The 139,650-nt window shown below is 46.2% G+C and overlaps 4 protein-coding genes and 2 long non-coding RNA genes across 10 annotated transcripts; 3 read left to right on the top strand and 3 right to left on the bottom strand.

Moving 5' to 3' along the window:
• The first annotated feature begins 9,645 nt into the window (after positions 1-9,645).
• Positions 9,646-20,034, top strand: LOC135275691 (TBC1 domain family member 3G-like). The gene is given in 15 exon segments (XM_064378028.1): positions 9,646-9,806; positions 9,970-10,052; positions 11,638-11,677; positions 12,160-12,240; positions 12,693-12,800; positions 13,134-13,243; positions 14,487-14,535; positions 15,083-15,203; positions 15,920-16,014; positions 16,403-16,468; positions 16,913-17,012; positions 17,372-17,518; positions 18,449-18,796; positions 19,683-19,767; positions 19,803-20,034. Coding segments are annotated over 15 exon segments (1,629 nt in total). The 5' UTR covers positions 9,646-9,728; the 3' UTR covers positions 19,921-20,034.
• An 18,725-nt stretch (positions 20,035-38,759) lies between these two features.
• ZNF286A (zinc finger protein 286A) lies at positions 38,760-63,823 on the bottom strand. Of its 2 annotated transcripts, XM_012444309.3 has the most exons (6): positions 63,723-63,823; positions 63,114-63,347; positions 62,134-62,222; positions 57,877-57,991; positions 56,387-56,479; positions 38,760-41,476 (listed from the first exon to the last, which is right to left on the bottom strand). In XM_012444309.3, the coding sequence occupies exons 2-6, from the start codon at positions 63,148-63,150 to the stop codon at positions 40,245-40,247; spliced, it is 1,566 nt and encodes a 521-aa protein (XP_012299732.1). In that variant the 5' UTR covers positions 63,151-63,347; positions 63,723-63,823; the 3' UTR covers positions 38,760-40,244. The 2 variants fall into 2 exon arrangements, with proteins under 2 accessions (XP_012299732.1, XP_012299733.1); XM_012444310.3 differs by lacking the exons at positions 63,114-63,347; positions 63,723-63,823 and adding an exon at positions 61,894-62,026 and having other exon boundaries at positions 62,134-62,223.
• A 13,251-nt stretch (positions 63,824-77,074) lies between these two features.
• LOC105711516 (uncharacterized) lies at positions 77,075-97,198 on the top strand. Of its 3 annotated transcripts, XR_010343322.1 has the most exons (8): positions 77,075-78,221; positions 78,309-78,406; positions 80,324-80,496; positions 80,592-80,679; positions 82,471-82,559; positions 83,593-83,740; positions 95,886-96,042; positions 96,678-97,198. It is a non-coding gene; the product is annotated as an uncharacterized LOC105711516 (long non-coding RNA). The 3 variants fall into 3 exon arrangements; XR_001106028.3 differs by lacking the exon at positions 96,678-97,198 and having other exon boundaries at positions 95,886-96,204; XR_010343323.1 differs by lacking the exons at positions 78,309-78,406; positions 96,678-97,198 and having other exon boundaries at positions 95,886-96,204.
• A 2,330-nt stretch (positions 97,199-99,528) lies between these two features.
• LOC135275753 (TBC1 domain family member 3B-like) lies at positions 99,529-101,235 on the bottom strand. Of its 2 annotated transcripts, XM_064378282.1 has the most exons (4): positions 101,075-101,235; positions 100,829-100,911; positions 100,643-100,721; positions 99,529-99,546 (listed from the first exon to the last, which is right to left on the bottom strand). In XM_064378282.1, the coding sequence occupies exons 1-4, from the start codon at positions 101,150-101,152 to the stop codon at positions 99,544-99,546; spliced, it is 243 nt and encodes an 80-aa protein (XP_064234352.1). In that variant the 5' UTR covers positions 101,153-101,235; the 3' UTR covers positions 99,529-99,543. The 2 variants fall into 2 exon arrangements, 1 of the variants encoding a protein (XP_064234352.1); XR_010343321.1 differs by lacking the exon at positions 100,643-100,721.
• Positions 101,236-109,281: 8,046 nt separating this feature from the next.
• LOC135275690 (uncharacterized) lies at positions 109,282-121,136 on the top strand. The gene is made up of 3 exons (XR_010343276.1): positions 109,282-111,821; positions 119,628-119,907; positions 120,838-121,136. It is a non-coding gene; the product is annotated as an uncharacterized LOC135275690 (long non-coding RNA).
• Positions 121,137-127,835: 6,699 nt separating this feature from the next.
• Positions 127,836-137,303, bottom strand: LOC110569111 (TBC1 domain family member 3G-like). The gene is made up of 13 exons (XM_064378281.1): positions 137,146-137,303; positions 136,900-136,982; positions 135,289-135,328; positions 134,724-134,804; positions 134,164-134,271; positions 133,721-133,830; positions 132,430-132,478; positions 131,762-131,882; positions 130,951-131,045; positions 130,497-130,562; positions 129,953-130,052; positions 129,447-129,593; positions 127,836-128,516 (listed from the first exon to the last, which is right to left on the bottom strand). Exons 1-13 carry the CDS (start codon positions 137,221-137,223, stop codon positions 128,119-128,121), a joined length of 1,476 nt encoding a protein of 491 aa, XP_064234351.1. The 5' UTR covers positions 137,224-137,303; the 3' UTR covers positions 127,836-128,118.
• Between the last annotated feature and the right edge of the window lie 2,347 nt (positions 137,304-139,650).

The following is a 139,650-nucleotide window of genomic DNA, read 5'->3' as shown; positions in this document are numbered from 1 at the left end:
GCCACTGCTGCTGCCACCACCAGCACCATCATAGCTGACTACACATTCTGTGCAGGGACTATGCTAAGCAAGGAATATATTATCTCCATGAGATAGGGTTTTACAGATGAAAAAACAGTAATTTAATGAGATTGGGTAACTGGCCCAAAGCCATACATATGATAGATGGTAGAGTCAAAATTCAAATGTACACTTGTGATTCCAGGGCCAGAAAAGGTTTTGATAGGCTATGTGGGGACCTTCTGGCTAATTCCAGGATAGGACAGGGCTATTCCTAGGTATCTTTCAGTTGCTCAGTAGAGAGGGAGGTGGTCACTCACTAGCAGATTTGTGAGTTTCTTTAGACTTGGGCTGGTGGTGAAGAAGCTGGGCTGTGCACCCTCAGTTCCTAACTGACCTTCAGCTCTGTCTTCTTGGGAGCATTCTCCTCCTCAAGAGAGGAGGACAAGGGCACAATACTCTCAGGAACTGGCATTTCTTCTTTCTCTTGAAACATCTTTCCTCATTTTAACTCTTTCCCAATCACTCAAGTGCCCTCTGGATATGTCCATTTGTCCCAGAGTCTGGCCTGGCCTGGCAGATAACTTAGAAAACATTTGCACGTGCTGCCCTCCTCTCCTCTCAGGATCTCTTCATTCATTCATTATTTATTATGCATCCATTACATGCTGAACGCTCGTTACTTATTTGTGGAGGTCACAAAATAAGTTCAGAATATGACACATGTCCTGCCCACGAAGAGCACAGCTGCCAGTCCTGTATTTATAATATCTCTGGAATTCTACCTTCCCTTCTAATTTGACTGCTAGCTCTGCTTCTCAGGCTGCAGCGGCCTTCTTGCAATCATGAGAACCAACGTGAGAACTAGGTCAGTAAGCTGAGGATAATGAAACGGAAAAATGGAAAGAGCCCCAGTGACACTGTTGGGCTGTTAAACTATCTAAACTCCTTGTTTGTTTTCAGGCTTTAAGTCATATAAGATTATGTGTCTTTATTGCTCCAGCTGGAAGCATCCTAAATGATACACTCTCTCCAGGTGCCAGGGAAGATGCCAAATAGCAGGCCTAAACTGTCTTACAGCTTGGGGTCCAAAACGGGAAAGGACTTTGTCCCTACCAGTCTCCATACAATGAATGCCACGAAACTCTGGCTGATTCTGTTCACTCTGCTTGCCCACCCCAGGTCAATCCCGTGTCTGGTCAGATGCAGTGCTGTCATCAGCCCAGGATGCAGTATTGGGTTATGGGTCTCCCATATGGCCACAAAGGAGGGTACTGTGTTTGACTAAAACCACACATGGTGTGTACAGGCCCCATGGTGAACACAGGCAACACATCTGCTAAAATGGGGTTTAAAAATGAAGTTAACACTTGGTTCCGAGATCATCTATGAAAGCAAAACAAGTTCTAGGAGCCAAACGTGGGAACAGCTATACAGCAGAAAGGGTGGGACGGGTGGATTTCATACAGTGATACTTAAAAAGGGAGATAAGGGCAAGAAATCCATTTTAAGGTTGAAGAAACAGCACAGGTGATCCCATCTTCTCTTCTGGGGCAGAGACACGGGCACAGGTGAAACTCAAAACAGAGCACGTAGCAGGACTGGGCGTAGCCTTAGGGAACCTAGGCTTTGTTTAAGCTGAAAAAGTATGAATCTATTCAGCATCAGGTTTGGCCACAACTGGTTAGAGAATCTGTAAAGCACAGAAGATGGGGACAGTGAATATGGGAGCTGGAGAGGTGTGAGAGTAGTGAAAGCTGGCCGGGTGCAGTGGCCCACGCTTGTAATCCCAGCACTCTGGGAGGCCAAGGCAGGCAGATCATTTGAGGTCAGGAGTTCGAGTGACAACAGAGGTGGTCAAAACACTGACATGATCCAGACAGAGAGGACCTGTGGCCACACCTGCCCTGTTCTGTTTAGATCTGAGCTCTCTCCCTAGCAGGACCCATCAGCTCTAGCGTCTCAGAGCTAGGCAGACTCCGTCCTAGGAAAACACGCCTTGGGGAAGCTTCCTGAGTGAGGTGGCTCCTGTCACGGTATCAATGTCATGATGTGTCTTATATCTGCTGCCCTGACCAAGAACCAGGAAACACTATTTCCAATGACTTTTCCAGCAGCCGTGCTCCCCATCCCATGCCAGACTTGACTGTGTGGCTTCAGGATCTGTGTCGGGTTGCAAGGCTTATTCTGCCTGGTGCCTGTCTTGACATCTATATTGACCTATTGGTTTTGTTTCCCTCAGTTGATAGTAGAGATTATAGTAGCTACATCTTTCAAACACAGTGTGGCTTCATATAGACTAGAGACATATGCCTGTGAGGTGGATCCAAGGGCAGTGGTCACTCACTAGGAGATCTGTGAACGTTTCTTTAGACTTGGGCCAGTGGTAGAACAGCTGGGCTGTGCATGCCCCAGTGCCTATCTGTGGGAGGGTAACATCACACCAGGCAGAGACATACAACCTACACCCTCCAAGGTTACATCAGAGCAGTAGAGATGACAAATCTGTGTTCTGGAGACTTTACTTCCTGTACCACTCTCCATTCCAAAAAGTCAACGTAGATGTTTTGGCTTTATTAAAGAGTATGTTAAAAGGTATAGGCAGGGCAAGGCATGGTAGCTCAAACCTGTAATCCCAGCACTCTGGGAGGCCAAAGTGGGTGAATCACCTAAGATCAGGAGTTCAAGACCAGCCTGGCCAACATGGTGAAAACCTGTCTCTGCTAAAAATACAAAAATTAGCCAGATGTGGTGGCACATGCCTGTAGTCCCAGCTACTTGGGAGGCTGAGGTGGGAGGATCACTTGAACCCAGGAGACGAGGTTGCAGTGAGCAGAGATGGCACCACTGCACTCCAGCCTGGGTGACAGAGTGAGACTCCATCTCAAAAAAAAAAAAAAAAAAGGCATAGGCAGTTGGGTGGTATTGTAAACCACCTGTTTTGTTCAACAGGATGTGTTTGCTTCCGGAAATTTTTATTATTTGCTTTTCTAAGCTGCTGCTATACAACTCATTATTTAATGGCATGAAAAAAGGATCATGTTGAGTATTTTTAAAAAGGCTGTAGAATGGATTGTACACTGTGGGCCCAACTATGTCAAAAACATAGCTTTAAGTGTATCTATGCATAAATGTATACAGCAGGAAGACATAAAAATAGTAATGTTGGCTGTCTGCATGAAATGATTGTAGGTATCCACCTTTTTGTGCTTTCCTATATATTCCCATTTGTAAAATAACAATGCATAATTTATATAATTAGAAAACAGTAACTTAAAAGCAAATCTGTTTGTTGACATGGCTCCTATGGTGGTTCAGTGTGTTCACCAACAGAGCCACCCAGGATGTAGGAGTCAGAAGACATGGGCCTGCTTCCCAGCTCAGTCATCTGCCTGACACTCTCTAGAAGCCATCTGCCTTCAGAGACTCAAGTTTCTTCACCTGTAAAGTTAGAGTACTATCTGCTTTGTCTGATTGTTGGAATTACTGTAAGAGTCTAAGTTAGAAAACAACACAATGTATCGGGAAAACAGATAATGAACAGGTAACATTCAAGTGATGACACATTCTCCTGGCTGCCCGCATCTCTGTAGCCATTACTTTTCAGTCCAATTTTCTTATTCCTCTTCCTCTGCCTGAAAAGGTAAGAAGCTCCTTGAAGCTCAGCCCAAGACCACTTCTTCTTCCCAACCTATTCTCTCTTCCTAGATGAGCTTGTCCATTCTCTGATTTCAGTTACCATCTGTTTATGGCTCACAAATTGATGTCTCAGCTCAACTTTCAGACCTGAATATCCAACTACTTTCTAAGTATAAAGACTTGACTTTCTCATGGGCACCTTGAATCTAATGCATCCAAAACTAACCTTAAGGCCTTCCCAGATCCCACCACAACAAATTTGATCCTCCTCATGGTTCTTTTCTCAGAGATGGCCACCAGCATCCAATTAGATGTACAAATCAGAAACCCAGGAAGCATCCCTACCTCCTCTTTTTCCCTCACAACCCATGTCCATCCCATCACCGTTTTACATCACACATATCTCCAAACCCTCTTCCCTTTTGATTTCCACTGCCATTACTATAGTCCAAGCTATCCCTGTCTCTTGCCTGGATTATGGCAATAGGTGCCACACTAGAATTCCTATATCTACTCATTGCTTCCGCCAATCCATTCTCCATTCGGCATCCAGAGAAAGCTTTTCATTTATGTATGTATTTATTTTTATTTTGTAGATAAAGGGTCTCGTTATATTGCCCAAGTTAGACTCAAACTCCTGGTCTCAAGTGATCCTCTTGCCTTGGCCTCTCAAAATGTTGGGATTACAGGCTTGAGCCACTGCACCCACCCTCAGAGAAAGCTTTCTTAAAAAATCAACTTTATTGAGGTATAATTTACATGCAATAAAATTCACCTATTTTAAGCATCCAGGTTAATGAGTTTTGACAAATAACTCCATTCTGGTAACCACCACCCATTCAAGATAGAAAATATTTGCAGCACCCAGGAAGCTCCCTCATGTCCTCTTACTCAGTCCTTCCACCACACCTGGTTCCAGGCAACTAAGAATCTGATTTTTTTTCAATCTGATTTTTATCACTATAAAATAGTTTTGCTTGTTCTGGAATTTCATATAAATGGAAACATATATTGAAGGCTTTTTGTCTGGCTTATTTCACTCAATAAAATATCTATGAGATTCACCCATGTCCTGGTGCGTATCAGTAGCCTGTTGTTTTCATTGCTGAGTAGCATTCATGCTATGACTATAGCTAAGCACGTTCATCCATTACCCTGCTAATGAGCATTTGCGTTTGTTCTACATTTAGGCTATTTGGGATTATCTTTTCCCCATCCTTTTACCAGCCTACCTGGCTCTTGATATTTAAAATGTATCTCTTACAGGCATCATGTAAGCAAGTCTTGTTTTTTATTCAGTCTAATAATCTCTGCCTTAGCGGGGTGGGGTGGGATGGAGCAGAACTAACAGGCTTATGAATGGGATAAGTCTAAGAGCATAAAGTATTTGTAGAGGTTTGCCTTCATCTTACATAAACTCCAGATGCCTGCTGTTAACACAGTGGTTCTAAAAGCATGGTCTGTGGACTGCTGATGCTTACACCCTTTCAGGGATGTGTGAGGTCAAAACTATTTTCATGCTATAACACTTGAGTATTCTTTGCCTTTTTCACCATATTGTCATTTGCACACATGATGCAGGAGCAATAGTGAGTAAACTGCTGGGGCCTCAACACAAATCAAAGCAGTGGCCCCGAACTGTGCTAGTAGTCATTGTACTTTCCCTCCACACACTCAAAAACTGAAAATAACATTTAAAAAAGAAGCCAGTTTCACTTAAGAGGTACTTGATAACAACAGTAAAAATTATTAATTTCATCGTATCTCAACTCTTGAGTACATGACTTTATAACGTCCTAAGTGACCAAATGGGCCTTCTGATGGTTTTCTAGCAAAAATGTACATGTGCAATTGTGTAAGATACAAGCAGAAGTAGCAGCATTTTTCCCCAGAGGGAATATTTAATCAATTAATTCATGATACACATCTATGATACTTTTTTCTTCTATGTTTTGGCTCACTTCTCTTTAAATGTTTCTATTTCTACGGAAAGAATAAATTCTCTACCATGGTAGATCAAACTCTTTCTAAGAGTTGCTATATACCCCACACCCAATGGGGATATGTAAGACCCTTCAATCTGACACAGGGGTATACAATACCCCTACTGTTAACATCTTTTGTTACTCTATGATAGTTTGTCACAATTAATGAACTAATATTGATACATTATTAGCTTAACTCAGATTTCCTTGTTTTTTCCCAGGGTCCTTTGTATGTCCCAGGATCCCACTGGGACACTGTTTCACTCTCAACCCCACAGTAGCTGCTGTCTTCTTGAGTGATCTCACCTAGCTCACGTTCAGCTCGCCTCTCAACCTTCGACTTACTAGGGACCTAGACGTGTCCTCGTGTACGCTCTTATACAACTCCCTCCTCTCTATATCTTACTCCACACTATCTATCTGCTTCCACTGCTCTGAATCCCAATTTCCACATCTTCCACTCAGTAGGACCACTGTGATCCACACGGACTCCAGCTCTCTGTGCCACGGTTGGGAATAGTTCCAAGACAGATAGTTGGGTGATCATGGGGTTTACCTCATGAGTTTCCCTCTGTCTGGAATCAGTAGTTTTGTGCTACCTATTTTTCACTGCCTGAAAATAGTTGTCTCATCTGTTTTGTCATGTTGTAGAGCAGTTCATGGTAGGAGGGCTAGCCTAGTACCAATTACTCCATCATAGCCAGAATCAGAAGTCCAAAGAAAGCTTCAAAAATTAGAAGTCTGATCATGTCACTTCTCTGGTTAAAATATTTCCACGGCTCTAAGAATAAAGATCCAAATTTGAAAATGGCCTGCGGGGTCTTATATGATCTGAGCCCCACCTGTGCTCCAGCGTCATTCCCCCTCCTCCTCATGCCCTCGTTCCTTCCTTAGCCTCTGGCCTTCCTTCAATCCCTTGCTGTTTTCTCCTATCTCTAGGCGTCTGCACGTGAAAGCACACCATCCAACATTCTTCCCATCCTTCTTCACCAACCAGCTACACACCACAATAAATAAAACCCTGTGAAACTAGCATAGCATTAGATGGAACAGAGTCTAAAACCAGACTCATATATGTATATATTTCAATTCAATGAGAAAGGGAGAAATTATTCAACAAAGACAGTTAATTCAATTGGCTAGCTATGTTATCCTTAACTTACCCCATATTCAAAAAGAAGCTTCAGACAAAGCATTAATAAGCAAAATGTATAAGGAGGTACTCCAAATTGATAAAAAGAAAGCAACCCAATAAAAGCTTGAAAAGGAATAGGCAATTTACGGAAGAACTATGACTAACTGATAAACATAGGAAAAAATAAACATAGAAAAGACATTCAACATTAAATATTAAATATAATAAAATAGATATTAAAAATAAAATATTGACAGTATCCAATGTTAGGGAGACAAAAGGCACTCTGCTACACTGTTAGAGTATAAATTAAATTACTACAGCCAATTCATCAATATTTTAAATGTACTCTGACCCAGCTCTCACATTTCCAGGAGCCTATTCTACAGAAATAATGGCATGACCACTAAATTGCCTGTATCAGGGAAAAAACTGGAAAGACTCCAAATGCCCAATTATAAGAATATATAGAAACTATAGGACATCCATACATCAGATCACAATGCATCCATTTAAAAAATGAGATACCTCTAAATTATTTTAAAAGATGTCTACTGTATAATGTTGAAAGTTAAAAGTGAGTTGAAAAACAAACATCACCCTATTAGTTACGCATGTATACATCATATACACACACAAGAAAAGAATCTGAAAAGATCAACATCAATTCTAAAGGGGAGGATTTGAAGGGGGAACTTTCAGGAATCCCCTTTTTTTTTACTTATACACTTCTAAAGTATACCATTTGAATCTGTCACAAAGAATATTTCACTTTTGTAATGTAAAAAACATTTAAGTGTACTTTTTGAAAAAGAGAATAGATTATTACAATCAACTGCTCAGCTGCTCACGGTGAACTACTGCAGTTTGACTTTAACATTGCAGCAGGGGGCTGTACCGCCACCTCGTGGTAGTGTACTGCCACCGTAAATTGCTTATCCAAAAGTTTCTGAATCTCAGCGCTATTGCCGTTTTGGGCGGGACAATTCTTTTTTCTAGGGGCTGTCACGTGCATTGTAGGATGTTTAGCAGTATCCCTCGCCTCTATCCTCAGTCACTTCCCTCCACCCCTATGTGTAGCCCAGGACCACCCTGGGTGGGGAGGACTGAGGTCAGGGAGCACCCATGGATGCTCTGATGCTGGCCCTGGGCCCCGGGGGTGACAGTGACGAGGAATTGGGTGCACACATGAGTGGGGCAGCCAGGCCTGGCCAGAGAAGCAACATACATGTGCACAGATGCATTTACCCACATACACGTGAGCACACAGGTGCACAGACACATTGCACACAGGCGTGTTGAAGCCTCAGGTAGTGGAGGACGCTGACTGGGCCCTGCTGACCCGGGCAAGGCCCCATTGTGATGCGTGCCATGACCTCGGAATGCCACTTATGCCTAGCACCTGTCTGTGCTCTCTGGCCTCACTCTGTGTTCTACAGTGGCTACACACACACAGTGGCATCTGTGAGCACTTCTGTGTACTCAGAGATTTTCTACCTGAGAGGCATAACCCAGGCCAGCTGATTCATCAGAATCAGGTGAGTGTGACCTGCTCTCTTCTCTCCATGCTGACTTGGGGACAGTGGCTATGGTGTGGGCTATGCTGGCCTCTGGGCAGCTGCCAAGGAGGGTGATCCCTGAGCACTCGGTGCCTCTTCTACGCTGCCCGTGTAGACGATTGTCTCTTTTGTCCCAATGGTGGCTCCGTAGGGTGAGTGCTGCCCCGAATGTACCCATTCGACAGGTGAGACTTCTGGGGTCAGAGAGGCGGTAATCAGTCTGGGAATCCAGACGTGACCCTAGGTTTTGCTGTCAGCCTGCCTTGTGCCGAAAGGGACTTCAGGCCTGAACCCTGTGGCCTCCCTGCTCTGCATCCCAAATCTGTCCAGGGTTTTCCATCCTGATGGGGCAGAAACTGGCCCTGGCAGAGCCACTGGGATGAATCCACAGATTGACTGGGATGAATCATCAAAACACCTCTGTGGCCTAAGCTGGGTCCTGATGGTCGCTGTGGGACCCACTGGGCACACACAGTCTCTTGTCCAGGAGTGAATGGGGAGCCTTCAGCCTTTGGGCAGTTGTGGAAAATGAAGAATCCCTGAAGGGCTGGCTGGAGGGAGACTCTCTCTCCTCCTCTTCAGAGGGTCCAGGCACTGAGGTTCTCCCCAAGTATTTCTTTCTCTGTCTGGTCCTATCGAGTCCTCACCCTCCTTTTGCCCCGAGTGTTCCCAGAAGGGATGGTCCATCTAGGTGTTCTCCAGGACCAAGGACCCACTGTTGGGTCTTGGTCCTCGGTGACCCAGGGAGATGAAGCCCCCTCCTATGTGGAGAGCTCAGAATGGTGGAGTCCGCCGTCCCTTCCCCAGAGACGTGGTTTCCACGAGCACAGAGGCTGCTTTGGAGGCAGTAGATCATTTTCATCCCCCAACCAAACACCCTTCTGCTCAACTGGCGTTATTCCTAAAGTGGCTTCGCTGCTCTGACTGAAGGGCCATGGTAGCCCAAGTGATGAGTGGAGTAGGACGGAGCACTCAGGAGAGATCCTGTTCCTTGTGGGAAACTGGACATCTCTGTGGTCCCTGAGAATCTCAGGAGGCCAACTGTACAGAGACCTCTGGTCCCTGACCCCAGTCTGCCTCTACATGTCTGGAGTAGCCCATCATGGGCCCTTCAATTTAGGCAAGGAGACACCATTCAACCTGCCAGGGCAGGTGTGTGCCTGTTTCATGGCATTTGGGGACACGGGATTATCTGACCAGGTCCCACTGTTCTCACGTCCTTGAGAAGATGCCCACCCCAGCTTGGGGCTTGAGACTCCAGAGACCCATGCAGGTGTGGGCCACTGCGTCTGGCCCCTTTCACCTGGCGGCAGTGGTGGAATGGGGGTTACGCAGCCAGCCAGCATCTGGGAGCCCAGTGGGAGCGGTTCAGGTGTTCTCTGAAGTTCTCAGGTGCAGTGTAATCTTTAGATGATTTTGTCTCACAAGATGGAGATGACAGAACATACATTACAGGAGCGAGAGGACATCATTCTCAAATATGAGAAGGTACAGGTCGGTCTGCTCCTTGGAGGGGGACCTCTGCCAGTGCGCCCTGGTCAAAGGGTTTTGGGCTCCCTAGGAGCACAGGGCGGGGACGGGTGGCCAATGCCCCCAGGCCTCTTGTACCCTTTACCTTGGGCCCCTCAGCAAGGCTCCCTCTGGGTTGCAGGGACACCGAGCTGGGCTGCCAGCGGACATGGAGCCTGAGCCTGTGGAAATCCACAACCACACGGATCGGTTTGGAATTGTGCAGTGAGTCCTCTGTGCTCCCCTCAGCCCCTAAAGCGCCTATCTCAGCTCAGGGATGGGTTTGCTTTTAGAAAAAACCTCCTGAGGCCCTGAGGCCATGTCTCCCCAGGTCCGGCCAACCTCCTTCCCAGGGTCAGACCTCCTCCCTGGCTCCCCTGCAGGCCCCGCCTGAGGTTGTTAGGCCAGAGGTGAGGGGCCCATCCAGGGAGCGGGTGGGAATGGAGAAGGGGCTAGATCAGGCCCCTGGGCTCTCAGCAGTTCCATCTCCAAGTTAGCACAAGAGGAGCAGGGTAGCCTGAGAGTCTAATCCTGTCCACTGACAGACAACCCCAGTGAGATCCAAGGTTTGTGGCCATAGGGTGAAGGGACACCTGCCCCAGCTTCGGGGCTGTTGTTGAGGGCCCACCGGCCCCTGTTCTCCCCCATTTCCCTAGAGCCATAGCCCTCCCTGTCCCCATGGGGAAAGGGGAAAGGCACAGGGACAGTGGGGGCTGTGGCCCTAGGGGAATGAGGGAGAAGATGGGCAGAACCCTGTTCTGGGCATCTCACGGTGAGGCCAAAATGGCAGCAGAGCTTGCAGCTAAAGAGCCTGGGTCCTCAGGCCTGTAATCCCAGCACTTTGGGAGGGCGAGGCAGGTGGATCACGAGGTCAAGAGATTGAGACAATCCTGGTCAACATGGTGAAATCCCGTCTCTACTAAAAATACAAAAAATTAGCTGGGCATGGTGGCACGTGTCTGTAATCCCAGCTACTCAGGAGGCCGAGTCAGGAGAATTGCCTGAACCCAGGAGGCGGAGGTTGCTGTGAGCCGAGATCGCACCATTGCACTCCAGCCTGGGTAACAAGAGCGAAACTCTGTCTCAAAAAAAAAAAAAAAAAAAAAAAAAAGAGCCTAGATCTGGTGCTGGGAAGGGATCTGGGGCTAGGTAAGAGGAGCCCAGCCTGGCGTCCACCCCTCAGGGATCATAGCATGGAGAGACAGAGGATCCCGGGGGAGGTAGGGTGGAAGGAGCGTATGAGCTCTGCCACTTCTAAAATGCAGGGTGTGTGGCTCGGGTGCAGGGAGAGGCAGGTGGACGCTGGGAGGTCAGACCTGCGAGGGCCTTGGGTGTGTAGGGGGCGATGGGTCCCGGTTACACCCTGGGTGCACTGCACAGGTCTCAGGCCAGGCTCTGGAGACCCCGGCAGTTCCACATCATGTGAGCACTTTGAAGGGACTCCTGTCAGGGCCCGGTCACCCACCCTGGGAAGCCCCATCCCATCTCATAGCCCACCTTTCTCAGCTCTAGCAGAAAGCACCACCTCCAGGCCAGGAGGGGCACCCCATTGTGCAGCCTGACTGCCCCCCCACACCAGGGGCCCCAGTAACCCAGGCCAGGCTGGCCCTGCACTCCCGCTCCTCCCAGGTCCTGGCCCCTCCTGGGAGTCAGCCCCACAGGAAAGCCCCCGTCCTCCCTTCCCTGTGCCTTTTTCCGGGCTGAGCCCTGAGCTGGATGGGACAGAGCCAGTTCTTTCTGGGGGTCGGCTCCCAGAGCGGACGGCTCCAAGCCCTGTGCAGGTCCTCAGCTCTGCTTGGTTGCCTTACAGTGAGACGGAGCTGCCCCCTCTTACTTCCCGGGAGGTCAAGGTAAGATCCTGATGCATGGGGGGCCTGACCCAGGGACAGGGGGACTGGGCAGGTGGTGGGTGAGGTGGAGGAGGCAGCAAGCCTGGGTGGGGGTGGGTGGGAGCAACACGCTGTCACAGGGAGGGGCAGCTTCCCTGCTGGACCTGACCCCAAGTCACTGTATCTCTGGCAGTTTGATGAAATTCCAAAGTGAGAATCAGAGTCGTGGCTTGGGGGCAGCTGCCCACTTGTGTCAGAACCCCACCTACAGGCTGGGACCTGACCTATGACTGTGTGTCTGGCCTGAGAATGGCACATCCCGGGGACCCAAGGCCAGCCCACTGGCGCTCATTTGCTGAAAGGCTGTCAGCCCTTAGGGTCTGCCATTCCCTGGCTCCTTCCAGCTGGGTCCCACCAGGGCTCCAGAACACAAGACGCAGCATTCACGGGCTGCTTTGAGAAGCCTGGCGCCTCCGCTAACTCCAGCATTCCTCCTTTGACAGCAAATTCGGCAGGAGCTGAGACGCAAGACCAAGTGGAGGGAAATGCTGGGCGAATGGGAGAAATATAAGAACAGCGAAAAAGTAACGTGTGGAGGGAGAGGCCCCAGAACCACTCTCTGCAGGGACAGGGGACAGGCACCCGTGGCTGTGGCCTGGCATCCTCAGCCTCTCAGAGGGCGGGTGGCACACTGTCCTCATGCAGAGGACCACAGGCCTGGTCGCCAGCTTTGCTACCCGTTGGTGTGAGAGTCACCTTGTTCAAAGGGAATCTGAATCTAGGGCTGGAGCCACCGGAGCTCAGGGCTAGGGCAGCCTCCTGGTGACCCGAAGGAAGGAACAGGTCCAGATCAGAGTTCAGGACTCTGAGTGCCCATTTTCTCCTTCAGTCCTGGGAAGGGAGACCCTGCCCCAGCTTGACCTCACCTCTACTGAGGAATCATGGGGCCAAAACTAATAATTTATAGAATTCTCGGGATCTGGTCCTCGTGAGGGTCGCCCCTGGCCCGAGTCACCAGATCGTTTTCTGCCCACAGCTCATTCGCCGTGTTTACAAGGGCATTCCCATGAATATCCGGGGCCAGGTGTGGTCAGTCCTCCTCAACATTGATGACATCAAGGCGAAAAACCCCAGCAAATACCAGGTATGCTAAGCCAGAGCCCAACAAACAGGCCAGGCCGTGTCAGGGGCCCAGGTCTCCAGCTGCAGGGAACGAACATCAAGTCCCACTTGGGGCATGTGTGTGCTGGCCAGATGCACATCCTGGGCATAGATGGCCACATAGACACCACAGAGGAGCTCGGCTTTGGGGACCCTCCGCGGCTTCAGAAACAAGCCAAAAAGCAGCTTTCTGCAGAAGGAAATCTTCCTTCTTTCCTTCCTTCCGGAAGTGCTGACTGTGGGATGACTGCCTTTTGGGGCAGGGAGTCTTCCCTCTGTTCTGAGGCTGCTTCCTCCTCTTGGCCCTGCCCTACAGCTCATGAAGGAGAAGGGGAAGAGGTCCTGTCAACAGGTGCACCAGATCGACCTGGACGTGAGGAAGACGCTCAGAAGACACAGTCTTTTCCAGGAGCGATATGGCATCAAGTAAGCCCACGGGAGCCACAGGGCCCCAGTGGAGACGGGGTGAACCAGAGGGATGGGGACTTCCCTGGAGCAGAAGCCAGGGTCACCCAGGAAGGATGACAGAGCTGCCAAGTGCTCTCCTGGCCCAGGAAGCAGCCGGCACCAGGGACCGAGCAGCTCCCAGGTTCCAAGCCCTGGGCCAGGCTGGAACATGTGGGGCCAGAAGCCAAGAGGATCCTGAGGAGACAGAAGGCAGCAAAGAAAATCATGCACAATGGGGAAAAGTGCTCTCCCTGAGCCATGGGGACCCATGGTAGCACCCACGGGAGGGCGGCAGGATGGAGGGCCCGTGAGCCTCCCCAGGCAGCACTGACAGCACCAAATGCTGGGGGCACTCAGGGTCCTGGAAACTCTCATCTGGGTCTGCTGGGAATGTGACATGGCACAGCCACTTTGGCAGCCAGTTGGGCAGTGGCTCACAAAGCTCAATGCACTTGAACCACACGTCCCCAAAGTGTCAGATATTGAGCCCAGTGACTTGGAAACTGACATCCACATGAAACCTGCATGCCACATTCACTGCTTCATTCATCATCACTCACACACAGAGCCTTTGGGGACGACCATCAGCATGGGAATGGGGCGAGGAAGGTTGGTTCTCCCTTGAAATAGAAGACTCGCTGAGAAAAGGGAACGAGCCAGTGATGCCCGCACGAACGTGGGTGGAACCTAGATGCATTTTGCTAGGAGAAAGAAGCCAGACCCGAAAAGCTACCACTGTAGGATTCCCATTCATAGGCCATTGAGGGAAAGGTCAAACCAGAAGGACTGAGAACCGGTCTGGGTGACCAGGAGCTGACAGAATGGGGAAGGCGGGCTGCATAGGGGCCACTCTGGAGTCGTGGAGGATGAACGAGTCGCTCCAGGAGGGGCTGGAGCAGTGGCCGGGAGACTCTGCACATTGGGTTAGAACCATGGCAGAACTGTACACTCAAAGACTGAACTGGCGTGTGTGCAAACTGAAAAAAAAGTCAATCAAAGCAAAAATGATTAGTCAACTCACTGTCCAACTGGGATATCTGCATTTCATAGATGTGGACTTTACTGAAACATTTCTTAAACAGTCAAAGGCCCTGAAGAGCTCACCGCTTGTCTGGTGAATCATCTGAACGTGAAATGGGATTTGTTGTTAGGGTTTGTAGACAAAGTGAAACTAATAGCATCTCCACAAAAGAAATGAAAGCCCCCTTTCTCTGTCTCCTAGGGAGGGGGAACTATTCCACGTCCTGCTGGCCTACGCAGAGTATAATCCGGTGAGTATTCTGGGCAGTGACCATATTCCTATATTCACGGCCATATTCCCTGGCGTGGGTGTCTATTGGGGGTGTCGTTGCTTCTTTCCAAGTCAGTATTTGTGAGCCACCAGGATATAGAAGGCATGACTCTAGCTCACTGCTGGCATAAACTTCCAAGCAAGGGGGGTGGTCTCAAGGGGTCAAACTGAGTCACAAAGGAGTCAGGGCCCTGACTCCTGGTGTCACCTGGGCCCGACCACCACTTCTCAGAGCAAGAAATGACACCTTCCTCCTGGGGCTGCCCACAAAGCCCAGGAGCTTGGCGGGGTCGCACGCAGGACAGTGCTCTCAGGAGACATTTCGATCAGTTGCTGAAGTGTCTGATGGACATGGCTCTTGTCATGAAATGAAATGAATTTGCATCCTGAGGAAGCCTCTTCTTCAGAGGAAGCCTCCCCAGTCACCTCTGTCTTCTCCAATGACATGAGTCCTCCCAGGTGACCTCAGCACCCAGGTGATATCCTTCCATGGTGATGTCCTTCCACGGTGACTCTGGCTCTTGCAGGAGGTGGGCTACTGCAGAGACCTGAGCCAGGTGGCCGCCTTGTTCCTACTGTACCTTCCCGAAGAGGACGCATTCTGGGCACTGGCGCAGCTGCTGGCCAGTGAGAGGCACTTCCCACAGGGTAGGTGGACAGGTGCCCCTGGGGCTTCTTGCTACCAAACCTGGGGATGCTCACCCTGGCCAGGTGATCTCAACTTTCAGTGAAGGCACCTTCCTGTGTCGCCAGCTTGTTGGGAGCCTTTAGGATGTCTCTGCTGAGGGTCCCACAGGAGCTGGGGGCTGACCCCCAGAGCCCAAGTCAGACGCCTTTCATCCCCATCAGCAGAGGACATCTCATCCTCCCTGTGGCCGCCCTGTGTGTCCTGGAGCCACGCCCTCTGGCTCTGATTCTGTGCAGCTGACTCTCCCCTCCCTGAGAGTCTTCCTGCCCTTCAGCTGCCTGGGCTCTAGCTGCCCTCGGTCCCCACAAATGGGCTGACTGAGCCCAGATGGCAGCATCTTCCCCCATCCCGTGTCCTCTGGCCCGACGCCACTTCCAGGAGATGACCAAGAAGCCCAGCACCCACTCTGTTCTGGCCACCCTCTGTCTTGGCCTCAAAGTCAGCCTTGCCCTCCCAGCACCCTGGCCCAGGAGGCCTCCAGGAGCAGCTCCAGCCAGGCTCCAGGGGATGTTCCCACCCCTCCTCCCCAGGGCCAAGGCAGCATCGTGGGGTCAGCAGATGGGAGGGTGGGAGGCCTCGGGGATTGGGGACCTCTGCAGCTGCCCAGCTCTTCCAGCTGACGGCTCCACGTCTTGGGAGAGGGCTCTGATTTCATGATGAGCTGGGGGCTTCTCAGGATTCCACAGCCCAAATGGCGGGACAGTCCAGGGGCTCCGAGACCATCAGGAGCATGTGGTGCCCTCGTCACAACCCAAGACCATGTGGCATCTGGTGAGTTTACGGTCCTCTGGACTCTTCTCCAGAGGCCCTGCATCGCGTGGGGCTGGAGGAGCGGGGGGCCTGGAGCCCCCCGGTGGCTAGTGACAGGCTGAGTGGCAGCCAGGGCCCGACCTGGGACGTAGGGTTCTCCGTGGGCTGGGATTTGGGTTTTTTTTCCAGCCCTGGAGGAGACAGAGGCACAGGGACTGGGGCCCAGCTCCCGCAGAGCAGGGCTAAGGGCAGTGTGTCCCCCGGGAGTGTGGGAAGGGGAAGGTGTTGTGGGGAGCCCTGGACACCGCCCAGTGTTCTGCACTTAGGGAGGGGTCTTCAGTGGGTCCTGGAAGAGGGAGGTTTCTAGAGCAGCCCAGGGGGCCCTGAGCACCTCTGTTCCTCCCATCAGGACAAGGAAGGACTAGGCGCACAGGCTTCCTCATTAGGCTGGCTTCTCCGGATGCTCAATGATGAGGTAAGGAGGCACAGGGAGTCTCAGGGACCCTCCTTGCCGTGCAGTGCCCTGCTTCCCCAGCTCGGGGGTCCGGCCCACCCCCAGCCCACAGGAGGCCCATGCGGGTCCCCACAGGACACACAGCAAGACCCTCTGCCCCAGAAGGATCATCCCAAGGCAGAGGCCGGGGCTGAGGACCAACCTCATGGGCAGACTGGGCCAGGATCTGACTTGGGAGGGCTCAGGGAAGCCTCAAGCCCCTCTCTCCAGAAGCCACATCCCCACTGAAATGAGTGCCCCCCATGAGGAGCTGCAAGACCTTGTCTGACCCAGCCTCCCAGAAGGGTCAGGCCACCTTCATGGGGAGGGTCACTGACTCTGGGGACTGAAGCCCCAATGGGCCCAGCTTAAGCCCCAGCCTCAGCCTGGAAGGGCCAGGTCCTCCCACGCCTGCTGTCCCCACAGATCTCTCTCGGCCTCACCCTGCGCCTCTGGGATGTTTATGTATTGGAGGGGGAGCAGGCGCTGATGCCCATAACAAGAATCATCAGCAAGGTTTGGAGGAGTAAGTCCACCTGTGACCTGGGGAGCACTGGGGTCAGACCCCAATTGACCCGAGGGAGCTTCCTCACACTGTCCTCATGATCCTCAGTTCTGGCCCAGAGGGAGTTCTGGCCGGGTGGGCTGGGAGGGCACAGTGACACCGAGTCCATCCCCCACATGACCCAGATGAAAGTCGGGAGTGTGGTGAGCACTGCCCTGCCCAGGCCGCCCCCCAGCCACAGCCTCCTGTGCACATCTGGACCACTGAGGCGGCCACAAAAGGATCCGGCACTGCCCAGTGGGAGACTGAAGTGGCCACGGGGTATGGGCTCTGACCCCTGCCAGGGAACTCTCCTGGCCTGATGCCCACCCTGTCCCTAGAGCACCTGCTGAGAACATCAAGGTCTGGCCTGTGGGCACGCTTCCGGAACTTCTTTTCCGGTACCTGGGTGATGGATGATGAAAAGGTGTCAAAACATCTGTGGGCCTCGAGGCCCACAAAGAAGCACAAGGACCTGCCATCCCCAGGTGGGCTCCAGTGCCAGGTCCCCTCCCGAGTCACCCTCTGGGGAAGTCAACAGTGGGGAAATGCCTGGGACCCCCAACCCTACTACCTGGCCCTCCCTCTTCAGCCTTTCTTCCTCCTCTTCCTCCTAGACCGTAAGAAAGTACAGTAGGCCCACCGGTCCTCAGGGCAGGCGCTCAGTGCATGTGGACTGGATGTGCTGTGCACGCAGGAGGGGGATGTGGGCAAGACCCTCCAAGAAGCCCCCTCCCACTTTCCATGGTGGCCCGTTGTCCCCCTCATGGGGCCCTCAAGGGCACCGGAGGAGCCAGACTCATTTGTGGGAGCCCCCGTCCCTCCCTGTGAGCACTGACAGCCTCGGAGAGCAGCGGAGGCCCCTTACTCCTGCACAGCCCTTCAAGGGTGCCAGGACCACAAGCCTTGAGCCAGGGAGACGAGGGAATCAGTGTCCCTGACCCCCAGAGCATTCAGGGACAGGACGCAGGTGGGAACCCGGTCCCAGAGCCGAGCCCAGAGTTCAGCCAGATGTGGGAACGGTCAGCGCTGGCATGGACTGGGCAGTTCAGGAGAGCAGAGGGTGACCCACGTCCAGGCCCAATCACCCACTTTGGAGACAGGTCCCCATGGGAGGTGGCAAGGGGGCTGGGTGACAGCCAAGGCCCCTCCCACCTGAGTTCTGCCTGGCGGCTGTAGCCCTGGGAGGAGGGTGTGTGGCAGGAAGCCCCCAGCCAGCCTGGACTCTGGGGGGCAGTCCCAGGAGCCACCTGCCATCCCCAGACGGCCTCCTCACCCCAGGTTGCACGCTCCCCTCCCTCTGGAATCAGCAGACTACAGGCGTGTCCTCAGTGTCAGGCCCCAGGCACGTGGGGCCCAGCCCGGAAAGGCCTACATGGGCTCACTGGAGACGCCGACCATGCCTGTTTTCCTTTCAGCCAAACCCAAACAAGGGTCCTCGGCACCCAGGCCCGTGCAAGCTTCACCTGGCAGGAACACCCTCTGCAAGGGGGACGGTCAGCCCCCTCCCGGCCCAGCAACCCAGGGCCCGCAGACCATTTGGTCAGCTCCCCCACCACGGGCGCCTCGTCCTTTCATACCCTGTCCTGGTGGGGCAGTCCGCGAAAACACCTACCCTGTGTCCAGCCCAGCCTTGGCTCAGAGAGGACCTCGCCATTCCTGGCGATATATAGAGTGGAGTTCAATGCCCCAGCTCCCGACGGACCTGGATGTGGGGGGCCCTTGGTTCCCCCATTATGATTTCGAGCAGAGCTGCTGGGTCCGTGTCCCGTCTGACTGTGTCCTGGACATCCCCGGGACCATGGGACAGGCCTAGCCCAGGAAGCCCATGGGGACCCTGACACCGGGCCCTGCCCAGGCCCATCAGGACTAAGAGGAAGGTCAGGAGATATCCCCACTGCAACATGGGCACCTCTATTTGGCTCCTTCACCAAATGACTGTGACTGGAGCCAGGGGGCACCCCGCCAGCTCCCAGCCCTAACCCTAACACTAACCCCTGACCTTAACCCGAACCCTAACCCTAACCCCGCAGCCCCAGACACCTTGGAAAATCCCGTTCAATGGGGAGGCTTGTCCCATCAAGGCCACGAGAGAGAGAGAGGAGCGTGGCATCCCCGAAGCCCTGGCCAGCCAGCAGCATGCCCCAGGGCCTCTGTACCAACCTTTGGGCGTGTTCCCCTCCCAGGGCACAAAAAGCCCCAGCCCTGGGACGAGAGGGGCACCAGGGGTATGTTGGGCTCCCAGCTGTAGTCAGCGTGACTATGCCGGGGACTCTGGCGCTGGCCAGCTCTGCCACTGTCCCAGAAGCCGGGCGAGGCTAAAAGCCTTGCAGCCATTGCCGCAGCTTCGCCACCACCAGCTGCCTTCTAGCTGCCAGTGCAGGCTTTCCCAGTACTCCCACCAAAGAGAATCACGACGGAGGATGATGCTGGTCCTGACGTGAGCAGAACAGCACACCCTGTGGATGGAGCCGGCTTCTTTCCCGGCCATCTTGGTTGCTGGATGGGCCCACGGAAGGAGTGGCCTTGAGACGGGCATGGGGACTAAAGAGGCTCAGCATCCTGCACCTGCCCTTACCAAGGCTCACCAGGCTGACACCACTGCTGAGCACCCTATTTGTGGATGAGATACACCCAGTATCTGGGATGGCACCATTTCCCAGGAGGACCAGTTGGCCACCTGCTGACAGGCTGACCACCCTGTGGAGGGGATGGAGATTGGCTTTCGCTGCCCTGAGCCACAATGTGGACATGGACCTGCCGGCCCTGCAGTGCACACGGCACTGATTCCCACCAGGACACCCCATTCACAGCTGGGGACGAGCAGCAGTGCGCTCCCACCTCAGGGCCTTGGCTCTGCCACTTCTACTTGGAATGTTCTCAGTTCTAGAAGCATCTGGGCCAGGGCTCATGGCTGGATAAGCACCTGAGGTCCCAAACAAGCCTCCCATCCTCGTTTTACTTTTTGGGAAACTTATGAACATTTCTTGAGATGTGACTTACGGCCCTGGGAAGTGCACAGCTCAAAAGACATTCAGCGATGGAACACACCAGCCCCCAGATCACAAAGCCAACCATGCCCAGCCCCTCCCCGGGCCCCCAGCCCTGAAACCAGTGTTCTGACTTCTGACGACACCATGAGCCTGCCTTTTGTACTTTACACTCATGGAAAGATAAACACCTCCATGTTGTAAAATAAACACATACTGTTGAAATGACTTTACGTATATATCTTCCATCCAGCTTCCCCTAATAATGACATTTTGCATTACCATGCACATTTGTCAAAAGTAAGAAGTTTAGGCCGGGTGTGGCGGCTCACGCCTGTACTCCCAGCAATTTGAGAGGTGGAGGCGGGAGGTTCAGGTTCACTTGAGCCCAGGAGTTTGAGACCAGCCTAGGCAGACCCTGTCTCTAGAGAAAAATAAAAGAAATTAGCCAGGTATGTTGGCATCTGCCTATAGTCCCACTTAGTCAGGCGGCCGAGGTGGGAAGATTGCTTGAGCCTGAGTTCCAGGAAGCAGTGAGCTATGATCAGTCACAGACTGCACTCCAGCCTAAGTCACAGAGTGAGACTTTATCTCTTAAAAAAAAAAAAAAAATTAACATAGGTGTAATCCTATTAACTAAATGATAACATGAACCATTATCTAAGGTTATTAATGCAGTCATTATTTGAATATGGTGACATTTATTCAGATTTCACCCGTTTTTGTCTAACTTCTCACACCGGTCCCAAGATCCCACCTCCGACTCACCCTCTGCCTTCAGCTCATGTCTCCTCGGCTTCCTCCAGATGGTCCTGCCAGACACAAACCTGGGCTGAAGGGTAGAGCTGATTGCTCATGGGATCCGCACCTCTGCAGCATGTTACCGTACTGGGTACTGCCGACGATGGGAACATAATGGTAGCTATCTGTGTAAACACAGAAAAGGATCCTAAATTTACAGTATAAACAATAAAAATGGTACACCTGGCCAGGTGTGGTGGTTCATGCCTATAATCCCGGCACTCTGGGAAGCCAAGTTGGGAGGATCACTTGGGTCCAGGAGTTCTAGACTAGTCTGGTCAACATAACAAGACCCCATCTCTCCTTTTTTTTTTTTTTTTTCTGAGACGGTCCTGCTCTGTCACCCAGGCTAAAGTGCAGTGGTGGGATCTCAGCTCACTGCAACCTCTGCCTCCCAGATTCAAGCGATTCTTCTGCCTCAGCCTCCTGAGTAGCTAGGACTATAGGTGCATGTCACCATGCTAGGCTAATTTTTTGTATTTTTAGTAGAGACGGCTTTCACCGTGTTAGCCAGGATGGTCTCCATCTCCTGATCTCATGATCTGCCCTCTTCAGCCTCCCAAAGTGCTGGGATTACAGGCGTGAGCCACTGCACTCTGCCATCCCATCTCTTCTTAAATATCAGTTTTTAGAGATTGTACAGCTGTATGGCACAGCTCCATTATAACCTTATGGGACCACCATCCTATATGTATTCTGGTAGGGACTGAAGTGTCGTTATCTGACAGGTGATTGCATAAGTAATCTAGAGATGATTTAAAGTATACGAGAAGAGGTACTAGGGATATATGCAAATACCGCACCATTTTATATCGGGACTTGAGCATCTGTGGATTTTGATATCTGTGGGAGATGGTGAAATTGATTCCCCACATACATTGATTGACAACTGTATACATTTCAGGCCCCACAGAAGGCTCTAATCCCTGCACCCTCAGCCCGAGGTAAACTCTGTTACTGAGATTAGTTTGCCTGATGATAACTTCATATAAATGGAATCACACATTATCTATCCTTATAGGTCTAACTTCTTCGCTCACACATGAGGTGCGTGAGATCCATTGGCGTGTGTAGGCATATGATTGTACTCATTTTCTTTGCTGTATCGTAGTCTAGCCATGAATGTACTATGGTTTTTTTTAACCATCCTTCTGTGACAGATATTTGGGAAGTTTCTAGTTTGAGGCTATTACAAATTATGCTGCTATAAGGATTGTTGTATTTCAATGAAGATATAGACACATCTGTTAAGGTACATGTGCAGGGAGGACACTGCTGGCTCAAACTCCAAAGTGCTGGGATTACAGGCGTGAGCCACCACACCTGGCCGAAATAGAATATTCTCTATGACGGCTGGAGCTGCCTGGGCATCCCGAGGAGGCGCTGGGGCCAACTCCCGGAAGAAGGGTCTCTTTTCGCGCTAGTGCGGCGGGCGGCCCCTCTGGACCAGGAAGTCCGGGCCCGTTGCTGAATGAGGGGAGCCGGGCCCTCCCCGCGCCAGTCCCCCCGCACCCTCCGCCCTGACCCGGGCCCCGCCGTGTCCTTCTTCCGGCGGAAAGGTAGCTGAGGGGGCGCCGGCGGGGAGTCAGGCCGGGCATCAGGGGTGGCGGTGGGGCAGGTGGGCCTGCGAGGGCTTCCTCCAGGGCTGCAGCAAGGCCTTCGGCGAGCCTCGGCCTCCGCGCAGACGCCTCCTGAGTGTCTTGCTCTGCTCCGGGACTCTTCTGGGAGGGAGAAGGTGGCCTTCTTGCGCGAGGTCAGAGAATTGTCGCGCCGGTTCAGAAGCGATTGCTGAAACCCACAGAAGTTCATGCGTATATGCTTAAGAACAGTTCTTGGGGGGGTTTTAGTTTTTTTGTGTTTCTTTCCGCACTGTGGATCAAGATCGAGGAAATCTCTCTAGTACCTTATTTTGGAAGACTGAGTTTTCCAAATATTGAGGGTTTTATGTGTAAAAGCAACACGTGAAAAATTATTTTCTTCGACCAGTGCTGTCTTCCAGTTTCCTCTTTGGGGTGAGGCGTAGTTACTGCCGTTCCTGAAATAAAATTACTTATTGCTAAAGTTCGCCAACAGGAAGACCACTACTTTTGATGACTTGGCAAGTTTACTAACTACTGGAACCCTAACTTTATAAACGAACTACTTACCTTTTTGATTTTCAGTTGTATTACCTGCCCAATATTTACGTAGAAGCAGCTTGATTTGGATTCTGAGTAAGGTTGTTGCAGTTAATTAAAAATACATATCCGAAGTGAGCAAGTGTGGGTCTACGGACAATAGTGATTTTTCCTGTCAGTTCTTGTTGTTTCAGATAAAATGTACCAGACAGAAATGGGTTTGTTTTGTTTTGAGACGGAGTTTCGCTCTTGTCTCCCAGGCTGGAGTGCAATGGTGCGATCTCGGATTCAGTCGATTCTCCTGCCTCAGCCTCCCACGTCGCTGGGATTACAAGCATGCCCCACCATTCCTGGCTAATTTTTGTATTTTTAGTAGAGACGGGATTTCACCACGTTGCTCAGGCTGGTCTTGAACCCCTGACCTCAAGTGATCCGCCCGCCTCGTCCTCCCAAAGTGCTAGGATTACAGGTGTGAGCCACCACACCCAGCCAGAAATGGGTTGTGGAAAAAGCACTAAACAAAATCAGGAACTTGGATTCATATGACAGCCTGCTACTAACTGTAATGGTGGACAGACCAGTGAACCAACTCTTCTGTCTTCTGTGAGCTGAGAATTAGATGATTCTCAAAGGCCTATTGAACTTCGAATGACTTTAAATACTTCTTGAGTAGGTACAGGGTTTTGGTAACTGATGCTAGGTGCTGAATGAATGAAAGTGCTGAATGAATGAAACTGGTGAAACAGGAGGCAGCCTGATTGGTAAGGCAGGGGCATACTTAATAGCTCTCTAATTTATTGTTACTAAAGTGGTTAACTTTTGTTTTTTTAAGGGAGGAAAAAGCATTCTAAGAATAACGAGGCAGATTGCATGTTATTCTTAGAGACTGTTGTCTGTATTCAACAAATATCTTTTGAGTGTCCACAGTCTGCCAGGCGCTATGCTAGGCCCTCACTGTTGGGTAGTGAACAAGACAACGTCCCTGCACCCATGGAGCTTACTGTCTGCTGGGATAAACAGACAATAAGTAAGCAAACAAATCTCTCTTCTCCCTCTTGCTCCGTGTAAGTGTGCGTGTATAGGTGTATATTTACAAATGGAGTAAACTGTTATGAAAGATTAAAGAGGAGAAACACATTTTGGTTAGATGTTAGATAGAGACCTCAGCAGGTGACCTTGAAACTTAGAGCTGAAGGATCAGTAGGAGGTAACTAGAGAGGCCAGCGAATAGCATGTTCAAAGATCAGGCGGCAATGGTGCCCTTCAAGAGAGGAAAGAAGGCTGCTGTGATTGGGGCATAGATGCAGGCAAGTATCAGGTGATTGAGAGCTCTATAGGCCATGGTTAGGTTTTATTCCTAATGCCGAGATGCCAAACATGGTGGTTTTTGCCTGTAATCCCAGTACTTTAGGAGGCCGAGGCAGGAGGATAGCTTGAGCCCAGGAGTTAGGACCAGCCTGAGCAATGTGAGACCTGTACAAAATGTTAAAAAATTAGCTAGGTATGGTGGTGCACACCTGTGGTCCCAGCTGCTCAGGATGCTGAGGTGGAAGGATCACTTGAGCCTCGGAGGTGGAGGCTACAAAGGGCTATATTTGAGTCACTATGCTCCAGCCTGGATGACAAAGTGAGACCCTGTCTCAAAATACAGAGAGAATATTAATTTAAAATTTTGGAAGAGAAGTGATCTCAACTTATATCTTAAAAAGATCATTCTAGGTCACAGTGGCTCACTCCTGTAATCAAGCACTGTGGGAGGCTGAGACAGGAGGATCACCTGAGGCCAGTTCGAGATCAACCTGCACAGCATTAAGAGACTCCATCTCTACAAAAAGAAGAAAAAAAAAATAGCTGAGTGTTGTGAGCTTTTCAGGAGGCTGAAGCAGAAAGATCACTTGAGCCCAGGAGTTTGAGGCTGCAGTAAGGTATGATCCCACCACTGCAACACAGTGAGACCCTGTCTCAAAAAAAAAAAAAAAATTGTTGTAGATGCGTTTTGGGGGCTGCATGTGGCAAGAGTAGAAGCTGGAGATGGTCCTATTAGGGATTTGATTCAGGCTTTAAATACAACCAATGCATTGATGGTTCCCAAATTTAATCTTTACCTTGGATCCTTGCCCTGGAATCCAGACTGGTGGATCCAACTTTAGGTTCACTTTATATCTCTACCTGACTGTCTAATACAGGGGTGTCCAATCTTTTGGTTTCCCTGGGCCACCTTGGAAGAAGAATTGTCTTGGGCCACACATGAAATACACTAATGCTAACAATAACTGATGAGCTTAAAAAAAAAAAAAAAAAGGCTGGGCACGATGGCTCACACCTGCAATCCCAGCACTTTGGGAGGCCAAGGCGGGTGGATCACGAGGTCAAGAGATCGAGACCATCCTGGCCAACATGGTGGAAAAATTAGCTGGGTGTGGTGGCATGCACCTGTAGTCCCAGCTGCTATGGAGGCTGAGGCAGGAGAATTGCTTGAACCCAGGAGGAGGAGATTGCAGTGAGCCGAGATTGTGCCACTGTACTCCAGCCTGGCGCCTGGCAACAGAGCAAGACTCGGTCTCAAAAAAAAAAAAAAGTCGCAAAAACTCATTATGTTTCAGAAAAGTTTACAAATTTGTGTTGGGCGCATTTAAAGCCATCATGGGCCGCGTGCAGGACAACTTGATCCAATAGATAACCTTCAACTTACGATATCTAAAATTTTATACCAGATTTAGTACTTTTAAACATGTTCACCAGTTTTTCTCATTTCAATAAGTAGCATTTTTGGATTTTTTCTGAGGCTTTTTTTTTTTAATTTTTTTCTTGGAGAGTTTAGCTCTTACTGCCAAGGCTGGAGTGCAGTGGCGTGATCTCAGCTCACTGCAACCTCTGCCTCCCAGGCCAAGTGATTGTTCTGCCTCCGCCTTCCGAGTAGCTGGGATTACTGGCATGTGCCACTATACCTGGCTAATTTTTTGTATTTTTAGTAGAGACAGGGTTTCACCATGTTGGTCAGGCTGGTTTCGAACTCCTGAACTCAGATGATCTGCCTGCCTCAGCCTCCCAAAGTGCTGGGATTACAGGCATGAGCCACTGCACCCACCCATGTTTTTGGCTTTTTTAATTGCTCAAGCCAAAACTTTAGTACATCCTTGAACCTCTCCTCCTACTCTATATCTGACCCATCTGCAAATCTGTTTAGGTCTACCTCGGACATACCCAAATCCAGTCACTTCTCATCATCTCTCAATTAACACCCTGGTCTGTCTAGGCAGTCATCTCTGTCAAGATTGAGCAGTTAAGGAAGTCCTCTAAGGAGATGACATTCAAATCTCTGCTTAAATGTCAAGAGGGAGCTGATTTTATAAAGATTGAGGAGACAACATTATTTTGCTGTAGGCTTCCATTTGGTTTCCCTTCCATTCTTGATACTTGTGGTATGTATTTCAAAACAAATGAACAGAAAGCGACCCAGGTATATATGTGATATAAAAAGAATTCCTAGTTAGTTGGGAAAGGATAGACTAGTCTATTAATGATGCTGGTTATCCATTGCCTGGCAAAAAATAATTTCCTTCCTCCTTTCATACATACCAGATCAACAGACTTTTTCTCTTAGGGGCCAAATAGTAAACATTTTAGGCTTTGCGGACCATATGCTTTTTGTCACATTCTCCTCTATCCTTGAAGCCATAGGCAATATGTAAGCAAATGGGCATGGCTGTGCTACAATAAAACTTCACTTACAAAAACTGGGAATGGGCAAGTTTAGGCATGGTGGCTGATGCCTACAATCCCAGCACTTTGGGAGGGTGAGGCGGACGGATCACTTGATGTCAGGAGTTTGAGATAAGCCTGGCCAACATGGTGAAACCCTGTGTCTACTAAAAATGCAAATACAAATCTTGGCAAATAAACAGATACAATAAAAAAGAATGGGATCACAATTTTGAGTTTTGGAGACTGGTGGATTGAACAGACAGGGAAATCGAGAAGGAGAATCAGACGATGATGTTTTAGGTTGATATTTAGACAGATTGTGGTTGAGATAGTAAGGGTGGGAATGTCTAGTAGAGAGCAATCAGTGATATAAGATAAAAGATCAAAGCTCAGGTCAAAGACAAGTTACACATACAGGTCAGGGACTTTTCATCTGCTCCACAGAGGTGTGCCCCAGGAGCTGTTACAGAGTCCATGTGGAGGGCATGAGTAAGACAGGTGCCTTGAATTTGCCAGAATTACTTGTTTGTTTGGTTTGTTTTTCCTCTGAGATGGAGTCTCGCTCTGTTGCCCAGGCTGAAGGGCGGTGGCACAATCTCAGCTCACTGCAACCTCTGCCTCCTGGGTTCAAGTGATTCTCCTGCCTTGGCCTCCCAAGTAGCTAGGATTACAGGTGACCACCACCACGCCCTGCTAATTTTTGGTATTTCTAGTAGAGATGGGGTTTCACCATGTTGGCTAGGCTGGTCTCGAACTCCGGACCTCTTGATCTGCCCTCCTCAGCCTCCCAAAGTGCTGGGATTACAGGGGTGAGCCACCACACCTGGCCCCTTGTTAAGTTTATTTTGGGAGGGGAAGCAAAGGAAGTTACAGCTTAAAAAAAGTTTGATAACTATTGCTCTACAAATAATTAAAGATTTGAGAGTAAATATGCTTTCTAGCAGAAAGAATAAAAGAACAAATAGCCTCAAGAAGAAGAGGAGTAAAGGAAGTAAGCCATATCTGACACAGTGTGTTGATAAATGGGGACAAAAAGAATCGAGGAATGAGCAGACAGAAGAGGAAATTAGGAGTGTAGTACTATGGAGACAAGGAAGGTAGACTATCAGGACGGAGTGGTAAAAATAAGTTACTGGTTCTTTTTTTTTTTGCGGGGGGAGGACGGAGTTTCGCTCTTGTTACCCAGGCTTGAGTACAATGGCGCAATCTCGGCTCACTGCAACCTCCGCCTCCTGGGTTCAAGCAATTCTCCTGCCTCAGCCTCCCGAGTAGCTGGGATTACAGGCTACTAGTTCTAACAGATGTTAAGAGGGAGTGGGGAAAGCCTTGTACAAATGAGTTAATAGCATTTTGCATTATATACATCTAATTAAGAAACAATACGAGAGTCTCACCATTCCTGTAGACTCTTACTTGTCTGAACACAAAAAGTAGCTTTTGTTTATAAAGAAGCTAAAAGATATTTTGCTCTTTCCAATTTCTTATGAAAATAAAAATAAAACTTCCTTTAAAATTGAAAAAATAAAGTTACTCTTCATTTTGTAATTCCCACAACTGTTATTGAATGACTGAAATGATCTTTGTTCTGAAGTCAAAAGAGCGATATTAATATTTCTTCAGCCTACTAAAAATATATTTTATGAATCTGGAGTGTGCTTTATCTTTTTTTTTTTTTCCCCACATAGAGTTTCACTCTTGTTGCTCAGGCTGGAGTGCAGTGGCACAATCTCGGGTCACTGCAACCTCCACCTCCCTGGATCAAGTGATTCTCCTGCCTCAGCCTCCAAGTAGCTGAGATTACAGGTGCCTGCCACCATGCCTGGCTAATTTTTTGTATTTTTAGTAGAAACAGGGTTTCACCATGTTGGTCAGGCTAGTCAGGCTAGAGGCAGCTCCAAAGCCCTCCTGGCCATGCACTGGTACAGTCAAGGACCAGCCCAGTGAGGAGCTGCCTTACATCCTGGCACCTGCTGTAGCCACTGGCCTCAGCCCTGGAGCTGAATGCATGGCTGGAGATAGAGGTGTTGTGGGGGCTGGAATTCCTTTAAATTCAGTGAGGTTGTTTCCATGGTTGGCAATTCCAGTGGAAAGTGACTGACGTTTGGTGACCCTTTCTCCTTTTTCAGCTCCTGCTCTATATGCAGAAAGAGAAGGACTTCCAGTGCCAGGTGTTGAGCCAGAGCTAATACCATGGGAAGAGCCCTCTCTAGACAGCACTGAAGTGACAGGCTGCTCCAGAGCCCTCCTGCCTGTGCACTGGTACAGCCAAGAACCAGCCCAGAGAGGAGCTGTCTGACATCATGGCACCTGCTGTAGCCTCTGGTTTCGGTTTTGGAGCTGAAAGTGTGGCTGGAAAGAGAGGTGTTTTGGGGCTGTAACGCCTTTAAATTCAGTGAGGTTTTTTTTTTTGGAAATTCCAGTGGAAAGTGACCAATGTTTGCCACCCTTTCTCCTTTTTCAGCTCCTGTTCTATGTGCAGAAAAAGAGGGACTTCCAGCGCCAGCTGTTGAGCCAGAGCCAACAACCATGGAAACCGCTTCCTCCAGAGACGGTGCTGGAGCTACAGGCATCTCCAGAGCCCTCCTGGTCCTGCACTGGTACAGCCAAAGACCAGCTCAGTGAGGAGCTGCCTGACATCATGGCTCCTGCTGTAGCCTCTGGTTTCAGTTTTGAAGCTGAAAGTGTGGCTGGAAATAGAGGTGTTTTGGGATTATAATTCCTTTAAATTCAGTGAGGTTGTTTCTATGTTTGGAAATTCCAAGGAAAGTGGCTAATATTGGTGATTCTTTCTCCTTTTTCAGCTCCTACTCCATATGCAGAAAGAGAGGGACTTCCAGTGCCAGCTGTAGAGCCAGAGCCAACACCATGGAAAGAGCTCCCTCCAGAGACAATGCTGGAGCTAGAGGCAGCTCCAGAGTTCTTTTCTCACTGCACTGATAGAGCGAAGAAACAGCCCAGCAAGGAGCTGCCTGGTATCATGGCATCTGCTGTAGCCACTGGTTTCAGTTTTGGTGCTGAAAGCATGGCTGGAGATAGAAGTGTGTTTGGAAATTCTAGTGGAAAGTGACTGACGTTGATGACCCTTTCTTCTTTTTCATCTCCTGCTTTATATGCAGAAATAGAGGGACTTCCAGTGCTAGCTGTCGAACCAGAGCTAACACCATGGAAAGAGCCTTCTCCAAGGACAGCGCTGAATCTACAGGCAGCTCCAGATCCCTGCTGCCACTGCACTGGTATAGTCAAGGACCAGCCCAGCAAGAAGCTGCCTGACACTGACAAAACACCTGCTGTAGCCACTGGCCTCAGCCCTGGAGCTGAAAGCATGGCTGAAGGTGTAGGTGGCAGTGAGGGGTTGGCCAGCATGACCCTAGCCAGCAGCTCACGTGCTGCCCCTAATCCTGGTCATGGTGGGAACCATGGAGGAGGTGACCAGGGTACGCTGCCTGGGTCTCTCCACCTCACTGGAAAGAGGCTTCTCTTATTCACCAGAACCACAGCCCTGCTGTAGCAGAACCTGTTTTGCTGGTGCTAGGGGTGTCTATCTGCATGCAGGAGGTGCTTGAGAGCTGGAAAAGAAGCCTGCGAGGAAGGGTTCCAGCAGCTCCTCCTGCTCCCAGAGGTGGCCTCCTTTTCCAGGCGTGGAGGTCTGTTTGCAACTGAGCATCTGGGCTCTTTGCTCCTGATATGCTCCTCAGGATGGGCTCTTCTTAACAGGTGAGTGGGGGATGAGGGGACCAGGGGATGGCTCTAAAGGGTACAGCAAGCAAAGCTTCCAAACTCAGCACTTGTGTCCCGGGTTCTCATGCTTCCACCTGCCCTAGGATTTATTCATAGTGTTAAATTAGTAGTTTATACAATGCTGTTTACATAAAGCTCGATTTTTTTTTGAAACTTCTTGCCTTCAACTTCGTAATGTTAGATGGTGGTTTTGAGGTTATCCTGAAAAATCTCTGATAGTTGTATCTTTTTGTTGTGGTTGTTTGTGTGATTGAGTTACCATGAAATCAACTGGTATTGGAAACCTTTCAGGTATGGCTTTTAAAAGACCTTAACCTACATTTGCCTGTTTTGACTCTACAGTTTATTGTGAAAAGAGGAATCATGTAGTTTCAGTTCTCTGGCAGATCAATCACCTTTTGCCATCAAGGATTTGGAATCAGAGTTTTTAAAAATTACATGTACAAAATAAAAATAAATAAAAATAAATAAATAAAATAAAAATTACATGTACAAATTGATATGCTAGTACTTTAGGTAATCTGGGTGTCAAAACAGAATGCCATAGACTAGGTAGCAGATAAAATTTATTTCTCACAGTTCGAGAGATAGCAAAATTCAAGGTCTCCCATGTCTGAAGAGGGGGGCTTCCCGATTCATAGACAGCCATCTTTTCACTGTGTCCTTACATGACACAGAAGGGATGAAGGAGCTCTCTTGTGGTCCCTTTGAGAGGGGTACCAATCCCATTCATGAGGTCCCCGCCTTCATGAACTTAATCATCTTCCAAGGCCCCACCTCTAAATACCATCACATAGGAATTAGATTTCAACACATGAATTTGAGGAGGACAATAACATTTGGTTTATAGCATCAGGTCACCCTGAGCCATATGCAGTCACAGGAAATCTATGATCTTCTATTAAGTATTTGCTGGTCCTCTGGGTTTAGGGATTTTTTTTTTTTTTTTTTTTTTTTTTTGCTTTAAGTAAAATGATCTTTTATGTGTTCCATGGTTTATTCACAGAAAAGCACTGTGAGTTCACACAACTTACTAAAAACTTACAGAAATAGAGTGGCTTCTCTCTTTTGTTTCCTTTTTTTTGTTGTTGTTGTTTTGTTCTGAGACGGAGTTTTGCTCTTGTTGCCTTGTTACCGGGGCTGGAGTGCGGTGGCGCCATCGTGGCTCACTGCAATCTCCACTTCCCAGGTTCAAGCAATTCTCCTGTCTCAGTCTCCTAAGTAGCTGGGATTACAGGTGCCCACCACTATGCCTGGCTAATTTTTTATAATTTTAGTAGAGACGGGGTTTCACCATGTTAGCCAGGCTGGTCTTGAACTCCTGACCTCAGGTGATCCACCCACCTCAGCCTCCCAAAGTGCTGGGATTACAGGTGTGAGCCACCACACCCGGCCTCTCCCTTTTTTAACCAACACTGGGCTGAGACATTGTAGGAGCCCTGGGTTGGACAGTAAGACTTGAGTAGGCACAAATGGCAAATACAAGTTCTTAGTCAGTTTGGGGTTATAAAAAAAAAAAAAATGTGGCCATTTGTCAAAGAAGAAAAAGTAAAGCAGCTGGAGAAGTTCTTAGCTCACATTCTAGCTACGCCACCTTTTATCAAACACCATCCCCATCTCAGGAACTAAGACATGAAACAGTAAACATCAAGACTCTGGTAACCAACTGACTCTTCTGAATACCCTTGCTACCTCCTACAACAATTCCAGGCTGAACACAGGGGTCAGGAAGGTAGCAGAAACATGATGATACACTGTGGAGGTCATCCAGGGCTAAGACAGGGCTGTCCACTGGGGCTAGAAATTAGGAAGGGAGAGACTAAGTGCAGACCAGCCCTAGCCTCCAAGTCAACAAACAAGCTGTTGGTTAAACACAAAGTTCTCTGCTATAAGTAACATCTTCAGGAGCTGAATTAGTGGAGGGATGGGTGGTAACAGTGGAGTGGGTGGCTCTTTGCTTCTGACAGGGTGTCTGCTTATGTATTAAACAAGTACAGTATATATTTCATTAAGAAATGTTTAAAAATGAAGTAAAACTCAGGTTCATCTTCTTTTTTCTTTTTTTAGATGGAGTCTCACTCTGTCGCCCAGGCTGGAGTGCAATGATGCGATCTTGGCTCACAGCAACCTCCACCTCCCAGGTTCAAGCGATTCTCCTGCCTCGGCCTCAAGAATAGCTGGGATTAGAGGCAAGCACCACTATGCCTGGCTAATTTTGTATTTTTAGTGGAGGCGGTGTTTCTCCATGCTGGTCAGGCTGGCCTTTAACTCCCGACCTCAGGTGATCTGCCTGCCTTGGCCTCTCAAAGTTCTGGGATCAGAGGCATGAACCAATGCACCCAGCCCACATTACTCTTTCTTACCTTTAAATACTTCAATATGCATTACCCAACAATAAGCATATTATTAATACTTTATATAACCATAATATAGTTAACAACTGCAGTAAATTTAACATCAACACAGTACTTTTATCTACTCTATTGCTTGTATTCCAGTTTTGAAAAACTGAACCAATAATGTCTTTGGGGGACTGTCTCTCACACAAGACCTAGTCAAAGATCCTGTATTGTGTTTGCTTGTCATAATTCTTTAGTCTCTTTTAATTTGGAACAGTTATTCAGCTCTTCCTTGTCTTTTGCGACATTTTTGAAGAATGCAGTCCTTTTAATAGTCCTCATTTTGGGGTGTGTCAAATATTTCCTCATAATTAGATTCCAGTTACTTATTCCCAGCCAGAATAATACACACGTTATGTTGTGTCCTTCTCGTGGTATCACATCTGAGGCACACAATGTCCATGTGCTGCTAACTGATTATATTTATTTTGATCACGTATTTAAAGTATTTCCCAGTTCTTTCACTATATAATTATTTTTTGCCTTGCAACAGCTGATCATAACAAGCAATCTCTGGAAAAGATACTTGAATTCTAATCAAATACCCTGTTCGTCATCAAAATTTCCCCTTAGATTTAGCATCCATTGGTGATTCTTGCTTGAATCTGTCTTTAGTGTTATGGCTACAAAATGATAGTTTTCCAGCTCCAAAATTTCCTTTGCCTTAACATGTTGGATCAGGTATTTTGCTGTAAGCAAGGGTCCTCTGTTATCGCTCATTTATTTACTTATAATCAATATGAACTCATGAACTATTTTTTCAATGGGTTGCAATTCATCGTCGTTTTGCTTTGCTGCTCAAATTGTTCTTCCTGTGTCTTTGTGACCTACCCTCACTTTTTTGAGAACTACTTTTTTTTTTTTTTTTTCCTGAAATAAGATGTTCCAGGATCTTCTTGGAGTTTCTTTTCCTCAGACCTGGAATCAGCCACTTTTCTGAGGAGGCTTGGTTCCTTTTAGTAGAAAGGGATATCAGAAACCAAGATCTGAGCTCATTGAAACTGAGGTGTTATTGCTTTCGGTTCAAGCCATTCTCCTAGACCGAGCTAGGAAATGTGTGTGCTAAGGTGTAAAAGGGATGTGTGGCTGCAGGAGGTTATTTTATGTGTTTGTGAGTTTTGCTCATTTGCTAAGTTGCCTGTCTACAGTAGAGAGTTCTTATTATCTAGATCCCAGTTAATTTCTTTGGTTAGCAAATTTGTGATTAATATGAGTGGCTGTGAGGTTGTATGAAAATACAAAACTGTGCAGAAAAATTAACATAGCAAGCCCGAGCCTGCTATCTTTAGAAAGACTTGCTTACAAGGTTGGCCACTGGCTGGCATCTGGGAACTGTAACTTTGGGATCGTTCCCACTAATCCCAGAATTGATGAGTGGATCACTGCTCCTAAACGGCCTGTAGAAACAATGTAGTATATGTTGAACACCTGCTTTCCTTCTGGAAGTCTGGCATTTTGGTACATGCTAGACAGAGAGTGCCTATGTGACTAGCACCCAATAAAAACCTTGGGTTTTGAGGTTCTACTGAGTGTCCCTGATAGACCACATTTCACACATGCTGTCACAACTCGTTGCTGGGGGAACACAGCAAGTCTTGTGACTTCACTGGGAGAGGACTCGTGGAAGCTTGTGCCTTGTTTCCTGCAGGCCTTGCCCCATGAGCCTTTTCTCTTTACTGATTTTGCTGTGTGTCCTTTCACTGTGGTGAACCACAGCCAAGAGAATGACAATATGCTGAGTCCTGTGAATCTTTCTAGTGAATCATTGAAACTGGGGGCAGTCTTGGGGATCCCCAAACATGTATAAAAGAAAATGTGATGTTTTTATCAAAAGAAAACAGGACTATTTTTTCTTAGAGTGAAATGTGTCCTTGTTTCAGAATATGAAAGATAGTAAAGGACAGAATTGGAGAGGACGCTGTAAGTTTTAGAAGGTTTGGGTGAAAGTAAACTTGTGCTTTGTAATAGCTATGAATACCAGAATGAAGAAATAAAATGTATTAAAATTCTGACAAAAGTTGGCTTGATTTTGATGGGTTTATTCATTAAAATCTTTGTGAAATCTTTAATATAAAATATTATATTTAAAAAGATTAAACTTTGGTTCTCTTCACTTAAGTGATAGTTTGTTCAACAAGAAAAAGGGAAAGATCATTCTTTACCTTCTATGTAATCTGCCCAAACAGTAGAGATTGTCTCATCAGAACATGGTTTTGTGCTTTGTGCTGTGTTATGCTTTTCATTATATATATGTATGTATATGCATATATATGAATATATTCATATAAATATATTACATATTCATATATATATATAATACATATAATGTCCCTCTCCATAAGTTTTATTGACAAGGCAGAAGGGTATTGCCCTGTATATTGCTACAGAATACTGTATATTACTACAGAATACAGAATACAGAAGGGAATCCCCTTCTGCCTTGTCAGTAAAACTTATGGAGAGCGACAGCTCATATGGCTCTGGGTCCCAAGACTGCCTAGTTGGGGTCTAGAAAAAGAATTACACAAGGAAGGGAAGAAAGCAAGCTTCCAACCTGAGTCATCTTCTAATAAACACATATTTTTAAAAGTGAGAACACATCTAAGAAAATGAAAATTGAGAGACTTTTAATAGATACTTGATCTAGTTAATTGTCAATCAATTTGAATGATGTTTAGTATTCTTACATTATCATTTTTATATTTTGAGTGATATTACATTGTCTTCCCCCAAACCAGATAGAATTAAAAACTTACACAAAATCAGATTTTACCACATTTTGCCTAATATTTAAGGTAAAAAGTAGTTTTTTTTTTTTTTTTTGAGACAGAGTTTCACTCTTGTTGCCTAGGCTAGAGTGCAATGGCATGATCTCAGCTCACTGAAACCTCCACCTCCCAGGTTCAAGCCATTCTCCTGCCTCAGCCTCCCGAGTAGGTGGGATTACAGACATGCACCACCATGCCCAGCTGACTTTGTATTTTTAGTAGAGACAGGGTTTCTCCATGTTGGTCAGGCTGGTCTTCCCGCCCTCAGGTGATCCGCCCACCTCATCCTCCCAAAGTGCTGAGATTACAGGTGTGAGCTACTGCGCTGGCCCATTTTGCCTAATTTTAAGTGTGTTTTTTATACAAATTTTGTTCCTCCCTTCCCCCTCAATTAGCCCTACTGAGTGGTGCCTATACCTGGACTGGGAACTCAGCACTACTTATTAGACACTACCTTCCTCTACTGCTTAACCTTCTTGCAGATACTCAGGCTGCTGAGGGTATCTTCCATCCCATCTTTCCAGAAGTTGTAAAGCCAGATGAACAACTAGAAACGGGATTGGTATTCTGAATGATATGGAGATATTTTATGGTTGGTCCTTTATTACATTTCAGGTTGGTTTTAAAATATGCTTAAAAAGAAAAATTTAAAAGCAATTAACAAAAGTTTCAGACAATACATATACAAACATCTTTATTGACAAGTGAGCCAATAAGAGCACATTTAGTTCATCATAGATAACCAAAAACATTTGAAATGCGTAACATTAAAATGTCCACGATTCATGTTGCAGTACAAACATGTGGCAGGTTAAACATCAGGCATAAAAAGGACAAATACTGACATGCAAAGGGCCAGAAATCCCAAGCCCTTTAACACTATTTAAAATGCTATTGAACTGCAAACTTCAGCCTCTGGAACCATCCCAGGTAGCTACTGGTTAAGTGATAGTACGAAAAAAAAAGGTTCTGGAAGGTCTCAAGGAGGCTGTGCAGAGGACAGCACCAGATGGACGCAAGAGCAGAAAGAAGTAAAATCTCATCTTTCCGATAAGCCAGAGAACAGGATGATCACATTTCTTCATGGATAAACAAAAGATGTGGAAAACACACCCACCCTTAAGTAACTTCTACTGATGCATGCTCAGCCACTTCTCTATGGAGACAAGGAGAGAGAAAGAGAGCACCAAGTAGGAGTGAGGGATTCTTATTCATTGTCTGCCAGTTCCTTTAATCCTTATGACAACCTTATGCGAAGCCAATGATATATTCCCTTTGTTGAAACCTAATACAGATAAAGAACCTGAGACTCAGAGTAGGGAGTTTTTCAAAGTCACATGACTGCCTAGTGGGAGTGGCAGAATTCATACTCAACTCTGGAAAGCCCATGTTGGTCTTCTTTCCTTAGTTAAACTTTGTGCCTCAAATGAATTTCTTTTCACTCAAGAATTTGGCAAATTTCAATAACTTGAATTCTCTTGACAATACATAGTAACATCCTAGAGTGAGGAGTATTTTGATGCGTCATTTCCCATCTCTTTTATTTTTCTGACCCCAATTATCTCTCGATAAGTTCAATTTTTCCATTCCACCTAATTTCTCTGACTGGTTTAAACCTTCTATCCCACTTCTTGATGAATGCTCTAGAACAGAGGTCAGCAAATATTTTCTGTAAACAGCGAAATAGTAAATATTTTAGGCTTTTGGAGACATACAACCTACTATGGGCTATATCTCTACCAAAGTTATATGATGAAACTTAATTCTATGATGATATTAGGAAATGTGGCCTTTTGGAAGTGATTAGGTCATAAGGGTGGAGCTCTAATGAATGGGATTAGTGCCCTTATAAGGGGCTGAAGATACCAGAGCTCTCCCCTTCTACCATGAGAAGACACAGTGAAAGGTAATTTAACCAAGAAGCAGACCTTCACTAGACCCTAAATCTGTTGGCACCTTGATCTTGGAATTCCCAGCCTCCAAAATTGTCAGAAGTAATTTTCTCTTGTTTATAAGCTGCCCTTTTTGTGATATTAAAGCCCAAAGGCACTATCTCTGCTGTAGCTACTCAATTCTGCCATAGGACACAAAAGCAGTCAAAGACAATATGTAAATGAGTGAGTGTGACTGAATTCCAATAAAATGTTCTGAGAAATAGGTGGCGGGCCAGAGTTGGCCCATGAGTCCATGCCACAGATTGTCAATTCCTGTTCTAAACCATTAGTATTGAAGACTAAGGTGATAAAAGAGGTGAGTTCCTTTTCTTGCATTTTTTTTTTTTTTTTTTTTTTTTTTTTTTGTAACAGTCTTGCTCTGTCAGCCAGGCTGGAGTGCAATGGCATGATCTCAGCTCACTGCAATCTGTCTGCTGGGTTCAAGCAAATCTCCTGTCTCAGCCTCCTAAGTTGCTGGGACCAAAGGTGCATGCCACTATGTCTGACTAATTTTTTTGTATTTTTAGTAGAGACGGGGTTTCAACATACTGGTCAGGCTGGTCTTGAATTCCTGACCTCAGGTGATCTACCTGCCTCAGCCTCCCAAAGTGCTGGGATTACAGGTGTGAGCCACTGTGCCCAGTCCCCTGTATTTTCTTGAACCAGTCATTCTCCTACTCTGACCTCTCAGACCCTAAGCCTTCCCACCCACCACAACCCCCTTCAATGTGTTTTTTGTTCATTTAAAAATCCTTTTGTGAAGAGTCCTTTCACTCTTGTCTCCTATGATTTCCATCACTGCTGGATCTATAATCCATTCATCCTTAATGATGATGCTCTCCACTAGCACTTCTTTAAACTCTACTTCCCTCATTTTCTCCAATCACAAAACTAAGGTCTACTGAGAAGGAATTATAAGAAGTCTTAACAGAGATAATGTTGAAGGGGCAGGGGTACAGACTGAACTTGAAGGACAGGATTTAGAAGAGAAGAAATCTGTGATTAATTACATTTTTGCTACCATTTTTCATAGTTTTCTTTTCACACAACCTGTATTATTTTATAGAATAAGAAAACATTGACATTTGTATAGTGTTTTGCTAAATCTTTATTTGACCTTTTGCATTGTTTCCAATTCCCCTACCAGTCTTTGGTCACCAATGTAACTTATGCTACTATGTCACTGGGGTTTCATGATTTGTCTACCTTCTTCAGGGGTCTCGGATAAAGACCAACCAACATATAGAGAATGACAATGATATGGTTTAGATCTGTGTCCCCACCCAAATCTCATGTTGAATTGTAATCCCCAGTGTTGGAGGTGGGGCCTGGTGCAAGGTGACTGGATCATGCAGGTAGTTTCTCAAGAATCTTCACACCATTCCCTCTAGTGCTGTCTCATGATATAGAGTTCTCATGAGATTTGATTAAAAAGTGGGTAGCACCTTCCCTCTCTCTCTTCCATCCCTGTGAAGATACCTGCTCTGGCTCTGCCTTTTGCCATGAGTAAATGCTTCCTGAGGCCTCCCTAGTCATACCTCCTGTACAGCCCATGGAACCATTAGCTAATTAAACATTTTTTCTTTATAAATTACCCAGTCTCAAGCATTTCTTTATAGCAGTATGAGATTGAACTAATATAAACAACAACAACAAAAAGCAGGTAAATATTAAGGCCAGAGAAATGGCAACTTCTTCATAAAGGGAAGCTGCTTATCCTCAAGCAAGTCAATTGAGGACTATCCTGTGAACTATTTTCTGTACCTGTTTTCCAGTCATACAGGGAAGTATGCCCTGGTGTCTCACAGTTGCTTCAGTTCTTCTTTACTGGGACCCTAAATATAATAACACACTGAACCCATCAACTTTTCAGATCCTCAATATCCCTGGAGCTTTTTCTCAAATGGACAAAACACAGCTTATAGAAGTAGAGAAATGAAGTCTCCCTGACACTTCGATTATAGAAAACCAAGGATTCATTCACTGCCAAGGATAAGAAAATAAGGACTTGATCAACAACCACTGTTAAGATTTTGATTCATTCGTTACTTCACATAAACTCCAAGGGAAATGGAAAATCAAAGAAGGTTACCACAATAGAGGGATAACAATGATATAAATCAATGATGAACATAATCCATGTGAACATAACTTAGAATCATCTGTAAATATTATACATCCTAGTTACGGTCATCAAATTGGACAGCAACTTGTTGGGGGAGGAAGGGAATCCTAACGACTTTCAACCCTGCCTTTTTGTTTTTTTATGGCTAATATAAAAGAAATGACAGTCTGGAGGAATTACACCATATGTATATCTAGATCTCTACTTGGGACTCACAGAGTAATAAATAACAACACTATGTCTTCCTGATAAGGATATAAGCCCTCAGCCTAACCTACCCAATAAGAATTTCCTTACAAAGTGAGCGGCTACAACAAAGCTCTGACATAACCCAGAGTGGGGAAAACTAGAATTTACAATGTTTGTACTGCTACCCACTCTCAGGGACTTCTTGAATTTCTACAAATAGCTATTTGAGAGGTTGGAGATTAAAATTTTGAAATTGCTGGCTAGATTTCATAGTTATCAAATTAATGTACATAAGGAACCTGTCTATGGCTCAAAACTATGTATTATAAATGAAATTAGATGCATAGAGAATTGGTCCTCACATGCATATGGATGGGTCTTCCACCTAAACACTCAAGTATTTAACATAGTGATAAAACCAATACATCTTTTCACATTCAGTAATTTTTTAGGGCTTCTCTTCACTGTGAACTCTTTGATGTCTGATGAGAGATGAACTGCACTTAAAGCTTTTTCCACACTCAATACATCTAAAGGGTTTCTCTCCAGTGTGAGTTCTCTGATGTTGAATAAGAGCTGATGAATGAATGAAGGCTTTTCCACACTCACTACATTTGTATGGTTTCTTTCCAATATGAATTCTTTGATGTTTAGCAAAATTTGAGCTCCGGCTGAAGGTTTTCCCACATTCATTACACTCATAGGGTTTCTCTCCAGTATGAATTCTTTGATGTTGAACAAGATGTGTGCTCTGACTAAATGTTTTTCCACATTCACTGCATTCATATGGCTTTTCTCCAGTATGAACTCTCTGATGCTTCGTTAGGGATGAGCAATGGCTAAAGGCTTTCCCGCATTCTTGACATTTATAAGGTTTCTCTCCAGTATGAGTTCTTTGATGTTTAATGAGTGCTGATGAATGAATAAAAGCTTTATCACATTCATTACATTCATAAGGCTTCACTCCAGTATGAATCAACTGATGCTGCACAAGATGTGTACTTCGATTAAAACCTTTCCCACATTCATTGCATTCATAAGGTCTCTCTCCAATGTGAATTCTCTGATGTGTTGCAAGGGATGAGCTTTCTGTAAAGGTTTTCTTGCATTCACTGCATTCAAAGAGAATTCTAGTATGAGTTCTCTGGTGTTTAGTTAAATTAGCTCTGTGGCTAAAAGATTTCCCACATTCATTGCAGGTATAGGGTTTCTCTCCAGTATGGACTCTCTGGTGTCGAATAAGCACTGAATGGTAGGTGAAGAGTTCACCACAATCATTACATTTATGAGGTTTTTTCTCTTTATAAGTTCTCTGCTTTTTCATTAAGTTTGATTTTTGTTTCAATCTTTTTTCAAGTGTATGGAAGGCATAAGATCCTTTGGGAACTCTGTCTTCAGTGATAAGGACAGACTTCTGATTGAAGCTTTTCCAATACACATCATGCTCATGGTCTGTTTCCTCAGAGAGTGAATGCATGTGAGTGAACATTTCTCTCAAATGTCTCTCCCCATCTCCTTGCTGATTCTCTAACCAATTTTCATATTCAAGAGCTGCTTCCAAGTTGGAGTCACAGACACTATTTCTTGTCAGTCTGTCTATTATTGCAACTTTGCATGATTCTGCTTTGGAAAAATCTTGCACTGAAGTTGAATCCTTGCTCTCTGGTCTAGTCTTCATGTCTGAAAGACATTGGAAATGCAAATTTCCTTCGTTTTCTGTGCTCAACAAAAAGGCAGTTCTGTAATAGGTAAGAGTTAATGAAAGTGAAAAGCATGCCTTCAAGGAGCAAGTGGATTTGACTCTTAGATGATTTGCAAAGAGAAACAAATGGAGGGAAACAAATGCTCAGAATATGCAGAGAAAATGAGTACATTCTATCCAGGAGAATCAGAAGATGGGAGAGATGACAAGAAATGTAAGAGCAGAGATGCCAATAAAGATAAAGCAATATATCCATGGATGAGCAGGCAATGAGTACACAGATCAGGATGGGGAAAAACAACATTTTATAGCATACATACTTGTTGTAATAAATTTCTAGGCATACAACCATCTCAGTGTAGAGTACAGTTATGCCTTCTAAATTTTCAATATTCCAATCCTACTCACATCCAAATATGTATTCCATTGCCAGTTTAATCTTCCTAACAATGCTTTTGTAACATTTCCCTGATCAAAAACCTCCTATGATCTCCTAAAGGCATAATGACAAATATATGAAATGATACATGCACAAGGCTATTCATTGAAGCACTAATTGAAGTAGCAAAAGACTGATAACATCTCACATATCTTACTATACAGGAATGATTGAATATAGTGGATACATACAATGGAGTACTATGCAACTCCTTAAAAAATGACAAAGATTTTTATATATTGCTATAAAGTGTCCACCAGGATATATAAGCTTAAATACAAAAAGCAAGATAAAAATAAGCATACATAGTTTGCTACTTTTTTATAAAGAAAAAAGTGGGCACAAATACATACACTATTTTGTTACATTTTCAAATATAAAAACAAAACAGGATAAATGGAAAACTAGTAAAAATTTGTACCTACAGGAAAAACATCAGAACAGGGGAGAGAAGGCAGAGATGGGAACTTAACCTCTCTAAATATATCTAATATAAATATAGAATTTTTATTTCAAATATAAAGCTGATTTATAGAAATTATTATTTTTCTGAGACAGAGTTTCATTCTTGTTGCCCAGGCTGGAGTGCAATGGTATGATTTCAGCTCACTGTAACCTCCACCTCCTGGGTTCAAGTGCTTCTCCTGCCTCAGCCTCTCCAGCAGCTGGGATTACAGGCATGTGCCACCACGCCCAACTAATTTTGTATTTTTAGCAGAGACGGGGCTTCTCCATTTTGGTCAGGGTGGTCTCAAACTCCTGACCTCAAGTGATCTGCCCACCTGGCCTTCCCAAAGTGCTGGGATTAAGGGTGTGAGCCACTGTGCCCAGTTGAGATAAAATATTTTAAACAGTGTAGTTCAAAGAAATAAACAGAGGAGTAAAATAGAAGAGCAAATACAGAAATAAAGTATATATAAGAATAAAAGATAATATGATGGTGATATTTCAGTCAGTGAACAAAACATAGATTTGTTTCTCCAGTGATGCCACGGCAACTGATTAACTATTAGAATAAAATTAAGTTAGATGAGTCACTCATTTCATACACTCAAATAAATTCTATTCATTCATCAATTTATCTTCTATTCATTTTATTCAACAAATATTTATAGAATATCTTCCATGTACTAGGCTCCGAACTAGTCACTGGGGAAAAAGTCACTATGCACATAGAGGAAGAAAGAATTCAATCTAACATTCACAAGCAAAATGTGAATTGCAGTTCTGCCACTTACTATCTGTGTAATACTGGGTAAGTTATTTAACCTCTCTACTTCAGTTACCTTACATGTAAGAGGGGGCAATGACAGTACCCATCTCACAAGGAATGCTAGTAATACCTACTTTAATGAGCATTAAATGCAAATATTTATGAAGCACTTAAAACTCTGACATAGCATAAGTGCTACATAAGTGTTTGTTAAATAAAGAAAACATAAATTGATACAAGGCTTGTATAGGTAAGTAGAGGTAAAGATCTTCAAGTACGGTCTATGAACCCCTGGGAAACTGTAAGTTGAAAACTCCTTTCAAAATAACATTTAGATGTTACTTGCCTTTTTCATTGTCTCAACATTTTCAATGATGTTGTAAAAGTAATGGTAAAATTGCTAACAACTTAGCACAAATCAAGAAAATGATACTAAACTTACTAGCAGTCATTGTATTCTTCCCCATCATGTACTCTTGGTTTAAAAAAAAAGCCAGTTTTATTTTAAAATGTCTAAGGAAGCATAAACATTATTAATTTCATTGAATTTCAACCCTTGAAATGCCTTTTTTTTTCTTTTGAGACAGAGTCTGACTCTGTCACCCAGGCTGGAGTGCAGTGGTGCAATCTTGGCTCACTGCAACCTCCGCCTCCCGGGTTCAAGTGATTCTCCTGCCTCAGCCTCCTGAGTAGCTGGGACTACAGGCATGTGCCACCACACCCAGCTAATTTTTGTATTTTTAATAGAGATGGGGTTTCACAATGTTGGCCAGGCTGGTCTCGAAATCCTGACCTTGTGATCCGCCCACCTCAGCCTCCCAAGTGCTGGGATTACAGGTATGAACCACTGCGCCTGGCCCAAATGCCTTTTTAATATTCAAGGTTAATGAAATAGGAAATATTTATAAGACAATTCTGTTTATACCAAAGAACAATAGTCATCTTAAGAAAAACCACCATGTAATCATTTGAGTTGTGAGCTGAACCTACCACTTGTTTCAGAGACCACCACTTTCCCCGAAAGAATGACTGAATGGCAAACTATGTTATCTAACTTGGGTATTTGGCAGACAGTTTCAGGCAGAAATTACGAGTTGTGGAAAACTTTTATCTACCACCAAGAGCTTGATGGCTTCTTAAAACTTCTGATAAGGTCAGTTATGATACTAAAAGTTATAATATTTTAAAATATTGCACAATGTAAAATGTCAATATAGATCTGCATAATTTAGTGAACCAATCCAAAAGATTGATACATTTTAATATATGAAAAATTCATGGATGTGGGTTCAGATTCCACATTGTACCTAGTCTTTCAGAAAGTACCACTTGTTCAGTTTTGGAGCTGTTTCAAAGAATAGCCATAATGACCTGAAAAGAATATAAAATGCTCCTTCCTTTTCCAACTTACATCTGTACGATGCTGGATTTTCTTCATACATGTCAACCAGAACAACATATCATATCAAGTTGCATTCAGAAACAGTTGTGAGAATATAGTTATCTTCTATTTATGAGATTAAACAGATTGGCAAAAGTATAAAACAATTCCATACTTCTTAATAAAATTGTTTTTTTGTTAAATAAAATAGCTGGGTTTTTTAAAATAAAAATTATACTATGGTAACATGTAACAGGTTTTAACTGTTTATTTCTATTTTTCTTTTAAGAGATGGGTCTCACTGTATTGCTCAGGCTGGTCTCTAACTCCTGGGCTCAACAGACCCACCCACCTTGGCATCCCAAAGCACTGGGATTACAAGTGTGGACCACCACACTTGGTCAATTATTTGTAGATGAATTCGCTAGTAACTTAAAATTTTTCTCAGTTTTAACTTGTAGTATAGTAACTATTGGTAGACACAACCCACATAAATGAAACACCTTTAGGGTCTTTAATAATTTTTATAGTTACAGTAGGTCCTTTAATGCCAAAGCATTCAGAATTGCTACACTAGAGCACAGAAATGGAAGAAGAGTTAGCTGTGAAATGAGGCTGGGATAATGAGTAAAAGCCAGATTTCACAAGATTCTGTAGATGATCTGCAGGGTTTTATCTGTTACCCTAAAGGCAGTGAGAAGCCACTGACATGTTTCAAACAGAGTGATGACAAGATCAGATTTGATTATGAAAATATCACTCTCACTACAGTGTTGAGAATGAAGTATTGAGGGCAAAGGTGGAATCAGAAAGCGTATCACAGTATTCCAGGCAAACAAAAAATATAAAAAGGGAAATTAACAGTGAAGAAATACTTAGAATATAATTAAGTAAACACAGTGATGAACTGGATAAAGAAGAGAGGGGGAGATGTAAAGACTGTTCATAGATTTCTGGCATGTACAATTTGATGACAATAAGTACCATTAAAACAATTACGGAAAAAGGATCCTGATAGGGGGAATGGGAAATTTAGACTTATTTTAGACATTCAGTTTTAAACATGTTGTATTTGGGACTCATTTTGAAAGAAGGTAACTGGTTGTGGGAAGGATGAGACTAATGAAGGAGTAAGTAAAGGCTGCAAACAGTTGATTATGGCCAAATCTGACCCTTGGCATGTTTTCTTTGGCCCACACTGTTTATACAAACTTTTAACATTAGTTACCCATGTTTAAAAATAGAAAGATTACAGATAAATGAAAATTTGGGGTTTCTCTTTTGAAAAAAAACTGAAACATACTGAATGACAACCATTTAGAGCAGGGATTGGCAACTACAGCCTGCTGTCTACTTTTCTAAATAAATTCTTACTGGGACACACCCATTCATGCATGTATTACATTCATGCACATATTGTCTAGGGCTGCTTTCATGCTTCTGCGGCAGATTGAGTGACTGCAGAGACCATGTCCCACAAAGCCTAATTATTTACTATCTAGCCCTTTACACAAAAAGCTTGCCAGCCCTTGAGCTAGAGCTAATGGAGTAATGGCTACTCCTTTCAGTTGAGGCCTCTACTCCTCTAGTTCACCAGTTTCCACCTTTTTTGCTTAACTCACTGATATTTCCTCCTGGCCCATGTAAGTACTCAAGTTTATGACTCCACGCATACAAAAGGAGGGGAGATTAAAATCAAATTTTGAGCAATTTAAACATTTAATTGTTCAAAAAGAAGGCAAAGAAGATACACTCAGAGAAGTAAGAGGCAATTCCAAATGGATTAAGAATTTAAAGAATTTGGCAGGAGATCCAAGATGGCCAATTAGGAGCAGCTCAGGATTGCAGCTCCCAGCGAAAGCCTGGAGGGTGAGTGCACGCCGCATTTACAGACAGATTTTTATTGCCTACAGGCCAAGAGATTCCCAGGCGGAGGAGCCCCACGGGTCGCCAGCGTGGCTGTTTTGGCCGGTGCAGCTGTTTTGGCCAGCGCCCTGGAGCCACGGGTCTCTGCACAAAATACACAGGTCCGGGCGCCATTTTAGCTGGCGATTGGAGCTCCTGGGAGACAGAGTTGCCCATTCAACTGACAAAAAAGGGGACTGAAATAGGGAGCCAGGCCAGGAGATTCCCAGACGGAAAAGTGCCATGAATTTCAGCATGGCTGTTTCAGCCAGCTCAGTAGGTCGCTGCACAGGAAATCACACAGATCCCGGTGCCTCCAACAGGCGACTGGAACACCTGGGAGACAAAGTCGCCTGTTCAACTAAAAAAAAAACAACAAAGGGGTCTGAGACAGGGAGAGAGGTGATCAGGCTCGGCTGGTCCCACCCCCACAAAAAAACAGCAATCTGAAATGCTCTGGGTTGAGTGTTTCACAGCAAGCACAGCTGAACCCGGGACGGTCCAGCTCTGTGGGGGAGGGGCGTCCGCCATTACCGAGGCAGTCCACCACTACGGAGATAGTCCACCATTGCTGAGGCAGTCCGCCATTGCTGAGGCAGCCCACCATTACAGAGAGAGTCCGCCATTACAGAGGTGGGCCGCCACTGCCGAGGCAGTTCTAACTATACCCGCATAAACAGGACTGCAGAGAAGTTCACACGGCAGCTGGGCAGAGCCCACAGTAGCTCAGCAAAGCCTCTGCAGGCAGACAGTGACTAGGCTGCCTCCTCACTGGGCAGGGCAGCCCTGAAAAAAGGCAGCAGCACAACAGAAACTTATAAACAAAGCCCTAACTCCCCAGGACAGAGCATCTGGGGACAAAAAAAAAAGGGGGTTTATGAGTTCTGCTGCAGCAGACTTAAACATACCTGCCCAGCAGCTCTGAATGAACAACGGAGCTCACAGGTCAGCACTTGAGCTCCTATAAAGGACAGACTGTCTCAAGCAGCGCCCTGACCCCCATATATCCAAAGAGTCACCTCATAAAGGAGAGCTCAGACTGACGTCGGGCAGGTATCCCTCTGGGACAAAGATAGCAGAAGAAACTGGCAGCAACCCTTACTGCTCTGCAGCCACTGCAGGTGATCCCAGGCAAGCAGGGCCTGGAGTGGACCTTAGCAGTCCTACAGCAGAGGGGCCTGAATGTTGGAAGGAAAACTAAGAAACAGAAAGAAATAACTTCATCATCAACAAACTGGACGTCTACTCAGAGACCCAATCTGAAAGCCAACAACTACAAAGATGACATGTGGATAAATCTACAAAGATGGGAAGAAACCAGTGCAAAAAGGATGAAAACACTCAAAACCAGAACACCTCTCCTCCTACAAGGGATCACAACTCCTCACCAGCAAGGGAACAAGGCTGGATAGAGAATGAATGTGATGAATTTACAGAATCGGGCTTCAGAAGGTGGGTAATAAGAAACTTCGCTGAGCTAAAAGAACATATTCTAACCCAATGCAAAGAAACTAAGAACCTTGAAAAAAGATTTGATGAAATGGTAACGAGAATAAACAACTTAGAGAGGAATATAAGTGAATTGATGGAGCTGAAAAACACAACACGAGAACTTCGCGAAGCATACACAAATTTCAACAGCCAAATTGACCAAGCAGAAGAAAGGATATCAGAGGTCGAAGATCAATTCAACGAAATAAAAAAAGAAGGCAAGATTAGGGAAAAAAGAGTAAAAAGGAATGAACAAAGTCTCCAAGAAATATGTGAAAAGACCTAATCTACGTTTGATAGGTGTACCTGAATGTTATGGAGAGAATGAATCCAAGCTGGAAAATACTCTTTAGGATATTATCCAGGAAAACTTCCCCAACCTAGCAAGGCAGGCTAATATTCAAGTCCAGGAAATACAGAGAACACCACAAAGATATTGCTCAAGAAGAGCAACCCCAAGGCACATAATCGTCAGATTCACCAGGGTTGAAATGAAGGAGAAAATGCTAAGAGCAGCCAGAGAGAAAGGTTGGGTTATCCACAAAGGGAAGCCCATCAGACTCACAGCAGATCTCTCAGCAGAAACCCTACAAGCCAGAAGAGAGTGGGGGCCAATATTCAACTTCCTTAAAGAAAAGAACTTTCAACCCAGAATTTCATATCCAGCCAAACTAAGCTTCATAAGTGAAGGAGAAATAAAATCCTTTATGAACAAGCAAGTACTCAGAGATTTCATCACCACCAAGCCTGCTTTGCAAGAGCTCCTGAAAGAAGCACTAAACATAGAAAGGAACAACCAGTACCAGCCACTCCAAAAACATACCAAATGGTAAAGAGCATAGACACAATGAAGAAACTGCATCAACTAACAGGCAAAACAGCCAGCTAGTATCAAAATGGCAGGATCAAATTCACACATAACAATATTAACCCTAAATGTAAATGGGCTAAACACCCCAATCAAAAGACACAGACTGGCAAATTGAATAAAAAGCCAAAACCCATCGGTGTGCTGTATCCAGGAAACCCATCTCACATGCAAGGATACACAAAGGCTCAAAATAAAGGGATGGAGGAAGATTTACCAAGCAAATGGAGAGGAAAAAAAAGCAAGAGTTGCAATTCTCATCTCTGATAAAATAGACTTTAAACCAACAAAGATCAAAAGAGACAAAGAAGGACATTACATAATGGTAAAAGGATCAATGCAACAAGAAGAGCTAACAATCCTAAATATACACGTACCCAATACAGAAGCACCCAGATACATAAAGAAAGTTCTCAATGACTTACAAAGAGACTTAGACTCCCACACAATAATAGTGGGAGACTTTAACACCCCATTGTCAATATTAGACAGATCAAAGAGACAGAAAATTAACAAGGATATCCAGGACTTGAACTCAAGCCTGGACCAAGCAAATCTAATAGACATTTACAGAACTCTCCACCCCAAATCCACAGAATATACATTCTTCTCGGCACCACATCACACCTACTCTAAAACTGAAGGAAGTAAATCACTCCTTAGCAAATGCAAAAGAACGGAAATCATAACAGTCTCTCAGACCACAGTGCAATCAAGTTAGAACTCAGAATTCAGAAACTAAGAACTGTACAGCTTCATGGAAACTGAACAACTGGCTCTTGAATGTTGACTGGATAAACAATGAAATGAAGGCAGAAATAAACATGTTCTTTGAAACCAACGAGAACAAAGACACAATGTACCAGAATCTCTGGGACACATTTAAAGCAGTGTCTAGAGGAAAATATATAGCAATAAATACCCACATGAGAAGCAAGGAAAGATCTAAAATCGACACCCTATCATCAAAATTGAAAGAGCTAGAGGAGCAAGATCAAAAAAACTCAAAACCTAGCAGAAGACAAGAAATAGCCGGGCGCGGTGGCTCAAGCCTGTAATCCCAGCACTTTGGGAGGCCGAGGCGGGTGGATCACGAGGTCAAGAGATCGAGACCATCCTGGTCAACATGGTGAAACCCCGTCTCTACTAACACAAAAAATTAGCTGGGCATGGTGGCGCGTGCCTGTAATCCCAGCTACTCAGGAGGCTGAGGCAGGAGAATTGCCTGAACCTAGGAGGCGGAGGTTGCGGTGAGCCGAGATCGCACCATTGCACTCCAGCCTGGGTAGCAAGAGCGAAACTCTGTCTCAAAAAAAAAAAAAAAAAAGAAGACAAGAAATAACAGAGAGCAGAACTGAAGGAGATAGAGACACGAAAAACCCTTCAAAAAATCAATAAATCCAGGAGCTGGTTTTTCGAAAAGATCAACAAAATAGACCACTAGCCAGATTAATAAAAAAGAAAAGAGAGAATAATCAAATAGATGCAATAAAAAACAATAAAGGGGATATCACCACAGATTCCACAGAAATACAAACCATCATCAGAGATTATTACAAACAACTCTATGCACATAAACTAGTAAACCTGGAAGAAAGAGATAAATTCCTGGACACTTGCATCCTCCCAAGCCTAAACCAGGAAGAAGTCAAAACCCTGAATAGACCAATAACAACGGCAGAAGTTGAGGCAGCAATTAATAGCCTACCAACCAAAAAAAGCCCAGGTCCAGATGGGTTCACAGCCAAATTCCACCAGACATACAAAGAGGAGCTGGTACCATTCCTTCTGAAACTATTCCAAACAATCCAAAAAGAAGGAATCCTTCCCAAATCATTTTATGAGACCAACATCATCCTGATACCAAAACCCGGCAGAGACTTGCAAGAAAAGAAAACTTCAGGCCAATATCCATGATTAACATAGAAGCAAAAATCTTCAATAAAATACTAGCAAACCGATTGCAACAGCACATCAAAAATCTTATCCACCATGATTAAGTAGGCTTCATCCCGGGGATGCAAGGCTGGTTCAACATATGCAAGTCTACAAACATAATTCACCACATAAACAGAACCAAAAACAAAAACCACATGATTATCTCAATTGATGCAGAGAAAGCCTTTGACAAAATTCAACAGCCCTTTATGCTAGAAACCCTCAATAAACTAGGTATTGATGAAACGTATCTCAAAATAATAAAAGCTATTTACGAAAAACCCACAGCCAATATCATACTGAATTGGTAAAAACTGGAAGCATTCCCTTTGAAATCTGGCACTAGACAAGGATGCCCTCTCCCACCACTCCTATTCAATATAGTAGTGGAATTTCTAGCCAGAGCAATCAGGCAAGAAAAAGAAATAAAAGGTATTCAATTATGAAAGAAGGAAGTCAAATTGTCTCTATTTACAGATGACGTGATTGTATATTTAGAACACCCCATCGTCTCAGCCCAAAATCTCCTGAAACTGATAAGCAACTTCAGCAAAGTCTCAGCATACAAAATCAATGTGCAAAAATCACAAGCATTCCTATACACCAATAACAGACTTAAAGAGAGCCAAATCAAGAATGAACTACCATTCACAATTGCTACAAAGAGAATAAAATACCTAGGAATACAACTAACAAGGAACATAAAGGATCTCTTAAAGGAGAACTACAAACCACTGCTCAATGAAATAAGAGAGGACACAAACAGATGAAGAAACATTCCATGCTCATGGTTAGAAAGAATCAATATTGTGAAAATGGCCATACTGCCCAAAGTAATTTACAGATTCAACGCTATCCCCATCAAGCTACCAATGACCTTCACCACAGAATTGGAAAAATCCACCTTAAACTTCATATTATCTCAAAAGAGAGCCCGCATAGCCAAGTCAATTTTAAGCAAAAAGAACAAAGCTGGAGGCATCACACTACTGGACTTCCAACTATACTACAAGGCTACAGTAATCAAAACAGCATGGTACTGGTACCAAAACAGAGATATAGACCAATGGAACAGAAAAGAAGCCTCAGAGGCAACACCACACATCTACAACCATCTGATCTTTGATAAACCTGACAAAAACAAGCAATGGGGAAAGGATTCCCTGTTTAATAAATGGTGTTGGGAAAACTGGCTAGCCATGTGCAGAAAGCAGAAACTGGATCCCTTCCTGACACCTTACACTAAAATTAACTCCAGATGGATTAAAGACTTAAACATAAGACCCAACGCCATAAAAACCCTAGAAGAAAATCTAGGCAAAACCATCCAGGACATAGGCGTAGGCAAAGACTTCATGACCAAAACACTAAAAGCATTGGCAACAAAAGCCAAAATAGACAAATGGGACCTAATCAAACTCCACAGCTTCTGCACGGCAAAAGAAACAGTCATTAGAATGAATCAGCAACCAACAGAATGGGAAAAATTTTCTGCAATCTACCCATCTGACAAAGGGCTGATATCCAGAATCTACAAAGAACTAAAATGGCTTTACAAGAAAAAAACAAACAAGCCCATTCAAAAGTGGGTGAAGGATATGAACACACACTTTTCAAAAGAAGACGTACATGAGGCCAACAAACACATGAAAAAATGCTCATCATCACTGGTCATTAGAGAAATGCAAATCAAAACCACATTGAGATACCATTTCACGCCAGTTAGAATGGCGATCATTAAAAAATCTGGAGACAACAGATGCTGGAGAGGATGTGGAGAAATAGGAACACTTTTACACTGTTGGTGGGAGTGTAAATTAGTTCAACCATTGTGGAAGACAGTGTGACGATTCCTCAAGGACCTAGAAATAGAAATTCCATTTGACCCAGCAATCTCATTACTGGGTATATATCCAAAGGATTATAAATCGTTCTACTATAAGGACACATGCACATGAATGTTCACTGCAGTACAGTTAACAATAGCAAAGACCCAGAACCAACCCAAATGCCCATTGATGATAGACTGGACAGGGAAAATGTGGCACATATACACCATGGAATACTATGCATCCTTAAAAAACGGTGAGTTCATGTCCTTTGTAGGGACACGGATAAACCTGGAAACCATCATTCTCAGCAAACTGACACAAGAACAGAAAATCAAACACCGCATGTTCTCACTCATAGGTGGGTGTTGAACAACGAGAACACATGGACACAGGGAGGGGAGCATCACACACTGGGGTCTGTTGAGGGGAAATAGGGGAGGGACAACGGGGGTGGGGAGGTGGGAGAGATAGCCTGGGGAGAAATGCCAGATATAGGTGATGGGGAGGAAGGCAGCAAATCACACTGCCATGTGTGTACCTATGCAACAATCTTGCATGTTCTTCATATGAACCCCAAAACCTAAAATGCAATTAAAAAAAAAAAAGAATTTAAAGAATTTACATAACCTTGGGGTGATGAAAAACGTTTTAAGCAGTACTGAAAAGGCAGGACAAAAAGACTGTAAAACATTGAATTTGTAAATCAAAACATACAGCAAAACTGAAAGGCGAAAACTAGAAAAAATACCTGTAACATATCAAAAGGTAAAAACCTCATATATAAGGATCTTTTAACAGATCACCATGAAAACTGCAATACCCCAAGAAAGGGAGATGGGTGGTGAGTGCGCAAGTCACAGAAACTGATAGGTCTATGAGGAGAAAGGGACATATTCATAATCACAGGAAAAGATTTTAAAACTTTCAATATTCAAAAGTATAACATTAAAAAAAAAAAGAATATCCAGGAAGGGTTTTCTTTATGAGCTATAAATACTACTAAGTATAGTAATTAGAATAGTATGATATTCGACATAGACAGACAAGTAAACCAGAGAGACAAGAAACAGAACCAAGTATACAGGGGAACTGGGTTTACCAAAAGTAGCATTACAAATCAGTAACAGAAGGTTATTCAATGAACAATGCTGGACTTACTGGTTTTTTTTTTTTTTGAGACGGAGTTTCGCTCTTGTTACCCAGGCTGGAGTACAATGGCGTGATCTCGGCTCACCGCAACCTCCGCCTCCTGGGTTCAAGCAATTCTCCTGTCTCAGCCTCCTGAGTAGCTGGGACTACAGGCGTGCACCACCATGCCCAGCTAATTTTTGTATTTTTTAGTAGAGACGGGGTTTCACCTTGTTGACCAGGATGGTCTCAATCTCTTGACCTCGTGACCCACCCACCTTGGCCTCCCAAAGTGCTGGGATTATAGGCGTGAGCCACCGCGACCAGCGACTTACTTTTAAGCATGGAAAAAGACAAAATTAGTTTTCCTATTTCTACCATATACAAAAATAAATACCCATAAAACAAAATTGAACATTTTTGAATAAAATAAAGATTATATTTCTGACACTGGGATAAAGTAGGTAGAGAATTAACAAAAAACAATGTTAAAAAAAAAAAAATCAAAATTCTATATTCCTAAGACACCAGAAAATAAATAAGCCAAAGATTGGAAGAACCAATTTCTTCTCACTGATTTGCAATGCTACTTCTGTCATATATTAGCACCTAAAATATATGAAGAATCCACCAAATCAAGAGAAAAGCCCAATCTCAAAAAATAGGCAAAGGGTATCAACAGGTAACTCAAAAGAAGAAACTTGAATAGCTAACAGACATGAAATGCTGAAACTCATATTTATCACTCAGAGAAATGAAAATTTTAAAACATCAATTTGCATCCATCAGATTGACAAAAATTAACAAGTCTGATAACTCAACTGTTGGCAGCTCCTAGTAAAGCTAAACATGTGATGATTTAAGATCTACTAATTGTTCTTCCAGTTATCTCCCTAAACCAGCTCTCAAGATGAACATTAGGCATCAATAAAAGAATGATTACTGCAACTGTTACTAATGGCAAAAAAAAAAACTGTTCAGTTTATTCATACAATGGACTTACTGCTCCACAGTAGCTGAAATGAATAAACATTATTCATATATATTAACATAGATTAATATCAAAATATAATGTGAACATTAAAAAATTAGACTACATAAGGTACAATAATAAAATATACATATTGCTTTATATACATATGTATATATGTCTCTGTATACACACATATACACAAACATTGAAATCATTCACACCAATTTCAAGATATGGTGGTTACTTCTAGGGGAGAAAGAGAATAAAAGGGGTTTCTTTTTTTGTTTTTGTTTTCTTTTTTGAGAAAAGTCTCCCTCTTTTTTGACTCTCTCTTTTTTGAGAGAGTCTCCCTCTTTTGACCAGGCTGGAGTGCAATGGCATGATCTCGACTCACAGCAACCTCTGCCTCCCGGGTTCAAGACTCTCTTGCCTCAGCCTCACAAGTACTGGGATTACAGGTGCATGCCACCATGCCTGGCTAATTTTTTGTATTATTATTATTTTTTTTTGAGACAGAGTTTCGCTCGTTACCCAGGCTGGAGTGCAATGGCGCGATCTCGGCTCACCGCAACCTCCGCCTCCTGGGTTCAGGCAATTCTCCTGCCTCAGCCTCCTTGTATTTTTAGTAGAGACGGGGTTTCACCATGTTGCCCAGGCTGGTCTTGAACTCCTAACCTCAGGTGATCCACCCACCTCGGCCTCCCAAAGTGCAGGGATTACAGGTGTGAGCCACCACACCTGGCCGAAAATAAAAGGGCTTAAACTGAGTATGTAGTACTTTTCATTTCTTAAAAAAAAATACCACACACCTCAAAAGGATGGTTAAATGAAAATGAGCAATATTAAGTGTTGATAACCATGTGGAACAACTAGAACGCACAGACTGCTGCTGGGAATGTAACTGGTGCAATGATTCTGGAAACCTCTTTGGCAACATCAACCAAAAGTGAACATGTATCTATCCTATGATAAAACAAGTCTACTTGTATGTATATATCCAAAAGAAATGCATATATTCATTCGTTCACCAAAAGGCTTTTAAAAAGTATACATAGCAGCATTATTCAGACAGCTAAAAACTGGAAACTATCCAAATACTCATCTTCAGGAGAATAAACTGGTATATTAACAAAATGAAAGATTATGTAACAATGAAAATGAATAAACTACCATGACATCCAACAACATGGATATATCTTACAGCTAATGCTCAGTGAAGGAAGCCAGATACAAGGGTATATACAACACGATTCCATTTATAGACAGTCCAAGAACCGTCAAAACTTGGTGCTCTAAGTTAGGATAACGTTATCCTTGGGAGGAGGGAGGGGCTGAAAGAGGGGGCACAAGGGTTCTTCTAGGGGTGCTGGTGAGGCTGTTTTCTTGATTTGGACAATAGTTACATGAATGTGCTAAATTGGTGAAAATTCATACAACTGTATAATTATGAATTTTATATTGTAAGAAAAAGAAAGGAAGAAACAAAAAGAGGCAAACAAAGCAAAACAGGAGTATGTGTCTAATCTCAATGATGGATATATGAATGTCATTTTATTTTCTGGACTTCTGTATATACTTAAAATGCTTTAGAATTTTTAAAAAATTAAAAAATAAAGGTGCACAGGTACTTCTGATATTCTTTCTTAAGCACTGAAAAGTATCATTTCTTTGTTGTCCTGCTGGGCTATCATTTCTGAAGACTCCCATCTATCTGACTCACCTGAATAGCTGTTTTTAGGGGCTTTTCTCTCAAGCTTCAATGGTTCTTTTCCATTCTCCAAGGTGTAGTTCTCAGGTTTGGAAACTGGAAGCCCTATTCATTTAAAAAAAGAAAAAGAAAGAAGAAAGTAATAGGAATAAGTTATTTGTGGACTTTTTCTTCCAGTAGGTTGAATTGTTACATATTCCTTAGTGAATTCCAACTTTCTTTATTTTCTTAATTTATAAAAATTTATTTTTTATTTCTAAAGTTAATGGGGAACTGCCCAGGCAGTTCTAAAGTTAATGGGGAACTGCTGGGATTATAAGCGTGAGCCACCATGCCCAACTTTCATGGTCCCTGACTTGATGGACTTAGTTATTTGTAACGGGTATAAATATCTAAACCAGAATATAGTCTCAACCTCTTGATCTACAAAAACAAAGTATTACAGGAAAAGCTGAAGTAAGGGAGGATGGACCTCTAAATGAATATCTGCAGTAAGTGTCTGGGCCTGGTAACAAGTTCAACTAGATTTGTAAATACAAATATTTTCAACCATCAGAAAAGAAAGGAATTTCTCTTTATTTCCTTATTGTGTGAGGAAACTTCAGAGAGATGTTGAAAAGTAGTCCTTACCCCAGGAAAGGAGGAAAAAGTGGGACCTCAGTGGCAGCACCACACAACTGTAAAGGTAGTAACTTTTTATCTTCTAATGTTTTCCCTTTCCTCCTTCTTCAGTTACTAGAAGTCACTTTCTTAGGGGATTTTTTTACATGAGGTTTGGGAGGGGCTAACCGTCCCCTCCGCCCATCATACAAACATATGCATGCATGTGTGTACCAGCATGCACGCTGGTAGGCCCAGGATCTAAAACTGGCCACAGAGTACTCCATCTCTCTGGCTCTAGAGACTGTTTCACCAATGGGCATATGACTTTATTTGCTGAAACTCCCAGGACAGAAGTAGTTTCTTTTTTAGCTTAGCTATCTAACTGGAAGAATAACAAAACCCTGGGCTGCCACTGGCCATCTTTGCCACATGGGGAAATCCTAAGAATAAAGCTAATACAGGGCCAGGCGTGGTGACTCACGCCTGTAATCCAAGTACTTTGGAGGCCAAGGCGGGCAGATCACCTGAGGTCGGGAGTCCAAGAATAAAGCTAATACAGAGCAAAACCAAGCCAATTGGTCAAAAATAAATCAATTAAGAAATAAAGGAAATTCCCAATAATATATTTGGATCCCTGAAAAATCAAGATTTTTTTCCCCTTTAAGAGTGTGTCGTTAAGTTTCTGTCACTTAAATCCAAAGAATCCTGATACAAGACAAGCATAGACATTTCATCAAGAATCTAGAGCAGGAACAGATTTTCAACATCGGCCAAAAATTATTAACACTTTTTGACTCCTGAATGCACAGGTGAAGGCTTTGTTAAGCTATTTCACTGTCATTAAACTAATGATGTCCCCATAAGCAGATTCCAGAGTCACAATGAGAATCCATTCTTACATAGTGAGACCAGGTTCCTATAGTTCTCCAGCATCACATCCCTTTGTGCAGGATCCAGCTTCCCCCACTCCTCTGGTGTAAAGTCCATGGCCACATCCTTGAATGTCACTGTTTCCTAAGACATAAAACATCTTTTTTCAACATTTTTCCCTTGTAACCTCTCTTTCTTCACCGAATTTCTGCTGGCCCTGGAGCAAAAGCCTGAGATGCACTTAGCAGGGGAACTGACTATGATAAATAACAAGTATTCTAATGGTGTTCAGATTCAGAATATTTTACATAAAGGGTCACTATCATTTATGTGCCAGGTACACTATGCTAGATTCAATATGAGAACCAAAAGATGACCCTGGTTTCTCCATTGAGACACTACAATTTTTCTGGGGAATAAAGTACTGAAATATGAACCAATGAGTCAACAATGTAGTTTGATTAAAGTAAAATATAAGTAGAGGGAAAAAAGGTCATGTCTACATAATGCTTCTCTGAGTCAATAAAAAATTGCAGAGTCAATCTAGTCAATCACTAGATGAAATGCAATACAGAACTCGTAAATGGAGAAGTCATGGAATGAAAAAACAGCAAAAAGCAACCAGTTAAACATGAATTAATTCAAGGCAAAAAGCATTACATTGGAAACAGCTCCAATTTGTGAGATACAACTCATAAATATTTATGTATAAAATATAATAAGATTATACTTCTATAAGACAAAAAATATAAAAACCATAAGGAGATAGGTATATATCTGCATTGCACCGGCAGCTTTAAGTAAACCCATAGGCAACAGGAATATTTTAAGGTTACTGAAGTAAATATAAACCAAATGCTCTAACTGGATAGAAAACATCTTCTGTTTAAACATTCATGTAGCATATGCAAAAAGTAACAAAGTAAATTTCAGTATATCCCAAAACAAAAATAGAACAGAATAATTGATAATAACTGAAAAAAAAATCAAAATATGAAAATAATGATAAAATAAAATAGAAATAAATGCTAAATGGCTAAAACTGTACTCAGAGGAAATTTCGTAGCTTTAAACACTTCCATTACATTTCTGAAAAACGCAAATAAATGAGCAGAGCACACAAATCAAGTTAGAACAAAAAACATAGGAAAACAGAAATATTTACAATATAAAAGCAGAAATTTTAAAAAGAGAAAAATAAGACAGCTGGGAAATCTGAATAAGGTCAGTAGGTTATAATATTATACCAATGTGAATGTCTTGGTTTTGAAAAAAAAATAATAAAGCAAAGTAAAATATAAATTTTTGCAAAATCTGGGTGAAACATATACAGATTTTTTGTGCTATTTGCAACACTTATTACGAATAAAATTATTTCAAAGTAAAGCTACTATAGGGAAAATAATCTAAGATTTAAGAAATAAGATAATTATTCCCTTAAGATAAAATAATATGTAAACATTACTAAGTAGCCCCTAAGTAGAAAAGACATTATGAGGAAGATGACCTTTAGCCTTGAATCTGCATATACATAACTAAATAAACCTTCATTGGGGATTAAGTGCTAAACAATGAGAAGAAAAAGCAAGAACAACAAAAATGCAAACCATTGCACAAACAGCAGGGAAACTACAAAAGAGGAAACAAGAAAGCACAGGAAACAGAATTATAAAAATCACATGGCAAGAAAAGTTTGAAATATATGTATTATATGTGAATGAGAAAATTTCCCTTATCAAAAGGTTTTTCTTTATTTGTTTGTTTGTTTTTCAAGCCACATCCTATATATTGAATAGGCCATCGGGTTGGGTACTGGTGGGTAAATGGAAGGAAATATGGTATACCATATGTCTGAATGTAGTAGTGCAAGCACAAAAAAAATATGGAAAAATATACATCAAATGTTAGTAGGGAGAGGCAGGGACTGAAATTGAAGGGGAAGTAGCACTACCTTTTTTTTTGTTTTGTTTTGTTTTTTTTAAGATGGAGTCTCACTCTGCAGCCAGACTGGAGTGCAGTGGCACAATTTCATCTCACTGCAACCTCCACCTGCTGGGTTCAAGTGATTCTCCTGCCTCAGCCTCCCAAGTAGCTGGGATTACAGGCATGCATTGCCACGCCCAGCTAATTTTTGTATTTTTAGTAGAGATGGGGTTTCACCATGTTGGCCAGGATGGTCTCAATCTCCTGACCTCGTGATCTGTCCAACTTGGCCTCCCAAAGTGCTGGGATTGAAGGCGTGAGCTACTGCGCCTGGTATATTATTACCTTTACATTTCTGTTTATCTGTGTTGTTCACTTCGTTACAATGAGCAAGAATTAAAACTTTAATATTTTAAAAAATCTAATCAAAGATAAAAAATAGCCCAGGCAAATTCTAGTAAGCAAAAAAGCTGCAATATTGCATTTTTAAAATCCAATAAAATCCAAATAGAACAAGGAAAGCTTTTAAAATTTTCCATTAATAGATTCAATCACTTTGATGCTGTAACAGTGTTGAATCTAATATCAAAGTACTGAAATATATATTCACTTCTGGTACCTGTGCCCTAATTTTCCCCTAGCTACTATGCCTGGCCACTTTGAGTCTGTGTAGTTCAGGTAGTACTGACTCCAACTGTGACTCATGAGTGGGATGTGTGCATGCTCGTGTGTGTGTGTGTAGGGGTGTGTGTGTGTGTGTGTGTGTGTGTGTGTGTGTATTCTATAGAGAATTACACTTAGATTTGGCCAATAACTCATCCAGGAATGAGCCTAATACCCCATTAGAGTCAATCCCAGCACTTCTGCAAGAATGACTAGAAGAGAATCTGCCCTTTTTCTCTGGCCTTCAACACAGGAAAATGTAAGCCTAAACTTGTTAGAGGCCAACACTAGGAGAAAAACCTGCTTGACAACAAAACTCATGGAGAAAAAAGAAAAGGTCAGTAAATGAAGAAACAGGCTTTAACATTCTTGCTTGAGCCCTAGATATAGCCAGACCTAGATTTTTCAGTTTGTTCATCATTAGTTACTTCTTTTAACTTAGGCCCATTTGAATTGATTTCATTAGCTGCAACTTAAAGCTTCTTGATTAATAAAGTCTTCAAGACTTCAAGTTGAGAAGCCAATGGAGACAGGCAAGTATATAAAGGATATTGAAAAGTCACTTTTACAAACATTACAAACATGCAGCATCTACTTTTTAAACTTTGGATTATAGAAGCAAAGAAAAGGCTGATTGAGGAATCTCTGGTTGTGGTATGCCATACACATCATGGAAAGCTTCTTTTTTCCTACTCAACTTCTTTTCTTTCTTTTTTTTTTTTTTTGAGACAGTCTCACTCTCACCCAGGCTGGAGTATAGCAGCCCTATTTCAGCTCACTGCAACCTCTGCTTCCTGGATTCAAGAGATTCTCATGCCTCAGTCTCCAGAGTAGCTGGGATTACAAGCATGCACCGCCATACCCAGCTAGTTTTTGTATTTTTAGTAGATACGAGGTTTCACCATATTGGTCAGATTGGTCTTGAACTCCTGACCTCAGGTGATCTGCCCACCTCGGCCTCCCAAAGTATTGGGATTACAGGTGTGAGCCATTGTACCCAGTCCCAAATTCTTTTAATAAAATTTTCAAACATACAAAAGTTTAAAGATGAATATAATAATAACTGATACAGCACAATCACCACCTAAATTCAAAAATTCTTAATATTTGTCTATTTACCTTTTGGGAGAGAGGGGCTAACAATATAAAAGTAAGTTGCAGACATAATACCTTAGCTTCCATCATCTCAGAGGGCTGGATTCTAATTGTAACTCTTTCAATTATGCCTTCATAGGCTTTTCTTTTCCAGCATTTCTTTGAACTATGTGAGTACTTACTATTTTTACAATCACTTCAGCGTTTAAGTGCTTTCTTAAATTGCTACTTAAAGTCACATACATCCTGTTTCATCTAGAGAAACAAGTTTTAAGAGATATTACCACATTATATTTAAAATAGTTTCTCACATTACCAAGCACAGAAATGAGCATAGTAGGCTAAGAAAGGGAAATGTTGCTTACCTGATACCTGTCTGTTGAGGGGCAATAAACAGTAAATGGGGAAGAAATCCATCCAGTGTTATGAGTAAGTAGAAAACATTTTCTTCTGAGTTCATTAGCCTCCTGAGTAGTCTCTTAGATTTAGAACTCAGCTCTGTAGATAGATTTTAGTGGATAAAGAAACTCCACACCAAAAAGAAGGGAGCACATCTGTACTCTAAGAAACAAGGTGTAATTCCAATAATCAACAGACTCACTCACCTGGGATCTGGCCGTGAGGCGCAGAGCAGCCACTTCTCCCTCTTCTGTGTTCTTCTCTTGGAAATCGGGAGAATCCTGGGAAGACAGAGCTAACGGCAAGAAAGCAGTAATAATGAGGCCTCGACTTATCTAGCAACTCAGATATAAAGTCTAAAAACTACTCCAACATCTTGTATGTGCACCCCACAAACACTGAGACTAAAGGTAGCCCAAAAACAGCCTCCCCCTAGGACCCTTGTCCCAGGATGTACAGGAATACTGCTACTCCGGGCTCAAATTCAGTTGCTATAATCATAACACATTCTGGAAGATGGCATCCTCTGATCTAGAAATTAGAATATGTCAGTTAATTTCCCAGCTTAATCTATACTAAATAATTATCAGAGAAGTAAGCTCAATTGTTCTCACTCTGAAAGCTTACTTATAATGTAGATTGCTGGACCCCACCTCAGCTATTAATAAGCATTAGCTGAGCCTGGGGTACAATCTAGAAATCTAACAAACACCCCAGGAGGAATTCTGATATAGGAGGTCACAGCACAACCTTCATGAAAGTGGTCAGGTAGAATTGAAGTCAGTCACTGACTACTATGCCTGTTTTTTTCTATGTAAAACAATATATTTTTGTCAACCAAAGAGCTGAATTCTCAGCCCCAATGGAGGCTAGCATGAGATAATCATTTGGGAGGAAGAGTACGTGAGAAAATGAATTAATTGAGGCTTTGTTGCTTATGCCGTAGAAGTTAATATTTCACTCACATTTTGGGGATAGCTTTGAAGGGTCCACTGTGTGTCCAGCTGCCATGGAAAGGGCAATGCTCCCATACCAAGCCCTCCAGTCTCACTTAAAAAGCCCATCCATCCCCAAGACAATGGAGACAGCCAGCCAACTGCCACCTCCCCTGAGCCAACGGTTTTCCCTTCAGAAGCAGAAATTTCGCCCTTTCACGCTACAAGTTCAACACGTTCGCAATTCTCACCTCTTTTCTCAGGCATTTCAGTCAACTCTGTCTCCATGATCACCACCTCCTCCTTGTTCTGGAGATTCTGCTCTTCACCTCAATTCAGACCTCTCTGGCCAGACGAGTTAGAAGCTCGGGCCTCGTGGTCCCACTTCCTGGCTTCCCTCCCGGGCTCTGATGAAAGGCCTGGGTCAGGTTGGGTCGGGTTTCTTCCTCACGGTGGAATCTGCCTCGGTCCTACGGAGCTGGACCCTGGAAGCCCGGGACAGCATCCCTGAGTCTGGGTCCTCAGATGTCTGTCCCCACCGCTTGGAGATGTCCCTACCGCTTGGAGCTGTCACTGTGGGGACCGGGCGCCTGGAAGAGGTGGCGCTGGGGCATCGGGAGCATGGACAAATTCTGCCGCGCTGGGGGCACTGGCCCAGGACCCCGCGACTGCCCCGCCCGTCGCGCAACGGCGTCCCCGGAGGAGAGGAACAGGCTAGAGCGAGAAGGGACGGGGCTCATGGTATGCCCTCGAGGCCCCTTTAACAAACGCGCACTCCAGCCCCGACCCGGGGCAGAACGACCCGGGGAACCACCACTGAGGCCGAGCGGAGACGAGCGACATCACCACAACCGACTCACCTCCCATCCTGGGCTTCACAAAGGGTATGAACTTCTTGGGCCAGCTCGGAGTCGCGCATGCGTAAGAAGGAGCGGAACCAGGCGGGTTGCCCTCATTCCGCCAGGAACTACAATTCCCAGAAGCCCCTGGGCATCGCCAGACTCCAGTTCTCCGCAGGTGGGAGCACCCGTGGTGCTGCTGGGAGAATCGGAGGCTGGAAGAGCTCCGTCCGTCTCGCGAGAGTATGATGCAACGTCTCTTGTGTCTCATCCCGCCTCTCCCCCACCCCCCCCCACCCCACCCCCGGTCCGGGGAGGGAGGGAGCAGAGGAGAGGCAGACCTGAGTCTGTTCTGTCCCTACGCTTTGTATGCACAAGGTCCTGAGGCACAGTGCTTAAGACTGCCGAGTTCGGCCGGGGGCTGTGGCTCACGCCTGTAATTCCAGCACTTTGGGAGGCTGAGGCAGGCGGATCACCTAAGGTTGGGAGTTCGAGACCAGCCTGACCAACATGGAGAAACTGTCTCTACTAAAAATATAAAAACTTAGCCGGGCGTGGTGGCGCATGCCTGTAATCCCAGCTACTCAGGAGGCTGAAGCAGGAGAATCGCTTGAATCCGGAAGGCGGAGGTTGCGGTGAACCGAGATCACTCCATTCATTGCACTCCAGCCTTGGCAACAGGAGCGAAACTCCGTCTCAAAAAAAAAAAAAAAAAAAATACTGCTGAGTGTAAGATACATTAATACATAGCTTTTATTCATATTTTGTCCTCCCAGAACTCATCGTTTGCTTTCAAAACGTATGACGGATATTTTTAGGAAGAGCAGGTCCCTCTTTGTATGCTCAGTCCGATGTTCCTGGATCCACAGACTATTTGTAATCCTAAAAATTCATGTATTTAAAATGAGTTGAAAAAATTGATGCTGTTTTAACAAATTTGAGCAACAGGTTCTTTGCAGACATAAAAATTAGTTTAAATGTATCATAAAAAGTGGTTCTTTCAAGAGATCGTGATATAGTCTCTCCAATTCTGTAAAGGGACCAACCCATCCACTTCCAACTTCGTGTCTAGACTGCCTTCCTTTTCTCAGTTAATGAGTTAACTGCCCACTCACTCATTTGCACAAGCTAGAACCTGAATATTCTTAACTCTTTAATCTCACCATCTATTTATCACCAAGTCCTATTCATTGTATCTTAAGTAACCCCAATTTTTCCATCTTTCTCTATTCCCAATAGCATTACTTTAATTGGGGCCACCATCATTTCACTAGGATTGCCATCGCAGCCTGATAACTGGATTCCCTAACTAGGGTTTTCTCTACCACCAATCTGTTCTCAACACTTTCTGGCTAGTGCTCATTTTAAAACAAGCATATGCTATTACTTTACTGCTTAAAACCATTCAGTCGCTTTTAGAAACTTCAGGAAAAGACAATTTCCAGTTCCCAAACAGGATTTGTTACTTTCATTGTCTGAGACTCCTGTTAGTTACACCCTTGTGCAATCCCCTCCTCTTGTATATGGACTGGGACTCACTTGTAACCAATACAGTACAATAAAGGTGACATAAAAGTCTAATGTGTGTCTTGCTAGGAGGCTCCTCTCTTGGTGGCTTTGATGAAGTGGTGATGTTGGGGAGACTCATATGCCAAGGAACTGAGGGTAGCCTCCAACCAATAGCCTGCAAGAATGAAAGGGCCTTAGCCTGCAAGGAGCTGAACCCTTTGGACAGCTCTGTGTGCTTGAAATTATTGCTTGTAGAGTCTTCCCATGAAAACCCTGTCTTGCCTGACATCTTGATAGCAGGCTGCAAAGGACTCAGTTAAGTTGTGCTCCGACTCTCACTCATACAAACTATGAGATAATAAACTTGTGTTATTTGAACCACTAAGTATGTGGCAATATTGTTATGCAGGGAAATTTACCTAATACAACTTTCTAACATAAAAGAGGATCTTTGTCAAAAATCTAATCTGGAGATTCCCTGGAAGGGGGAAAATTGTTGGATTGAGCAACTCTACAGTTGGTCCTAGGAGGTGTGTGGCCTGTATATATACTTCTAAAAAGCTATCCTAAGAATGATAAAGGAGGATACTTGAAATATCAAGCAAGAACTTGTCATAAAAATAAAAGCGACAAAACCATGTGGCAAAATATAATGGTTAATACTAGGTTGAATGGCAGAATATGTAAAATTGAAGAGTGAATATCTAGAATATTTTAGTGAAGCTAGAATATCAGGTCAGGGAACTCTATACTTCCATAAAATATCAGGGAGAAAAAGTTGAAAAATATGAAAGAAATGTTAAGCAGTATGGAGACTGACTAGATTTGATATAATGAGAACCACGAACGAAAGAAAAACAGAGAGGAGGTAATATTTTAAGAAACAATAATCAAGAATTATGGAAAAATTAAAAATTAAAGACTTCAGATTGAAAGTATGCATAGAGAGTCAAACAAAGTTATGAATAGACACCACATATTACAGTGAAATCTAACAAAGAAGAAATTCTAATGCCTTCCAGAAGCAAAACCAAAACGAAACAAAAATCACAATTAAAGAAAAATCCTCAGCATTAAAAACGGTAGTTGTCATTTTGTGGCTTCTCAACAAATAATAATTAAATAAATAAATCTGATTTGTCAATAGCAGGACTGATTACAAGAAGAAAATGTAATACTGATAAATAATATTTGTATGTATTTATGGGGTACATGTGATATTCTGATACATGCATAAGATGTGTAATAATGAAGTCGGTATTTAGGATATGCGTCACCTTCAGCATTTATCATTTCTTTGTGCTGGGAAAATTTGAAATGTTCTTCATGCATAGGATATGTAATAATCAAGTCAGGGTATTTATAATATCCATTACTTTGAATATTTTTCATTTCTTTGTGTTGGAAAAATTTGAAACGTTCTTTTCTATATGATTTTGAAATATATGATATATTGTTGTTAACTGTGCTATCAAAGATTCAAACTTATTTCTTCTATCTAACTGTGTGTTTGTACTCATTAACTAGCCCTTTTTCATCACCCTCCGCACCCTTCCCAGCCTCTGGTAATAATCATTCTATTCTCTACCTCCATAAGATGAACTTGTTTGGCTCCCACATCTGAGTGAGAACATGCAGTACTTGTCTTTCTATGCCTGGCTTATTTCACTTAACATCATGACCTTCAATTACATCCATCTTGCTGCAAATGTTGGTATTTCATTTTTTGTTATGGCCAAATAATATTACATTATGTATATATGCCACATTTTCTTTATCCATTCATCCACTGGTGGACACTTAAGTTGCTATTGTGAATATGGCTGCAATAAACATGGAAGTGCAGATATCCCTGTGATATACTAATTTCCTTTCCTTTGGATAAACACTCAGTAAATGGGATTGCTGAATCATATAGTAGTTCTATTTTTAGTTTTTAGGCTGAGTGTGGTGTCTCAATGCCTGTAATTCCAGAATTTTAGGAGGCTAAGGAGGGTGGATCACTTGAGGTCATGAGTTCAAGACCAGCCTAGCCAACATGGTGAAAGTCCATCTCTACTAAAAATACAAAAAAAAAAAAAAAAATTGGCCAGGTGCAGTGGCTCATGCCTGTAATCCCAACACTTTGGGAGGCCAAGGTGGGTGGATCACCTGAGGTCAGGGGTTTGAGACCACCCTGGCCAACATGGCAAAAACCCGTCTCTACGAAAAATACAAAAATTAGCTGGGCATGGTGGCATATGCCTGTAGTCCCAGCTACTTGGGAGGCTGAAGCAGGAGAATCGCTTGAACCCAGGAGGAGGAGGCTGCAGTGAGCCAAGATCATGACACTGCACTCCATCCTGGGTAACAGAGTGAGACCCTATCTCAATAATAATAATAATAATAAACAAACAAACAAACAAAACACACACACAAAAAGAAACCCACAAAAAATTATCTGGGCTTGGTGGTACACACCTGTAATCCCAGCTACTTGGGAGGCTGAAGCAGAGAATCGCTTGAATGTGGGAGTTGGAAGCTGCAGTGAGCCAAGATCATGCCACTGCACTCCAGCCTGGGAGACAGAGTGAGGGTCCATCTTAAAAGAAAAACAAAGAAAGATAATTTTGCTGTATATAGTATCCTAGACTGAACAGCATAAAAAATGCACATTCACAACTGTAAAAAATGGATGCCAGGTGGGGAAGAAACATATGTGTGGGTTTTAATAAGTTAGGTACAAACACCAGGAGAATAAAAATAGGATGTATACTATTCAAACCAGAAGAAAAGACGTGATTATTCCATGGAAACTCAGAGAAGAAGACTAAAAGAATCATGAAGTATGGAAAAGAGAAAACACAACCCTGTCTCAAAAAAAGAAAAGAAAACACAAAATGAGACCTATTATATCATTTATCACAGTAAATGTAAATGGGTCAAACTTATCTATCAAAAGGCTGAGAATCTCAGTTTGAATTAAAAATAATAAGTGGCCTGGCGCGGTGTTTCACGCCTGTAATCTCAGCACTTTGGGAGGCCAAGGTGGATGTATCATGAGGTCAAGAGATCAATAAGACCCTTCTGGCCAACATGGTGAAACCTCGTCTCTACTAAAAATACAAAAAAAAAATTAGCTGGGCGTGGTGGCGCTTGCCTGTAGTCCCAGCTACTTGGGAGGCTGAGGCGGGAGAATTCCTTGAACCCGGGAGGCGGAGGTTGCAGTGAGCTGAGGTCATGCCACTGCACTCCAGCCTGGTGCCTAGTGACTGAGTGAGACTCTGTCTAAAAAAAAAAAAAAAAAAAAAACCTAATAAGTTAAAAAACAAAGTGCAGCAATATTTTTTTAAATAAAACATACATTGGAATTCAAGCAAAACAAAAATATTAAAATCCAAGTTATTACAAAATATATACCAGCCTAATATGAACAAAAATAGCCAGATAACAGTTATTATTAATAAAATTATACTCAAGATTCAAAAAATCATAATGAACAAAAAACGACATTATATTGTAAAACTTGAGGAGAGGGATGGCCTACTGTATTTGATCATATTTAAAATTTTTCTATTATTTCTTCCTTCCTTCCTGATGCTCTGTGATACTTTCATTTATTATGTTCTTTTTGTTTAGAGAACTTCCTTTAGTCGTTCCTTAAGGCTAAATCTATAGCAACAAATTCTTTTAGTTTACATACACTTGAGAATGATTTGATTTCCTCTTCATTTCTGAAGGATAATTTCACTGGATACAATTCACAGTTTGCAGTTCCTTTTTTTTTTTTTTTCCTTCAAGTTGACAGCACTTGAAAAATATGCTATTTGTTTCTGGCTTTCATGATTTCAAACACGAAACCTGATGTCATCGAATTGGTGTTCCCCAGATGTAATGGAAACATTTCTCTCTGCTGCTGTTAGTAACTTTTTAATCTTTCGTTTGCAGCATTTTAATTATGAGGTATCTTGTTAGGAATTTATTTGACTTTATTTGGGGTTTGTTCAGCTTCTTGAATCTGTAAGTATATGTCTTTCATAGTTTGGAACATAAACGAAATTTGGGAAATTATCTTCTACTATCTCTCTTTTTCTTTTTGAGACGGAGTCTCTGTTGTCAGGCTGGAGTACAGTGGCACAATATCGGCTCACTGCACCCTCTGCCTCCCCCGTTTAAGTGATTCTCTTGCCTCAGCCTCCCGAGTAGCTGGGACTACAGGCATGTGCCACCATGCCCAGCTAAGTCTTTTTTTCGTCGAGATGGGATTTCACCATGTTAGCCAGGATGGTCTTGATCTCCTGACCTCGTGATCCACCCACCTTGGCCTCCAAAGTGCTGGGATTACAGTTTTGAGCCACTGTGGACGACCTACTATTTCTTTAAATGCTCTCAGTCCCACCCATTTTTTCTCTCCTGAGACTCTGATGTTAAGATTGCTGGATCTTTTGTCATTGTCCCAAAGAAAGGCCCATGAGGCTGTGTTCATTTATTTTTAGTCCATTTTCTTTTTGTTGCTCAGATTGGGTAAATTCTAGTGGTCTCTCCTCAAGTTCTTTGGTTCTATTATTTGTCATCTCCACTCTACTATCAAGTTCATCCAATGAGTTTTAAATATTTTAGTAATTGTGTATTACTAAATAATATACATTGTATATTACTAAATGATATAATTTTCATTTGGTTCTTTTTTGTAACATTTCCCTCCCCTCCCCTCCCCTCCCCTTCCCTCCCATGTTCAAGTGATTCTCCTGCCTCAGCCTCCCGAGTAGCTGGGATTACAGGTGTGTGCTGCCAAGCCCAGATAATTTTTTGGTGTTATTTTTGTTTGCTTCTTTGTTTTTTATTATTATTATTGAGACAGAGTCTCACTCTGTCACCCAAGCTGGAGTGCAGATTTTTTATTTTTTATTTTTTCATCTGTTTTAAGAACATTTGCAATTTCTTTTTTTTTTTTTTTTTTTTTTATCATCATTATGCTTTTGGAGAACCAGTCACAGATTTTTTTCTTTTTTTCTTTTTTTTTTTTTTTAAAGAGAAAGAGAGAGAGAGAGTGGGGAGGAGGAAAAAGGAAAAGAAAGAGGGAGAGAGAATGGGAGTATTGCTTTCTTGCCCAGGCTAGAATGCAATCCAGTAATGGGTATTGAAAACCTCTTGTATACTGATAATTATACTCAACGATGTAGTCAGGAAGGAATAAGGGAAGAAGATAACAAACAAACAGCCAACCAATATTTCATCCAAACCCATGAAATGCCATGCAATTACTGAGGAGTGATTTACTTCCAACCATATAGTCACCCTTGGAATAGGTGTGAGGTCGTAATGTATGTTTTGTGTATTTGAAGTGGAGAGCTCCACAAATGTTTACCAAGTCTACCTGTTCCGGGTCTGAGTTCAAGTCCTGAATATCCCCGCTAATTTTCTATCTCGTTGATCTATAGAATCGTTAGCTATTCTTATTACATTGATCCCCCTACCATTATGTAATGTCCTTCTTTGCCTCTTTTGATCCTTGTTGCCTCAAAGTCTACCCTATCAGAGGCGAGAATTGCATCTCCTGCTTTTTGTTTATTTGTTTATTTTTACTCTCTGGTTGGTAAATCTTCCTCCCTCTCTTTGAGTCTTTGTGTATCGCCGCATGTGAGATGGGTCTGGACGCAGCACACCGATGGGTCCTGGCCTCTTATCCAATTAAAATATATATAAGTTTAATACTGGCGTTTGATGCTAGCTGGCTGTTTTGCCCATTAGTTGATGTAAATTTTTCATTGTATTAATGTTCTTTGCTTTTTGATATATTTTTGGAAAGGCTGATATTGGTTGTTCCTTTATATGTATAGTGCTTCTTTCAGAAGCTCTTGTAAAGCAGGCCTGGTGGTGGTGAACTCTCTAAGTACTTGTTTGTTCGCAAAAGATTTAATTTTTCCTTCGCTCATAAAGCTTAGTTTGGCTGGATAGGAAATTCTGGGTTGAAAGTTCTTTTCTTTAAGGATGTTAAATATTGGTCCCCACTCTTTTCTGGCTTGTAGGGTTTCTGCTGAGAGATCTGCTGTGAGTCTGATAGATTTCCCTTTGTGGGTAACCTGACCTTTCTCTCTGGCTGCCCTTAGTATTTTCTCCTTCATTTCAACCCTAATAAATCTGGCAATTATGTGCCTAGGGGTTGGTCTTCTTGAAGAATATCTTTGTGGTGTTCTCTGTATTACCTGGAGTTGAGTATTACCTTGCCTTGCTAGGTTGGGAAAGTTTTCCTGAATGATATCCTGAAGAGTATTTTCCAACTTGGATTCATTCTCTTCATCACATTCAGGTACACCTATCAAACGTAGATTAGGTCTTTTCATATAGTCCCATATTTCCTGGAGACTTTGCTCATTCCTTTTTATCCTTTTTTCTCCAATCTTGTCTTCTCGTTTCATTTCACTGAGCTGGTCCTCGACTTCTGATATCCTTTCTTCTGCTTGATCAATTCAACTGTTTAAGCTTGTGCATGCTTCGCGAAGTTCTCGTGTTGTGCTTTTCAGCTCCATCAATTCACTTATATTCCTCTCTAAATTGTCCATTCTCGTTAGCATTTCGTCAAACCTTTTTTTAAGGTTCTTAGTTTCTTTGCATTGGGTTAGAACAAGTTCTTTTAATTCACAGAAGTTTCTCATCACCTACATTTTGAAACCTGCTTCTGTTATTGGAACACACTCGTTCTCCGTTAAGCCTTGTTCCGTTACTGATGAGGAATTGCGATCCCCTGTGGAGGGAGAGGCATTCTGATTTTGAGTATTCTCTGCCTTTTTAGGCTGGTTTCTTCCCTTGATTATATATTTATCCCTCTGTCGTCTTTGTAATTACCGACTTTCTAACTAGGTCTCTGAGCGGACGTCCAACTTTTTGATTCCCAGTGCCGAAATCTGAGCAATCCACTGCGCCGGCCAAGACAGCGGTGTTAAGGTTGATGGTGCCTTTCTGCCCAGGAATCTCTGGACTCTGCACCAAGAACTGCCGCTTTAAGGCGCCAGCAAAACCGCCGTGCTGGCCACAAGAGTTGCTCTGGCGACCCGTGGAGCTCCTCCGCTGGGAATCTCCTGGTCCGTGAGCTACAAATATTCGTCTGAAAGTGTGGCGTCCTCTCGTTCTCTGCACTTTCACTGGGAGCTACGTGCCTGAGCTGCTAGTGATCAGCCATCTTGGATCTCTGTCCTGCAATTTCTTATTGAAACTGTTTTTTATGGTGGCTGCTTTAAATCCTGGTAAGATGATTTCAGAATCTGATTCTTCTCAGTATAAGCATTAGTTGATTGTTTTTTGTCTTTCAAGTTGTGATCTTCCTATTTCTTGGTGTGATGGGTGATTCTGGATTGATTTCTGGATATTAAGAGACTCTGGAGTCTATTTAAATCTTTAATTTTAGAAGATTTATTTAGGTTTAGAATATAGTATCTAGGCCTTGGTCTACTTTTTGTGGTGGGCTGTGCTTCCAGTAACTATCTAGTCTTCAGAGCCTTTGTGGCACTATTGTGGTCTGCTCTGGGTTAGCTACTGGCCCCTGTTAGTGTTGCCTGAATGAGTGGAAAGAGCTTGTCCAGGCTGGGCCAAGGTGGAGAAAGAGATTCTCCAGTTCATGTGGAAGTAGAGTGCTTCCTGTATGGCACCCTCTATATAGTGGAATTTCCACCTGCCTGTACTAACCAACCACCTGGCATTGCTAGGAGTGTGTGTGTGTGTGTGTGTGTGTGTGTGTGTGTTTGGGGTGGGAGAATGGGGATTCCCAGGTCTGACTGGGCTAGCGATTGCTGTGGCAGGATCCCCTATGATGGTAATGTCCATCCACCTGTTGTTCTAGATGGGAGAGGAGAGTCTCGGGCCTAATGGGATCTCCTCTGGCTGCCTATGGTTAGTGAGGTTTCCAATCAATCCCTCCAGGCTTACCTGGTGTTGTTAGTGGGGCCCTTGTTCCACTGGGGGAGGAATAAGTCTATGTGGGCCATCTTCTAGTGCTAGGCTTGGGGTTATAAGATGCCCTACTAACATGATGTTCCTCCAGTCCTGGGGTCTCCCTCTACCCAGTCCAATTTCCTTTTTCTTTCTTTTTTTTTTTTTTTGAGATGGAGTCTCACTCTGTCACCAGGCTGGAGTGCAGTGGTGCAATCTTTGCTCACTGTAACCTCCGCCTTCCAGGCTCAAGTGATTCTCCTGCCTCAGCCTTCTGAGTAGCTGGGACTACAGGCATGTGCCACCATGCCCAGCTAAGTCCTTTCATCACACCTAGCCAATTTTTGTATTTTTAGTAGAGATGGGGTTTCACTATCTTGGCCAGGATGGTCTCGATCTCTTGACCTCGTGATCTGCCCTCCTCAGCCTCCCAAAGTGCTGGGATTACAGGCGTGAGCCACTGTGCCGGGCCCCAATTTCCTTTTTCTACCTGTTAGAATTCTTGTTTGTTGTTTCTAGTGTTCATAGTAAACAGCAGGAAGGAATGGAGAAAAATATATCTACAACACCTTGTTTGGACACATTATATACTTATAAAAGGAATGTGAGATCAAGAAGATATATTGACTGACAGAAAAATCAATAATTGTAGTAGGAAAGTTTTACATAATCCTCTGAAAAACGGATATATCAAATAGACAAAAGGAACGAGAGCTATAGAAGTTTCAATAACAGGATTATGAATCTCAAGATAACAGACCTACATGCAACTTTGCATGTAACAAACAGAGAATATACATTCTTTTCTAGCACACATGCATTATTCAGGAAAGTTGACCATATGCTAAAACACAGATGACTCGTCGATGAATTTAAAATAATTCATATACATCTATACCACTATATATAGAGAGAAATACAATGTAAGTGACATATGTAATTTTAACTTTTAGTCACTATATCTTAAAAACTTTTTTAAGAGGTGAAATTAATTACATAAACATATTTATTTAACTGAACATATCCAATATATTTTTATTTTACTGCTCCAGGACACATACCTCTGGACCAGCCAAGCAGCTCTGTGCTTTTGTTGCAGGCCTAAGTAACAGCCCAAAGGCTTTGCCTAGAAGACATGCTCCCAGGACAGCCAAGCAGCTGCACTTCTGTGTCCAGGGTCTGAGAAACAGTGCCACAGGCCACCACTGGCAGGCACCCTCTAGGCTGGCCAGGCAACAATGCATTCGTGTCCCCATTTAGAGTTAATAGCCCCATAGCCCCAATCCCAGTGATCCAGAGCCCAAGTTGGCTGACCCACCATGTGCACAAATGAGCCCGTGACTTGAGAAACAGCCCTGTGCAAAAGCCACACGACCACCACTACCACCTCTCAGCCTAGGCCACTGAGATGTTCACAAATGTCATTAGCATTTTTTTTTTTTTTTTGAGAGTCTTGCTCTGTCACCCAGGCTAGAGTGCAGTGGTGTGATCTCGGCTCACTGCAACCTCCACCTCCCGGGTTAAAGCAATTCTCTTGCCTAAGCCTCCTGAGTAGCTGAGATTACAGGTGCCCATCACTGCATCTGGCTAATTTTTGTATTTTCAGTAGAGATAGGGTTTTACCATCTTGGCCAGGCTAGTCTCAAACTCCTAACCTCATATTCCCAAAGTGCTGAGATTACAGGCATGAGCCACCGCACCTGGCCTGTCACTAGCATGTATTATATCTTAAGAAACTACATAGAGAATACGCTACTGCGTCCACCTAGAACAAAAGCCAACACATTTCATTGAAGCAACACACCAAGACCCATATAAATAAACCTTTCCCTACAGAACCTACTCCATGAAATTGGAAGAGGTGATTGTTTCATCATGCATTTAGAAATCAATGCAGAGCTAGGTGCAGTGGCTCATGCCTGCAATCCCAGCACTTTGGGAGGCTGAGGTGGGCAGATCACTTGAGTTCATTTAGGCTGGCTAACATGGTGAAGCCTTGTCTCTACTAAAAATACAAAAATTATCCTGGTATAGTAGTACATGCCTGTAATCTCAGCTACTTGGGTGGGTGTGGCAGGAGAACTACTTGAACACGGGAGGCAGAGGTTGCCTTGAGCTGAGATCTCGCCACTGCACTCTAGCCTGGGTGACAGAGCAAGACTCTGTCTTAAAAAAAAAAAAGAAAGAAAGAAAAGAAAGGAAGGAAGGAAGGAAAAGAAAGAAATGTAGAAACACATGAAACATGAAAAAGCAAGGAGCACAACATCTCCAAAAGAACACAATTAATTTCCAGGAACAGACATCAATCATAAGAAAGTATACAAAGTTCCAGAAAAGGAATTTAAAATAATAATCTTAAGGAAACTCAGTGGAATTCAAGAGCATACAATTACACAATTCAATGAAATCAAGAAAGCTATTCATAATTCTAATGAGAAATTTAACAGAGATATAAAAAAGAACCAAACAGAAAACCTAAAACTGAAGAATTCAATGAATTCAATGAAAAATACAATCAAGACTTTAATACAGACTAGCTCAAGCATAATAATTTCTGGGCCAGGCATGGTGACTCATCCCAGCACTTTGGAGGCCAAGGCGAGTGGATCACCAGAGGTCAGGAGTTTGAGACCAGCCAGGCCAACGTGGAGAAACCCCGCCTCTACTAAAAATACAAAAATTAGCCGGGACTGGTGGTGCGCACCTGTAATCCCAGCTACTTGGGAGGCTCAAGCAAGAGAATCGGTTGAACCCGGGAGGCAAAGGTTGAAGTGAGCCGAAATTGTGCCACTGTACTCCAGCCTGGGCGACAGAGTGAAACTCTGTCTCAAAAAAAAAAAAGAAAGAAAGAAAGAAAAATAAATCCTGGCAGAAGGATTTCACAGTTGCGATTTTGCTTTCTTTACAATAGCATTTTTGTGGATGCCCAGAACATTCTGTCCAGAAACACGCTCAGGAAGACAGGATCTAGAGCACAGGGGCAAAAATTGGCTGGATTTAGGTACAGCTCTTCTCCTGAGGGATGTGGTTGGTGGTGGAGGTAGTGGCAAGCCTGGGGCTGTCCTAAAAGCTGGTTCTTGCCACCTCCTGATTCTGGAAGCGACAAAAAAGAGAGCAACAACTCAACTGTCTTCATTCTCGTCCCAGTAAAACCGAGTAGAACTATATCCTGAAGGGTCCGTCATGGAGAGTGTGGTGCAGAATGGAACCTGGATAAATATAAAATCAATCACTAAGGGATTTGGAGGAATGTGATCGATATGTAAGTAGCTAGGAAACAGGAAATAACAAATAAGAATAACAGGACACTTTTCTGGGCAGAGGCATGTAAGATGGCCCAGGGAGGGCCCCAGATGTCCATGAATTGGAACACAGCACTTCTGTGATAGGAGCCCAAACGCCCATCGGAGGACCACCTGCTTCGGCTGCAGGAGTGTGGGAACCACTGAACCAGAATGTGAGAGCGAGGCTCATTCGTTAGGATCCTGGAACGAGGCAGGACCTCAGGTGTGTGAATGTGGTGTTGGGCGCTCAGAAGTGGCACTGCAGCCCTCTTTATTTCGTGAAGCGCGACAAAGGGACTGGACTTCTGCTCTCCCGACTTCCCCTTGTCTCTCCCTAAAAAATTCACAATAGTCCTCGATGGTTTATTAAACGCCTCCAGTGGCTCCAGTCTGCTTTCCCCAGGGCAGCCAACGTTAAACTTCCTTTTCGGGCCGCGCAAGAGCTTGTCTTTGGCGATAGAACGAGCCGGGTGTTTTGGGGGTCAGTGCAGGTTCTCATATCAGCCCGACCACGGCCAGATCAAGTCCGCCGGACTACATTTCCCAGGAGCCTCTGCACGTACTTCCGATTCCGGCCCCTTTGTGTGTACGGGCTCTGCGCGTGGCGCGTCTTGTGTCCTCCCTGTCCTTCCCTGAAGAGATCCTCCCCGTGTCTGGACCGGGGAGAAGCAGACGCTGGACAGGGTGTGTGTGTCCAGCAGTGGATTGTCAGACTTGGTGTCCCGGCTGCTCCCCATTGGGCCTTTCCCCGGGCCCGCAGATCTAATTTCTTCTGCTGGAGCTGGGACTCGGCCACCTCGACGCGCCCCCTCTGCCCCTGGAGCGTGTCTTTGGGATTTGTGTGTGGCAGTGGGGTGTATGTGTGTTTCCTATCCGAGACACCTCCGGGTTGTTTGCTCGGAAACAGGCTGAGGGCCTGTGTAGCCTGGAGCACTTGACTGGAAGGTGAGGCAGGTAGCGCCCAAGGTTCCCATGCCCGGGCCAGGTCAGGCACCAACGAGTCCCTTAGGTCTGCAGTATGGTGGAACCGTTTTATAGACTGACAGTGTGAATGTAGGAGGGGATGGATATCAGAGATCTGTTTATCTACATGTTCAGAGAGCGGTATTGCTCTTTGATATGAATGTAACCTCTCTGTGGTTCCTTTGTTATAATTTGAGGTTTGTTGTATTGTACCTACTTTTAAGTGGTGGTTGTGAGGATTAAATAGAATTTTGACATGCAACAGTTGACACAGGGCCAGACACTAAGTCAGGCATCAATGTGTCGTCGATTTTGTTAATAGTAGACATCCATCTCCCCATTTGCACATAAGAAGGAAACACCTAGGAAGGAAAAGTAACGTGTTCTGGGTCACCCAGCCAACTAGCACATTGTGGAAATTAGAATCCAGGCACTCGCAGCAGGGGCCTTTCCACCACCCTGCACTTGTGTATTCATCAGGAACCTTATCTTTACTGCTGTCTGTAACTGTCTGTGTTCCCAGTATCTGACTCTGCAGGGCCCTGGGGTATAAAGGTACTCAGACTTGCCTGTGTTTAGGGTTTCCTGAAGATCAAATGGCTGCTGAAGTTCTTAAGTTTAGCTTTTGGCTCAAAAGATACTGCTTCAGACTCTGCATTCTGAGTAGAGTCTCAGAGAATGAAAAAAGAAATACAATGAAAAAGGAGAAAACTTCAATCCAGAATTTCTTGCCAGAGTTTCTGGGAGAATGCTAGCAATTCCCAGGAAGATATGTGGAGAACGGAAAGGTTGCTACATCCAAATAGTGGTGCAAAGGCTGTGATTATGGAGGATTGGACCTGCAATCTCCAGAACAGAGGTAAGAAATAGAAATAAGAGAGGGTCCTGCCATTAGCTGGGAATCTACAGTGTGCACACACAATCTCATTTTAGTTTTTCTTCACAGCAACCTTGTAAAATGTGTGTGGGCAGCACAGAGACCTCGGGCAAGTTAACAGTTTCCTCATCTGTAAATAGCGATTTATGGAAAGTGCCTGGTACCTGGTGGGTGTGCAAGAATGGTAATGATTTTACTAATATTCCCTTTCTATTTGAAGCTCTGAAAAAACAAGATACCTTACTTCCATACTCTTTCCATTATATCGACTGCCTCTGAGTGGGGGATAAGTCAGACTCCTTGGAAGAGGAGAAAGAAATAGGTATGGAGAAGCTGATGATTTGATTTAGCATTATAGCACAGGGGCAAGCCCTAGTCCCTTGAACCTTCTGTGAGCTCAGGCCTGCGTCCCCAGGATCCATGGCCCTGCTGCTCAGTTCTGGCAGAATTAGGGACTGCTCCTCGGCTCCTTTTCAGTTTTCTCTTAAAAAGTACTTTCTCTTAAGGAGATACAAAGGGATGCCCCAGATTAGAAGGGACTTCCATAGTCTATCTTTAGCCTGTTTGGCTTTCCTCTGATATCCTGACCTCAGCCCCTCTGATTTCTGGAAGACCTGGAACTTATAACTTCTTAACTCTGCCTTAGCCCCCTCTGATTGTCAGTGTCTAGTACAGGGAGGGGCAGGCATCTTTCCGGGAAGCTGGGGTTTGGGAGTATGACCAAACATATTGATCGTACCTTTTTTCCTCATAAAACAACGTATAGAAAGTGCCATAAAGTCTTGGTTAATGTTGATATACAGAAAATATTGAGAGTAACAATTAACTGACAATTAAATGACCTTTCCTGAGTGCTTATTCTGTACCAGATACTGGTTTGGCTGCTTAGGTGCCTTAATGTACATTTTATCGAGGTAGGTACCATTATTATTCTCTTTTTTTAAATTAAGAATCTGAAGCACAGAAGAAATTTGGTTATGGTCATACAGAGCCAGGATGTAAAGGCAGCAGGCAGGCAAACTCCAGAGCCAGAGTTCCGATGACAAAGGATTACAGAAGGCATGAATTTTACAAAATTGTGAAACCTTGTACCTTGATAATGACTGAGGTTTAGAAATAACTACTTCTACGGCTGGATGTGGTGGTTCATGTCTGTAATCCCAGCACTTTGGGAGGCCTAGGCAGGTGGATCACAGGTCAGGAGATTGAGACCATCCTGGCTAACATGGTGAAACCCCATCTCTACTAAAAAATACAAAAAATTAGCGGGGCATGGTGGCATGGGCATGTAGTTCCAGCTACTCAGGAGACTGAGGCAGAAGAATCACTTGAACCCAGGAGGCAGAGGTTGCAGTGAGCCGAGATCGCACCATTGCACTCCAGCCTGGGTGACAGTGAGACTCTAGCTCAAAAAAAAAGAGAAAGAAATAACTACTTCTTCCCCCAAACAAATCCACAATGAGCTTCTTTAAGTATTGCTTTTTGGAGATGGGTGGAGAGAAGATTGAAGAAATAATAAACCGTAGAATATTAGGAAAATATATAATTATATGTAGAATAAGATAAATAGCATGTAACCCTACTATGTAGAGATAAGCTCAAAGAAGTGTTCAAAGTTAATATAATCAGCGGTGTTCTCCCTATAGGCAAAAAATCAAAATGGAGAAGTAAATCACAAGCAGAAGTTTGCCTGTTGGGCGTAGAATCAGACCAGGGGAATTTGGGGCTCATTCATTAATTCATTCACAATACTTAGGGACTGCTGTCTACCAGGTACACTGTGCTTGGTGCTTGGGATGCGGGGGTGAATGATATGACGCATGCAGTTTGGTGGAGCATGTGTGGTAGAACATACCTAAGATGGCCACAGGCTCACCCTGGGCTTGGAATACTCATGATGGGGTGGCTGAAGGTGTCTGTGACCATGACAGCTGGGGTGGGCACTGCTGCCTTTTACTGCTGTGACTCCCTTTTTCTTGTTGTATGAAATTGGTCACTTTCTCCTTTTGCAAATAAAGGAGTTGAGCCTGGAGGTCTTTAAGCACCTCTCCAACTGTAACATTGTACTTCTTGTTTTGTTTTAGGGATTTTTGATCCCAGAGAACCTCATTTGCAGAGCAGTGGATCACACAGATCCTGAACTCAATGAATGGTCATATCTTTCCCTAAGTTTATGTTCATTCTGTCCTCTGAGATTATCTTTGAAGCCTCGTTATGTAGATGTCTGTAAAAATCCTTCAAGCTATGGACAGCCAAGGTCAGAGGCATATTTTGTCATAAGTGGCTATTTCTAAACTCAGGTTTGAGATATATAAAGATAAACCAGATTCCTTTATGTTAATTTCCTTCCAGTTCTGCCATCTAAGGACCCTGCCCTTTCCCAAAAGTGTATCTTGAGAAGGAAAATATGGCTGCTCTCTGCCAGACAGCAGAGTCCCAGGTGAGTTGGGGATTTTCCTCTCTTCTCGGAAATCTTATTTTAATTCCTGAAGCAAATTTCTTTCTCTTAGTGTGAAGCTTGTCGATTTCATTAGCCATAGCAGTTTGAAAGGAAAGGATCAAGTGGTGGGATGGACTGCCAACAAGATGGTGTTTGGGGGTTCCGCAGTTGTATGGAAGTAGCAGTGAAGGTTAGGAGGCTTGGTAGCCTTGCCCATCAGTTGGCAGTGTATCTAGAGGATGGGGGTGCGGCGAGGCCTCTTTAGCAGATAATTGGGGACTCCTAGAATGTGGTTGGGTGAGAATCAAGCTTCTGTTTGTTCACTTGAGACATTTGGTGTAGATATGCAAAGGCATGTAAGGCATTTCTTGGTTCCATCTGCCTAGAGTACCTTGGGGAGAAAAGACATACACACATCTATATGGCACAAACCAGCAGATTTACTAAGAGCCTACTCAATAATGAAGTGTCTTAGGGAAAATGCTGTATGGACTTGGAGGAGCATGAGCAAATGTGTCTTGGTGATAGAGATTTAGGAAGGCTTTATTCATTCAACTAACATTTTAAAGTTCTTTTAAGCAGCTCCCAGGCTAATGAAAGTAGTGAGATTTGACGTGGGCCCTGAAGGCTGAGTAGATTCTTGAAAGATTTATAGAAAGTTGGTGACATAAATGACTTAGAATCAAAGCAAGATACTGATTCCTCTGGCACAGGAAAAAGTCAGTACGTTGAAATCATGAAGATGTTGTTCCACAAAAACTTAAAAGGCTTCTTACACTCCCAATTCTTTCCTAGATATAATTCTTAAGCTTGGTCTATTTCTTAGTTCCTTACTTACCATGTGTCTCTCTCAACTTACTGAAGAAAACCTTAAGGCCTTGAACAATAGGCTTGGGTGGGAAGGCCACATCCAATCGGACCTTTTTTTACAGTGCTAAATCACTTTGTTTAGTTGACAGGTGTAATGGGCCTTTATTGCTCAAAGCCATTTTTAGACTTAGTTCCCGCTGTATGAGATCTGGAAACAGTTTGCTTTTCCGACCATGTGAGGCCCCAGATTTCTGCCTCTTTTCTCTTTTGTTTTGGCTTGAAAATTGACACATAGTTTCCTGAACTCAAATCATTCTTTCTTTGCCAGACATATCCAGGAGCATTCTACACAAAGCATCCTGGCACTTTCTAACCTGTTCTAGTGTTGCAGAATATTCAGGAGACTGGAGAGACCAGTAGGTGAAACAGGAGGATTTTATTAAGGTGGCCACTGGCTCAGCAGATTAGCATCTCAAGGCTGAGCAAAGAAGAAAGAAAATGGGGTACTTATTATACATCCAGGATGACGTAGCAGCTAACAGGTTTACAGAAGTCAGACCAAAGAACAGTTAATTAATTTGTAACATATGTTGTGATGTATGTTACAGTTGAAAAGTAGCATTTTGAGAAACCATATTGTACATTTTTTTGGTGTTCTTTCCCTGTGACCTTGCAGCTGGTTAGCAAGAAAAACAGGAGTCTTGAGATGCCTGGGAACTTTGTTGAGAATGTGGGGAGAATAGATAGGGTAGGTTTTACACGCAGTTACTTAATTTTAAGCAGAGCTGGGGGTTAGGTTTTATATTGAACACAACACGGTAAATTTTATTTTATTATGCAGCAATTACAGACTACCATTTTTGTTATTTAATTTTCCTCTTCACTAGAGCCATAGGCCCGGTGAGTATTTGCCCTGCCCTCATAGTTGCTAATTAGTTTGCCAGTGTATATTAAGACTCTGCATCTTTTGGCTGGTTGCAGTGGCTCACGTCTGTAATCCCAGCGCTTTGGAAGGCCAAGGTCGGCAGATCATCTGAGGTCAGGAGCTCGTGACCAGCCTGGACAACATGGTGAGACCCCATCTCTACTAAAAATGCAAAAAATTAGCTGGGCTTGGTGGCTTATACCTGTAGTCCCAGCTACTCTGGAGGCTAAGGCAGGAGAATCGCTTGAACATGGGACGGGGAGGTTGCAGTGAGCCGAGATTATCACAGCCACTGCACTCCAGCCTGGGCAACAGAGTGAGAATGCCTCAAAAAAAAAAAAAAAGAGTCTGCATTTTTCCAGTCTTAAATATTCTTTTCTTTGAAACATGCCACCTGACTGTCAAGCCAATGCCACCTGTGTATTTGAACATTTTATTATGATACCTCCCACTTGAAGGTGCTAATTTCTGAATCAGTTAGGGTTGGCTTACTAATAACTATTATAACCAATAGACCCAAAATATGTAATGGCCTTAATACAATAGAAGTGTATTGTTTGCTGTCATAGCCATGTGACTGGGTGTGTAGATTGATAGGATGGCCATTCAGGGACCTGAGCTATCTGAAGCTCTAGCCTCTTTACCACATGGCTTCCAAACTCACCCTGGGGCTCGTGGCACTAACAGCCAGTCAGAAAGGAAAACAGCATGGCGGAATATATGTGAGTCAGGCCTGGAAAGCGTGCACATCACTTCTGCTTGCATTCCATTGGTTAGGATCTCATGGCCATGTCTAACTGCAGAGAAGGTTGGGAAATGTTTGTGTACCTAGAAAAGAGAGGAGGAGGTATATTTTCAAGGACAGTTAGCAGCTCCTCACACTGTTCTCAAAATTTAGGTTATTTAGAACTATTTTGCTATTGTGAGGTATAATTAGACGTGATTCTTTGTAACTCTCCATATTTCTGGTAGTTTTCTTATAATTGAGTTCTATATATAAAATTACTGTAAAGTAAAACTACTATCAAATTATGTCAAAGGGGAAAACACATTTTAATATTTTAAGATTCTTTGATATATGAGTCAATAAAATCTTGTCTTTGACACTGTGAACATAATCTATTTCCTCTTCATCCCATCAATCTCCCCAATTATTCATCATTTACCTTTTTCTTCAGAACCCCATGCAGGTTTTTTAGGGCTTTGTGTCATTCAAGGATGTGGCAGTGAACTCCACTGAGGAGGAATGGAGAGAACTGGACCCTGCTCAGAGAGTCTTGTATAGGGATGTAATGCTGGAGAACTATAGGAACCTGGTCTCCTTGGGTAAGCTTGGGTGCTGGCACCCCAGATTGACCTTTCAGGATACCTTTGCCTTCTAAAGATTCCCTTGCTTCCATTAGGGGATGATAACAAATGGGACTTTGGTTATTTCCCCCCAGAATCCAGATTAGATCCTTTTTTTTCTTTTTCTTTTTTTGTTTTTTGAGATGGAGTTTCGCTCTTGTTACCCAGTCTGGAGTGCAATGGCGCGATCTCGGCTTACCGCAACCTCTGCCTCCTGGGTTCAAGCAATTCTCCTGCCTCAGCCTCCTGAGTAGCTGGGATTACAGGCATGCGCCACCATGCCCAGCTAATTTTTTTTTTGTATTTTTAGTAGAGATGGGGTTTCACCGTGTTGATCAGGATAGTCTCGATCTCTTGACCTCGTGATCCACCCGCCTTGGCCTCCCAAAGTGCTGGGATTACAGGCGTGAGCTACCGTGCCCGGCCCCAGATTAGATCCTTAAACTGTTTCTCACCCTACTTGGGTACAAATTATTTAATTGCTTTTGACAATTAGTTATTTCATTTTCTCTTCTCTAAAATGCAACAGAGGGGGACTGAGAATAGGGTGGTCTTTTCTCTTTTGAACTTAGAATTTACATTCTGTCTCTTTCTCTTGAGTAGGATTTCCATTTTCCAAACCTGCTATCATCTCCCAGTTGGAACAAGTGGTAAACCCACAAACACAAATGAAGGAGGGAGAGATGCTAAAAAGCAGCTGTACACACAAGTGAGAACAAGGCAGATTGTATCTTTAGAAATAAGAGTTAGGGGTTCTTCCCAAATCCTCCACTCCTGTACAAAATGTTGAATCCCCCCCACAACCCTCCCACCCCCTTGAAGTCTCATCTTCACTTGACTGCATCAGAGTCCTAATAGCTTACACCTTTATTTCTTCCCAGACTCAAGGAAGAGATACTTCCTCATTAGAGTTATAACCCCAACACGTGATCCAGAGGTCACCTTTGTGCCTCATCCTGAGGCATTTTTGTTGTTGTTGTTGTTGTTGAGACAGAGTCTTGCTCTGTCACCAGGCTGGAGTGCAGTGGTGCAATCTTGGCTCACTGCAACCTCCGCCTCCTGGGTTCAAGTGCTTCTTCTGCCTCAGCCTCACAAGTAACTGGAACCACAAGCACGTGCTACCACGCCCGGCTAATTTTTTTGTATTTTTAGTAGAGACGGGGTTTCACCGTGTTGGTCAGCGTGGTCTCGATATCTTGACCTCGTGATCCGCCCGCCTCGGCCTCCCAAAGTGCTGGGATTACAGGCGTGAGCCACCGCGCCCTGCCATCCTGAGGCATTTTGTGAGGCCATGCCCCTTTCCTCTTCAGTAGCTGGAATCACTTCTTCATTTACTCTGTCTTCATCTATCTGGTTTTCTGCTATCTAAGAAATATGAAGAGAAAGAAAGAATTTGAATAATTTTAAAGATATAAAATTGACATAATTTGTTGTGTAGATTTGAGAGGTGAGGGAGTAGCAGACAAAGAAAATTCTCAGGTTTCTGGTTTGGATGTGTGGGTGTATGGAAGTTCTCTTCCCTGAGATGGAGAACATAGAAGTAGCAAGTTTAGGGAATGGAAGATGAGTTCAGTTTACCTTGTTTCAGGTGTCTATAATAAGTCTAAATCAGTGGTTCTTAACCAGGGGCAAGTTTGTCCCCCAGGGGATATTTGGTAATGTCTGAAGTGTGCTATGGGTAGAGTCCAGGGATGCTGCTAAACATCCTGCAATGCACAGAACAGGCCTCTATACAAAGACTTGTCGGTCTAAAATGTCAATAGTGCTGCAGTTGAGAAAATCTGCTCTAAGTGGTGATGTCTGGAGGCTAGATGAATATAAGGAGGACATGCCAAATGTGTCTTAGTAAAGAGATCCTAACTGGTGGCACAGATTTGGGAGTTGCCTGAGGATAGTCATTGAAGCCATGGGAGTGGATAGTATCACCCAAAGAGCACAAAAAGAGTTACAAGAGCGCCTAGAGCCCTAATGAACACAAATATGGAAGTATCTGCAATATATATATATATATATATATATATATATATATAGTGTGTATATATAGTATATATATATGTATAGCATATGTGCTAGATGTGGTGGCTCACGCCTGTAATGCCAACACTTTGGGAGCCTGAGGTGGATCACTAGAGCCAGGGAGGTTGAGGCTATAGTGAGCTCTTACCATGTTTGTGCCACTGTACTCCAGCTTGGGCAACAGAGCAAGACCCTGTTTATTACATATATACGTAAAATATATAGGTATATTTGTAAAATATATGTGTGTATAAATGTATATGTGTAATAAAAAATGTAAAATATATATGTATACATATATATATATATACACACACACACACACCCCACTTGTGTATATTGCAAGAATAAATATATAGGAAAAAAACTGGTGGCAAAAATAATAAAATAATATTTAATATTAGGTGATAGCAATAAAGATATGTTACACATATTTTTGTATTTTTAAAATTTATCAATATAATTAGAGGAAAGGAAGTCCAAAAGCATACTAAGAGTGGCCAGAGATAGCCGGGTATGGTGGTACATGCCCATAGTCCCAACTACTTGGGAGGCTGAGGCACGGGAATTGCTTGAACCTGGGAAGTGGAAGTTGCAGTGAGCGGAGGTTGTGCCACTGCACTCCGGCCTGGGCAACAGAATGAGACCTTGTCTCAGAAAAAAAAAAAAAAAAAGAGTGCCCATAGTGAAGAGGAAAACCAGGTTAGAGTGTCATGGAACCGACAGAAGAGAGCACTTCAAGAAACAGGGAAGGGGCTCATTGTGTTACATGCTAGAAAGGTCAAATGAAAAAGACCTAAAAATGCCCAGTCAACTTAATACTAATAGGTTGTTTCTTCTTTTTGGCTAAGCTAACAGTGGATTAGTGTCCCTGCTACCACTTTTGTCCCTTGCTTAATTTGTATTGACTTCTTTTAACCTTTATTTTCCTACATTATATAAGTTTGTGAAATCCTCATACTAATTTTACTTTAAAAATAGTTCTAGGAGGCTGAGGCAGGAGAATTGCCTGAACCCAGGAGGCAGAGGTTGCGGTGAGCCGAGATTGCGCCATTGCACTCCAGCCTGGGTAACAAGAGCGAAACTCCATCTCAAAAAAAAAAAAAAAAATAGTTCTAACGGCCAGGCGTGGTGGCTCACACCTGTAATCCCAGCACTTTGGGAGGCCAAGGTGGACGGATCACGAGGTCAGGAGATGAGACCATCCTGGCCAACATAGTGAAACCCCGTCTCTACTAAAATAAAAATACAAAAATTAGCCAGCCATGGTGGTGGGCGCCTGTAATCCCAGCTACTGGGGAGGCTAAGGCAGGAGAATCGTTTGAACCCAGGAGGCAGAGGTTGCAGTGAGCCGAGATTGCGACCCTGCACTCCAGTCTGGTGACAGAGCAAGACTCCGTCTCAAAAAAAAAAACAAACAGTTGTTAACTTACAAAGAAATATATGCCATTTGCTTTACCTGTAATAAGTGTGAAAGAATACTTACAAGATCCCCAACTTACAAGTCCCACTTCACAACAATAAAAAATACGGCATGTGTAGTTTATTCATAATTAAGCTGAACTAGTACTCATAGTAGGGCTGATTCTCTTAAAACTTTTGTAGTCTTCTAAACTTTTACTCTCTTTAAGCCTTTGACTGGCGGGGTGTGTGTGTGTGTGAGAGAGAGAGAGAGAGAGACTGTGTGTGTCTATGTGTCTGTGTGTGTTGGAAGGCTCAGAGTGAAGAAAAGTGTGGAGGCTGAAGGAATTTCGGCAAATGAGTAATACGTAGGTTAGCAAAAGAAAATAGGAAAAGGATCTTACTGAGTTAGGTAGCAACCTCAGCAGTAATCAAGGAGAGTTTTTGAGGGGCCTGTGCCAGTGAGAGTGGAAGATGCAGGCCTTAAAGGATGACCTTAGCAGGAGTAAAATCCAGCCCAGGATGCAAGGAGGTGGTATCCAAAGCAGGAAGGATTCTAGTGGGTGAGAGGATAGGGGCAGTTGCCATATTTAGTACTGATCATTCCCCAATTGAGATCTCCCTAACACCTTACTTTATAGCATTTATCATGCTTGAAGTTATTTAATTAATACCTGTCTTGCCCCAATAGACTATATATTTCAAAAGACCTGGTGCTGTATCTGTTTTGTTCATCATTTAATCTTAGCACGTAACACAGTACCTGGCCCATAGTAGGTATTCAATAAATTATTTTTGGACTGCTTTACTTACATTTGTGACTAATGGTATTTATAGCATTATTTCCTCATTCCCAGTTTAGCCATTTCCTTCTTCTAGTAGAGGGGACATGTTTACTTTTTTCTCCAGACTAGGAGTTCAGAAAGCCAAGACCAAAGAAGGTATTTGGCGAATAGGAATCATACCAGGGGATAGCTATGGAGAGAAACACAAAAGCTGATATAAGGACCTTCAGTTTGAAAGAGGCCTGGGGAAATGATGATTACTCAGAGATCAAACAGAGGACTCAGGAGAGACTCTGGAAACAAACAGCAGTTATTTGTGAGAAAAGAATTCTTATAGCAGATAGTAACCCCAAATGTATAGAATTTGGCATACATGTTAGTCTGAAGTCAGACTTCGTTAAACCACGGTATTCTAGCAAAGAAAGACCTTATATATATATGATGCCCAGGGAAGGAACTTCAAACAGAATTCAAAATTACTCAGATATCAGAAAGATAGTACAAATGAGAAAGTTTATTGGTGTAATGAACGTGGTAAAATATGCAGTGATTACTCAGTTTATATGCAGCATTGTATGGTTCATACTGATGAGAAAAATTCAGAATGCAGTCAGTATGAGAAAGCCATTGGTCATGTTGTACATGACACTGAACATCAGAAATCTAATATCAGAGAGAAGTCTTATGAAGGTATAAACGCCTGCAACTGGAACTCATATCTCACCAAACATCATCAGAGTCTTTACAGTGGGAAGGAATATAATGTGCATGAAAAAGCCTTAATTCAGAATACACCATTTATTCAACATCAAAGAATCCATAATGGGGAGAAAACTTACGATTTTAGTGAATGTAGAAAAACTTTTAAGTAATTATTCAGCCCTTACAGTACATCAGAGAATTCATACTGGAGAGAAACCATATAAATGCAGTGAATGTGGCAAAGCCTTTCCTTATGGCTCATCTCTTCTTCAACACCAGAGAATCCATACTGGAGAGAAACCCTATGAATGTGATGATTGTGGGAAGGCCTTTATTCAGATAACACACTTTATTCAGCATCAGCAAATTCATGCTGGAGAAAAACCTTATGAATGTAATGCGTGTGGTAAAGCCTTCTGTCACAATTCATCCTGTGTTGAACATCAATTTATTCGTATTGTAGAGAAGCCCTATGAGTGCAGTGAATGTGGGAAAGCCTTCAGCCACAACTCCTCCTTTATTGTCCATCAGTTTATCCACACCAGAGAGAAACCCTATGAATGTAATGAATGTGGCAAGGTCTTCAGTCAGAGCCCACACCTCTATCAACATCAGAGAACTCACACCAGAGAAAAACCTTATGCCTGTAATGACTATGGGAAAGCCTTTATTGATCGATCAGCCCTTTTTCGACATCACAGAACTCGTACTGGGGAAAAACCCTACAAGTGTAAAGAATGTGGTAAAGCCTTCAGTTAGAGCTCAACCCTTATAAAACATACACAAGTTCACACCAGAGAGAAACCCTACACCTGTAAAGACTGTGGGAAATGTGGGAAAGCCTTCAGCCAGAGTTCATCTCTTACCCAGCATCAGAGGGTTCATACTGGAGAGAAACTGTTTGAATGTCAGGAGTGTGTGAGAAAGCCTTTAGTAGAAGTGCCCATCTTACTCAGCATCAGAGGATCTACACTGGAGAGAAGCCCTGTGAATGCCATAAATGTGGCAGAGTTTTCAAGTGTAGTTCAGCCCTCATTAGACATCACAGACTTCACAGTGAAGAATCTCCCTGAATGTGTGGACATATCCACTAAGACTCTTCATTTTGTTAAATACCAAAGAATTACACTTTCATAAGTTGTTACATTGGTGATGTTTTTCTATTATATTTTAAGGGATGAAAATCCCCCCTCTCCTACCCCAGTTATTTTCTCCTGCAAAGCTATAAGAATATCACAAATCCAAGTGAAGAAATGCTGAACTGAAATATGGAATAGCTTAATAGACTGTAAAGCTCAATCTTTATATGTATATATGTATATTTTTTCTGTATCTGAAATGACTAAAGTCACCAGTGATTTTATCCTCCTCCCTTGGCCTCGGGAATAAGCCAAGAAATTCTATTTGTTCAGAATAGAGCTCGTTGCCTCTTCTTATACTGATAGAAATAGCACCATGTCCAAACAAAATAGAGAAACTCATGGCTGATTACATATCCTAATATAACCTTCCTATAAATCTTTACCTTAATCTATAGTCATTCCTGCCCCCAGGTCATACCCTCCTGTGGGCAGCTTTTGTCCACTTTACCTCGTCCCACTGTTTTGTGATCACCCTCCAGAAGATGAAGGACCCAGTTAATAGGCCAGATGTCAAGACTGATGACACTTCACACACCAAGAGAACTTAAAAGTTTACTATTCATACACAGGATTTCTGGGGAGAGCAAGATAGATGCAAACTGGTCCAAAATGGCAAGAACAGAGAGGAGGTTTGGCCTTTAAAGTGGCTAGGGAGTGGGGCTGGAGAGCATTCCCATCTGTGGGCTTGAGGGATTCAAGCTTCCCACCAGTGCTGGGAGCTCAGGGGATGCCCATGGATTTCTGTATCTGAAGTACCAGGTGTGTGGTGGGGCAGTGTCAGGGAGTGGGTAATAGAAAATGGTAGAATCTTAAATGCTGTTGGCAGCCAGACATCAAAAATGGGGCCAAACTCTGTTACATCCACCTTCTCAGAAGATCTTTTCTCACTTATCTCAAAATAACTCTTTAATGTTATTGTGTCTTCTGTTGATGAGGAATCTGTTTTGCTTTTTCCATCTCCCCTTTCTTATAATTTTCTTTCTTTTCCCCTTCCTCAAGGCTGAAAGTATGACTATCACTTCCCAGAAAGTAAGCACCATTTATCTTGGAAACCGACAGCCTTACATAGTAACGATTATGCAATCCCAACAGAAGAATTAGGGACGATTGAGCCCACACTTTTAGAAAACGTTTTAGAAAAATACAGTCATATGAATTTGTATCAGACGATCATTAGACTAAGTTACCTGAGGTTGCCTGATGACAATTCCTGTATATGGCTCTAAGAAATTTTATGTGTACTTAATAAAGCCAGGCATTATTTTTTTGGTCACACTGTGACTCAATACATACATGCAAACGTTTTTTATTTCCCTTCAAATCTTCCTAAGCTTAAGTTGATGTTAGAATCACTTTTTAAGTTTCCATGAATTATTTTTCCTGCCTTTTTTTTTTTTCTATTTTAGGTGCATTTCAGTTACCTAAGAGTAATCCAATTGTATAGGATTGGAGTCCCTTGACTTTCCCATATTCCCAATGTACTAGCTAGAACCTGAGATTTCCCTGCTTTCTATTTTTCTCACTAAAAGGGCTATTCTGAACTCTCTCTCTTCACCTGCTTTCCTATCCTTCTCTTCTGTTTAAAGCAGTTGGTGTTAGTACAGCTTGAAATTCAACAGGGCTTGAATTACAGAAAGCACAACTGAAGTTAGAGAAGAAAGGATTTTGTTCTGAAAATTAGCGGTGAGACAGACCACTCTGAATAAATGGTGATATTTGGAAATAATTTTTGAAATGCTCAAAATCCTTTGTAACTTTTAGAAATTGAAAGGGGGTGGGAAGTGTCATCTTTAAGAGTGTCTGTCATTAGAATAGGACCTCTTAAAGTAATGTTTGTTAACAATTTAGGTAACAAGCTTGTTTCCAAACATTGTTCCTGGAGCCAGTTAGCTTTGGTTTGGTAGAAACCATTGCTGTTCCTTCAGAGGCCTCATCTGTGGTAACCTGTTTTAGAACTAAAAGCTTGTCTGCATGCCGTGGCTCATGCCTGTAATCCTAGCACTTTGGGATGCCGATGCAGGCGGACTGCCTGAGCTCAGGAGTTCGAGACCAGCCTGGGCAACACGGTGAAACCCTATCTCTACTAAAATACAAAAAAAAAAAAAAGAAAAGAAAATTAGCTAGGCATGGTGGTGCTCACCTGTAGTCCCAGCCACTTGGGAGGCTAAGGCAGGAGAATTGCTTAAACCTGGGAAGCAGAGGTTGCAGTGAGCCAAGATTGTGCCACTGCACTCGAGCCTGGTGACAGAGTGAGACTCTGTCTCCAAAAAAAAAAAAACAAAAAAACTAAAAAGACAGATGCCCTTGAACAAAAGGCCTGTCCTAGAATGGGTATATTGCATGAATTCGTGGATTGTACTGTAGTGAATTGGTATAATTCTCTTGTAGCCTAAATATAATTTGGATCTGGAAATATTAACGAGGACATCATAGTGACAAAATATTTGAAATCAGAACGGTTCTAGAAATTGTATGACTCTGGGACTTACAGAGCCTTTTTGTTTTGTTTCAGTTTACTCTGACTGTGCTGTTAGTAGTATGATCTATGCTTCTACTCTCCTCTTGGATTTGTTTGTTTGTTTGAGACAGGGTTTTGCTCTGTTGCCTAGGCTGGAGTGCAGTGGCATCACAGCTCACTGTAGCCTTGAAACCCAGGGTCCTTAATCTTCCCACCTCAGCCTCTCGAGTAGCTGGGATCACAGGCAAACGCCACCATGCCTGTTTAATTTGTTTGTAATTTTTGTAGATGGCATTTTGCTATATTGTCCAGACTGGTCTTGAACTATTGAGCTCAAGCAATCTGCCTACCTTAGCCTCCTGAAGTCCTGGTGTCACTGGCATGAGCCACCATGCCCAGCATTTGGCTATTTCTATAACAGGATCCTCTCTCGTGTGCTATAGTGTAGACCACGCTTATCCTTCATGATGGAGAATATAATTCCTCTCCTTTTACAACCTAAGCTAAAGCTCAGTGTGTTTGGTTAAAGTCAAGTCTAGGGTGGGGGTTTGATTTGGGGCTTTAGATAATACATGTTCTGATATTTTGATCTCTTTTTGGTAGATAATCTGGATTCTTTAGTTTTTAAATCATGAGTGTCAGATTTTCTAACTTATATGTTAAAATTGCCTGTATGCTTGGCTGATGTGTTCAATGAAGGGAAAATTAATTTACATGTTAAAGTAATTTCTCCGAGCAAATTATCCTGTTAGCTTATATAGGCGTGTGTGTGTATATATATATATATATATATATATATATATATATATATATGTATGCTGTTATATATATACCTTATATATACTATATATAGTATATATACATATATATATACTAAATATAGTATATATTCATACTATTTATATATATACTATATATAAATATAGTATATATATAAATTATATATATACTATATATATAAGCTGTATATATAATATAGTATATATATATACACCTATAATATAATAGATGTAATATATACACCTATATATAATAGGTGTATATCAAATCAAGCTAGGGTGACCCCAGGCTTGATTTGAAGATTGCAGGAAGAGATATTTAGTGATTAAAGCAGGGCTTTCTTTTTGTAGGAGGCATTAATACTTTTTAGGTTTTCTTTAAGTTAAGAGGCAGTTGTCACATTATCACTCTTTTCAGTTTACAAGTTAGTCCCCTTTAGGACCCAGCTTAAGGTATCACCTCCTCCCTTACCTCTTCTTTGTCCACTGTAACTGAAAATAATCTCCTCCTCTGAATGCCAGTGCCACCCACCGTTTATATCACTCACATATGCCTATGAAACATGATCATTTTGGTTTGATATTAATATTTGGCCTTATTCTCAATTTTAACATCATCAGGGACCGTGATTTTCATATCATCATCATCATGATGAGGGAAACCTAGTTTTGTTCAGGTCTTTTGTTGCTGATTTTAAACAAAATAATACTTGCATATGGTTAAAAAAATCACATGAAATAGAGTCTTTCAATGAAAAGTTGTTCTTCTAAGACCTTTGACATGTTAGATGTATGTCATATACTTGATGACTAATGGGTATGTTTTGCCAAGAGTCATCTATACAAAATACAATGGTTTGAGATAACCATCTCAGGAAAAATCATCTCATACTTACATTTTACTTAACAAGAATTCATGCATATGCACCAAGATATCCCCCCAAATCAAAAAACAAATTAGTGTAATTAAGAATACTATAAAATTATATTTTACATATATGTATAAAATTATATTATTTATTTATCTATTTATATATGAGTTATTATCAGAGCTATACACAAAACCAGCTATATTTTATGGGCAAATTCAAGGATTTATAAAGACAATATTGGTATTTCCCTGTTTTCATCTTACATGATGACTATGGTAGTAACCTTGTGTAAGAATAACCAGTGAATCTAGAGGCTCAGCCAGTTCATTCATGTGTAATTTGTTCCTCTCCATGAGTGTTTTTGCTTGGTGTGCCAAAGTTGACTGTATCAGAAGATATGCCAATTCATCCTAGTAGGAAGATTCCTAGGATAGGATACAGCAACACGGAGAATTAGGAAGCACTTCAGATTAATCCAGGTATCCACTTAATCAGCTTCATATATTAGGCCTGGAATAAATATGACTATAATGAAAGTGGGAAGACATCAGACAGTATTCATTTGTACGTTATTGACAAATGGGGACAAATTGGGACAGATAATTCTGTGTCTAACTTCTTTGTTGTTGTTTTCAGACAGGATCTTGTTCTCTCTCTGCAGTGGTGCAATCATAGCTAACTGCAGCCTCAACCTCCTGGACTCAGGTGATCTGCCTGCCTGAGCCTCTCAAGTTTCTGGCACTAGAGGCACGTGCCACCATGCCTGGCTAATTTTTATTTTAATTTTTTTGTAGAGGTAGAGTCTCCCTACATTTCCCAGTAGGGTCTCCCTACATTTCCCAGGCTGGTCTTCAACTTCTGGACTCAAGTGAACCTCCTGCCTCAGGCTCCCAAAATGCTGGAACTATAGACATGAACCACCACGCATGGCCCCTTTGCCTATTTTTGAATTCATTTGTTTGTGTGGAGTGTTTGGAGTTCTTTAGTTTAGATAGTAATATCTTACAAGGTAGATGGTTTGTGAGTATTTTCTCCTCTTCAGTAGGTTACAATTTTCCTTTCTTGATATTGACTTTTTCTTTCTTTTTTCTTTTTTTGAGACAGAGTCTGGCTCTGTCGCCCAGGTTGGAGTACAGTGGTGTACAATCTCCAGGTGGAGTACAATCTCGGGTCACTGCAATCTCTGCCTCCCAGGTTGAAGCAATTCTCCTGCCCCAGCCTCTTGAGTAGTGTGGATTACAGGTGCCCACCACCATGCCCTCACTAATTTTAAAATTTTAATTAGAAGTGCACATCCTAGTATACTTCTTTTCCATCTTTCCTCTCTGCACATTTTATTTCAAATCTAGGATTTTATTGAAGATGTGATTTGGTTTTCTACTTTTTTCTACACATTTTTCTATACCTTAACTGTTTCTAGTCACAAAAGTAGTACCTGTAAATTACATAAATTCAGAAAGTACAGACAAATTTTAAAAAGGAAATAAATAATACTTCAGACCAGGAAAGGTGGCTCATGCTTGTAATCTAAGCACTTTGGGAGGCTGAGGCAGGTGGATCACTCTAGATCAGGAGTTCGAGACCAGTTAACACAGTGAAACCCTGTCTCTACTAAAAACACAAAAAATTAGCCGGGTGTGGTGACACTCACCTGTAGGCCCAGCTACTCAGGAGGCTGAGGCAGAAGAATCACCTGAATCTGGGAGGCGGAGGTTGCAGTGAGCCGAGATTGCACCATTGCACTCCAGCCTGGGCAACGGAGCAAGACTCCATCTCAAAAAAAAAACAAAAAAGAAGAGATGGGTTCTTATGTTGCCCAGACTAGCCTAGAGCTCCTGGGCCCAAGTGATCCTCCCAACTTGGCTTCCCAGAGTGCCGGGATTATAGGCATGAACCACCACACCTGGCCAGGTGTACCATTTTTATTGTTTATACTGTAAACTTAGGATCCTTTTCTGTGTTTGCACAGATAGCTACCATTATGTTCCCATCGTCCGCAGTACCCAGTACGGAACATGCTGCAGAGGTGCGGAGCCCAGGAGCAATCAGCTCTACCCTTCAGCCCAGGTGCGTGTCTGGCGGGACCATCTGGAGGAAGCCAAGGAGACGTGAGCTGAAGGCAGAGGGTGAGTCGGAGGTGGGATCTTGGGACCGGTGTGAGAAGTTAGACAAAAACGTGTGAAATCTGAATAAATGTCACCATATTCATTTAATTACTGCATTAATAACCTTAGATAATGGTTCATGTTATCATTTAGTTAATAGGATTACACCTATGTTAATTTTTTTTTTTTGAGACGGAGTTTCGCTCTTGTTACCCAGGCTGGAGTGCAATGGCGCGATCTAGGTTCACTGCAACCTCTGCCTCCTGGGTTTAGGCAATTCTCCTGCCTCTGCCTCCTGAGTAGTTGGGATTACAGGCACGCGCCATCAAGCCCAGCTAATTTTTTGTATTTTTAGTAGAGACGGGGTTTCACCATGTTGACCAGGATGGTCTCGATCTCTTGACCTCGTGATCCACCTGCCTCAGCCTCCCAAAGTGCTGGGATTACAGGCGTGAGCCACCGCGCCCGGCCAATTTTTTTTTTTAAGAGATAAAGTCTCACTCTGTGACTTAGGCTGGAGTGCAGTCTGTGACTGATCATAGCTCACTGCTTCCTGGAACTCAGGCTCAAGCAATCTTCCCACCTCAGCCACCTGACTAAGTGGGACTATAGGCAGATGACAATATACCTGGCTAATTTCTTTTACTTTTCTCTAGAGACAGGGTCTGCCTAGGCTGGTCTCAAACACCTGGGCTCAAGTGAACCTGAACCTCCCGCCTCCACCTCTCAAATTGCTGGGAGTACAGGCGTGAGCCGCCACACCCGGCCTAAACTTCTTACTTTTGACAAATGTGCATGGTAATGCAAAATGTCATTATTAGGGGAAGCTGGATGGAAGATATATACGTAAAGTCATTTCAACAGTATGTGTTTATTTTACAACATGGAGGTGTTTATCTTTCCGTGAGTGTAAAGTACAAAAGGCAGGCTCATGGTGTTGTCAGAAGTCAGAACACTGGTTTCAGGGCTGGGGGCCCGGGGAGGGGCTGGGCATGGTTGGCTTTGTGATCTGGGGGTTGGTGTGTTCCATCGCTGAATGTCTTTTGAGCTGTGCACTTACCAGGGCCGTAAGTCACATCTCCAGAAATGTTCATAAGTTTCCCAAAAAGTAAAACGAGGATGGGAGGCTTGTTTGGGACCTCAGGTGCTTATCCAGCCATGAGCCCTGGCCCAGATGCTTCTAGAACTGAGAACATTCCAAGTAGAAGTGGCAGAGCCAAGGCCCTGAGGTGGGAGCGCACTGCTGCTCGTCCCCAGCTGTGAATGGGGTGTCCTGGTGGGAATCAGTGCCGTGTGCACTGCAGGGCCGGCAGGTCCATGTCCACATTGTGGCTCAGGGCAGCGAAAGTCAATCTCCGTCCCCTCCACAGGGTGGTCAGCCTGTCAGCAGGTGGCCAACTGGTCCTCCTGGGAAATGGTGCCATCCCAGATACTGGGTGTATCTCATCCACAAATAGTGTGCTCAGCAGTGGTGTCAGCCTGGTGAGCCTTGGTAAGGGCAGGTGCAGGATGCTGAGCCTCTTTAGTCACCATGCCCGTCTCAAGGCCACTCCTTCCGTGGGCCCATCCAGCAAACGAGGTGGCCAGGAAAGAAGCCGGCTCCACCCACAGGCTGTGCTGTTTTGCTCACCATGGCTCAGGGAGAGCACCTTTCCCCATTGTGCATGATTTTCTTTGCTGCCTTCTGTCTCCTCAGGATCCTCTTGGCTTCTGGCCCCACATGTTCCAGCCTGGCCCAGGGCTTGGAACCTGGAAGCTGCTCGGTCCCTGGTCCCGGCTGCTTCCTGGGCCAGGAGAGTGCTTGGCAGCTCTGTCATCCTTCCTGGGTGACCCTGGCTTCTGCTCCGGGAAAGTCCCCATCCCTCTGGTTCACCCCGTCTCCACTGGGGCCCTGTGGCTCCCGTGGGCTTACTTGATGCCGTATCGCTCCTGGAAAAGACTGTGTCTTCTGAGTGTCTTCCTCACGTCCAGGTCCATCTGGTGCACCTGTTGACAGGACCTCTTCCCCTTCTCCTTCATGAGCTGTAGGGCAGGGCCAAGAGGAGGAAGCAGCCTCAGAACAGACGGAAGACTCCCTGCCCCAAAAGGCAGTCATCCCACAGTCAGCACTTCCGGAAGGAAGGAAAGAAGGAAGATTTCCTTCTGCAGAAAGCTGCTTTTTGGCTTGTTTCTGAAACCGGGGAGGGTCCCCAAAGCCGAGCTCCTCTGTGGTGTCTATGTCGCCATCTATGCCCAGGATGTGCATCTGGCCAGCACACACACCCCCCAAGCGGGGCTTGATGTTCGTTCCTTGCAGCTGGAGACCTGGGCCCCTGACACGGCCTGGCCTGTTTGTTGGGCTCTGGCTTAGCATACCTGGTATTTGGTGGGGTTTTTCCCCTTGATGTCATCAATGTTGAGGAGGACTGACCACACCTGGCCCCGGATATTCATGGGAATGCCCTTGTAAACACGGCGAATGAGCTGTGGGCAGAAAACGATCTGGTGACTCGGGCCAGGGGCAAGCCCCGCGAGGACCAGATCCCGAGAATTCTGTAAATCATTAGTTTTGGCCCCGTGATTCCTCAGTAGAGGTGAGGTCAAGCTGGGGCAGGGTCTCCCTTCCCAGGACTGAAGGAGAAAATGGGCACTCAGAGTCCTCCTCAGAGTCTGATCTGGACCTGTTCCTTCCTTCGGGTCACCAGGAGGCTGCCCTAGCCCTGAGCTCCGGTTGCCCCAGCCCTAGATTCAGATTGCCTTCCAGCAAGGTGACTCTCGCACCAACAGGTAGCAAAGCTGGCGACCAGGCCTGTGGTCCTCTGCATGAGGACAGTGTGCCACCCGCCCTCTGAGAGGCTGAGGGTGCCAGGCCACAGCCACGGGTGCCTGTCCCCTGTCCCTGCAGAGAGTGGTTCCGGGGCCTCTCCCTCCACACGTTACTTTTTCGCTATTCTTATATTTCTCCCATTCTCCCAGCATTTCCATCCACTTGATCTTGCGTCTCAGCTCCTGCCGCATTTGCTGTCACAGGAGGAATGCTGGAGTTAGCGGAGCCGCCAGGCTTCTCAAAGCAGCCCGTGAATGCCGCGTCTTGGGTTCTGGAGCCCTGGTGGGACCCAGCTGGAAGGAGCCAGGGAAAGGCAGACCCTAAGTGCTGACAGCCTTTCAGCAAATGAGCGCCAGTGGGCTGGCCTTGGGTCCCCGGGATGTGCCATTCTCAGGCCACAGACACACCAGTCATAGGTCAGGTCCCAGCCTCTAGGTGGGGTTCTGACACAAGTGGACAGCTGCCCCGAAGCCACAACTCTGATTCTCACTTTGGAATTTCATCAAACTGCCAGAGATACAGTGACTTGGGGTCAGGTCCAGCAGGGAAGCTGCCCCTCCCTGTGACAGCGTGTTGCTCCCACCTACCCCTGCCCAGGCCTGCTGCCTCCTCTGCCTCACCCACCACCTGCCCAGTCCCCCTGTCCCTGGGTCAGGCCCCTCATGCATCAGGATCTTACCTTGGCCTCCTGGGAAATAGCAGGGGGCAGCTCCGTCTCACTGCAAGGCAACCAAGCAGAGCTGAGGACCTGCACAGGGCTTGGAGCCGTCCGGTCTGGGAGCCGACTCCCAGAAAGAACTGGCTCTGTCCCATCCAGCTCAGGGCTCAGCCCGGAAAAAGGCACAGGGAAGGGAGGACGAGGGCTTTCCTGTGGGGCTGACTCCCAGGAGGGGCCAGGACCTGGGAGGAGTGGGAGTGCAGGGCCAGCCTGGCCTGGGTTACTGGGGCCCCTGGTGTGGGGGGGCGGTCAGGCTGCACAATGGGGTGCCCCTCCTGGCCTGGAGGTGGTGCTTTCTTCTGGAGCTGGGAAAGGTCGGCGATGAGATGGGATGGGGGCTGCCCAGGGTGGGTGACCGGACCCTGACAGGAGTCCCTTCAAAGTGATCACGTGATGTGGAACCGCCGGGGTCTCCAGAGCCTGGCCTGAGACCTGTGCAGTGCACCCAGGGTGTACCCAGGACCCATCGCCCCCTACACACCCAAGGCCCTCGCAGGTCTGACCTCCCAGCGTCCACCTGCCTCTCCCTCCACCCAAGCCACAGACCCTGCATTTTAGAAGTGGCAGGGCTCATAAGCTCCCTCCACCCTGCCTCCCCCGGGATCCTCTGTCTCTCCATGCTATGATCCCTGAGGGGTGGGCGCCAGGCTGTGCTCCTGTTACCTGGCCCCAATCCCTTCCCAGCACCAGACCCAGGCTCTTTAGCTGCAAGCTCTGCTGCCATTTTGGCCTCACTGTGAGATGCCCAGAACAGGATCCTGCCCATCTTCTCCCTCATTCCCCTAGGGCCACAGCCCCCACTGTCCCCATGCCTTTCCCCCTTCCCCATGGGGACAGGGAGGGCTATGGCTCTAGGGAAATGGGGGAGAACAGGGGCCGGTGGGCCCTCAACAACAGCCCCGAGGCTGGGCCAGGCGTCCTCTCACCCTGTGGCCACAAACCTTGGATCTCACTGGGGTTGTCTGTCAGTGGACAGGATTAGACCCTCAGGCTGCCCCGCTCCTCTTGTGCTAACTTGGAGATGGAACTGCTGAGAGCCCAGGGGCCTGATCTAGCCCCTTCTCCATTCCCACCTGCTCCCTGGATGGGCCCCTCACCTCTGGCCTAACAACCTCAGGCGGGGCCTGCAGGGGAGCCAGGGAGGAGGTCTGACCCTGGGAAGGAGGTTGGCCGGACCTGGGGAGACATGGCCTCAGGGCCTCAGGAGGTTTTTATCTAAAAGCAAACCCACCCCTGAGCTGAGATAGGCGCTTTAGGGGCTGAGGGGAGCACAGAGGACTCACTGCACAATCCCAAACCGATCCGTGTGGTTGTGGATTTCCACAGGCTCAGGCTCCATGTCCGCTGGCAGCCCAGCTCGGTGTCCCTGCAACCCAGAGGGAGCCTTGCTGAGGGGCCCAAGGTAAAGGGTACAAGAGGCCTGGGGGCATTGGCCACCCATCCCCGCCCTGTGCTCCTAGGGAGCCCAAAACCCTTTGACCAGGGCGCACTGGCAGAGGTCCCCCTCCAAGGAGCAGACCGACCTGTACCTTCTCATATTTGAGAATGATGTCCTCTCGCTCCTGTAATGTATGTTCTGTCATCTCCATCTTGTGAGACAAAATCATCTAAAGATTACACTGCACCTGAGAACTTCAGAGAACACCTGAACCGCTCCCACTGGGCTCCCAGATGCTGGCTGGCTGCGTAACCCCCATTCCACCACTGCCACCAGGTGAAAAGGGGCCAGACGCAGTGGCCCACACCTGCATGGGTCTCTGGAGTCTCAAGCCCCAAGCTGGGGTGGGCATCTTCTCAAGGACGTGAGAATAGTGGGACCTGGTCAGATAATCCAGTGTTCCCCAATGCCATGAAATTGGGACACACCTGCCCTGACAAGTTGAATGGTGTCCCCTTGCCGAAATTGAAGGGCCCATGATGGGCTACTCCCTCAATATCAGTGGTGGTAAGTCCTGTGGCTACTAGGTACCCCCTATAGTAGTCCAGGCTAGTCTCAAACTCCTGGCTTCAAGTGATCCTTCTGCCTCAGCCTCCCGAAGTGTTGGGATTACAGGTATGAGGGCAACTTGCCCAGCCGAGATACACACATAAGTTTGAACACATGGACCCCCCCCATTCATACAACAGACATACACAGCTCAGTCAGACAGAATAGACACACAAACACAATGATACTCATCGATAATCACATAGAAGCCCAGATATATATGCACTGGGGCCAGCCTGAGAGCACAGTTGCCCACAAACTCACATAAGTATGTACCGTCATCTCACACATCATATAACAGACACACAAAGATGGATCTATCTATACAATTCATGCATGTAGACACATAACGTGGTCATTCTTAGAGACACCCTCAGAGATAGCCAGACCCCCCAACCAGACATGCACAGACACATAAGGAGATGATATATCCATGACTCTCTCTCTCTCTCATACACACACACACACACACACACACACACAGTCACAGCCCCTGAAGTAATCTGGTGAACTAGAAGTGTCAGCCCCCAGCCCTGTGGACTCTGAGCAAACCTCCAATCTCCAGCCTGGCCACACACAGGCACGCAGGCTGGAAGAGCTGCCGCCTCTCCCTGCCCCGGCCAGCTGGCCGTCCTCCAGGCTTGGTGTGGATGATGGGGGCAGGGCAGGGATAGCCCAGCCTGCAGCCTGTTTGCCTGCCTCTTGAGTCCTAGGCCTATTCTTCGTGGCCGTGTGACCCTGAAGACCCCCTCCCTACAGCTGAGTGGCCCCTGACAATTTGTGTAACAACCTCGATTTCTGGTTTCTTTTGGAAAACCGAAAGATCAGTCAGGACTAGGCCCAAATCCTGTAGGACAGACGGCTACTGACCGAGGCCATGGAGCCGCTGCCTGTGGTAGGAGCATGAGCACCTCAGCTCACTGAGGCCACTGCCGTCACCTGCCTGGCCCCAGAGGCATCTGAGTGTGCAACTCTGGAACTACATGCTTCCCTGCATGTCTTGAAAAAGAAAAAAATGTCAATCCAGAGAGCGGGTTAGTACAACTTTCCTGGCACTTTGCTTAGTGATACTTAAGAACCTTAACAATATGTTTATCTTTTGCCTTAGCAATCCCAACCCGTGAATTTATTCTAAGAAAAAAAAAATTAAAGAGGTGCACAAACACTGTTCATGAATGGCTATATATGCACATACATATACATATGCAACCGTGTGTCCCTGCACGTGTGTACATGTGTATATATACACATTCATTAGACACATAACTTATTAGTGTTTTTATAAAGATGGCCTCATTCTGCAAAAACTATATGAGACCATATATACTTTTCCCTGAATATGTTGTGAATACATTTCCATGCTAATAAATATCTACATCCAGATTTTAAAAAATAATTTTTGTTTATTGATTTTAGATTTACAGCAAAGTTGCACGAAGTTTCCATACACTCCACCCACCTTCCCCTATTGTGAACATCTTACATAACCATGCTACATTTGTCAAAACTGAAAAGTTAACATTAGTAAAACATTATTAGCTAGGCGACAGACTTTATTAGGATTTCACCAGTTTCCCACTAATGCCCTTTTTCTGTTCTAACATCTCATCCAGCATCCCACATGGCATCCAGTCTGCATCATCTCCTGAGGATCCTCTGGTCCCTAACAGTTCTGAGTCTTTTCTTGTTTTCCATGACCTTGACACTTTCAATGAATGCTGCTCAGGTATTTTGTAGAAGCCCCTCATTTGGGTTTGTCTGATGTTTTTCTCATGATGAGACCGAGGTTACTAGTTTTTGGGTAAAAGACTATGGAGGTGAGGTGCCCCTGTGATCGTGTCAGGGGGTACCCCATAGCCACAGGACTTGCCACCAGTGATGTTGAGGGAGCATCTGCTGAGTTTCTTCACTGTAAAAGGACTGTTTTTCTTCTTTCCATACACCATTCTTTGGATGAAAATCATAAAGTCCACTCCACACTAGCAGAGGATGAGGATGAAGCTCTGCCTCTTGGAAGGGGTGGTTATCTATGTGTATTATTAGAATATGATTTTAAATGACAGAACAATGTTCCATTTTATGGATCTGCCCTCATTTATTTAGCCAGTACCCTAATGTCACACACTTCCATGACTTCCAGTTTTTCCTTTTACAAACAAAGCTGCAAATCATAGTGCTGTAGCTCAACTTCAAATTCAACAAAAATTGTGCTTTTTTCTCTTTTCTTTTGAGATAGAGTCTTGCTCTGTCACCCAGGCTGGCGTTGTAGTTGTGTGATCACAGCTTACTGTAGCTTTGAAATCCTGGGCTCAAGCAACCCTCCTGTCTCAGCCTCCCAAGTATTTAGAACTATAGGCATGAGCCACCATGCCTGGCTAATTAAAAAAAATTTTTTTGTAGAGATAGGGTATCACTGTGTCGCCAGGCTGGTCTGGAACTTCTGGTCTCAAGCAATCCTCCTGCCTCAACTTCCCAAAACACTAGGATTATAGGTGTAAGTCACCACACTTAGCCTCAACAAAGTTTTCAAACAACTTCTCTGTAACAGACACTGCATATTCTAGTGAACAATGTTTGTATACCTCTTTATTTTTTTTTCTCAGAATAAATTCACAGGTGGGGATTACTAGGGCAAAAGATACGCACATTGTTAAGACCCTTGATAAGTATCACAAAGCTCCAGGAAATTTGTACTGATCTACTCTCTGGATTGACAATTTTTTCTTTGTCAGTCTTTTTTTTTTTTTCTTATTACAAAAATAATTTATGTTTTTAGGAGATAACTGGAAATCACTTACTGGATGTTTAATGATATTGAATTATTATTTTTTTAGGTGTGATAATAGTATTGTGGCTACTCTTTGAAAATAGTTCTTATCTTTTACAGACGTACACACAGTGGATGAGGGAGTATGGTTGAAATAAGACTTGCCTGAGTTGATATGGAAGCTGGGTGATAGATACATCCACCTTCATTGTATGATTTTCTCTACATTAGTAAGAAAACAAAAGCTTATATTAAAAACTTAAAACATGATACAAATCTCTAGCTTAGGTGTGAGTCCCCGTTCTTTCACCTCCCAGGGTTAACTGCAATGAACGATTAGGTGTATGTGCCCCTGACCTTCTCCATGCAAACACTAACTGTGAATATTGCCAGCACACATGCTCTTAAAACAAGAATGAGCTACAACAACGCACACCATTTCTCCACTAACCTTTTCACTTCACTATATTTTCAGACGGTTGGCCTTGTTAACACTATCTCAGTCTTTAACAGCTCCATGGTACTCCACTGTATCAAAGAACCATAATTTATTCATCTGATCCTCTAATGGTAGACAATTGGAGTGTCTCCATTTTTCTGCTATTAAGAACAATAATGCAATGAACATCCTTGTACATAATACCTCTGTGTACCTGTGTAAGCAATTTTACAGCTTATCTTTCTAGAAGTGGAATCACTATGTCAAAGGGGTCACAGACTTAACATTTAAATAAAATTCCAGCTTACCCTTTTGGTGGACTATGTGTGTCCAGTACACTACATTCTCTCCTAGTGCACATCTGGAGACTATTTTCATTTGGTGCCTGCTATAGAAAAGTCTCATGGAGTCACAACTGGAAAGAGCCTCAGAGATCTTGTGGTCTGGCTTCCAGGGAAGGGTGGGGCCCAGCCCCGACGCTGTCAGGGCCGCATGCAGCTCCTTGGGTTGGAGGTTGTGTAAAGCAGTGCTCACAAAGATGCTGCAAATGTCTGAAATCCCAGCCTTACCATTTACTGTTGTATGACCTTGAACACTTGCCCTGTCTGTGCCTCAGTTTCCTCATCTGTAAGTGGGGATAATAGTAATCCTGGGGTGGGAACTGGAAAGGGTCTAGGAGATTTTTCTCGAAGCTACATTTTAAAAGTATATATTTATTTGGGGTGGCTTTCGGGGGATTGATGGTGGATGGGGGTGGGCACTAAGGACCCCCATCAGGTACCACCAATCCTGCCAGAGCTAATTTCAAATGATGACAGCTGGACTTAGTGAGATGTGACCTGACGGATGCCCAGCACATGGCACACAGCCTGGCACACTGTCAGTGCTCAATGATCATGAATTCTTGAGTGCTGACAGGTGCTGGCTGGGACAGGGAGACCAACATCTCAGTCCAGGAGAGGGAAGCCCAAGCAACAGGAAAAGAGGGGACCCAAGAGATGGCCTAGTCTGGCCCGCCACTTATTATTGTAAATAAAGTTTGATTAGAACACAGCTGAACCCCTTCATCATGTATTGTCTATGGATCCTTGAGCAGAAGGGAAGGCCACGGGGAAAGGAGAGGCTCTGAGGCTGCAAGGAGAGGATGAGGGCCCAGCCAGCCCTGTCTCAGTCCAGCCTCTGATGACCCCACCCAGCTACCAGCTACCATGCAGCTGCACTTAAAGCAAGTGAGACCAGCAGGACTGCTGGGCAGAGCCTATCAACTCTCAGAACCAGAGAAATAAGAAAACAGTGCTCAAGCCACTCTGCTTGGTAGGGTGGGGTGGTTTTCTGCAGTAATAGCTGACTGAGACACCACCACACCAGAGCCTTTGCCTTTCCACCTTCCTTTATCCAGTGGTTCAAACTCCTATGTGGCTATGAGAATCCCCCTGAGGAGCCTTTACAGATACCAATTAAATCAGAATAGCTGGGAACGGGCCAGAGTAGGAATTTTTTTTTTTTTTTTTTTTTTTTTTTTTGAGATAGGGTTTAGCTCTGTTGCCCAGGCTGGAATACAGTGGCACGATCTAGGCTCACTTCAACCTCCACCTCCCAGGTTCAAGTCACCTGAGTAGCTGGGATTGCAGGCCTGTGCCACAATGCCTGGCTATTTTTTTTATTTTATTATATTATTATTATTTTTGAGAGAGAGTCTCGCACTGTCACCCAGACTGGAGTGCAATAGCATGGTCTCTGCTCACTGCAACCTCTGTCTCCCAGGTTCAAGCAATTCTCTCACTTCAGCCTCCCAAGTAGCTGGGACTACAGGCATATGCCACCACACCCGGCTAATTTTTGTATTTTTAGTAGAGACTGGGTTTAACTATGTTGGCCTGACCTGGTGTTCTGCCTGCCTCAGCCACCCAAAGTGCTGATTACAGGCGTGAGCCACCGCGGCAGGCCAATGCCTGGTTAATCTTTGTATATCTAGTAGAGATGGGTTTTGCCACATTGGCCAAGCTGGACTCAAACTCCTGGCCTCAAGCGATCCATCTGCCTAGGCTCCCAAAATGCTGCAATTACAGGCATGAGCCACCGTGCCCAGCCTCCAGAGTAGGAATTCTTTAAATTCCCCAGGATTTGAGAACCATAGCTCCACCTACTGTTTCCAAAACTTGCCTAGCAGAAATATTTTTTTAAAAAAGATTCTTGGGCTGGGCACAGTGACTCATACCTGTAATCCCAGCACTTTGGGGGGCTAAGGCAGGGGGATATCCTAAGCACAGGAGTTCTAGACCAGCCTGGACAATATAGTCAGACCCGTCTCTGTAGAAAAATTAGCAGGTGCAGCGGCACGCTGCTGTAGTTCCAGCTACCTGGGAGGCTGAGGGAGGAGGATCACTTGGGCGCAGGAGGTTGAAGTTGCAGTGAGCCAAGATCGCGCCACGGCACTCCTGGAGCAAGACTCTGCCTCAACAACAACATAGATTCCTGCACTCTAACAGACCCTGGAAACCTGTAGCTTTCACACATTCCCCCAGATGAATCCTATTATCAATCGATTTGACAGCTTTCTCCAGGTTGTCTTCTGGCCAGGCGGCTGGACAGTGGAGGACGGGAGTGACACCTCGGCCCCTTCCTAGCAGAATGATCCTTCACAAATTACTCCAGGTGTCTGACCCTTCATTTCCTCAAGCACACCACGGGGGGAAAGAATGCCTAGCTCAGTACCTGGCAGAGAGTCGGCCTTGGCTAATCTCCCATAATGGAGCTGACAGCTCTTCAACTCCGCTGACATCTTCTCTTAGTCATCCCTTGAAACACTACCAGCTATTACTTCTCTGCTCCTCAGTCTCCTCCTGTGTAAAATGGGGATGAGAATGAAGAGGTGAAACTTTAATGAGCAAGCACTGTCTCCAGCACTTCCTGACACTATGACTCCTACAAGAGGGCCTGGTACACAGTAGGTGCTAAACTAATCCTCTCCGAGCTGGGCTTGGGGAAGATGCCTCCGTCAGGTATGCAGCGGGGGCGCTGGAAGGCGAGTCTGGGGGTGGAGGGCTTGCCAAGAGCCAGCAGGAGGTCGGCTCCGCCTTCCCCCGCGGCCCCCGCTGGAGCCCGCCAACTGTCAGCCGGGCCGGCCTCGGCTACAGTCCACTAAACCTGAACGTCCCCTGTCGGGGCCTCCACCTTCCCGGACTGCACAACTTACCTTGCGCTCGTTGACCCTCGGTCCCGCCCCCGGCTACCATTGGCCCAGGGGTTCCTTGTTAGCGGAGTGCGGTGTCGCCATTGGCCGACGGGGCTGCCGATCGCGTCGGGGCACGGCCCCACTCCGCCTGCCCCGGCACCTTCCAGAGCCTGGCGGGAGTACTTGAAGCGCGCTACTCTCTTTGCAACGGACGCGGGGCAGGGAAGGCTTCGGCTACGGCAGCGGAGACAAGTCTGGCCAGCGGCGACCAGCACCTGAGAGGCGGGCCGCAGCAGGAGGCAGCGGGCAGGAGGCCGCGTCCATGGGCCTGCGGCGGTGCGGGTGGGCGCGGGGGGTCGCGCGCTGTGAGGCCCGGGCGACAAGGAGCTTCGGCGAGTGCAACCAACCGCCGGGAAGGAGGCCGGGCCGGGCCTGAGGAGCGATGCTGCGGCGGCCACGCTGAGCCCTGAGCCCTCCTGGAGCGCCCCGCCGGCCAGCCTGCAGCGCCACCAGATCAGCAGCCAAGCCTGTGCACGAAATTCCAGGCCATATCTTCAACAAGGGCGAGTGTCAGAACTGCTTCAAGCCCCGCGAATCGCATCTGCTCAACTACGAGGACCTGAGGCAAGTGAACTGCCTGGCCGGGCAGGACACCTCCATCCTGGGAGTCGCGGGCTGGGGGCCGGGGCGCCACGGAGGGCTGTGGGGAAAATAAAAATGGGGCAGGGAATTGCGCGAGTCCTGGGGCATGGGGACGAAGGGAAGTGCATTGATGGAGCCCAGACAAACTCAACTATGCCGAAAAATAACATCCTTTCTCGTTGCCATTGCCCAACTGTTTGAAAATGATTTTGGGGTTACTCAAAAGCGCCCGGTTTCGCTTAGTAGGAACAAAGCGCTTGGGGATTGGATGCCGCTTGAAGGGACTCCCTCCCTCAGAGTCTTGCTTGGGACCAGACTTGGACTTGTCCAGCCAGAGTGACCCAGGGAGTCGGATTGTTGGGGGAGACTTTGGGCTTCTGTCTAGTGGGACCCAGCCTGCCCCGATTCGGAATCGTCATCACCGTCAAGGACTGGAGAGAGGTGAAGGGTGTCTGAGTCTGGCGAGGAGGGTCTTGCTCTTGAACTTAGGCCAGGGGTCTGTAGTTGAGGGGAGAGCTGGGACCATTTCCCTGGTCACTGGCCGAGGGGTGAGGAGACCTGTGGATCCTCGGGAAAGTTGGTTTCTGTCTCCCAGCCTTCTCTGTCAGAGTTGTGAATTAGTTGTAGCTCCCAAACCTGCATTAGAGTCATAGCCATTAAACACAGATTCTGCCCCCCAGCCCCCTCCCCCCGACTCCCCGCCCTGGAGTGATTTGGGAGATGGGGAAAGAGAAGTGGTTGAGATGAGGACTCATTCGAGTCAGGTGTGGAGGGGCACTCAGCTCTGCTCCTCTCTGGCTTTGGTACCCTGGTGAGTTCTACCCCCACTGAGCACCAGCCCCCTCAACTGTGAGATGGAGAAAATGGTCTCTATTAAGCAGCGTGTTGGGATAATTAAATAACACATCAGTGCACTCATTACGACATGCCAGATGTGTTCTTTGTGTCAACTTTGAGGGGAAAATAAGCCAGAGGCTCTCAGGGGCCCTGGGGCCCCACTGTGGCCACCACTGCAGCTCACTAACCAGACAGCAGAGACCTCCCAGGAAAGGGCTGCTCGGGCTCCTGGCAGCACAAGCCCTTCATGAATGAGAACGACGTGGGCAAGGGAAGAGGGGAGTGGTACTGCACCCAAGAACTCTTTGGGGCACTGGCCCCAGCCTTCCTGGAGAGGGCCATCTTCCCTGGGGCCACCAACTCTCCCAGGGCTCTCTGGAGGTGACTCATGGTGGCCAGGCATAGCTGGGAAGGGGGCTCTTTGGGGCCTCTCTTGCAGGACTTAAACTGAAAGCCAGAGCTAAGAGTAACCTGTGTCACCGACCACTCGGGTCCAAACCCTGGGCTACTGGAGACATCTACCATGTCATGATGGAACCCACTTATTCAATAAATAAATAGGTATTTATTTTTATATGTGTTGCAGTCAAGCAACTGCCATATAGGGCCTAACACTCAATGGGGATTTTGTAGCAAACCAACCCAAACAGCAAGGCCCTGTCTCATGAAGCTTGCATCCCAGGGGGAGCAGACAGACCACAGACAACAAATTAGTTAACACTCCAGAAAGTGGCCAGTGTCAATGAACCCAGGTGCGTTGGTGAGAGTGATGGGCAGGGGTGATCTTAAATCACATCACCAGGGATGACTGCCTGGAGGCGGTGACAGTGGAATCAACACCAGAAGGATATTCACGGGATAAGTCATGGGCAGAGCACTCCAGGGATGGGAGGAGCAAGGCAAAGGTCTGAGCCGACTGAGCAAAGGAGGTGGTGAGCGAGCGGAGGCAAGAGAGGCTAGATCACGGGAGGCATCTGGCGTTTATCCTGAAGGAAATGGGAAGCACTGGAAAAGGATGGGATCTAACATCACCTTCCTAGGTGAAGACCCTGGCTGCTGGGTGGAAAATAGAATGCAAGGGTGATGAACAATCAAGCCGTGAAGGTGCCACTGTGAAGTTCTGCAGGGGCTTCCAGGGAGGTATTGCATCAGACAGGAATGCTGGCACCAGCCAGGTACAGGGAGAGTGGCACAGGATAGGCATCTATTAGGAGACCAGAGCCATGAAGGGCTTTCATGCTGCAAATGTTCTGTATTGCTCTGGAAAGGACTGACAGGTCAGAAATGCTGAGACAATAGGACTATTTTTTAAATTAAATATTATTTTCTAATAGAGACAGGGTCTCACCATGTTGCCCAGGCTGGTCTCTAACTCCTAGGCTCAAGCAATCCTCCAGCCTTGGCCTCCCAAAGTGAGCCACCATGCTCTACTAATAGGACTTCTCATAGCACATTTTGATTAATGTCAGTTCTTGGAAGCCAGAAAAATTATTGCAGCATTGTTGGTAAAAACAAAAGATTGGAAACACCCTAAATAACAATCAAGAGGAAATTGGTTAAAAAAAAAAAAAAAAAAACCCTACTATTAATAATAGTACATCCAGATAGAGGAACTGTTGTCAGCTGTTAAAAAAAAAAAAAAGGCTTTGGGGAGAAATGCCAGATATAGGTGGAGGGGAGGAAGGCAGCAAATCACACTGCCACGTATGTACCTATGCAACAATCTTGCATGTTCTTCACATGTACCCCAAAACCTGTGAGTCACATAGAAGTAAAAAAGTAAAAGGACCATAAATAGCATATTCCCACTTGAGTAAAAGGGTTGAAGAACATAGAAGGGGTCCAGAGACTGAGAATATTCCATTTCTTAACCTGACTAGTGGGTGCACGGGTGTTCAGTTTATTATTATTTAAACTGTATGTATGTTTTGTATTTAGTTTTGAATGTATGATATTTCACAATTCAAAAATTTTAAATGCAGGAACACGTGCACATTTATGGGTGTATATGCATAAAAAACCCTCTAAATGCTGTTGTGAATGCCTCTTACCAGAAACACTGGGAGGCAGTGGGATTGGGTGTGTGACATAATTTGAATATTTGTCCCTTCCAAGTCTCATGGTGAAATGTGGGGGCCAGTGTAGGAGGTGTTGTCTGGTGGGACGTGTGTGGGTCATCGGGGCAGATCCCTCATGAATGGCTTGGTGCCCTCCCCACCATAATGGGTAAGTTCTCACATTATTAGTTCAAGCAAGAGGCGAGAGCTGGTTGTTTAAAAGAGCCTGATACCTCCTCCTCTCTCTTGGTCCCTCTCTAGACACATGACATACCTGCTCTCACTTCACCTTCTGCCAGGAGTAAAAGCTTCCTGAGGCCTCACCAGAAGTGGAGCAGATGCTGGTGCCATGCTTCTACAGCCTGCAGAACTGTGAGACAAATAATTTTTTTTTTTTTAAGAGATGGGGTTGCTGGTCTCAAACTCCTGGCCTCAAGTGATCCACCCACCTTGGCCTCCCAATGTGCTGGGATTACAGGCATGAGTCACTACGCCCAGCCCAAATAAACCTCTTCCATAAATAAATTGCCAAGTCTTAGGGAGTCCTGTATAGCAACATAAAATGGACTACCACAGTATGAGGGACGTTTACTCTTTTACTCTATATTCGTTTACAGCTTTCTAGTGTCTTTTACCACATACCTATCTAAAAAAAAAGGTCGCTGGCAGTTCTCCAGCATGGTTCAGCATCAAAGATCAGGAAAGTACCCAAGGGGACAGTTTCCCCATTTTACAGTTAAAGACACTGCAGCCCAGAGGGTCTGAATGTCCTGTCAAAGGCTGCACAGCCAGTCAGTGGTAGACTCCGGAGGAGAAGCCAAGTGTCCCACCCGCAGACCAGTGTTATCTAGCTTTCTCTCTCTACCAGGATTCCCAGGCCACTCTAACCCAAAACCACCTGCCTTGCCTGTGCCTCCTACAGCTCCTTCCCCCGACTGTAGTCTCAGGTGGGACCAGGAGAATCCAGGGAGGGGATCACAAGTCCCAAGGTAGGAGTCAGGGGACACGGTCAAAGTTGGAGTCCCGGACTTTGAAGCCTCCCTACCCCATCCCCGGGGCTGCTGCCTCCAGCCTGTGCACACCCAGGTGGATGGGTGGGCTCCAGGGCGCCCATTTCCCATCCTCATTCTCCAGGCACCGTCAGCCTGCATGGCCTGCATGGCCATTCCTGTGTCCTCAGCAGAGATCCAGCAAACTGATGCCAAGCGAGCCATCTGGGGAGTTCCACATACTGGCCGCTTTGCAGTCACAGCCACAATTGGTGGGGCGGTTGGGGTTGGGGAGTACTTACCCTGATGCCTTCGTGACAACCAGGCACCAGACTCACCAGCTCAACAGCCTTGGATGCCAGACCCAAGCCAATGGGTGGGTACTCGGAGCCAAACCAGACTCCAGTGGTTAAATACCACCCTTGTCAATGTGTTTACATTGAAGAAAATCCTTGAAGGGCTGTGCAGAAAAATCAGAAATCCTCAGAGCCAGGGGAAGTTAAGTAAACAGGATGGTTTTCCCTGCAGCAAAAATCCACCGTGCCTGCTTCATGTATTGGAGGCCAGAAACAACTTAATACAAATTCTAATACCTCCCTATTTAACAAACACTCATAAACCTGAGTTCATATGTTCTTTTCAAATCATACCCCACAAGAGCCAGGGACACTAAAAGCACAAAGAATAACTAGAAGAACTAACATTTGGAGAACACTTACTATGACTTAAGATACAGCAGCCCTGTAGCTAAGCTCTTGGCACACAGAGCCTCTTTCAGTCCTCCCAAAAGCCCTCAGGGAGAGATGCATTTCACAGAAAAGGAAATCAAGCTTTAGGGTTAAGTCACTCATCCAAGGTTATAGAACCAGCAAATGGCAAAGTGAGGTCTGGCTGGCTCCAAAGCCCATTCCCCACCCACTGTACAAGACACAGCACTGTGCGCAAGCTCTATGGATGACATGATTTTGCCCCCAACACATGAAAAATGTAGGTTTCCTGAAAAATTGGGAAAGGACTAAAAGTACCAGGAGGAAAACAAGTTAAGTATTAGGCCACTATCCACTGTTGGTGGACAAACCACCCACCTTTAACAACTGTATGCATTTCCTTCACTTTCCCTCCACTTAATTCATTTATAATAAACCCACTGTGCAAGACAAAGCCCTGTGTGCCCTCTGTGAGGTTCTGGGCTTCCTCTAAATCTACTCTGTCTGCAGGGGGCCAGTCAAACCTGTTACTTCCTGCTCCCAGACTCCCAAGCCCACCCATCTGAACTCCAAGAATGGGAGGGTGCAGGCCAGGCTGACAGTGGGGCAAAGGGAGTATCTCGCCAGCAATTCCAAACACAGCAAGAGCCTGGCATCCACCCATGACCCTGCCCTCTCTGCCCCAGCTCAGACCAAGGGTCCTGGGGACCCATCAACCCACATGTGGACACCATGCCAGGCTGACAACCCAGGAGATGACTCATGTGAGAGAAGAGACCAGGGTGGGCATACTTGCCCCCATGACAGAGAGCCAAGGCCCGAGAGCTAGTGGACCCTCTTGTATCAGGCAGGGGCAGTGGTGCCAGGCTGGGGAAGTGGGCCGGGGATAGGAAGCCAGGTTCAATCCAGGCTTCCTAACTAACCCTCCTGGGGAAACTCTCTTATAAACTCCCTGGGATGTCACCTCACCTGTAAAAGTAGGGATAATCTTCCATCCCCAACTCCACGGGAAGGACAGTGTTGGTAAAGGAGCCTATTTACATAAACTTCCTAATAACTCTGAGACACATTTTACAGACAGGATGTACCACTCCATGTACACCACAGCCATTACGATCACTGCGCAGCTCTCCAGGTAACCCCGCCTGGAGCATCCTTCGAGCTCTTCTGATAAGGAAGCTTCAAGCTTCAGATCAAGCATCAGCTCCTCTGAGAGGCAGGCCCTGACCTCCAGCCCTGAGGCAGGCTCTCTGTTTCCCTCTCTGTGCACCTGCCCTCCCCTCCCTAACAGGATCTCGAGCTCCCCAGGGCCCTCCCCATCACAGTAGATGGGAACTGTGTGTCTGCTTGGGACCAGGGCTCCTCCTTCTGTACCCATGACACATGTCAGAATTTCTGGCATACACTAGGTGCTCGATAAATGTTCACTAAATAAATAACAACAGGGTCAGGCATGGTGGCTCACGCCTGTAATCCTAGCACACTGGGAGGCCGAGGCAGGCAGATCACTTGAGGCAGGAGTTCAAGGCCAGCTTGGGCAACATGGTGAAACCCTGTCTCTACTAAAAATACAAAAATTAGCCAGGCATGGTGGTGCACACCCATAATGCCAGCTACTCAGGAGGCTGAGGCAGGAGAATTGCTTGAACCCAGAAGGCAGAGTTTGCAGTGAGCTAAGATCTTGCCACTGCACTCCAGCCTGGGCAACAGAGCGAGACCCTGTGTCTAAATAAATGACAAGAATTATCGTCACCCTCTGAAATCTGTGAAAAGGACAGAGCCCTCCTGGAGGGAGGGGTGGCTCCCATGGGGACCTTGGACACTGGGACTAACCAAGGTCACTGGTACCTCGCTGCTGTCTGCCTCCAGCAGATGTTTTTCACACCCCAAGTCAGCCTCCTCTACACCTGGCACTGCAGATACAAAAGAGACATATCCCCAGCTTCCTACCCTCCCACCACTACAACATACAGGGAGTTCTCCATCTAGGAATTCCCATCCAGAGGACTTCAATGGGAGCTGCAGGAAGAAAATAGAGCTTTCTTTATCTCATCCTTTCAAAGGTCTATTTTTGTAGACTCATTATTACAATGGACACTAAACATTGGAAAGGGATCACCTTGGGAGAGGATGTGCCGTTCAGCGGGAGGCAACTCCGCGGGAGGGACTTAGCTATGAGCTGTCAGCTGCCAAGGCTCGCAGCAGCTGGGGGTGGAGAAGTCAGCTCTGAAGTGGGCTTTGGGTAGCACATCAAGCCTTTTCAAACTGTCCCCTCAAGGAGTTTCATCTAGAACAGAAAATCAGTCCAATCACCTCAGAAAGAAAGGATACAAAGTCACGGAGGAAAGGCACGGGTCTGTGATTTCTACCTCACAGCTGAGTGGATGGGATCTAACGTGCTCTTTCCTGGTTTTAGATTATTTATAAGAGCACATACTTTCACTTCAAAAAATCCTGTTGACTAGCTGCTCTGTGAATTTTCCATTTTTCCCTCATCATTCTCAAGCTCCTAGTTCACACACTTGAAAAAAAATCTATTTTTTTTAACCTGTAGACTCAAATCACATAACATGAGCAGATGCTCACATGAAGCCAAGGACAAGGTCTGCACAATGAAATGGTCAAAACTTGACACTGACTTTGGGAGGCCGAGGCAGGTGGATCACGAGGTCAAGAGATCGAGACCATCCTGGTCAACATGGTGAAACCCCGTCTCTACTAAAAATACAAAAAATTAGCTGGGCATGGTGGCGCGTGCCTGTAATCCCAGCTACTCAGGAGGCTGAGGCAGGAGAATTGCCTGAACCCAGGAGGCGGAGGTTGCGGTGAGCAGAGATCGCGCCATTGCACTCCAGCCTGGGTAACAAGAGCGAAACTCCGTCTCAAAAAAAAAACTTGACACTGGGCACAAAAATAACGTGGGAGAAATGTCTGTCACATTTTGAAGTACTGAAAATCTAGCCAAAATATTTTTTTGTAGATTACATGATTTTCCCCCAACACATAAGACATGTAGTTTTTCTTTCCCAATAAAAATTGGGAAAGAAAAAAAGAAGAAAATAAGTATTAGGCCACTATCCCCTGATGGTGGACAAACCACCCACCTTTAACAAATGCATGCATTTCCTTCACTTTTCCTCCACTTACTTGGTTTATAATAATTAACTGGTGTCATACTGTTTGGTAAACTGTTTTGCTGCCTGTTAGTGATACACTATTACTATGCTCTCAAGTAGTAATTCTTTATAGCAACTGTTTGGTGTTTTTAAATGCCATGGGTCTAAATGTGCTCCATTTTTACTTTTACTTACACACTATCCCAAAGTTTTAGGTTTAGGACACTGGATATTTAGATGATTTGTAATTCTTCATCAGTATAAAATAATGCTACAATTAGCATCCTGGGGCCAAATTCTTCTTAAATCCTAGTTGGCCCTTAACACAAATCTACAGTGCCTAGACTCCTGTAACTTTATTGAGCTAGCCTCTTATAAACCTAAACAATGGTTTGTTCCTGCCTGCAGCACAGTTACCAGCCGAGAGTGGTCATACACACCCAGGCTCGCTGTCTGCCTCAGCAACTCCAAAAGATGGGCCCTTCTCCATGCTGGTGTTCTGCAGACAGTGAATTCCTGCTCCTGCAACTCCAGGACCAGGAATATGATTTTTATATACATATAATTTTATTTTTTTGCTAATATGTCCAGACTGGTCTCAAACTCCTGGTCTCAAGAGATCCTCCTACTTCAGCCTCCCAAAGTGCTGGGATTATAGGCATGAGCCACCATGCCTGGTCTGGAGATGTTCTTTACCCCCACATCATAATAGTTCTTTCTCATCACCAACAACAACATTTATGATTTTTACTAAGCAGCTGGCATGTACTATAACATTTAATCCTCAAAAACATTCTGAGAGAAGCTGTTGCCCTCATTTGATGGATGACAAAAATTAAGGTTCAACATACAGAGTCTAATAAATGCACACAGAATCACAGCACTCAGGATTTAAACCAAATCGTCTCCAAAGCCCAACGGCAGCAGGTTCAAACTCTGGCAATAAAATCTACAGCTCTGGTATAATGGACACTGGAGACTCAGGAGAGTGGAGGGTGGAGGGTGGGAGGGAGGTGAGGAATGAAAAACTACATATTGGAGTAAAATGCATGCTACTCGGGTGATGGGTACACTAAAATCCCAGACTCCACCACTCTACAATTCATCCATGTGACCTAAAACCACTTATACCCCCTGAAGCTCAACCCCCATATGGATAAGTTTCTATGGCATGGAGATAGCTATATAAATGCTGGTGACCCCGCTCATCATGCCAACAGTAACCACAGTCAAGCAGAAATGATGGTGCCTCTACGTCTGCAACCACACGACAGGAAGGCATGAGGTTGACTCGTGATTGAAGGGCCACATACCTAAGAGGTATGTTATATACAAAGTGCAGCATGCCTTATTGGCTAAAATACAGCATGTATGTGCTACGAACTTAAATTACTATCTCTGTGAGTTTGGCCCATAGGAGACAGAATTAAAGAATTCAAAGAGATCTCAGAGGAAATCAGCCAGTCCATTCCCTCACCTTGTTTCCACAAACAAGAAAACTGAGGCTCAGGACGCTAAGTCACAAAACCAGCTCATGGCACACCTCAACCTAGCAGTCTAAGCAGTAACTCACAGCAGTATGTGAAACACAAAACTCACAAGAATTGCCAAAAATAAAATTTCTATTTAAAAAAAAAAAAACTACACAGTTTTACACAGTTTAAACAAAAGCTGAGTAGCTATCATTTGACCAAAAACAAAGTCAAGAGATGTAAATAACAACAACAAAAGCTAAAGACACAATAAACTCTTTCCATCAAAGGTAGTTTTGTTTCATAAAATGATGTCAGAGTGTTACGCAACCTTAATCGCAGAGGCCTGGAACACACCCTGCAGTATTCTGGCTGACACAAAAGAAGAAAACACACATGCATGCAACTAAGGAGGTTCAAACCCAGATCCACTGCTGTCATTTCCAAAATTGGAAAACTACTCACTGGTCCTACTGGACTCTAAGCATCAAACTGCGTTAGGCCTTGGCAGTTTTCTTAGTAACTTGTTTAGTTCCTTCTTTCATTCATTTTGGTATTATTTAAGCATCTACTCTGTTTAGGCGTTGAGGATAAAACCTCAGTGAATAGGCCAAGCACGGTGACTCACGTCTGTAAACCCGGCACTGTGGGAGGCTGAAGCAAGTGGATCACCTGATGTCAGGAGTTCAAGACCAGTCGGGCCAACATGAAGAAACCCTGTTTCTACCAAAAATACAACAATCAGATGGGCGTGGTGGTGGATGCCTGTAATCACAGTTACTCAGGAGGCTGAGACAGGAGAAACAGTTGAACCCAAGAGTGATGGGTACATTAAAATCCCAGACTTCATTACTGTGGAGGTTGCAGTGAGCCAAGACCATACCACTGCATTCCAGCCTGGGCAACAGAGTGAAACACTGTCTCAAAAATGGAAAAAAAAAAAAAAAAGGCCAGGTGCAGTGGCTCCCACCTGTAATCCCAGCACTTTGGGAGGCCAGGGCAGGCGGATCATGAGGTCAGGAGTTTGAGACCAGCCTGGCCAACATGGTGAAACCCCGACTCTACTAAAAATACAAAAAGTAGCCAGGTGTGGTGGCGGGTGCCTATAATCCCAGCTACTCGGGAGGCTGAGACAGGAGAATCACTTGAACCTGGGAGGCGGAGGTTGCAATGAGCCGAGGTCGCACCATTGCACTCCAGCCTGGGCAACAGAGCAAGACTCTGACTCAAAAAAATAAAAATCAAAGAAAAAAAAAAGAAAGAAAAAGAAAATCAGTGAATGAAAGAGAAAAATCCTTACCCTTGTGGAGCTTTCATTCTAGGGAGGCAAGGCAGGCAATGAACAAGTCAATAAAACCACAGTGTGTGTTAGGTGGGGGAGGCAGGAGGGTTCACACTTGCATGGGCTGCTTAGAGGAGACCTCACTCTGGGAGTAGAGGCAGGGGGAGCAGGCCTGGAGGGACTTGGAGGATGTGGGAACGGGAAGACAGCCAAAGGGGCTGGGGCAGGATAAGCAATGGGGTGAAGGACAGAAGCTATGGCCTTGACTTTGGCTTTTGCCCCAAGTAGAATAAGAGTCAATGGTCTCTGCAGACGATGCACAAAAGCTGACTTGCATTTTAACGAACCCTTTATTATTAAACCTTTCCCTGAATGTCACCAAGAATTCCTATTTACATTCAGACAAACCCACACACAGGCAGGCACCTACCTGCATTCACACACCCCAGAGAATGTGGTCTGGCCCAGGTCCCCCATAGCACAGGTCACCCTCTAATGTCTGTGTGGTGCAGCCACCCCTCTGTTAGTCAGTCACTCTCATCCCACAGCACCTGTGCTGCAGACCCTTGGGAATATCTGGACTAGGAATGTAATTCTCTCCTGTGCTTGCAGCTCACATCCCATTGAAGCCCTTCCTCCTTCCAACCAGAACCTACCCACTCCCTGGAGGCCCCAACAGAGGTCTGGGGTGCCCACCTCTCAAGGGAAGTCCAAGCATCTGTCTCATGTCCTGCGGTACTTGAAGGAGACGAAGGGGCCCCGACAGCAGAGAAAGCAGGTGGAGGGCCAGTGCGGGTCAGAGTGGCCCATTCCTGTCACCTGCATTAGGAGGGGCACCTTGCTTACCACCCCACCCCCACCTCAGAATGAACAAAAGGAAGAGCAAAGAGAGGTAAGGGGTGCAACCTGGGATGCTGCTCTCACCTTATTGACACTGGTTCTTGAATTTGAACAAGATTGAGAGTGGGCCTGGCACTCCTGGATGAGGGAGGAGCATGGATGGAGGGAGAGGCATGGATCAGGGAGGAGCACCGATGGGAAGGAGCATGGATCAGGGAAGAACATGGATGGGGAGCAGCATGGATGGGGGAGAAGCATGAATGGAAAGGAGCATGGATTGGGGAGGAGCATGGATGGGGGAGGAGCATGGATGGGAAGGAGCATGGATCAGGGAGGAGCATGGATGGGGAGGAGCATGGATGGGGAGGAGCATGGATGGAGGGAGGAGCATGGCTCAGGGAGGAACATGGATGGGGAGCAGCATGGATGGGGGAGGAGCATGAATGAGAAGGAGCATAGATCAGGGAGGAGCATGGATGGGGAGGAACATGGATGGGGGAGGAGCATGGATGGGGAGGAGCATGGATGGGAAGGAGCATGGATCAGGGAGGAGAATGGATGGGGAGGAGCATGGATCAGGGACGAGCATGGAGCATGGATGGGGAGGAGCATGGATCAGGGAGGCACATGGATGGGAAGAAGCATGGATGGGGGAGGAGCATGGATGGGAAGGAGCATGGATTGGGGAGGAGCATGGATGGGGAGCAGCATGGATGGGGAGGAGCATGGGTCGAGGGAGGAGCATGGATGGAGGGAGGAGCATGGATGGAGGGAGGAGCATGGATGGGGAGGAGCATGGATCGGGGAGGAGCATGGATCAGGGTCGGGAACATGGATGGGGAGCAGCATGGATGGGGAGGAGCATGGATGGGGAGGAGCACAGATGAAGGGATGAGCATGGATAAAGGGAGGATCATGGATGGTGCTTTATGGCACTGACCATGTTCTCATGACCCCAGCAACAGCTGTGCTCATTTCACAGATTAGGAAATGGATTCCCAGGAGGGGACCTGCCCAGGGTCACAGCAGGACAAAGCTGGTCGTCCTCACTGCTACACTCCCACCAGTGCCATGACACTTCATAGATGCCATGGCAATGTCAGAAGTTACCCAATATGGTCTAAAAAGGGGAGGCATGAATAATCCACCCCTTATTTAGCATATCATCAAGAAATAACCATAAAAATGGGCACCCAGCAGCCCTCAGGGCTGCTCTATGGAGTAGCCAGTCTTTCATTCCTTTACTTTCCTAATAAAGTTGCTTTCACTTTACTATATGGACTTGCCCTGAATTCTTTCTCACATGAGATCCAAGAACCCTCTCTTCGGGTCTGGATTGGGACCTGTCTCCTGTAATGGAGGGACTGGTGAGGTACAGTATACCCAGTGCTATCTCAGAGCCCAGAATATAGACAGCAGGCCTCTCATGTGTGCTATAGTTACAAATGTCCTCGTCATCACTACCATCATCCAAACACCCAGAGGGCTTTTCTCAGAGTGGAGGCAGCAGGAACCATCTGTGGCTGTCCAACATTTCAGTCCTTCTGAGCCAACCACAGGCTTTCCAGGGCATATCATGGGCAATGTGGACCCTGTGAGTGCTGGGTACCTAGGAGATGAGCCCACACCTGCGGTCTCCTTCCTGGGACAGCTCCTCATACCAAGGGCACCATGATCAAAAGGGCAGGGACGCTCCCTGGGAAGGTGGGATCACTGCTCACCAGCAGCGCCCCAGCACTGCTCAAGTCCCAGCAGCCAAGACTCAGGGAGCCCTCTCGGTGCCACGCCAGCTCTACCCCTGAACTCTCTACCCTCAGGAGGGGGTGGCAACTCTGGAAACTTCCACATTTCTCAGCAGAATCTGGGACTGACTCAACAAGCGCCCTGCAGAAAACCTAGAAGACCACCCCTCCATTTTATTCCAGAAAATTTGAATTTGTACCACTTCATTAGCCTTCAGTCTTTAAGTGCTGAGAAAGGGTGGGGGCTCAAGAATTGCTCACAGAACATGGCTCCTGAGGGCAGGGGTCATGTGGTCCAGTCCACTGCTGTACCCAAGCACCTTCTCAGAGCCTGATAGCTAGGAGGTGCTCAAATACATATTACTTTCATCAATGAAGGAATGCAATTATAGCAATAATAAAGGAACTTTCCAAAAGAAAAACAGTCCCACCACACATAACTCATTTCAATTTCAACTCTAGTTTTCCCCATCTGCATGCATATCATCACATATTTACAGCACAATAAATGCCACATATATGCAATTTTATATATTGTGTATTTCCCTCAGTGTGATATTTTATGAATATGCTCATGTTCTCACCCAACCTCTGTGACTGACATCCGTGTGTGTGATGACCTACCCATCATGTGCTGTGCCACAGTCTGCCAAACCTCCCCTCACCACTGGACAGCTACCTCCTTTGCATTCTTTTCTGTATTAAGGATAATACGAATAGCCTCATGCATTCTGCTTTGCTTTTCTCTTGTATTCTTGCCTCAGGAGGAACACCCTTGGAAGGACGTGGTGGATGGAAGGACATCGCTGTCCTCATGTCATAGGTGAAGAGAGTAATACCAGGCAGATGCTGGCACAATCTCCTGCCATGGGAGCTCCGTAAAAGCTGATGGATGAATAAAAGTGGCTCGCCCACCTGATGCCCTCAGCGAGTGGGAGAGCCTCAGCCTGCCCCAGGCCAGAGCTCTGTCACCTGCCCACGCAGTCAGAAAGTGACTTTCTGCAAGTCAGTAGGTTAGTGTGCCAGCCTCCAAACTCCATTTTTTACTAAGACATGAGTTTCAAAATCCCCTGTAAATCCTACACGAGGAAGGCAGGGACCAAATAAAACCCAGCACCTCTTCCCACCTTCTCTTCTCATTACTTTTCGCTCCTTCACACCTGGGCTCAGTGTCCCAAGAGTGCAGTGGGTAGGTACTGGAGAACAAGCACCTCTATAAATGTCACGCCCAGGGCCCCTCATGGCCTCACCCCTGGCGCCAGAGTTTCCCACTCCCCTCCGGCTTCCACGTGAGCTGTTCCTTGGTTTCCAAAGCTCTTTTCCAGCCGTATCCCTGTGGAGTCCTTCTCCACCCTTTTGAGGTCTTTACTCAAATAGCACCTCCTCTGCAAAGCCATCCTGACCACTTAAAATCATACCAGCACCCAGGCACGCCTCCCTGCCTTCATTTTCTCCACAGCACTTTCATCACTTAACACATTTTCCTTAGTGTGTGTAGCTTTTGCAGAGATGGGAATCTCGCTATGTTGCCCAGGCTGGTCTTGAACTCTAGCTCAAGTGACCCTTCTGCCCCAGTCTCCCAAGTGACTGGGACTCCAGGTGTGGCCACTGCTCCGGGCTTTACTTACTTTCTTGTCATCTGAATGTCTCCTCCCGACACTAAAGTGTGAGGTCCACAAGGTCTATGGTCTTGTCCATTTTGTTCACTGCCATTTTCTCCAGAGCTGAGAACAGTGCCCAGTCCCTAGTGGGTGCTAATTAAACACTTGTGGCAAAAATAAATAGTAATATTATCATATAAAAATATTCTCATTCTGCAGCAGGCATTTTGCTCTCCCATGGCTCATCTTACTATGAAAAACAACCCCATTGTAATCCTCATTTCACAGATGAGGAAACTATTGCTCAGGAAGGGTAAGCAACTTGCCCAAAGACACAGAGCAAGCCAGAAAGGCAGAGCAGTCTGAATCCAGGCTGTCAACCACCAGAACCTATGCTCTTACCAGCATGAGGTGCTGCACATCCTCCCAGCCTCACATCCAAAGGCAGAAGCATCCGGGGCCCAGCAGAGCTTTATAGTAAGAACAGCAGGTCTGACTTTTGGAACATAAGCATTGCCTGGCTTACAGCCACAAGGGGACAGGGGCCTGTTTGCTGTGACAAGTACTGGGTGCTAAGATAACAAATCCCGCCAGATCAGGAAACTGCTTAAACCAAACAGGCCCAGAGGGGAAGTTTAGCTTAAGCTGTTAGATGCTTGAGACAAAGTCTGGCCATCTGAGGCCGCCTAAGTCTTCTAAGAATAGTCAGAAGCCCCCTCTCATTTAGGGGTCCAGGTGGGAGGGATCACATGGCCAATCGCAGCCCACATGGCTGGCTGTACACAGGTAATGCAAGTAAACGAGGTCTTAGACTTTTGGTTTCTCTTTTTCTTTTTTTAACTACTTCTAAAACTCTCAAAATTGTCAAAGATGCAGTTGTGAGAGTGGCCTGGGGCTTTGTCTCAAATGTTCACCTCTCTTCATAAACCACCAGGCCAAGTAACCACACAGAAAAAGTTTCCCGTCCCCTAAAAAGACAAATTTCCATTCATTGACAGATTCTTCCTTGCTCTAATACAAAAATTAGTTGGGCATGGTGGCGTGTGCCTGTAGTCCCGGCTACTGGGGAGGCTGAGGTGGAAGGATCACCTGAGCCCTGGGAGGTCAAGGCAGCAGTGAGCTGATATCACATTCCTGCACTCCAGCACAGGCAACAGAGCGAGACCCTGTCTCAAAGTAATAATAACAACTATCAACCCACAACTTTATACCCGTGAAAAATATATTTCAAAGATAACACAAAATAAGATTTTCAGACAAAAACAGAAAAAATGGTCACCAGCAGACCTCACTAAAGAATATTCTATTGCCGGGCGTGGTGGCTTGCCTGTGGCCCCAGCTACTCGGGAGGCTGAGGTGGGAGGATCACTCGAGCCCAGGAGTTCTGGGCTGTAGTGCACTATGCCGATCGGGTGTCCGCACTAAGTTCAGCATCCATATGGTGACCTCCCGGGACCACCAGATTGCCTAAGGATGGGTGAACCGGCCCAGGTCGGAAACAGAGCAAGTCAAAACTCCCGTGTTGATCAGTAGTGGGATCGCGCCTGTGAATGCCACTGTACTCCAGCCTGGGCAATATAGCGAGACCCTATCTCTGAAAAAAGAGAATATTCTATTTCGGCCAGGTGTGGTGGCTCACGCCTGTAATCCCAGCACTTTGGAGTTTGAGCCAGCAGTGTCCTCCCTGCACATGTACCTTAACAGATGTGTCTATATCTTCATTGAAATACAACAATCCTTATAGCAGCATAATTTGTAATAGCCTCAAACTAGAAACTTCCCAAATATCTGTCACAGAAGGATGGTTAAAAAAACCATAGTACATTCATGACTAGACTACGATACAGCAAAGAAAATGAGTACAATCATATGCCTACACACGCCAATGGATCTCACGCACCTCATGTGTGAGCGAAGAAGTTAGACCTATAAGGATAGATAATGTGTGATTCCATTTATATGAAGTTATCATCAGGCAAACTAATCTCAGTAACAGAGTTTACCTCGGGCTGAGGGTGCAGGGATTAGAGCCTTCTGTGGGGCCTGAAATGTATACAGTTGTCAATCAATGTATGTGGGGAATCAATTTCACCATCTCCCACAGATATCAAAATCCACAGATGCTCAAGTCCCGATATAAAATGGTGCGGTATTTGCATATATCCCTAGTACCTCTTCTTGTATACTTTAAATCATCTCTAGATTACTTATGCAATCACCTGTCAGATAACGACACTTCAGTCCCTACCAGAATACATATAGGATGGTGGTCCCATAAGGTTATAATGGAGCTGTGCCATACAGCTGTACAATCTCTAAAAACTGATATTTAAGAAGAGATGGGATGGCAGAGTGCAGTGGCTCACGCCTGTAATCCCAGCACTTTGGGAGGCTGAAGAGGGCAGATCATGAGATCAGGAGATGGAGACCATCCTGGCTAACACGGTGAAAGCCGTCTCTACTAAAAATACAAAAAATTAGCCTAGCATGGTGACATGCACCTATAGTCCTAGCTACTCGGGAGGCTGAGGCAGAAGAATCGCTTGAATCTGGGAGGCAGAGGTTGCAGTGAGCTGAGATCCCACCACTGCACTTTAGCCTGGGTGACAGAGCAGGACCGTCTCAGAAAAAAAAAAAAAAAAGGAGAGATGGGGTCTTGTTATGTTGACCAGACTAGTCTAGAACTCCTGGGCCCAAGTGATCCTCCCAACTTGGCTTCCCAGAGTGCCGGGATTATAGGCATGAACCACCACACCTGGCCAGGTGTACCATTTTTATTGTTTATACTGTAAATTTAGGATCCTTTTCTGTGTTTACACAGATAGCTACCATTATGTTCCCATCGTCGGCAGTACCCAGTACGGAACATGCTGCAGAGGTGCGGATCCCATGAGCAATCAGCTCTACCCTTCAGCCCAGGTTTGTGTCTGGCGGGACCATCTGGAGGAAGCCGAGGAGACATGAGCTGAAGGCAGAGGGTGAGTCAGAGGTGGGATCTTGGGACCGGTGTGAGAAGTTAGACAAAAACGGGTGAAATCTGAATAAATGTCACCATATTCAAATAATGACTGCATTAATAACCTTAGATAATGGTTCATGTTATCATTTAGTTAATAGGATTACACCTATGTTAATTTTTTTTTTTTTTTTAAGAGATAAAGTCTCACTCTGTGACTTAGGCTGGAGTGCAGTCTGTGACTGATCATAGCTCACTGCTTCCTGGAACTCAGGCTCAAGCAATCTTCCCACCTCGGCCGCCTGACTAAGTGGGACTATAGGCAGATGCCAACATACCTGGCTAATTTCTTTTATTTTTCTCTAGAGACAGGGTCTGCCTAGGCTGGTCTCAAACTCCTGGGCTCAAGTGAACCTGAACCTCCCGCCTCCACCTCTCAAATTGCTGGGAGTACAGGCGTGAGCCGCCACACCCGGCCTAAACTTCTTACTTTTGACAAATGTGCATGGTAACGCAAAATGTCATTATTAGGGGAAGCTGGATGGAAGATATATACGTAAAGTCATTTCAACAGTATGTGTTTATTTTACAACATGGAGGTGTTTATCTTTCCGTGAGTGTAAAGTACAAAAGGCAGGCTCATGGTGTTGCCAGAAGTCAGAACACTGGTTTCAGGGCTGGGGGCCCGGGGAGGGGCTGGGCATGGTTGGCTTTGTGATCTGGGGGCTGGTGTGTTCCATCGCTGAATGTCTTTTGAGCTGTGCACTTACCAGGGCCGTAAGTCACATCTCCAGAAATGTTCATAAGTTTCCCAAAAAGTAAAACGAGGATGGGAGGCTTGTTTGGGACCTCAGGTGCTTATCCAGCCATGAGCCCTGGCCCAGATGCTTCTAGAACTGAGAACATTCCAAGTAGAAGTGGCAGAGCCAAGGCCCTGAGGTGGGAGCGCACTGCTGCTCGTCCCCAGCTGTGAATGGGGTGTCCTGGTGGGAATCAGTGCCGTGTGCACTGCAGGGCCGGCAGGTCCATGTCCACATTGTGGCTCAGGGCAGCGAAAGCCAATCTCCGTCCCCTCCACAGGGTGGTCAGCCTGTCAGCAGGTGGCCAACTGGTCCTCCTGGGAAATGGTGCCATCCCAGATACTGGGTGTATCTCATCCACAAATAGGGTGCTCAGCAGTGGTGTCAGCCTGGTGAGCCTTGGTAAGGGCAGGTGCAGGATGCTGAGCCTCTTTAGTCCCCATGCCCGTCTCAAGGCCACTCCTTCCGTGGGCCCATCCAGCAAACAAGATGGCCGGGAAAGAAGCCGGCTCCATCCACAGGGTGTGCTGTTCTGCTCACGTCAGGACCAGCATCATCCTCCGTCGTGATTCTCTTTGGTGGGAGTACTGGGAAAGCCTGCACTGGCAGCTAGAAGGCAGCTGGTGGTGGCGAAGCTGCGGCAATGGCTGCAAGGCTTTTAGCCTCGCCCGGCTTCTGGGACAGTGGCAGAGCTGTCCAGCGCCAGGGTCCCCGGCATAGTCACGCTGACTACAGCTGGGAGCCCAACATACCCCTGGTGCCCCTCTCGTCCCAGGGCTGGGGGTATTTGTGCCCTGGGAGGGGAACACTCCCAAAGGTTGGTACAGAGGCCCTGGGGCATGCTGCTGGCTGGCCAGGGCTTCAGGGATGCCACGCTCCTCTCTCTCTCTCGTGGCCTTGATGGGACAAGCCTCCCCATTGAACGGGATTTTCCAAGGTGTCTGGGGCTGCGGGGTTAGGGTTAGGGTTCGGGTTAAGGTCAGGGGTTAGTGTTAGGGTTAGGGCTGGGAGCTGGCGGGGTGCCCCCTGGCTCCAGTCACAGTCATTTGGTGAAGGAGCCAAATAGAGGTGCCCATGTTGCAGTGGGGATATCTCCTGACCTTCCTCTTAGTCCTGATGGGCCTGGGCAGGGCCCGGTGTCAGGGTCCCCATGGGCTTCCTGGGCTAGGCCTGTCCCATGGTCCCGGGGATGTCCAGGACACAGTCAGACGGGACACGGACCCAGCAGCTCTGCTCGAAATCATAATGGGGGAACCAAGGGCCCCCCACATCCAGGTCCGTCGGGAGCTGGGGCATTGAACTCCACTCTATATATCGCCAGGAATGGCAAGGTCTTCTCTGAGCCAAGGCTGGGCTGGACACAGGGTAGGTGTTTTCGCGGACTGCCCCACCAGGACAGGGTATGAAAGGATGAGGCGCCCGTGGTGGGGGAGCTGACCAAATGGTCTGCGGGCCCTGGGTTGCTGGGCCGGGAGGGGGCTGACCGTCCCCCTTGCAGAGGGTGTTCCTGCCAGGTGAAGCTTGCACGGGCCTGGGTGCCGAGGACCCTTGTTTGGGTTTGGCTGAAAGGAAAACAGGCATGGTCGGCGTCTCCAGTGAGCCCATGTAGGCCTTTCCGGGCTGGGCCCCACGTGCCTGGGGCCTGACACTGAGGACACGCCTGTAGTCTGCTGATTCCAGAGGGAGGGGAGCGTGCAACCTGGGGTGAGGAGGCCGTCTGGGGATGGCAGGTGGCTCCTGGGACTGCCCCCCAGAGTCCAGGCTGGCTGGGGGCTTCCTGCCACACACCCTCCTCCCAGGGCTACAGCCGCCAGGCAGAACTCAGGTGGGAGGGGCCTTGGCTGTCACCCAGCCCCCTTGCCACCTCCCATGGGGACCTGTCTCCAAAGTGGGTGATTGGGCCTGGACGTGGGTCACCCTCTGCTCTCCTGAACTGCCCAGTCCATGCCAGCGCTGACCGTTCCCACATCTGGCTGAACTCTGGGCTCGGCTCTGGGACCGGGTTCCCACCTGCGTCCTGTCCCTGAATGCTCTGGGGGTCAGGGACACTGATTCCCTCGTCTCCCTGGCTCAAGGCTTGTGGTCCTGGCACCCTTGAAGGGCTGTGCAGGAGTAAGGGGCCTCCGCTGCTCTCCGAGGCTGTCAGTGCTCACAGGGAGGGACGGGGGCTCCCACAAATGAGTCTGGCTCCTCCGGTGCCCTTGAGGGCCCCATGAGGGGGACAACGGGCCACCATGGAAAGTGGGAGGGGGCTTCTTGGAGGGTCTTGCCCACATCCCCCTCCTGCGTGCACAGCACATCCAGTCCACATGCACTGAGCGCCTGCCCTGAGGACCGGTGGGCCTACTGTACTTTCTTACGGTCTAGGAGGAAGAGGAGGAAGAAAGGCTGAAGAGGGAGGGCCAGGTAGTAGGGTTGGGGGTCCCAGGCATTTCCCCACTGTTGACTTCCCCAGAGGGTGACTCGGGAGGGGACCTGGCACTGGAGCCCACCTGGGGATGGCAGGTCCTTGTGCTTCTTTGTGGGCCTCGAGGCCCACAGATGTTTTGACACCTTTTCATCATCCATCACCCAGGTACCGGAAAAGAAGTTCCGGAAGCGTGCCCACAGGCCAGACCTTGATGTTCTCAGCAGGTGCTCTAGGGACAGGGTGGGCATCAGGCCAGGAGAGTTCCCTGGCAGGGGTCAGAGCGCATACCCCGTGGCCACTTCAGTCTCCCACTGGGCGGTGCCGGATCCTTTTGTGGCCGCCTCAGTGGTCCAGATGTGCACAGGAGGCTGTGGCTGGGGGGCGGCCTGGGCAGGGCAGTGCTCACCACACTCCCGACTTTCATCTGGGTCATGTGGGGGATGGACTCGGTGTCACTGTGCCCTCCCAGCCCACCCGGCCAGATCTCCCTCTGGGCCAGAACTGAGGATCATGAGGACAGTGTGAGGAAGCTCCCTCGGGTCAATTGGGGTCTGACCCCAGTGCTCCCCAGGTCACAGGTGGACTTACTCCTCCAAACCTTGCAGATGATTCCCGTTATTGGCATCAGCGCCTGCTCCCCCTCCAATACATAAACATCCCAGAGGCGCAGGGTGAGGCCGAGAGAGATCTGTGGGGACAGCAGGCGTGGGAGGACCTGGCCCTTCCAGGCTGAGGCTGGGGCTTAAGCTGGGCCCATTGGGGCTTCAGTCCCCAGAGTCAGTGACCCTCCCCATGAGGGTGGCCTGACCCTTCTGGGAGGCTGGGTCAGACAAGGTCTTGCAGCTCCTCATGGGGGGCACTCATTTCAGTGGGGATGTGGCTTCTGGAGAGAGGGGCTTGAGGCTTCCCTGAGCCCTCCCAAGTCAGATCCTGGCCCAATCTGCCCATGAGGTTGGTCCTCAGCCCCGGCCTCTGCCTTGGGATGATCCTTCTGGGGCAGAGGGTCTTGCTGTGTGTCCTGTGGGGACCCGCATGGGCCTCCTGTGGGCTGGGGGTGGGCCGGACCCCCGAGCTGGGGAAGCAGGGCACTGCACGGCAAGGAGGGTCCCTGAGACTCCCTGTGCCTCCTTACCTCATCATTGAGCATCCGGAGAAGCCAGCCTAATGAGGAAGCCTGTGCGCCTAGTCCTTCCTTGTCCTGATGGGAGGAACAGAGGTGCTCAGGGCCCCCTGGGCTGCTCTAGAAACCTCCCTCTTCCAGGACCCACTGAAGACCCCTCCCTAAGTGCAGAACACTGGGCGGTGTCCAGGGCTCCCCACAACACCTTCCCCTTCCCACACTCCCGGGGGACACACTGCCCTTAGCCCTGCTCTGCGGGAGCTGGGCCCCAGTCCCTGTGCCTCTGTCTCCTCCAGGGCTGGAAAAAAAACCCAAATCCCAGCCCACGGAGAACCCTACGTCCCAGGTTGGGCCCTGGCTGCCACTCAGCCTGTCACCAGCCACCGGGGGGCTCCAGCCCACCCGCTCCTCCAGCCCCACGTGATGCAGGGCCTCTGGAGAAGAGTCCAGAGGACCATAAACTCACCAGATGCCACATGGTCTTGGGTTGTGACGAGGGCACCACATGCTCCTGATGGTCTCGGAGCCCCTGGACTGTCCCGCCATTTGGGCTGTGGAATCCTGAGAAGCCCCCAGCTCATCATGAAATCAGAGCCCTCTCCCAAGACGTGGAGCCGTCAGCTGGAAGAGCTGGGCAGCTGCAGAGGCCCCCAATCCCCGAGGCCTCCCACCCTCCCATCTGCTGACCCCACGATGCTGCCTTGGCCCTGGGGAGGAGGGGTGGGAACATCCCCTGGAGCCTGGCTGGAGGTGCTCCTGGAGGCCTCCTGGGCCAGGGTGCTGGGAGGGCAAGGCTGACTTTGAGGCCAAGACAGAGGGTGGCCAGAACAGAGTGGGTGCTGGGCTTCTTGGTCATCTCCTGGAAGTGGCGTCAGGCCAGAGGACACGGGATGGGGGAAGATGCTGCCACCTGGGCTCTGTCAGCCCATTTGTGGGGACCGAGGGCAGCTGGAGCCCAGGCAGCTGAAGGGCAGGAAGACTCTCAGGGAGGGGAGAGTCAGCTGCACAGAATCAGAGCCAGAGGGCATGGCTCCAGGACACACAGGGCGGCCACAGGGAGGATGAGATGTCCTCTGCTGATGGGGATGAAAGGCGTCTGACTTGGGCTCTGGGGGTCAGCCCCCAGCTCCTGTGGGACCCTCAGCAGAGACATCCTAAAGGCTCCCAACAAGCTGGCGACACAGGAAGGTGCCTTCACTGAAAGTTGAGATCACCTGGCCAGGGTGAGCATCCCCGGGTTTGGTAGCAAGAAGCCCCAGGGGCACCTGTCCACCTACCCTGTGGGAAGTGCCTCTCACTGGCCAGCAGCTGTGCCAGTGCCCAGAATGCGTCCTCTTCGGGAAGGTACAGTAGGAACAAGGCGGCCACCTGGCTCAGGTCTCTGCAGTAGCCCACCTCCTGCAAGAGCCAGAGTCACCGTGGAAGGACATCACCATGGAAGGATATCACCTGGGTGCTGAGGTCACCTGGGAGGACTCATGTCATTGGAGAAGACAGAGGTGACTGGGGAGGCTTCCTCTGAACAAGAGGCTTCCTCAGGATGCAAATTCATTTCATTTCATGACAAGAGCCATGTCCATCAGACACTTCAGCAACTGATCGAAATGTCTCCTGAGAGCACTGTCCTGCGTGCGACCCCACCAAGCTCCTGGGCTTTGTGGGCAGCCCCAGGAGGAAGGTGTCATTTCTTGCTCTGAGAAGTGGTGGTCAGGCCCAGGTGACACCAGGAGTCAGGGCCCTGACTCCTTTGTGACTCAGTTTGACCCCTTGAGACCACCCCCCTTGCTTGGAAGTTTATGCCAGCAGTGAGCTAGAGTCATGCCTTCTATATCCTGGTGGCTCACAAATACTGACTTGGAAAGAAGCAACGACACCCCCAATAGACACCCACGCCAGGGAATATGGCCGTGAATATGGGAATATGGTCACTGCCCAGAATACTCACCGGATTATACTCTGCGTAGGCCAGCAGGACGTGGAATAGTTCCCGCTGCCTAGGAGACAGAGAAAGGGGGCTTTCATTTCTTTTGTGGAGATGCTATTAGTTTCACTTTGTCTACAAACCCTAACAACAAATCCCATTTCACGTTCAGATGATTCACCAGACAAGCAGTGAGCTCTTCAGGGCCTTTGACTGTTTAAGAAATGTTTCAGTAAAGTCCACATCTATGAAATGCAGATATCCCAGTTGGACAGTGAGTTGACTAATCATTTTTGCTTTGATTGACTTTTTTTTCAGTTTGCACACACGCCAGTTCAGTCTTTGAGTGTACAGTTCTGCCATGGTTCTAACCCAATGTGCAGAGTCTCCCGGCCACTGCTCCAGCCCCTCCTGGAGCGACTCGTTCATCCTCCACAACTCCAGAGTGGCCCCTATGCAGCCCGCCTTCCCCATTCTGTCAGCTCCTGGTCACCCAGACCGGTTCTCAGTCCCCCTGGTTTGACCTTTCCCTCAATGGCCTATGAATGGGAATCCTACAGTGGTAGCTTTTCGGGTCTGGCTTCTTTCTCCTAGCAAAATGCATCTAGGTTCCACCCACGTTCGTGCGGGCATCACTGGCTCGTTCCCTTTTCTCAGCGAGTCTTCTATTTCAAGGGAGAACCAACCTTCCTCGCCCCATTCCCATGCTGATGGTCGTCCCCAAAGGCTCTGTGTGTGAGTGATGATGAATGAAGCAGTGAATGTGGCATGCAGGTTTCATGTGGATGTCAGTTTCCAAGTCACTGGGCTCAATATCTGACACTTTGGGGACCTGTGGTTCAAGTGCATTGAGCTTTGTGAGCCACTGCCCAACTGGCTGCCAAAGTGGCTGTGCCATGTCACATTCCCAGCAGACCCGGATGAGAGTTTCCAGGACCCTGAGTGCCCCCAGCATTTGGTGCTGTCAGTGCTGCCTGGGAGGCTCACGGGCCCTCCATCCTGTCGCCCTCCCGTGGGTGCTACCATGGGTCCCCATGGCTCAGGGAGAGCACTTTTCCCCATTGTGCATGATTTTCTTTGCTGCCTTCTGTCTCCTCAGGATCCTCTTTGCTTCTGGCCCCACATGTTCCAGCCTGGCCCAGGGCTTGGAACCTGGGAGCTGCTCGGTCCCTGGTGCCGGCTGCTTCCTGGGCCAGGAGAGCACTTGGCAGCTCTGTCATCCTTCCTGGGTGACCCTGGCTTCTGCTCCAGGGAAGTCCCCATCCCTCTGGTTCACCCCGTCTCCACTGGGGCCCTGTGGCTCCCATGGGCTTACTTGATGCCATATCGCTCCTGGAAAAGACTGTGTCTTCTGAGCGTCTTCCTCACGTCCAGGTCGATCTGGTGCACCTGTTGACAGGACCTCTTCCCCTTCTCCTTCATGAGCTGTAGGGCAGGGCCAAGAGGAGGAAGCAGCCTCAGAACAGAGGGAAGACTCCCTGCCCCAAAAGGCAGTCATCCCACAGTCAGCACTTCCGGAAGGAAGGAAAGAAGGAAGATTTCCTTCTGCAGAAAGCTGCTTTTTGGCTTGTTTCTGAAGCCGCGGAGGGTCCCCAAAGCCGAGCTCCTCTGTGGTGTCTATGTGGCCATCTATGCCCAGGATGTGCATCTGGCCAGCACACACATGCCCCAAGTGGGGCTTGATGTTTGTTCCCTGCAGCTGGAGACCTGGACGCCTGACACAGCCTGGCCTGTTTGTTGGGCTCTGGCTTAGCATACCTGGTATTTGCTGGGGTTTTTCGCCTTGATGTCATCAATGTTGAGGAGGACTGACCACACCTGGCCCCGGATAGTCATGGGAATGCCCTTGTAAACACGGCGAATGAGCTGTGGGCAGAAAACGATCTGGTGACTCGGGCCAGGGGCGACCCTCATGAGGACCAGATCCCGAGAATTCTATAAATTATTAGTTTTGGCCCCGTGATTCCTCAGTAGAGGTGAGGTCAAGCTGGGGCAGGGTCTCCCTTCCCAGGACTGAAGGAGAAAATGGGCACTCAGAGTCCTGAACTCTGATCTGGACCTGTTCCTTCCTTCGGGTCACCAGGAGGCTGCCCTAGCCCTGAGCTCCGGTGGCTCCAGCCCTAGATTCAGATTCCCTTTGAACAAGGTGACTCTCACACCAACGGGTAGCAAAGCTGGCAACCAGGCCTGTGGTCCTCTGCATGAGGACAGTGTGCCACCCGCCCTCTGAGAGGCTGAGGGTGCCAGGCCACAGCCACGGGTGCCTGTCCCCTGTCCCTGCAGAGAGTGGTTCTGGGGCCTCTCCCTCCACACGTTACTTTTTCGCTGTTCTTATATTTCTCCCATTCGCCCAGCATTTCCCTCCACTCGGTCTTGCGTCTCAGCTCCCGCCGAATTTGCTGTCAAAGGAGGAATGCTGGAGTTAGCGGAGGCGCCAGGCTTCTCAGAGCAGCCCGTGAATGCTGCGTCTTGGGTTCTGGAGCCCTGGTGGGACCCAGCTGGAAGGAGCCAGGGAATGGCAGACCCTAAGGGCTGACAGCCTTTCAGCAAATGAGCGCCAGTGGGCTGGCCTTGGGTCCCTGGGATGTGCCATTCTCAGGCCACAGACACACAGTCATAGGTCAGGTCCCAGCCTGTAGGTGGGGTTCTGACACAAGTGGGCAGCTGCCCCCAAGCCACGACTCTGATTCTCACTTTGGAATTTCATCAAACTGCCAGAGATACAGTGACTTGGGGTCAGGTCCAGCAGGGAAGCTGCCCCTCCCTGTGACAGCGTGTTGCTCCCACCCACCCCCACCCAGGCTTGCTGCCTCCTCCACCTCACCCACCACCTGCCCAGTCCCCCTGTCCCTGGGTCAGGCCCCCCATGCATCAGGATCTTACCTTGACCTCCCGGGAACTAAGAGGGGGCAGCTCCGTCTCACTGTAAGGCAACCAAGCAGAGCTGAGGACCTGCACAGGGCTTGGAGCCGTCCGGTCTGGGAGCCGACCCCCAGAAAGAACTGGCTCTGTCCCATCCAGCTCAGGGCTCAGCCCGGAAAAAGGCACAGGGAAGGGAGGACGGGGGCTTTCCTGTGGGGCTGACTCCAGGTAGGGGCCAGGACCTGGGAGGAGCGGGAGTGCAGGGCCAGCCTGGCCTGGGTTACTGGGGCCCCTGGTGTGGGGGGGCAGTCAGGCTGCACAATGGGGTGCCCCTCCTGGCCTAGAGGTGGTGCTTTCTGCTAGAGCTGAGAAAGGTGGGCCATGAGATGGGATAGGGGCTTCCCAGGGTGGGTGACCGGGCCCTGACAGGAGTCCCTTCAAAGTGCTCACGTGATGTGGAACTGCCGGGGTCTCCAGAGCCTGGCCTGAGACCTGTGCAGTGCACCCAGGGTGTAACCGGGACCCATCGCCCCCTACACACCCAAGGCCCTCGCAGGTCTGACCTCCCAGCGTCCACCTGCCTCTCCCTGCACCCGAGCCACACACCCTGCATTTTAGAAGTGGCAGGGCTCATACGCTCCCTCCACCCTACCTCCCCCGGGATCCTCTGTCTCTCCATGCTATGATCCCTGAGGGGTGGGCGCCAGGCTGGGCTCCTCTTACCTAGCCCCAGATCCCTTCCCAGCACCAGACCCAGGCTCTTTTTTTTTTTGAGATGGAGTTTCGCTCTTGTTACCCAGGCTGGAGTGCAATGGTGCGATCTCGGCTCACAGCAACCTCCGCCTCCTGGGTTCAGGCAATTCTCCTGCCTCAGCCTCCTGAGTAGCTGGGATTACAGGTACGTGCCACCATGCCCAGCTAATTTTTTGTATTTTTAGTAGAGACGGGATTTCACCATGTTGACCAGGATGGTCTCGATCTCTTGACCTCGTGATCCACCCGCCTCGCCCTCCCAAAGTGCTGGGATTACAGGCCTGAGGACCCAGGCTCTTTAGCTGCAAGCTCTGCTGCCATTTTGGCCTCACCGTGAGATGCCCAGAACAGGGTTCTGCCCGTCTTCTCCCTCATTCCCCTAGGGCCACAGCCCCCACTGTCCCTGTGCCTTTCCCCTTTCCCCATGGGGACAGGGAGGGCTATGGCTCTAGGGAAATGGGGGAGAACAGGGGCAGGTGGGCCCTCAACAACAGCCCCGAAGCTGGGGCAGGTGTCCCTTCACCCTATGGCCACAAACCTTGGATCTCACTGGGGTTGTCTGTCAGTGGACAGGATTAGACCCTCAGGCTACCCTGCTCCTCTTGTGCTAACTTGGAGATGGAACTGCTGAGAGCCCAGGGGCCTGATCTAGCCCCTTCTCCATTCCCACCTGCTCCCTGGATGGGCCCCTCACCTCTGGCCTAACAACCTCAGGAGGGGCCTGCAGGGGAGCCAGGGAGGAGGTCTGACCCTGGGAAGGAGGTTGGCCGGACCTGGGGAGACATGGCCTCAGGGCCTCAGGAGGTTTTTTCTAAAAGCAAACCCATCCCTGAGCTGAGATAGGTGCTTTAGGGGCTGAGAGGAGCACAGAGGACTCACTGCACAATTCCAAACCGATCCGTGCGGTTGTGGATTTCCACAGGCTCAGGCTCCATGTCCGCTGGCAGCCCAGCTCGGTGTCCCTGCAACCCAGAGGGAGCCTTGCTGAGGGGCCCAAGGTAAAGGGTACAAGAGGCCTGGGGGCATTGGCCACCCGTCCCCGCCCTGTGCTCCTAGGGAGCCCAAAACCCTTTGACCAGGGCGCACTGGCAGAGGTCCCCCTCCAAGGAGCAGACCGACCTGTACCTTCTCATATTTGAGAATGATGTCCTCTCGCTCCTCTAATGTATGTTCTGTCATCTCCATCTTGTGAGACAAAATCATCTAAAGATTACACTGCACCTGAGAACTTCAGAGAACACCTGAACCGCTCCCACTGGGCTCCCAGATGCTGGCTGGCTGCGTAACCCCCATTCCACCACTGCCACCAGGTGAAAGGGGCCAGACGCAGTGGCCCACACCTGCATGGGTCTCTGGAGTCTCAAGCCCCAAGCTGGGGTGGGCATCTTCTCAAGGACGTGAGAACAGTGGGACCTGGTCAGATAATCCCGTGTCCCCAAATGCCATGAAACAGGCACACACCTGTCCTGGCAGGTTGAATGGTGTCTCCTTGCCTAAATTGAAGGGCCCATGATGGGCTATTCCAGACATGTAGAGGCAGACTGGGGTCAGGGACCAGAGGTCTCTGTACAGTTGGCCTCCTGAGATTCTCAGGGACCACAGAGATGTCCAGTTTCCCACAAGGAACAGGATCTCTCCTGAGTGCTCCGTCCTACTCCACTCATCACTTGGGCTACCATGGCCCTTCAGTCAGAGCAGCGAAGCCACTTTAGGAATAACACCAGTTGAGCAGAAGGGTGTTTGGTTGGGGGATGAAAATGATCTACTGCCTCCAAAGCAGCCTCTGTGCTCGTGGAAACCACGTCTCTGGGGAAGGGACGGCGGACTCCACCATTCTGAGCTCTCCACATAGGAGGGGGCTTCATCTCCCTGGGTCACCGAGGACCAAGACCCAACAGTGGGTCCTTGGTCCTGGAGAACACCTAGATGGACCATCCCTTCTGGGAACACTCGGGGCAAAAGGAGGGTGAGGACTCGATAGGACCAGACAGAGAAAGAAATACTTGGGGAGAACCTCAGTGCCTGGACCCTCTGAAGAGGAGGAGAGAGAGTCTCCCTCCAGCCAGCCCTTCAGGGATTCTTCATTTTCCACAACTGCCCAAAGGCTGACGGCTCCCCATTCACTCCTGGACAAGAGACTGTGTGTGCCCAGTGGGTCCCACAGCGACCATCAGGACCCAGCTTAGGCCACAGAGGTGTTTTGATGATTCATCCCAGTCAATCTGTGGATTCATCCCAGTGGCTCTGCCAGGGCCAGTTTCTGCCCCATCAGGATGGAAAACCCTGGACAGATTTGGGATGCAGAGCAGGGAGGCCACAGGGTTCAGGCCTGAAGTCCCTTTCGGCACAAGGCAGGCTGACAGCAAAACCTAGGGTCACGTCTGGATTCCCAGACTGATTACCGCCTCTCTGACCCCAGAAGTCTCACCTGTCGAATGGGTACATTCGGGGCAGCACTCACCCTACGGAGCCACCATGGGGACGAAAGAGACAATCGTCTACACGGGCAGCGTAGAAGAGGCACCGAGTGCTCAGGGATCACCCTCCTTGGCAGCTGCCCAGAGGCCAGCATAGCCCACACCATAGCCACTGTCCCCAAGTCAGCATGGAGAGAAGAGAGCAGGTCACACTCACCTGATTCTGATGAATCAGCTGGCCTGGGTTATGCCTCTCAGGTAGAAAATCTCTGAGTACACAGAAGTGCTCACAGATGCCACTGTGTGTGTGTAGCCACTGTAGAACACAGAATGAGGCCAGAGAGCAGACAGGTGCTAGGCATAAGTGGCATTCCGAGGTCATGGCACGCATCACAATGGGGCCTTGCCCGGGTCAGCAGGGCCCAGTCAGCGTCCTCCACTACCTGAGGCTTCAACACGCCTGTGTGCAATGTGTCTGTGCACCTGTGTGCTCACGTGTATGTGGGTAAATGCATCTGTGCACATGTATGTTGCTTCTCTGGCCAGGCCTGGCTGCCCCACTCATGTGTGCACCCAATTCCCCGTCACTGTCACCCCCGGGGCCCAGGGCCAGCATCAGAGCATCCATGGGTGCTCCCTGACCTCAGTCCTCCCCACCCAGGGTGGTCCTGGGCTACACATAGGGGTGGAGGGAAGTGACTGCTGCTGTTGAATCTCAGAATCAAAATACTAATACCATTACCTAATGGACTTTTTAGTATCTCTAATGGTCTTAAAAATACTGTCTCTAATGGTATCTCTTTTTTATTTCTGATATTTTAATTGGGTGTTTTGCTCCACGACCCTTGGTTATTCTAGCTAGAGGATCCTGTAGGGAACGTGCCCGGCACCCAGTAGGGGCTCACTCTTCCAGACATGTTCTCTAAAATCTGCCTCGTCTGTCCTTCCACCCAGGGCCTACGAGGTGGGAAGGTCAGGGGCACCCGCTGGGGGTGTCACTTTTTGGGGCCGGGCTCCAGGTAGCCGGCGCGGCGCCCACTCCCTACCCGCCCGTCCTCGGGGAGCTCCGGCGCAGGCGGCCGCTTTGGTTCCCGGGAAGGGCGGAGCTGCGTCCCGGGGAGACACCAGTTGCAGCCACCGTGTGGTCGCTCCCCGCTGGCCAGCCGCTCCGGGAGGGTCCCGCCGCGGATGGTCGGCGCTGGGGCGGGCTGTG

Source organism: Aotus nancymaae, unplaced genomic scaffold (assembly GCF_030222135.1).
Source record: "Aotus nancymaae isolate 86718 unplaced genomic scaffold, 86718_ANA_hifiasm-v0.15.2.pri h1tg000018l, whole genome shotgun sequence".
NCBI classification, from domain to species: Eukaryota; Metazoa; Chordata; class Mammalia; order Primates; family Aotidae; genus Aotus; species Aotus nancymaae.
This window is presented reverse-complemented; position numbering and strand designations above follow the sequence as displayed.

Bases quoted from the DNA above. Each gene is read 5' to 3' on its own strand.
- ZNF286A (XM_012444309.3), bottom strand. From the start codon at position 63,150: ATGGAGACAGAGTTGACTGAAATGCCTGAGAAAAGAG. The intron at 62,223-63,113 runs GTGAGAATTGCG...TCTTGCCGTTAG, and splicing joins TGAAATGCCTGAGAAAAGAG to CTCTGTCTTCCCAGGATTCT. The intron at 57,992-62,133 runs GTGAGTGAGTCT...TTTATGTCTTAG, and splicing joins GCCTCACGGCCAGATCCCAG to GAAACAGTGACATTCAAGGA.
- LOC135275753 (XM_064378282.1), bottom strand. From the start codon at position 101,152: ATGATTTTGTCTCACAAGATGGAGATGACAGAACATACATTACAGGAG. The intron at 100,912-101,074 runs GTACAGGTCGGT...TCTGGGTTGCAG, and splicing joins TCATTCTCAAATATGAGAAG to GGACACCGAGCTGGGCTGCC. The intron at 100,722-100,828 runs GTGAGTCCTCTG...ATGTCTCCCCAG, and splicing joins GATCGGTTTGGGATTGTGCA to GTCCGGCCAACCTCCTTCCC.
- LOC110569111 (XM_064378281.1), bottom strand. From the start codon at position 137,223: ATGATTTTGTCTCACAAGATGGAGATGACAGAACATACATTAGAGGAG. The intron at 133,831-134,163 runs GTATGCTAAGCC...CCTGCCCTACAG, and splicing joins AAAACCCCAGCAAATACCAG to CTCATGAAGGAGAAGGGGAA. The intron at 130,563-130,950 runs GTGAGTTTATGG...TCCTCCCATCAG, and splicing joins CCAAGACCATGTGGCATCTG to GACAAGGAAGGACTAGGCGC.